General features: G+C 37.2%; 2 protein-coding genes across 2 annotated transcripts; both read right to left on the bottom strand.

Moving 5' to 3' along the window:
• Positions 1-8113: 8113 nt before the first annotated feature.
• On the bottom strand, positions 8114-18617 carry LOC136759791 (V-set and immunoglobulin domain-containing protein 1-like). Its single transcript, XM_066714827.1, has 7 exons — positions 18479-18617; positions 17688-17848; positions 12710-12908; positions 12158-12313; positions 11676-11792; positions 10585-10723; positions 8114-8830 (listed from the first exon to the last, which is right to left on the bottom strand). Exons 1-7 carry the CDS (start codon positions 18522-18524, stop codon positions 8692-8694), a joined length of 957 nt encoding a protein of 318 aa, XP_066570924.1. The 5' UTR covers positions 18525-18617; the 3' UTR covers positions 8114-8691.
• Positions 18618-37591: 18974 nt separating this feature from the next.
• Positions 37592-101744, bottom strand: gabrb4 (gamma-aminobutyric acid type A receptor subunit beta4). Its single transcript, XM_066714826.1, has 9 exons — positions 101690-101744; positions 67984-68051; positions 55073-55293; positions 47567-47649; positions 43207-43344; positions 40103-40255; positions 39432-39688; positions 38479-38568; positions 37592-38088 (listed from the first exon to the last, which is right to left on the bottom strand). The coding sequence occupies exons 2-9, from the start codon at positions 68029-68031 to the stop codon at positions 37735-37737; spliced, it is 1344 nt and encodes a 447-aa protein (XP_066570923.1). The 5' UTR covers positions 68032-68051; positions 101690-101744; the 3' UTR covers positions 37592-37734.
• Between the last annotated feature and the right edge of the window lie 5295 nt (positions 101745-107039).

The following is a 107039-nucleotide window of genomic DNA, read 5'->3' as shown; positions in this document are numbered from 1 at the left end:
AGAAACTTCATTTTATAATAACATAAACTTTATTTTATATAGTGCTCAAATACAAATCATTGCAAATGTAGTTAAATTGAAAACAACAATAGCACAATATATAAAACAGGCAGTCATGCTTGAAACATACTGATGACAGTTGTGAAAGTAACCTATGAAAACATAATGTACACAGTGGTATTGAGATAAAAGGAAATGTAATGCAGAAAATCCCTTATTTTGAGTTACCTGCCGGCAAATTCCCAACGAGTTTCTGTAAATCCACAATTTGTCTGGTTAAGATCCCCTGAAGAATGAAGACTATCTGTGGAACTGCTGGTTCCACTGTAGTCATCTTTTAAAAGAAAAATATCCATTAATAAAAGATGTTTTAATTTAGTTTTGCAGTATATTGTACACTGGTAGCATTACATTTTATTTACTTTAAAATAATTGTATTCAGCATGGGGAGTGCATTCTGTAAACTAAATCTTAAAATAGGAGATGAGTCCAGAGAACAGCTGGCACCAAGGGTTTATGCAACGTCAGATTTCGAGCTCAGTGGTGATATATTAAGTAATTATTTAACATTTAGCATGCCTGAAAAACAAGATGATGAAAAGGGACTTTTTCACTTACAATTAAAGTTATCTTTGTGCAATACAGAGCATATATTATAAAATGATAAGTATAGCAAAGTAATCAATTAATTACATAAATATATGCATATACATAAAAATATGCATACATACACACACAAACAAGTGTATATCTTTAAGCAAACTTGTAAAATGTACCACCATAAAAAAGGTCCAGTACACCATGTCCTTTTCTATGGGTTTTTTGAAACTATTTGTTGACAAATTGACAAAGTTGATTTCTTCCTCTCCTTCACTCCTTTAACTTCTCTCTCTCCCCATCCCCCCCCACTCACAGGGCTGGCCGCCAGCTAGACCTCATCTTCTCTAGAGGCTGCTCCCCTTCGACACTCTCCGTGACACCCATGGACATCTCGGACCACCACTTAATTTCCTTCTCCCTTTCCCTTCCCTCCCTCCCCTCTCCACCCACTCCCTCTGTCACCTTCCGCTGAAATCTCCGCTCTGTCTCCCCCTCCACCCTTGCCTCCACTGCCCTCACTCTCTTGCCTTCCATTGATTGTTTTTCAAATCTATCTGTCAACTGTGCTACTTCCACTTTGTTCTCCTCCCTCACCTCCTCCCTTGACTCTCTCTGTCCTCTCACGTCTCATCCTGCCCGTCCCTCCCCTCCTCAGCTTTGGCTTTCTGCTGTTCTCCGTGCAACCCGAACTAGTCTGCGTGCCGCCGAACTAAAGTGGAAAAGGACCAAACTCCCAGCCGCCCTTGATCTCTACCGCTCCCTACTGTCCACATTCTCGTCCTCTCTCACCTCAGCCAAGAAGTCTTACTTCCAATCGCTCTTCGAATCCACTATCAACAACCCTCGCAAACTTTTCTCCACCTTCTCCTCCCTCCTTGCCCCCCTCCCCCTCCCCCTCCCCCTCCTCCTCCCTCTCACTCCTTGATCCTCTGCAATCCGGCTTCCGCACAGCTCACTCCACTGAGACGGCTCTCCTGGCTGTCACTGACTCCCTCAGCCGCGCTTGGGCAGCCTCCCTCTCCTCAGTCCTCATCCTCCTTGACCTCTCTGCAGCATTTGACACCGTTGATCACTCCATCCTCCTCTCCTGCCTCGCTGACCTTGGGATCTCTGGGACTGCTCTCACCTGGTTCTCCTCCTACCTCAGCGACCGGTCCTACCAAGTGACATGGCGAGGCTTCGCATCCACCCCCCAACCACTCCTCACAGGCGTTCCCCAAGGCTCCGTCCTGGGCCTGCTCCTGTTCTCTCTCTACACTCGCTCCCTGGGCCCCCTCATCGCTTCCCACGGCTTCTCCTACCACTTCTACGCTGATGATGCTCAGATCTTCCTGTCTTTTCCCTCTTCTGACCCTCTCATCCCCTCATGCATCTCTTCCTGCTTGTCTGCCATTTCTGCCTGGATGCACTCGCACCACCTCAAGCTCAACCTCTCCAAATCAGATCTCTTTTTCCCCCACTCTTCCTCACCTTCTGCTGACCTCCCCATCTCAATCCCCCTGGAATCCACCACACTCTCTCCTTCTTCCTCCACTAAAAATCTAGGAGTCACCCTCGATCCTGCGCTCTCCTTCTCCCAGCACATCACCACGCTGACGCGCACCTGCAGATTCTTCCTGAGCAACATACGCCGGATCCGTCCCTTCCTCACCGACTACTCAACTCAGCTACTCGTCCAGTCACTGGTCCTCTCCCGCCTGGACTACTGCAACTCCCTCCTGGCCGGCCTGCCTGCATCCACTACCCGCCGCTCCAGCTCATCCAGAACTCTGCGGCTCGTCTGGTGTCTCTCTGCCCCGATTCACACGCTACCCCACTGCTCCGCTCCCTCCACTGGCTCCCGAGAGCGGCACGCATCCAGTTCAAGACTTTGACCCTCACCTACCGCTGTCTCGACCACACTGCACCAAGCTACCTTCAGACACTCGTCTCTCCATACATCTCCACCAGACCACTGCGCTCCTCCAGTGCCAGAAGGTTAACTCTGCCTCCTCTCCACTCTCCTTCCTCCAGAGCCGCTCCTTCTCATCCCTGAACCCTAAGTGGTGGAATGACCTGCCCACCGAAGTCAAAGCAGCAGAGTCCTTGACCTCATTCCGGCGCTTACTCAAGACGCATCTCTTCCGACAGCACTTACAGTAATATTAGTCCTCTATCCCTGCTAGATAGCACTTCAGCTTATTATGCTCCTCGCGTTCTTGATTGTTTTCCTCCTTGCTCCCTTTCCCGTAGCCCTCGTCTGTAACCCGACATCTTGACAGCACTTAGCTTTCACCGTCCAGGATGTAGGACCTCACTTACTGTACTTGTGTAAATTGTAAATTGGAATTTGTAAAATGTATTATTTTGAATTGCTATATTTTAGCTAAGTTGAATTTGTAATGATTGATGCCTTGTACTTCTCTGTATTTTTGCACTTATGTTGTAAGTCGCCCTGGATAAGGGCGTCTGCCAAGAAATAAAAATAATAATAATAATAATAATAAAAAAAAATGTTATACATACTTGTGGCTACTGGTGAACTAAACAGCTGTAAAACTAAGACTTTATTTGGTTAATGTTAAAATGTGCATAAACACAGATTACCTAAAGACAATGTGGGTTAGCTGACAGGCAGGGGTGCTATTGACTCTCTAGTTAAAATCAATGGTGGATAATACATTTTTCAGGTAACATGGAGCTGTTGCACCCTCTTGTGGTGTGGATGTCTTGATAAGAACAAGAAAATAAATAAATCAAACCATTATTTTCCTCTCTGAAACCTTCGTATATCATCCAGTTTAAGGTATATGTACATGTGTTGTACTGTATTATTAACTGAGATTAAGAGCACAACTTAATCATTATTTATTTTTAAAGTACATCTGCTGATCTCCCTGTCTACCATACCAGTATTAAATAATTGTGTTACTGTTCTTTTATTTCTATTTCCAGTTCTGTTATCTGCAGTTTTCATGTAGGATCGACCATATATATATATATATATTAGTTTTATTGTCTTTTTGTGTGACATATAGGTAGGACATTGCCATAATAATGTGCAAGGAAAACAGCATTGTGCTAGAATTTAACAATACCATTGGGCAGCAGTCACAAGATCTATGATAGTAGATCAGGAGCCCAATATACAGGATTGAAAGTGAAAGCTTGTTTTCCACTCCCTTGGACATGTTTTAGAGCTAACCTTCTCAAAGGACACGTGAAAACAATTTGTCCAATATTAATGACTGAATGTGCAATGAGCAAATCGTGAGGTGGCTTATCTTTCCTTGAGGTGAAACACAGGCCACTATATTCAGGCCTACAGAAAACAAAGAGCCGTCAGTCTTATAAGACAATAACAGATGCTTGCTTGTTTTTGTAATAGGCACGGTAACACTGTTTCTGTAGGGCCAATGACTTGTTAAATGAAAAAAATAAAACACTTTAACAAACACCAAACATCAGAAGGCATAAGAGAGATACCCGCATTATTTACCCAGCATGCTATTTTTCCCCAGTGATGACACCACAAGGTCAGTCCCATTTATGCCATCCTTATAGCGTTTGTCTTTCAGTTCCTCAAACCATTTTCCGGTTATAAGCTTAAGTTGCTGTTTGTCTTTAAGTCTGTCTTCCAGCTGTCTGTAAAGGTGGAAACAAAGAAATGAATTGACTGAAAACAATATTTTGGATTCAACAGAAAGTGTTACAAAGAAATTCCAGATTTCAAAACGAACCTTCTTCCAGAGAATGAAGGGGTATAACATGTTTACATAAAGATTGTGTCTGAGATTAACCTGTTATCACATTAGTTCCATAATTTACATTTCCATTTTATCTAAGGTTGACTATGTTCTTCCAAAACCCATTAAATTATGTACAGAAACCTTAAATTAGGGTTTACATAATGTTTGTTGGATTCACTATGTAAGATTTCTTATTAATGTATTATAGCATTGTAAAAAGGCCTTTACTGCCCGGATAGTTGGTCCTCAGTTTTATTAAATCACACACAGCTGTACAGGAGGCCTCACTTTTGAGCAGTACATTCAAAAATGCTTTGCCGTGACTCAGGGCTTAAATAATATCGAAAAATATATCTATATAACTTTAAATATCTGAATTGAGTCGTTTAGTTATTTTACATGTTAAACAGTAACAGTATGGCATACTAAATAATAAATAAGATTGAACACTAGGGGGAATCACACAAAATAAGTGTTTATTACAGTTAAATAACAATTCTTACATCTCTATCCATTACCATTTAATTTAGTGTTCGTTAGTGTAATTTAGAAAATAAATTAGTTGACTTTCAATCAATTGTACATATTTAAATTCCAGCACTGGAAACACTTGTTGTTTTTCGTTCCAATAAAGCACTTCAAAATTTGAATGTGTGATTGCCTGGGAGAGTGAGCATAGTTTTTTTTTTTTTTTTCTATGGGAAATCATCGGCTGACAATATGTATTTTAGCTGGCGTTTTGTTTATGTTTTTTCACCCATATTATAGATCTATGTAGGATGCAGATTCAAATGATGTCCTTATTTCGATGTCTTCAGTTTGCAGTAGTAGACGCAATCCCTGCATCGCAACAAGGAAGCGCCATGACTCCCGGTCGTGGTTCAGTTTTAGTTTGAGCAGTTACATCCGTTAGAAGGATATTTTGTTTTATTTCTCCGTTATTGTGTGTTTGCTGAAAAGCCAAAATAAAAGCCAGAACTAAGGCACCTTTTGTTCTGTACTTTTGTTTTCCTTTCAAAAACTAGCCTGTTGTGTCACAATGAGTATGAGCTCGCTGCACTGAATACAGTATCTACTGGAGTAAATCATCCCAGGACACTCACTGACAAATAGTTTACTAAATAAGACTGACTGCAAATTACAAATCATACCATTGTGTGTGCCTTATCAGTACGAAGCTTGTAATGAAAAGCGGGTTTTGATCTGACTCAACTTTTACTGTTGTTTAGTCTAAAACAGTGAAAGTGTCCAAAATAACGAGGCACAGACCAAATGAATAAAATTAATTACAGTAACGTATGGTTGGACAATTATATATATAGTTGTAGCTAGTTTTATATAGTATTGTATTTGCTGTATTACCTTTCTATTGTAAAACATATTTCAATACTCCCTGAGGCCCACCTCACTGAGGTACGGTACCGGTACCTCTTACTGCTCAACGGGTTAAACCACTGGAGATGAATAGCACTCTGGGACAGGGAATGAACCCCTAAGCCACACAAGCATGAATCTGTTATGCTCTCCTCCTAAGTTGAATAATAAGGAGTGTTAAACTGATTCTGTCTTTTTCCTTTTCCTTAAGGGAAGCATCTTTAAGAATGACGGCCTTCAGGATGCCCTGTTCCTCATCGGTCAAGAAACTGAACCTTAAACCAATTCACAAAGAAATAGAAATCAGGCCTTGCTTTCCAGTAGCTTAAAAACTGAGTTGATTTGCTGAAAGCATATGATAGCTACCAATTTATATATAGCGTCTCAGTCTCAGAAATGTGTCAGGTGTCGATGTTCATTCTGGAGAACCGCGTGGACCACTTCACAGTTAATGCGCTCACTACATAAAAAAATGGAAATTAATTTATTTTGGTGAAATGTAAATATGATGCTTCCTTGTAGCCTTCCTTGTCTTGAACGTTTAAGTGACTGATAAACATCTGAAAGTAGATTTGCTAGGAAATGTTCATTCTTTTTGCTGGCATTGCTTTATTTTCTTCTGACCTTGAGTTGGCATGTATTTTTTAGTGCTTGGTTTACTGATACATTGACTTCTGCTGTTTACCTCTACAGATAGTCACATCCAAAGACTAGACACCTGACAACATCTGAACAGGCTTGGCAGCAATGAGATCACACTGAACTGCTTCCTGCTTTGTCTACCAAACGACTGCCTGAGGTCAGAAATAGTTTAACACATCACCTTTCAGACTGGTACAGTATTAGGCAGGTGTTTCTAACAAAGATGATTCTCATGACATAATTTTGAATACAAATAACAACAAGGCTGATTCACAAGACCACTGAGTAATACATATTAGTCATTTTTATGGCATTTGATAGAAAGGATTGTAAATAGTTTGTAGATAGTTTGCCTTGCATATTAAATGGTGGTTATGGAAAAAGAATGTAAGGTATTACAGTTTGTTCATCACAGCTAAAGGTGGGTTGAAAAATTGAAATCATAATAAGAAAACAATAAAGCTACTGCTAAATGATTATGATGTTCTAACTGTAAAATAATAACAGAACATCCAGAATATTCTACATTCCATTTACTCCTTGTTGGCGAACGTTTTAGACAAGACCATCTACTTGTTATGTATCCTTTTCAGATGTTCAATGTGCACCAATTGCGTTCAATATAATCTTACTATACGGTTTAAAAACTCAATACAAGTGGATTGTACATGTGCTAAAACATAATACATCCTCCTTAGCCTGGTGGTGAAAGGTATTCTAGTGTTTCTCCTCTGGCAGTGAAAATACTGTGTGAAAACTAAAAAAGTGAAACATGTTTAAATTAATTCAACCGTTATCCACCCATGACACTGTGCAGTTAGCCTCCGAACATAGCAAGTGTGCCCGAAGAAAGAAACCCATTTAAAAATACTCACGTCTAGTCTGATTTTAGGAAAAGGAATCCCATTAGTAAATTCACCATCTGCCTTTTGTTTAAGGCTGAGTTCAGTTTCATAGATGCAGTGTCCAACACAGGGAACTCACTGAGCACATTTGCTTGCACTGCCAGAGGGGTAGCTAAAGTGGGGCTGAGTCAAATATACAATGACAGGAACTGTTTATACACTTAATATTTTTGCATTTTGACAAGATCCCTCTACTCTAGACCCTTTCTACTCACAACACTATTTGGAGTGAGCTGTGCAGAAACTCTTTAAATGGATCACGGTTTATAAAACATTTTAAAAAATCACCATGAAAAGGGAGGTCCTTTATTTGACTAATATACAATCAGGCGTGTATTAATTATGCCTTTTTTACTACTTACAGTTTTATGGTTCGGTTTATAGCTTTGAGAAAAGTGGCTATTAAGGCTAGTATTGAAGACATTGAAGATCCTTGTCACGGCTGCGTGTGGAAATTAGTTTAAGAGTTACTTTGAGCTTAATGCAGCCCAATGCTGAATTTTAATCTCCGTCATTTGATGAATATTTGAAAATGAATTTAGATTTTTACATTTAAATTTCTCATTTTCATTAACTGGCCAATTATGATTGATGCAAAGCTAATAGGGTGACTCCTTAAAGCAATTATGGCATCATGAGTTACTGCCAATCAAACTTTCCATTTCATTGTGAGATGGTGAGGAATGGAAATTTATAAAAGGCTTAAAAACAGGAGCAGAATATTCCAGGCTGGTACCTAAATCTAGGACTTGAGGCTAGAATAAAATGTGTCATATAATTTAGAACAATTTTCTTATGCTCTGAAATTCAGGAATACAAAAGCAGTTTAAATGATATTAGATTAAGAAAGACAATACAATGCAATGTTGTTGTTTTTTTACTTTTATTATTTTAAATGAGGTTGAGCAACTTTAAAACAAAATTAAACCAACATATCTTTAGAAAACCTTGGCAGCCATTACGACAATAGTGACAAAATAATCATACGCAATCATGTAATTCTAAATTACTAGTTGGACATCATTGAATTTGAAATAGTAATAAAAAGTATATTAAAAAACAAATTATCAAAATTGTACTTAAACATTTTAAAAACATAACTGTAAAACATCTCCTGGAGCTACTGTAGGGAAAGCTGTGTTCAAAATAATCAGTCAGTGTGTAAAATAGACCCTCCCTATGAAGATACAAACTGCTAGTAAACCAGTAACTCTTTGTTGAATGAATAATGATGCCTCAGAATTAATTACTTTTTCTCTGCAAAGCTTCTGAATGAATTTATTTTCATATATTTGTTTTCGGGGGTAGGGGACAGTTACATTACTTGCTTTGCAAGTATTGCTGTTAGTATTGGCACATACATGAAGCTGGGGGCAGCTTTGATAACAGCCAGCTGCCCGTTGCTTCTCTAATCCCCAGCTGCCTCCGTGTTGGTTAGTGACCTAGGCTTCTTCCGTCTCAGGTTTGGCCTCAGCGGCCATCGGCTCTGCTTCGACTTCCACAGAGTTGGAGTTGGCTGGGGCAATCTCCTTGGTGGGGACGTTTTTGTACTTCACCGAGTCGTCAGCTTGGGGGACAGCCCTTTTTTACAGGACAAAGACAAATTAGTCATGGTTATCACCGAAAAAAAGACTTAATCGAGCATGGCTTTTCAGGGAAGGAACAGTAAATAAAAGCTTAGCTAGGTGCTGATAAAAGTCCACTGTGCCTACAAAGCATGGGGGTAAACTCTTGTTCTCCTAAGGTTTTATTGGTATCGTTATATTACCAGCTGCTTAATAACCTGAAACTACAGTGAGGGAAAAAAGTTTTTGATCCCCTGCTGATTTTGTACGTTTGCCCACTGACAAAGAAATGATCAGTCTATAATTTTAATGGTAGGTGTATTTTAACAGTGAGAGACAGAATAACAACAAAAAAATCCAGAAAAACGCATTTCAAAAAAAGTTATAAATTGATTTGCATGTTAATGAGGGAAATAAGTATTTGACCCCTTCGACTTAGTACTTGGTGGCAAAACCCTTGTTGGCAATCACAGAGGTCAGACGTTTCTTGTAGTTGGCCACCAGGTTTGCACACATCTCGGGAGGGATTTTGTCCCACTCCTCTTTGCAGATCCTCTCCAAGTCATTAAGGTTTCGAGGCTGACGTTTGGCAACTCGAACCTTCAGCTCCCTCCACAGATTTTCTATGGGATTAAGGTCTGGAGACTGGCTAGGCCACTCCAGGACCTTAATGTGCTTCTTCTTGAGCCACTCCTTTGTTGCCTTGGCTGTGTGTTTTGGGTTATTGTCATGCTGGAATACCCATCCACAACCCATTTTCAATGCCCTGGCTGAGGGAAGGAGGTTCTCACCCAAGATTTGACGGTACATGGCCCTGTCCATCGTCCCTTTGATGTGGTGCAGTTGTCCTGTCCCTTTAGCAGAAAAACACCCCCAAAGCATAATGTTTCCACCTCCATGTTTGACGGTGGGGATGGTGTTCTTGGGGTCATTCCTCCTCCTCCAAACACGGCGAGTTGAGTTGATGCCAAAGAGCTTGATTTTGGTCTCATCTGACCACAACACTTTCACCCAGTTCTCCTCTGAATCATTCAGATGTTCATTGGCTCCAGACCGAGGGAGACTGACAGTTATTTTGTGTTTCTTCCATTTGGTCTTGTAGCCCATTCCAGGCTTGTGTAGGTCTACAATCTTGTCCCTGACATCCATGGACAGCTCTTTGGTCTTGGCCGTGGTGGAGAGTTTGGAATCTGATTGATTGATTGCTTCTGTGGACAGGTGTCTTTCATACAGGTAACGAGCTGAGATTAGGAGCACTCCCTTTAAGAGAGTGCTCCTAATCTCAGCTCGTTACCTGTATTAAAGACACCTGGGAGCCAGAAATCTTGCTGATTGATAGGGGATCAAATACTTATTTCCCTCATTAACATGCAAATCAATTTATAACTTTTTTGAAATGCGTTTTTCTGGATTTTTTTGTTGTTATTCTGTCTCTCACTGTTAAAATACACCTACCATTAAAATTATAGACTGATCATTTCTTTGTCAGTGGGCAAACGTACAAAATTTCCCTCACTGTAAATATAAGTCATCACCCATAATGTATAGTTAAGCCTATTAAGCCCAAAATAAACCCTTGTATCAGATCATATTTTTTGGGGTTATTCATGTTCTTAGTTACAGATAAACCTTTTGTGTCTTAGCAAAACATCTTTGAATGGATAGACTTTGAAAGTAGTATTATTACATATTTTGTGGAAATCAGTATCTCCCAGTGCTGTTCTGTTGTTGAGCTTTTTCATCTCTGGCTTTGAAAAATCCTGTACTTACTTCATTTCTGTGGTGGCTCCCTGTTTGGCATTGTATTTCCTCCTCCTTACATTATGGGCCACAATCCAAACGATGAGAGCAATTAGAGCAGCTCCCAAAATTGCCCCGATGACGGCTCCAGCTATGGCTCCATCGTGAACTGTTGAAGGAAGGATTGACAGCAAAGTAGTTATGCAGGTACTATATTGGGATTATCTGAATCAATATCCTCCCAAAAGATGTAGTTGTTAATGATGCTTAATGAACTAGTGTGCAGAATAACTGAAATTAATTTTTTTCTTTGTTGGATGCATAATAAGAAAGCCACAAGTAAAAATAATTTCAGAATTTCATTTCAGAAATAAAGCATTGGACAATATAGAGAGGTGTGCAAGTTTTTTTTTGCATGTCATTGTAGGAACAAGGGGATTAAAAATACAGTAGAGTTAGGTATTATTATTATTATTATTATTATTATTATTATTATTATTATTATTATTATTATTATTATTATATTATTATTATTTATTTATTTGCAGATGCCCATATCCAGATATAAGAGAAATACAAGAGGAATAAAATTGAGTTGAGTTGTTGAAAGGAACCCAATGCAAAATTGAGGGCTGGGGGAACATAATTGTGGTTTCTATCAATAATAGAAACAAAGGCAGATCTATTCCTACCATTCTGCTTTATTTTACACACACACACGTTCTCACAGATGTGCCTCGAAGGCAGTGATGGAATCAAATAAGGAACATAACCTAGCCCTCCTCCCATTTTAGGATTCCCAAATCCAAGCAAACACTGACTTTATCTCTGGGCCACCCAGCAGTTTTACATAACAAGCTTTGGAGTTGTAAGACTTTTTGAATATGTGTCACAAAGCAAAAAGAAACAGCTCCTCCCCCCATACACACAAAACACAAAAGCAAACAAAAAAAATAATAAAAAAAAGGCATATACTTATGTTACACATTAAAACTATTTAATAATCATATGAACCAATTAATGGCATCAACCACATCATGAGATTTCTGAATTGTACTATTTTCAGCAAACTCATGCTACAAATACATAGGATGAATAATTGCCCTAGAGTCCAAACTGACCTTCAGAGAGTTCAACGGTGCAAGTTGCAACCCCGAGGCTGTTAGAGGAGTTGCACTGGTACTGCCCAAATTCAAACTGTGACAGATTGCCAATAGACAAAATTCCAGATTGTGTATCTGGAAAGAACAAAAGGAGAAGCAGGTCTAAAAAATGACACACAATATTAACTTAAATTAATATTTTGTAATTTGTTATTAGCATTCTGCACCTGTGCATGGTGTTTTTATTTCTACATACAATTATAATTTTGGAAAAGGAAAGAAAGATACAAACAGACTTTTTTAAATAAAAAAATAAAATTCAAGATACACATAAGGTTAATAACAGGTTACTGAGTTTAAGAAAATGCATATGTTCCTCTCCTATTTTTTTTTAAATTTTATGTTTGTATTGTCAGCTCTACTTCTGAGTTATTTCTACAATGTTTTGTAATGATTGAAAGTTGCAATAAAGAAAAGTTATGTGATCTATAGTGACTCACTCATCTGACCAAGTGCACTTCTGGTAGTGCCTTGGTCTAGTTTGTGCCAGGTGTAAGTCGGTGCAGGTATGCCTTCCTCCGATTTACATATCAGAGACACCAGGTGACCTAATTCCACCGACCCGTGTACAGCACAGTAGGGCTTTGAGGGTTTGACTGCAATTGGCAAAAGAAGAGAATTAAAATCATATTGGTGAATGACTGGAAACAACAACGGCACAACAGTCAGTTTCTAAAGTGTACCATGACAGCATAACATAAGTAAATAAACAAATTAATCAAATAAATATGATTGACAAAGTATGATCTTACTAAACTATTCACAGATAAACCAAAGTACTCAACTAACAATCTTACAATTCGTCTGTCTTGGATGAATCTATTCCTAATGCTAATGCAATGGCATTAGTGAAAGAGCAGTATCATCTTTGATTTTGAATTGAGAATACAAATGTATTATTCAGAACTTGAGCTGGCAAGAGGGAACAGGCCAGTTGTGACACAGACGTAGTTTGGGTGAACTATACTGTAGATGAAACAAAAGTAAAGTACCAAAGACAGACACGAAAATGCTCCCTTGATTTTGTCCATTCATATCATCCATATTGTTGACTGTACATGTGTAGCTTCCAGTGTCTGAAGGCTGCATGTTACTGATGGTTATTGATGCATTTGTTGCTCCTGGCACAGCGGTTACCCTGCCTGTAAACTGCCCAGTGACAGCACTCTGTCCACCTTGGTAGTAATAAAACTGCAAAACAAACATTTAACTCCTTAAAAAAAGTGTGAAAGTCAACATACTATCAAAAACATGCTGCATGGTAAAATACAGCTACAAGAGTGTAAATGAGATAATACTACTCATGATAGTGTTCATGGAATCCCCCCTCCCCCAAAAAACCTAAAAATATTAGGCATTAATTTAAAGACTCAAGTTAAACTGCTAATTGAATGGGTTTGATAGTTGTTTTGATCTTTAAGATACACTAAAGTAGCTTAATTCATTGAAAGTTCATGTTGCTGCCAAAACATAAAAACAATGTTGTTACACAGATACATTAACACAAATATATCTTAGTTAGCATTGAAGTTTTTAATCAAACACAAAGTCAATGTGTCCTAGGAATTGTGTATGTCATATAAGGGGCAGCGAGGTGGATGGATTTGAGGGAGACTAAGCACCCCCCTAACCCCTGACAAAACAGAGACAGCAATTTGTGAAAGTTGGGCTATGTAAATTAAATTCATATCTTAAAGACAGCTCTGTTTTACGCTCCTGACAAGCCCATGCTGAATTTCCTTTAACAGGATGTTGATTGAGGCCATGAATAGTTGAACGGAAAGCCAAAGAAGCACCTGAAACAAGACATATTTAAACAGGTGGAGCTATTTTTTGTGACACATTTTGTTCCACATGAGTCTAAATATGAAGTATTTTTACCACTCTAAATGTCCTTCCTGCCCTTGATGAATGACCTGTCACACATTGTAGTACAGTGCCTTGTAAAAATATTGGCGCAGCTTCTAAAGTACCCACTCCTGGGGTTTCCTCCTTCCTCCTTACATTTTCTCTACTTTTTACATGATGTGACATGGAGTCTTTCAAGACAATACAATTCAATGTCAGATTAAAACACTGAAAGATCAAACTGCAACAATAATTCATATGCCCTATTTCTAAATTCAAGGAGGAAGTAATGTGTATCACGTGGTCACATTGGCCATATAGTTCCAGTAAATAAAAGCTTTCCTGTTATTCACCATTGTATTTGCATTAGGGATAGAAAAAAATAAATTTGGCGGAATCTTTTCTGATATGATAAAATGAGTACAGTTTAGAGCAGGTAAAGACAAAATGTAACAACATGTATGAATGATTGTCGGTTACTTTTTATCTAAGCCATGACAAATGTACACTACATTAGGCACATTTACCATTTCTGATCCGGATCAAATGCATCAGTAACATTTGGTCCTGCTCAGAAATGGCACTGTAAACGCTCAGCGATCAGATCAAATGTTCTTCTCAGGGAGATGGTACAGATCTGGATCAAATGCATCGTAGCATTTGATCCTGGCAGTGTAAACACTCGACCGGCTCAAGTTCCGGCATGCATTGCGGCAGACAAACATCCTTCACATCAGTGGAGCAGATAAGAGAACACTTCCCTACTTACGTTATTATAAATAAAATATTGTTAAAAATAACACTAAATGGCTTGTTATTTTATGTTAGCAAATGTATTTTTATTTCAAATGCTTTGATTGCGAAAAAAACATGCAAATGTGTTAGTTTTACATGTTAGAATAATTTGTAAAGAGATAAAACGACAGTTTTTGATATAGCTCTGTGTTCTAAAGGACTAATTTATTATATACATATAATTATTTGGATTTACGTGCTAGTGTGCATGCAAAGACCCCTTCAGCGGCTGAAACTTGATCCTGATTAAATGGCAGTGTAGCTGCGACACCACTGATCCTGATCAAATGTTCTTAAGCATTTGATCTGGATCAGGAATGACAGTGTAAACACATCTATTGCCTCATGTTTTAAGGTATAAAGGCATCTTTACACAAATCTTCATAACTTAGCTTGACCAGCCATTTTCTTTCAGTCAGTCCATACTGTAGCGTTACCTGATCTGATGCAAACAAAGGCCACATCTCTTTGTTTCATGGCCATTACTGATTACTGACTCCTTTACTCCTTTGCACATGTGCAGGACAGCCGTAAGTGGTATAAACTGGCGCGTCCTTGTTGAGTGAGTGCTGCTTACCTGGTGCTCCCAGCTACATCTTCCACGTTTGTCTGTCCCGTACACCGTGTCAAGACAAATGTTCTTGGAAGACACTTCAGATTTCACAACATTATGGCACAGTGCAGGCTGTATTGGGTGAAAAGGCGCTCATCTGAGAGTCTCCTCCACTTTACACACTAACTACCTATGCCAGTATAACATCCATTCAACAGAAGTTCTTGAAGTCATGAATGCATGTTTGAAAATATGAAATAGTGTGAAATAAAAATGATTTACTCTTCAGCTTGACAAAGTACGGAAGAGCATTAGGGTCACTTAAGAGAGAGAAAAAATATATATATATTTTGAGAAAAAAATGCAAAACTTTTGAGAAAAAAAGGCAAAAGTTTTGAGATTTAAAGTCAAAATAAACTTTTGAGAAAAAAAGTCAAACGTTTTGAGATATAAAGTCGAAATAAACTTTTGAGAAAAAAAGTCAAACGTTTTGAGATTTAAAGGCGAAATACATTTTTGAGAAAAAAAGTCAAAAGTTTTGAAATTTAAAGGCGAAATAAACTTTTGAGAAAAAAAGTTGAAAGTTCAGGTTCAAACACCAACAGCGTCGATTTTAAATCTCAAAACTTTTGACTTTTTTTCTCAAAAGTTTATTTCGACTTTAAATCTCAAAACTTTTGACTTTTTTTCTCAAAATATATATATTTTTTCTCTTTCTTAAGTGGGCCTAATGCTCTTCCGTAACAAAGGCCCCTGCAAAATCTGAGTTATTATGGCCCACTTGACAAAACAATGTCAGGTTTAAATTTAATTTTAATAGGACATATGAAACTAAAATCATGTGGGATTATATTAATTTTTTTCACTCCCATACTTATTAGTCCTATGGAAATTCAATGAAATCCCAAGATATTTGAAACAGCCTCTTTAAAGAAGCACCCAGAGAGATGCATATCACTTCCCATTTGAATATGTTATCAGAAGGCAGATGGTTAGAGATTGACATTTTAATTTGTATAGAATTAATCTGTTTTCCTCTCCATTGTATGGGTGTGTTTTCATAATTCCACATTGTTTATTTTTGGATGGAAAAGACGTAGAAAGGACTTTTACGACAGATGGTGTCATGCAGTCTTGTTCTCAGCAGTCTGAATGAACCAGTTTAGTACTGTCCCTCAACACATCAACCCTGAGTAAGGGAGTCTGCTAAGAAATAAACAAACAGCCCTCCTTATTGAAGACTAGAGGCAGTTGACTGCTTTCTGTCTCTGCAGAAAACTGAGCACATTTCTCACTGGGTGAATCTTAGCAGTAGGTTTTTCCAAGCTAAAAAGTCCTGGGGGATTGTGGTCAACACGGGTGACTTTTTTCCTGACCTTATTGAGTGTCTCTTAGGTCAGATTTACAGTGAGGGTGAATTAAACACAATTGGATCATTTTCACACCTGACAAACCCTCCAATGAGCTGGTTTAGAAAGCATCCAGACGTCCCTATTATTTCCAGTTGCTCTTCCTCCGGTCCTTGTGTTGACTTTCACATAACTTAACAGATCTAAAAGGATCCGATGGTAGACTTTCATACAGCACAACATTCAAGCCTCAACAGCTCCTGTATTGACTTATATGCATTGATGCAGCCCCAAACAATGAGTACATTGTCATTACAGCAAAACTTGTGAGTTTCATATTCATTGTCACTGGTTGACAAGATTTAGGGTGGGATTAAATCAAAACTACAAGTCTCTACATAATAGCGGTTACATTTATGAGAAGAAGAAAATAGCATCTTACAACAAATGAAGCTGCGACGGAGTAAAGTTTTGTAGTTTTCTATTAGCGGGTGGGTCAAATTTTTGATTTAATTCCTGCATTAATCTGCTTAATATATTGCTTTGTAAAATAATTAATTAATAATTAATGCTTTGAAGTCTACAGAAAATAGTTTATATATATATATATATATGCTTTAATGTTTTTGAGGAAAACTACATATTTCTGGTTGGTCTGGTACAAATTTATCAAATGTGGTTTTAAATATTTATAGTTATTTAAACCTTGTGCATGTGTATGAATGAATTCTGTACATCATTAGAAATTAATCTTAGAAATTCTGTGAGAAATGACACACACATAAATGGTCCATTCTTGTGATCAGCAGCTCAAGTGTTCTAAATGAAACAATGTGTCTGAAAATCACTGACAATTGAAACACAACAATTGGTTGTAGGAATTTGATTCTCTATGAATTCATAAAAATGGCGTTAGATTCATGCATGATTCGTGATTCATGCATTCAGCTATTGTGTCAGTCATCTAATGTATTGGTAGCTATTGGCGCACCTTCTCTTACCCTTACGATTTAATGAAAATTCAAATGGACTTCAATTCAATTAATTGACTTATTTCTGATAAGTAGGAATCAAAAGTTTTCCACAAGATTCATATATAAAAGAATTCCATTTAAAGGCAATTGTAAAGAACTATATGAAGCAGAACTACAGCTTGACTGCTTATGACAAATTAAAAAAAACAACTGTGGTGGGTTTCTATTAGTGGAATGAAGTGACAGATATATAAACAGATAAATGAAAAATACTGTAGGAGCTCACTGAATAATTTTTTTTAATAATATCTTGGCATTCCTAGGAATGTTAGTCCCTTCAGTTTAAACAAGGGCATTTTGCCAAAGATACATTGAGACAAACTTTTACTCATTCAATTAGGCTAAAAAGAAAAAGGATCTTAAAATATGGCTGGCTTTAATGGAATCTTACCTGTTCCATTTTATATGTTTTCACTGAAAGGAAAGTCCATGCAATGTTAGAGTTGTTCGGGTTAGCTGTAGTGGTGTAGCCACAGATAAGAGTGACAGACTGACCCATGGTGATGTTCATTTGTTTATAGGGAACTTGAACAACGACTGAATGAGCAAAGCCTGAAAAAACAAAAGGGTTTAAGAACCACATACTAGAGACACATACGAATACACACAAATATGTACACCCCCACACATATATTTTGTATTATAAAAAAATCCCAGAAAGAAGCAAAGCCTTATTATATATATATATATATATATATATATATATATATATATATATATATATATATATATATAAAACTTCCATCTCCCACAAAAATGTTGAAAATCTTATTCTTGTCAAAAACATTTTCAAACTATAACCAAATATTTCAGCTACAGTAAAATCTAAAACATGTTCAAGGGTTTTACATTTTCCCTCCATTTCTTTAATATATATGTACCTTAATACAGGGTGAATTTTCTTTCCACCTTTATTTAGATAGAAATAAATATATATATATATATATATATATATATATATATATATATATATATATATATATATATATATATATATATATATATATATATATTATCTGTTATTTTATAATTAGCTGTTTGTGTTTTTCATACTACCTACAAAAACCACACCCTCTTAGCGATAGGGTCACAAAATGGAAGAGACATTGCCCTCCATTACCAGAAAATTTGCTACAGTATTTGAAAAGTACACATTTATATTATTTAATATTAACAACTTACCTATAATACCAAGCAGAGCAGCAAAAACAAGAGTTGAAGGTGTCATTTTCCAACCCACTTGGTTCAGAGTGGCCCAGTTGCCTTTCTGCTTGTGTCTCGCTGAGAGCCAATTGAGTCTAACTGCACTAAAACGGCCTTTTTTTCACAGTCCTTATCATTTCAAGCCCCAAATGGTAAACACCCATAGAAAAGCTATGATTAATTTAAATATATTATCATGCCGCCACTGACACGGCCTGGTTTCTCGATTGAGATATGGACGTGAGATGTTTGTTCAGGTTTGTTTGTTGAAGCAACTGGGCTGGGTGTGAATACCTGGCTACTTTGATATTTGTAAAATAATAATTTACCTTGTTCAGTCATGAGCAGAAAGTGCACTTTTTCTTGGGTTCTTTTGAGAACCAGTGGCTGTGACATGATAACTATGGGACATGGTTGAAAATCTATGTTTGACATTTAATTGTGAGATATGAAAAAAAACACAAATCCATGCTAACAGGTTATATCAGTGTTTCAATTCTAAAACAAAGATGGTATGTACGGATCATACAATACATAACACATATAAAGTATTGCTAAGAGTAGAGAAAAACTGCATACCTTGCCCCAGTCTTAGATTCGTCCACGTTTCCCACAAAGCATCTGTGCTTATGTACCTGCAGTTTACCATCCTATATTCTAAAAGTGTTATTATGTATTTATTTAATGTTTAATTCCACATTTCAAAACCCAATCAAGTCAGAGACAGTGATCATTGTTGGTCTAGTTTTGGGAGGAATCCTAGCAGTTAAGGACTGCAAAGGGTCAATTAATTTGAGTTGGTAATTCAGGTTAGCATCAGAAATAATATTGACCATTTGCAGTAAATGTGGTTCAAGATATATATGATAAAAGCTGAACTGTTTCCTGTAATTTCATTGGCTAGCTGTGTGTCCATATGCACGATATTCCAATTTAAAATACATTAGACATTTTTTCAAATAAGTTTTACATTCGGAATACGTGACTATGGGCAATGTGAGCTTTGGTAGACTTTGTAGAAAAAGGCAGTAGTAGTTCGTAAATAAGACAAATGTTAGTTTTATCTCAGCAAGAATGATGAATGTAAAGAAAGGTGTGTGGCAGTAGAGTGCTGGAGTAGGTTCTCCCTTTGAATTATGGGAAGTTTCGTTCAACGAGAACTTATTCTTATCAAACTGCATTACTAATACCATACAAACCACATCAGCCTGCGCCAAGGTGATAACAAAAAATGGATTAATTATTAACAATTGGAGCTGCTGCACCGAAAGCCACTCCTTGCAATGACATTGGTCAGAATCTTGAGGCTGGGGAGGAAAGTAATTTTTCAAGGAATAACTAATAATAACCAATAACTAAACCTTCAGGAATCTTCAACATTAAAAAAATATATATAACTTCAATATCGGCATGTCAAAACTGCATACAATACAAAAAAAGGAAAACCGTAGAAATGATAGCAATGTGTTGGGTCATATTTGTTATGATTTAAAAAGAGTGGGCATCCAATCAAATCAAACTGGGTGAAACAGACAGTTGGCATTTGAATACAGTGACTTGAAAAATTAGGTAACAAGGGACAAAAAACTGAAGCAATACTCATAGTAGTCCTAGTAGTTCTAGTTTGGGGGAAGGTAGACATTGAGTATCACTGTTCCTATTGCTTTACCCACTCATGCTTTACTCATGTTTCCTGTCTAACAATGATGAACTATGTGATTTCTACCCTTCAAATCAAATGTTGTTTTCCTTGCAGAAACATGTACACTGTATTAGTATCATTGTTCTACTTTTATCAGTTTCATCCTGTATCTTTTAGTGGAGCTTTCTTTCACACGTAAGTAACCCATAGCTATGGACTGCGGGAAATATTGCATGAAGGGGTTCTTGGCCATTCAAAACCATGAATGTGAACCTTTCTCTGTTAAATGACCCAGAACCATGAGATGACAGATTTCTTGCTCTCTCTTTTTGCTGTGATAGTTTTCTGAAATACTACTGAATTGTCAAGAGAAAGGAATAAGACAAGTTATGTCTTCTTGTTCAAAGAGCACACATTTACTTTTTTAAACAACACACAGATACGACAATTAACTAATTCACTTTATTTGTGACAAAAATCCATTCCATCCAGATCCTAGCTATACAGTGTGAACATCTGGCAATACTGCTACAGAAACCCCAGAGCTCAGTGCTTCATTGCCATTGTCTCTAGCTCCTTGGTTTTTGTTCATTTTCCTTTATAGCAGTCAAATGGGTACCAATAATGAGCAAAATTATAGCTTTTGAAAAAGAATGAAAAAGGAAAGAGATGAATTCTTGAATTGTATAGCTTTTGAAACTGTTAAAAAGTAATGGACAACATGTGGAAGTAAAGGTTAAATGCTGTAATTAATCCTCTCAGTGGAGCCCCTTAGTCTAAATGTAATCCCCTCAATTGTAAGGAAATGCATTAAATCCTTGACACTGTGAGTAATTTAGGGTGGGGCTGACCGGCGTCCTTATGAGCACAATCTGGTGTTTTCAGACAATAGAGTTGCAATGTTCTACTTGTTTTACAAATGGCCTGTATTTATGGAAGCTTTCTAGTGCTTGCAACATTCCTAAGAGTGCCAAGATACTTGATTGGCGTATTGCTTTACAGGATGATGCGAATTTGTCGTGCCATAATTAAATACAATGTACACGTTGTTAATCAATACAAGCTTATTTTTGTGTTTTATACCTGATGAATTGCTTCATAGCATCATAGTATTTTAATACCACCATTAAATGTAATACTACTGTTTTACATTGCTTAAAGCAGCACAATGGTAGTGACTGAATTAAATGCAACACACATGTGGCATTGCAGTTTGTCAGTGTTTTGTTTTACACAATGGCTCCGCATGAAGTGTGCCACAGCTAAATACAATGTAGGGGTGGAGATTTCATCCGATTAAAATATGGGGGATTATAGGCATGGTTAAGTGGACCCAATTTAATTGGGAAATAATTATATTTCAACATATGTATTGTTTTGTATTTTGGCACTAGAAAGCTTCCATATGAATTAGACATAACATCATAACATCCATTCCTGTTTTGTTGGATAATTGTTCATGAAGTTAATTAAATATATTTCTCTTTTGTTTGTACAAATGCTTATTTGCCACAGTGCACTTTAGATTTTAAAAGTATATGTAAATCTGTGGCAAGTAAGATTTTGTACAAAACGATATATATATATATATATGAGTTGAGGAACATAACGAATGCAGATGCCTACAAAGAGCAATTAAGCAATTAACATCCTATCATGCTCTGTGGCATGTATACAAATGCTGAGCAGGCCAAGTTGACCTCAATTTTGGATCAAGATGGCAAGAGGAAAGGATCTAAGTGACTTTGAAAGAGGGGTCATTACTGGGACACTAATGACAGGAGCTTCAGTCACACAGACGCTCAACTGGCTTGTGTTCTGGACAAGTGGGCGAGTGCATGTGTGGGACACCAAGAGAACGGGACAGGCCTGACTGCTTGACCCCTATAGTGAGGGGGTCCAGAGGCTCTTTTATGCTGTGGGGGGCATTTTCCTGGCATGGCTTGGGTCCACTTAAAGGGAAGGGTCACTGCAAATCATGACACAGTTATTCTGAGTGATCACCTTTATCCTATGGTGAAACATTTCTCTCCTGATGGGAGTGGTCTCTTCCAGGATGACAATGCCCCCATCCATAGGGCACAAGGGCTCACTGAATTGTCTGATGAGTATGAAAATGATGTGAATCATATGCTATGGCCTTCACAGTCACCAGATCTCAACCCAATTGAACACCTAAGGGAGATTTTGGACCGATGTGTTAGACAGTGCTCAGCCCCACTATCATCAAAACACCAAATGAGGGAATATCTTTTGGAAGAATGGTGTTCATCCCTCCAGTAGAGTCCAGAGACTCGTAGAATCTGTGCCAAGAGCATTGAAGCTGTTCTGGCGGCTCGTGGTGGCCCAACACCTAACTCAGACACTTTCTGTTGGCTTTTCCTATAATTTGTCACCTATCTGTATATACAGTGCCTTGCAGAAGTATTCATCCCCCTTGGTGTTTTTTCCTATTTTGTTGCATTACAACCTGTAATTTAAATGGAATTTTATTTGGATTTAATGTAATGGACATACACAAAATAGTCCAAATTGGTGAAGTGAAATGAAAAAAAATAACTTAAAATGGAAAAGTGGTGCATGCATATATATTCACCCCCCTTGCTATGAAGCCCCATCTAAGACCTTCAGAAGTCATGTAATTAGTTAAATAAAGTCCACCTGTGTGCAGTCTAAGTGTCTGTCACATGATCTCAGTATATATACACCTGTTCTGAAAGGCCCCAGAGTCTGCAACACCACTGAACAAGCGGCACAACCAAGCAAGCTGCACCATGAAGACCAAGGAGCTCTCCAAAAATCCCAGAAATCCAATGCTTCACTGGTGAAATTCAGATTTTTTAAACCTTGACATACAGTTAATTCTGTAATAGGCACTGGAGGAGTCGGTGTACATGGCAGACATGTTCAAAAAAATATCAAGGAATAAATTCAAATGTCATTGATGTAAGTGATAATAAAGCAATTGAGGAAAGGGCTCAGTACCTCATTGAGAAAGTTTGGAAAACTGAAGCAGTATTCACAAGTCCGAAGGGCATGACAAGGTACTCATAGTGGCTGCTATTGGTAAGAAAGGCTGATTTTGATTTTGATTTTCTAAGAACTCTGAGCTGTTGTGGGTTCACAGAAAAGATGACTTTTTGAACAACAAAGATAGGAAGGCTCACCAGAAAGCTCGGTGGCAGGTAGTCAGTCAGCCATGGGAGTCAAGCAAATCATCTGATTTGAAGCTGGTACTGAAGATGGTGAAGCCTGCAGATTCTCGTTTGCAGTGTCTTTAGAGCCAAGTGTCCAGGAGTCGGGACAGAAGAGGCTCCACCCTGCTACTGAGGAAGCAAAGAGCCTTGACCTATAACTAACAGGGAAACAAATTAAATACACATTTGTCTGATGATTTGTGTTCCTATTTGTATCCATAATCCATTATTGTACAGAATTAAAAAAAAATGAATTTTGAATTTAATTTCTGTGTTTTGCACCTCTAACTTCAAAATAGACGGTAGATTCAGCACACAGGCCAGCACTGAAACAAGCCTTCACTTTCTTGTTATCTGCTAAGTGTTGGTTTCCCAACTTTCCCAATTTGCACATACTTTCATAGAAAGTCATCCGAGGTAGAAATGTGGTGTTTAAGGAGCAAGTGAGAGGAAAATGAAAATCACAGATCTGCAAACATGTGAAACATGCTGTGGAATGGTCTCTGTAGGATTGACAAACATTTGATTATTATTTGTCAAGGAATTACACATATGCAAATTCCTTGATTTTTTCACAACAGTTAAAGCTCTTCATGCAGGGCAGGGTAAAATAATATATACATCTTTATTTCACTACTAGAATAATATATATATATATATATATATATTTTAATCCTGACAGTTCTGAGGCATTCAAAGCCTAAATCAGCAGAGGGCACTCTAAGCTCACAAAAGAGAGGGGTGGGGAGACGAATGAGAAGCTGGATTATGACAAATAAAAATGCTAAGAGAAAAAGAGAATGAGTGGTTTTTTTTTTTTTTTTTTTTCACTGGTGTCCACCGTCAGCAGGGACACGCTGACCTCCAGTTTGGAAGGACAGTCTCTTGCTAACATCGCCTGCTTACACTCCTGCTCTCGGCAGCTCCAATACATGCCTTCAGGGCCTGCTTTCTCCATGACCAAGTCTCTGCTGGCACTGCTCTCTGCTGCCATTCTGCTTGGGAAGACACGGAGCAGAGCCTGCTTGTGTTGTGGGTTCGCCTAGAGGTTTGAGTTAAATCAAAACGATGGCAGAGCAAAGCCTCAACAGAACAAAGCCACGTCATGCCATTTGTACATATTGTATTCAAACACGGTAATTTTTTTAGAATGCCTTGTAGTAATACAGTAAACAAAGAAGAAAACATGTGAGAGCAACATCTTGTTCGGTTTCAAAATCAAATAATCAAGTCTTTGATAGCCAATATGCAGAAAACAGTTCTCCCTTGCATGTATGTAACCTTGGGACAACCAGGCAATCAGTATCACTACACTGTAAATTGTATTGCTGTTGTTTTGCTACTTTACCACAAAAGTATACAAATATGCAGGGACCAAACCATTGATAACCTTAAATACAAAACAATACCAATGGTATAGTCTCCTACAATCAGGTAAAGAAACCACCCCAGCTTGATATACAGTTGGCAATGATGCGTCAAAGAAGGGCACTGTAAAATAGACCCACCACATGAATTGTATAGCACATCTAATTTATTAAAAGTTGTTTTACCAGCATTTTGATAAGTGTAGTCAACGTAATCCAAAATTGGTAAGATAGAAGTCATCACTAACTTTAGTCTACTGGAAACAGTAAAAGCATTCTTATTTCCGTTAAGAAAGCCGAGATTTGGTTTTGGTCAATATGTTGAAGAACGTCGTTCTGTATGAACACAAAAATTAGCTGTCATTTGGGGTGTGCTTTGATCCGTAACTTTTCACTCAACCCTTTGAGGTTTAGATATCAATTGAGGCTCCCATCTTGACACATTTAGTATCCATAGCAAATTAAAATCAACAAATTGAATTGATTGAATTGGAGAGAGCAATCCAAAGGTTATGGTCGTAGTGTCCTTCCAAATATCAGACATTCTGTACACTGTGTACTCTGCATCAACTTGGATCCATTTCTTTTCCTCACTGAATGTATAACAAGAATCAATTGTTTCTTTGCCAAATCTCCTGCAGTCTAACCTTACTTGGCCACGGCCACGATGGTAATTCCAATAAAGAAAATGGATTATGTTTTGATAAATACCACTGGTAACACTATTGCTTAGGGGCTGTTAATGACAATTTAATGCTGAGCAATACATTTTGATGATAATCTTACATTGAGCATCTGGTTTTAAATTAACACTTTCAGTACTAAATTGATTTCAAATGATGATTTCATAGAAAATACTCTCCATACCCTGTAAACAAGGGAACTCAAAAACTTGTCCTGGGCTACAGGGTCTTCTAGTATTTATTTCAACTAAGCTTTCAATAAAATTAGGCATTATTTTCAAAATTAGGTAAGTTTAATATGATCTTTAGCTACTCTTTGATGATATCCATAAAACATATTTTCTGGAGCAGGATTGTAGACAATATCTGGAAATTAAAGTGCTGTGGCTTTTATGGTTTCTGAGTGATTTTCAGGGCTTGACATTGGTGTGAGATATATTTGATGTCACCACCACTCTGTGTTACTCAAGTTTAGGTTCTGCAGAACGATTTTGCATGTCGTGTATTTTTTTAATACTACAACAGTATTTTTGAAACTATGGTAAGGAAGATGTTCTATTTATAGAACAAACAAATATGGTTGCTAACAAGGCCACGTCTGCAATGCAATAAATAGGAAAGGAATGGTTTTAGAAAAACAACAAACAACCATATTTATCCTGTTGATGAAACAACTCTGTCTTAATATTCTATCAAATTTTCATAGTTCTCTGGCTAGTCCCACATAACAAACTGGCAGTTGGCAGACAGAAGCCACAAGGGACTGTGAACACTTTGCAGCCAAATATTTGAAAGCAGATGGATGTCACACAGATGAACTATTGCTGTTTTAGAGAAATAATTTAATTTAACTCATGAAAAAGACAGCATTCAGGATGCTCCTTATTTTTTGGAAGTGTAATTAAAAATGTGGAAGGAGGTAAACAACACAAACAACTAGTCTGTGTTTAAATTGAGTGTTCACTGTTCATTGTGAGCACAACAGTACTTTTGGTTACCCCCGTATACAATGGTATAAAAGCTTTGTTTCAGAACCAATCATTCCTAAATACAACTAATGCTGGATTTAGTTTTAAACATGTACATGATGAAACTGGACATTGGTCTATATGACAAAGAATCAGTTAGATGATACTTGCTACTACTATAAGAATTCAGCTGGTACCATTTCAAAGTTTGCAAACGGATGACCATGTTAATTTGTAACTGTTATAAGTACCCTCTCTTGGTGAGGACCCACATATACACATTTTCAAACGGTGTCTGAGCAGTTTACCAACTAACAGTGAGGAGAAATGAATTCATACAAATTATCCAAGAAAAACAGCTTGAATATCAGTGTTAATAAAATATTTTGGGTGCCTATTATGGCATCACACATATCTATAATACTGTGCAATGTCAGAATATTCAATCATTAAAAAAATATCTAAAAAATTGTACTGGAGCAAACTAAACTAATCCAGCAAGCAGAATATTCTCTGACTATTTTTCAGCTTAGAAATCAATGCTTCTTGGTGCATTTAAATGCACCCTTCAATGTTTTATGGTGTTATGAAATATTGAAAACGGACCAAGCAATGCTGGGTACATTGTAGTGATCCAGCTCAATAACTTTCCATCAATCCCTTGAACAGTGCTCTTCAGATATATACTGTGTAAGTGGTTCTTGCCTGCTGGAGAAATATTCAAGTACTGTGGGTCTTTATAAAACATCACAGCTATTACTATAGGTGTTTATGTGAGATCACAGAAAAAATTAAAAGCTGCTTTACATACTCGAAGCAAAAGACCACATTGATGTGCATCCCCCATACATATTCTGGCAATAAGGCTTTGATATAATAAGAAAGACAAGAACATTTATTAGTCCTTTATCTATTCACAGAGAGGGTATGTTAGACAATATGTGATCATACTGTCAGGACCGAATAAATAATGTACTCATACTCAGCCCTAAAGGGACCTCCCTGATTTGTGGAGAGACATTTTGTTAATCTCTAAATGTACCAGACCTTGGCCTCTCATGGGGGAACAAAACATACATAAATAAATAAATGCCCAAAAGGTGTGCCTATTTATTCCCAACAGACATGTTGATCTTGTAAGCAAATCTTTGTTATTCATGAGAAACTCAGCTCTGATCCTAATAAGAGCAAATCATTTAAACCCCATCTATCTCTTTGGTAATGCTTTTTTTTCAGAAAGATTGATCTTTTATCTGACTGATAAAATCATTTGAAAACCAAAGACAATTGAGAAATAGGCATCAAATCATGCAAGACACCAGAAATACCAACTCTGGATCAGCAGTAAGCCATTGTTCAATACTTGTGTCTCTTAACTTGTGTTAAAGTTGACTTTCTTTGGACAAATTACATTTAATTGCTTACTGCATTGTTTTAAAAACTAAATTGATTTTCACGTTTACTTTTTTAATTATCTGCATGAGATTCTTTTGTTTGAGCTCTCACACCAATGAGAGCCACCTGCACTTAATTGGGTGACACCCGGCTCCCACTCTGACACCTCTCCATGCACCTGTTCTTTTCCACTCCTTGATGAGGACTTGCTATTATAAAGGCTGGGCCGCAAAACTCAGAGCGACGCACGCTGCGCTCACAGGGGATTCAGAGCCATACGCAGGGGACGACTGGAGCAGCACGGTGAAGGACGGGGGGGCAGTTACTGGGACTCGATACAGTAGCAAGGACATACAGGGCAGCCTAAAAAGCTAAAGCTAAGTATAGCTCTGCGGTGTAGCTATAAATTAGAGTAACACAGTTTGGAGAACTGTGTAAGAAGAGACGGTGGGGACAAAGTTCTTTTGAAAAATACTTTATTGCATCTCTAGGCTTCTGTGGAGAGAAAAGCTGTCTCTGCCTTTGTTGCTCCTGTGTGCTGGTACCTGTGGGAATAACAAGGAGACAAGTTTGAGTGCAGATTAAAAATGATGAAACATTAATTGTTAAACAATTTACCTACAGCCCTAGTGTGCAGACTCCTCTTGGGATGGCGACGCTCTCTGTGCTCCGGTCCGGGTCTGACTCCAGCGAATGTACCTGTGGAGAGAGAAGAGCAGAGCATTGTGGTAAGATAGGGATGTATCCAGTGGTGGCTAATACATAGTGAACATGGAAACAATTGTGACTTTATTAAGAATCATATTGTTTCACAGTATGGGGCTCCATGGCTGTGATAATATTACAATTTGATATAGCCTGTATATGTATATATATATAGCCTGTTTCAGTGGTTGGCATTAGAGGACTGCCCTTCGTGAGACATGTGTTCGCAGTTTGAGTTGAGCATCCTCTGTGGTCGCCTGGCTAGAGCTAGGGGCCAACGCGTGTCCTCCCAGGGGTCGTGTGCATCAGCAACTCGGCTGAGGCTGTCCTTGAGCCCTTCTCTGGGGTCTACTTGCACTGTTCCCTCTGCCCAGCTGCCCCTCCCCGGGGGAGAACTCAACGAAGGCGCAGGCATTCATCATCCTCCTTCACTTCGAGATCGTTGGCGTTGGTGTTGGCACCGGAGCCCGCACTGTGGTGGGTGGGAGTCAGGTTTCCAAATTCTGGGGGCACAGATGGGGCAGCTTATGGAGCATATGTGCCAGACAGTGTCAACTGTGCTGCACCCCCCTGCCCCACCATCAGCTGGACTCGCTGTCTCCTATTCCTCCCACACCTACAGGAGGGAGCGAAGTTGCCTGTGGTTAGAGGATGACTTGTCTGTTCAGGCATCTGTGTGCTGGGGTAGTTTAAAAAGGCAACAGGAGAGGTTGCCTAGCTACAGCAGACAGCGCCTTATTGGCAGCTTTGGTGGAGCTGTCGTGGGTCCTTGAGAAGATGGAGAGGATCGGGTGGGGGGCTTTGCCCAGAGGAGTGTAGAAGCCCACCTGAGCTAAAAGTACTGACCTGCCATCCTTGGAGGATCTAGGATTTTGCTGTGGATTGACTTGAGGAGAAAAGAGACCGATAAACACTACTGTACTTTTTCTTCATTCGCAATTTCTGTCTATTTGAACGCTGTTGTGTATTTGTTTTGGGGAAATATAATAGACTTTGAATAGGTTTTAGTTTTGTTGTTTGTTTTCTAGTTATTTTGGATTTGGTCAGGGTTTTATATAGCTTTATAATTCACCTATATTTTATTGAAGGTTATTTCCGCAGAAGCCTTTTATTATAGATAATGTTCTCCTCGGCCCTGTGTGTCATAGAGCAACAGACTTCTTGCACTGTGCTCTTACTGTATTTAACCAGTTGTAGGGAAACCCAGAAATATGAATCAATGCTTTTCACTTCCCTGCGCATGCGGTGTGTGTCCTGGGATCCTGTCCGAACCTGCCCGGGGAGCATTGGTCGTGAGGTCCCCCATCCTCACAGGTTAAGTAGTGGGGGGTGGCATCATCACATTTGGCATTTAAGTTGTGTTACAGTTCACCCGTGAAATGACTTGTAAAGCTGGGTCGGTGCGTCTGTGTATTCCAGTAATGAAGGGAAGGGGTGTGAGCAATACATTCTTCAAATACTCAAAACACTTCGCACCCTGAGAGTTGGAGGCTTCAATGCACAGTAGATTTTGTAAAAAAAATAAATAAAAATACGCCATGAGCTTCAGCAGGATTTATTTTGATTATTTATTAAAAAAAAAAGAAAAGTATGAAAAGGGGTATTTCTGTCTGATATGACAATTTCATAATTGAACCAGGATGCAAAAACCAACAAACTAAAGAAAAAAAGGATTAAGATATACACCTCCCCACCCCCACCCCCCTTTTTAATATATGCTTATGACTGAAGTAAGGCCGATTGATTGCTTTACCCTTTTTTCATCACACACCTCCTGTGACAAGAACTGATTAACAAACAAAGGGTTAAAACCAGCAGAATGGCTTGAAATGGAATGATACAGTATTTTAGTTTTTACTGTTTCCTGAAAGCATACATATTTACCATTTGGGGACTAACTGATTCAAATCCAGTGTTTGCCATCAATCTGACAAAGGCCGACACCAAACAGAAATCAACAAAACAAAAAGGCAGCAATTATTAGTCCTCAAAGGGCAAATGAAAAGACTTTGCATTCTCATTCAGTATAAGCCTTTATTTGTAAAAAGTCAGTTGGTTTCATTGTAACTTCTTTTTATACCACATACATCTTGTTTTAGTAAAAAAACACATTTTTGCTCAAACACCTAGAAAAGCTGATTTACACATTACATTAATTTGCACTGACAAAAAATAAATAAATATATATATATATATATATATAAAAACTAAAGGAATACAGTATTATAGCTAACTTCATACAAAAGTTGAATTCCTGTCTTTGTTTATGGAGAAGAGTAAGACAACCTAGACCTTAAACAAAACAAATCTTCAAATAAATAACAGAATTATTAAAATAAATATATCAATAAAGTGATACCTTTTTTTCCTTTTTTGCAGGGCAGGATGAAACTAGAATGTATTTTATTCCAATCCAAAAACATAAAACAAACCAAAGAAAATCAACACCAACATCAACAACCAATATATACCGAACAAAATAAAAGTAATACATTAATGTTTAGATGGGCTTTAGCAAATTTATTCCGTAGTGCAGATCATCCCAAGAAGTTTTACACCACTATAAACATCTTCCTGGAGAGATTTATCTTAGGCCTGCTAAATAAATTCTACAAATCTTCACAAAGCACTTCCAAATTTGAGAAGTCACATAATCTGAGCATGTGTGCTAGTGCCTTCACCAAAGTTAGTCATTAACCTTTTTTGTTCTTGTACAGATATATGACTGTGTTCTGCATGTCTTATAATCAATTACAATAATGTTCACATTTTATTTCCTAAAGTGCTAATCTGAAGGGAGAAGAAAGGGCCTATCCAAAAAAACAGACCCTCTAATAATGAATTTAAATTGGTCTAAGCCAAGACTTCTTCCCGATACCACAGATGGGGTTTTACTTTTCTTTTTTTATACTAACATTTCCATTAAAGTTTAACCTGAAGAAAGTTGATACTAGTATACTTTATGCAACTTTTACTTAATAAATATGACCTACCTAAATGAAGAGACATGGTTTAATGTAGTAGTAGGCTTAGAATAGTTTAAATATATATATATATATATATATATATATATATATATATATATATATATATATATATATATATATATATATATATATATTGGATTCCTTGGTATTTTTGTTGTACCTGTTATAATAAGATTTTGGCTGTTGATGATATACTGGTACCATTATTTCTGTATTAATATGTGCAGTTCTAACAAGTTTTTTCTCGTAATTGTATATGCTGCATAAATGACACAGACAAAGAAGAAAAAAAAATTGAAACTAAAGTCATGCGAAACAAATTGAGATATTTTAGCAGGTTTTCGGTTGCAGAAGTATGCCAGTGCTTTAAAAGTTGTACATGCCTTAGCAGAAAAGCTAGCTGCCATTACGTACTGCCCTGTATTGTTCATGCATTAAGAAATATTAAGTGAAGTTATCATATTTACATTACAGTTCACATGTAATTACACACATACACAAGAGGCAAGAAAATTCACATTGAAACAGTTCCACAGATTTGTACCTCCACAACTCCTTGTGACATGTGGATGTGTCAATTAAACAGATACGGTGTGAAAAAGATCCCTAATCTTTCTTCACAGCCTCGCAAGAAAATGCTAAGGGTCAGCTCTGGTGCCCAGAGCACAAAGAGGCCAGACTCTGAAATGAATGGAAGTGCACACGGTGTAATGGGTTGTTATAAAGACCAGTTAAGTTTCTTGTTGTGGTTGTTGTTGCATTTGTCACTGAACATTATGAAACAATGGCCACATTTATGACTACAATAACCCCAAATTAAAATCAAAATGCTTACTGCTGAATACATTTAATTTGTAATTTCTTTATTGGTGTACTTTAAATTTAATAAAATAATCTGTAGGAGGGCCATTTAATCTATGAGAGTCTATGGGATATTACTGTGCTATGAACTGAACAAGATACCGTTTTACCTTGATGCTTCCCCTGTCACTGAAATATTGTGCAACAAGGGAGTTTAAAATGATCTTCCTTCGGTATTGTGGCCAATAAGGGGAACTGCATGCACAGTGGCTTACCAGTTCAAACAATTAACACATGTTATACAAGGGGGAATGCAAGATGCTTTTCAATAAGGCTAGAAAAGTATCCAATAGAATGTCCATCCCTTCACAGGAAATGCAGGCAGACTTCCTAATGGCCTTCACATCCACAAGATTGAATGGTTTACTTTATAACAACCCTAGATACTGGTTTTGGATAAAACCCAAATATGAAACATGGGGACTTGAATGCTATGAACTGGCATATTCAGATATTACATTTTTTTATGAACACCCTTTATGAGTTGGAGTTGAAAAACTCTGACAACCCAAGTAACGATGGGAAAAAGGTCAAACTTTATTAGTTACACAGGTGGCACACAGGCAAAGCCCCTATGAGGTACAAGGCAAATTATTTCATTGCCAAACAAGAGGTTCACTTACTGACAGCCCATGTTCCAATTGATTGGACTTTAAATCCTTAGACATTAGCTTGGAATGACTGCACTCCTTTCAGTCATAATTTATGTCTGGAGACTTATCTTTGCACAAATACATGTCTCCGAATAATTAAGCCACATTTAAATATTTTGGAGTGGAGTAGGGGGAAGCAAAACATCCTTGTAATCTGATCAATAAACCTATGGGTTTTAGGTTTAAGTATATTAATATTACTTCCTAGTACAGCAATACATCTTTCTGTTTTTTTATTATTAAAGGATGACACAATGAAAATGTGCAAGATTGTAACCAAGACTGATAGAAATTATCCCATTATCTGAAGTCTCTTAATCTTTCACATTGCTGTGAGTCTCTCTATTCTACAAAATAAATTAACAGAACAATACACAACCACCGTGCACAAACAATGTGGTGCCATCATTTCCAGTCCCTTTCTTAAGATGTGACGATCACACATTGTTCAGGAAATGTGAACAGGGTCCAAATCTACAAAGGTTAAGCACATTGGCACTAATGCTCTACTACTGCATGTATTAACTGCAGCGCAGACCGATCAGTCATGCTTTATTTGATCTCTGATTGTGGTCAAATACATTTATTTAAAGTATTCTAATTAAGAAATAAATACTAGAGAATTATTCTTGACCCGCATAAGGCTCGTTGTGTTAAATTTTGCATCTTACTGAGGTATCTTTAAACTCTCAAACGAATTTTCATCACAAGATGCACAGTAGCTTATCCATGTTTATATATCCATGTAGAATGGTTGTAATGCCCAATTGCTCTTCTTTATTGAAAATGCACAGATCAGCCTTAAACTAGATGAAAAGTTTAAAAACACCTTTGACTAACACATCATATGGCACTATAGACAAATATAAAATGTAGAGCACAATCCATTTTCAGGGGGTTGTTTCTTAATTACAATTTCTAAAAATAAGCAGTTGAATTGCATGGACAGGCAGTGCAAACAATGCATTGTGACCAATGTTAGTGCAGAATTCCCTGTAATACATGCATTTGTATTAAACATGAAGCAAAAATGCATAGTTACAGTACATACACGTTAAAGTTTTTTTTTTCCTTTTTTTTCGGTTAGAAGTTAAAATTTCAACAGGAAATCAAAGAGTCATTATAAATGCAGATAAACACTATTGGTTACTGTCCTGAAATATGATCCTAAGAGTTTACCTATTTACTGTATAGAGCAAATTAATAAACTACAGAAGGAACTTTCACCCACCCACCCCACCCCCCAGTCCCCTAGAGTCCATATAAACGTCCATGTATAAATTTACGGGAACTGCTCAACCACAGCTCAGGTTTTTTTTAATTGTACTTATTGATTGCACTTGAAAATAAAAAATTACAGGAGCTCAATTTTTCATCTACTGTACATGATTAACAAGCTCACTACTCTTGAGAGTTATTATTATTCTGAAGCTCATTATTTGATGTCAATTAAAGGGTTATATTATTTCATTAGTTTACAGCTGTTCTAATTGATGATCGTTTCTGGCATATGCATTCATATGTGCAATAAATAATTTTCTCATACATATAAAATATTGGCCCATATTTTATTAAACATATTTGAATTTAATATTTTATGAATCAATTTATTTTGTATTTATTTTTGTTCTTTATTCATTTTTACACCCTGTAAATGTCATTAAACTTTTATTTAGTCTCTAGCAACATCTTGGATGTTCCACTCGCTTAATTTTTTAAATGTCTGCTACAATCTTTATGTTCCTTATTTAAGAAGTAAGGCCTGTGCCCTACGCAGAATCCGACTGTTATATTAAAAATTATATGTTTTTTGCAATGTGCTGATGGAACGATATTGAATTAATTTTAGCTCCAGTCCTGGCCCACAATCGCTTACTGGGACCACATGCTTAATGATGTTTATATACCAGTATGTGTTGTGTTATTTTAGGTGAATTATCACTGGATCCACTAATTATTTTAACTCTTAAGTGGTAGCATACTCAAGTCTCTGCATATGATTAGTAAAGATAAAAATGATCAGTAACATATTTAAAAAAGGGTAAGGCTTAATTTACACCTTCCAAAAAAGTGCTTGCCACAGCGAGCACACTGGTCATAATAAGCTATGGATAGGAACATCAAATGTAAGCCTGCTGTGATCACGCCATTACCAACACATCAAGTGATAGTGTAATTTTTCACTGGTTTATTTTTGCCCATTTCCAATCAGCTGAACCGTGGGAGGAATTTTCTTTTGCTTCCTGCAAGGACCAATTTATATCTTCATGTATTTCCCTGTTGTCATTCCACTTGCCATTTTTTTTTATTTGCGCTTGCGTCCTGTCGTTTTATGTTGTTCGGGTTTTTTTTGCCTCCGAAAATCGTTATTTTGTATGATAATTAAATGTTTCAGAGAACAACAATAGCTTGTGATATGGATTCTCAACTCTCAGCTGAAGTGCACAAGTCTTTTTACTTCTGCCAGTAGGCCTCTCATATGTGTTAGTGTCACTCGTTGAGTTTTGAGAAGAGTTTCTGGTGGATGTTTTTGCTGAAGCACTAAGTTAATGTGTCCAACAGCTGTCTATTCAGAGACAGGTGATTCCTGCAGAATATGAACAAAAGGACGCGCAAAGAAAAAGGGAGAGGAAATGACAGGAAAACCAACAATCCAAACAACAGTCCAACACCAACAATCACAAGCTATCACTTGTCACACTATCACTCCCTGTGATTGTATTCCCACCCAGGTAAAGTGGGATTTTATTGATTTATTAAAAACAAAGAACGACCAAAAATCTGATGCTCTAAAAGGTATTTCAATAGGCCTCTTTGGCATTGCTGTGAAAGAAAAGTTCCCTCAGGAATGAGTTAAAAGCTTCAAGATGTAGTTATTTTAAACTTGCAGTGATATGCAGTCATCACCTTTTCGCAGGGAACATGGCTCACATTACGTCTCATGCCTGTCTGTGGGACACGACAGCGGAGTTGTCTTGCTCTGCAAATAAGAACGGGCACCTGAAACACACAGGTGGCAAAGGAGGAACTCTTTTTCCTATGAAGAGTGTTGGTAAAGAACATTGCTGTCTCCGTAGTTAAGGTGTACAACGGATTCCTGCTTGAGGACAACTTGAATTGAGGATGAAGACACAGAAAGGCTAACTCTTAGAAAAAAGTTTTTTTTTCTTTTTTTTTTAATGACTGTAGGCCATCTGAGGTCACTTTAGGTCATGGTTTTATCAAATGTCTTTTTAACCCCTTGAAACCCCAACCATTACCAGACTATAATCCTGCTGTTTGCAAAGGCAATGTATCCTATAAAAAGATATTGCAGTCTGTGATAGAATTTCAATGTGCATTCTGGAGGCTGGTAGTTGGGATTTAACTACTTATTCCACTGGTTAAAAGATCAGTTAACAAAAACTCCATGAATACTTGGACAGGCACAGCTAGCGAGAACCAAAATATTAATAACATTTCCAGGGTGTAAAACAAAATATGACAAAGGAGCAAAGCATACAATATAACTCACACTATGTAGATATGTATAATCGCATGTTAAACAGAAAAAGAGATAGTGATATTCCCTTTTGTTTAATTTACAGTTGCTGATTTTCCCCTTATTTTATTAATCAAAATTTGGTAAATGGAATAACTTCTTATTCAAGCTGTGAAAAAACAACGGCCCACCTGGTATTTTCTCTCTAACTACACAAACATATTAAAAAACAAAAATGGATATAAAGATTCACAGAACAGGTGCAGCACTAAGAAACAGTTAATTAAAATAAAACAATAAAGAGCTGACAATGTAAATTAAATTACCGATTAAAACAATGCACAGCAGTTGCTATTTTTTGAAAATATAAATGAATTATACATAATTTTCCCTCACTATCTATTAAAGCACAAATCCTAGAGCTTGTGAAAGTGACACTCTTTGGAAACACATTTTCAAGACCAAATAATAGTAACAATAATTATAATACTAATCATAATTGAAAAAACAAATACCCCAAGACATTGCTCCAAAACATTATGATATGAAAATCCACATTTTTGCGCTGACTCTGACGTAACATATCAGATTACATCACTCAAGATGGCTACCAAATGTAGGCCATTGCAGGAGCATATGTCCAAAGAAAATGATAGCTTATTTGAAAACCAAGGAACAACACATATTCAAAAAAATTACTATACAGTAAAAACAGAGAATTCTGTATATTTATCCATGGCGACAGAAAAAAACAGATTCGGATGCTGCTTATGAACTCCTACAGCTGAGTCCTGAAAACCAAGGTTCCCAAGCTTTCCACTGACGTCATGTGCTGCTGGCGGTACGCTGAGTAGAATATGTATTAATAAAAATCCAATGATTCAGTCTGTATTGTCTTTGCTCAAGAAATCTTTCTTTTAGCAAAAATATCATGCAGTCTTGAGTCCAAACCCACTTTAGGATTTTATTTAGATTATTTATCTGACGGAGGAAAAGAAATACAAAGGCTTGAAATGTTTATCTCTCTGTTTTTCTTAAACATTCAAGTCATTCTTTTAATACTTTTTACATAAGTAAAGTCTTTTAGATTTACATACATACAAATATATATATATATATATATATATATATATATATATATATATGTGTGTGTGTGTATGTGTGTGTAAGTGTATATATATATGTGTGTGTGTGTGTGTTTGTGTGAGAGAGTGTGTGTGAGAGTGTTCTTTCAATTGTATCAAAGCCAATTATGTGCTCTCAAAATATGGCCCAAGTTTCCAGGGAGGATGCACATCAATTCACATAGTATAACCAATAGATTAAATTGAAAAATCCAAAGGTTATAGGAAATACAATCCTGGACCATTTGTCAATGGTGCTCACATCTGTAAGGTTTGGGATTTTAAGCTTCAGCTTCGATGACCGCCTTCGTAGACGGCAATTGGCACGATTACGCGCAGCACTGCGGTCGAGCGTGGCGTGGCCAAACCCATCCCGCGATGCCATCTGCTTTCTAAACTGTACCCCAGAGCTGTCAAAAGACATAACTGAATTCCTGGAGTCACTGACGCTGCTGGCGACTTCAGAAGGCATCACCTCATTGTTCATTTCCAAGGTAGTGAGAAGGATGTTTCCGTAAGGGTCAACCTACAACAGAGAGAAATGGAAACTGTCACACAAAGCTCTGGTACGTACATTTACGCAAATTACTGTACTTTAATTATGGTTATTAGTGCAAAAATGGTTACTTAAACACATATATAAATATACATACATATATATATATATATACATTTATATATTAACCCAATGGTAAAAAGTGAAATGACGGTATATGATTTTTTTTGTTATTTTAATGATTTATAAAATATATAAAATACTAAACAAAACAGGAAAAATAGCAGGGATTCAAAATATCATCAGATACAGATAACTCTTTTAATTAACTTCTTGGACAAAACTGGTTAATGTTTTATGTGTTTCTTTTAATGCTTTACTGGTTTTCCTTACAATAATATGATTTCTAAATGTATGTACCCCAACTTTTCTTTGTTCCTCGAGATACAGATTCCTTCGTTGTGAATATGACCTTATGGTGTTGGATTGATACGGCACTGAAATGGAATCCTTGCGATGTTGAAAAAAAATAATGAAAATAACATTAAAACGTCCATAAAACAGCTACAAGAATACACAGTACATATGCATACAAATAATTACAATAATAGAATGAAGTAAAGCAGTAGGAACCTCACTCATGTACACATTGCATAAGTTTGAGAGAAAGGACAAATAATTATCATAGCACATAACCCTAGCCAAATTTTAGACCATACATACAATGCAGAAACAGAAAAATAAATAGTGCTCTGGAACTCATTGAAATATAACTGTGTTATAGAACTATAATGATGCTGGCCATGTACTGAACATTGATAATTGATCTGAGGTTGTAAGCATTGTAAAATTAAAATCAATGCATGATAGCTGCCTTAGTATTTTCAATTCAACTCTTACTGCAACTGTCTTTATACACTGTTTGAGGTATTCATCTAACAGACGACACAATTGCAATATTTAAAAAATATATGATTTATGACTATTCAAATAGAATAAACACATATTTCCAAAAAAGCTTCACTTGGATTTAAGCAAAATATGATTGGATCAAGCTGCAGGCGACAGTTGCTGGTTAAAGCAATGGAAGATGGGGTCATTATATGAGCTGTACAATGTGCTTTGGTGAAAATAAGCTTTGACAGATGAATCTGCTGTGTTTCATATCCTTAAAGAAAGAGATTATATTGTGCATCTGGTAGGTAAACAATAAAACAGAACCCCCCGACACACACCCTACTATAATCATCCCATTTATGCTTTGTCGACCATCTTCTGAATCTCAGACTGAAATAAAAACAAAACAGTCAAAAGACCTATGAAGATATAAAGTTAAAATAATAAAAAGAAAGTAATCCAGCCAAAATGCAAACCTGTTCCCTTGGCCGTTTCTCTTCATATCGCGGGCGCTCGTTGTTGGCTTTATTGAGCCTCTCGTTAATTTTTTTCTGTTGCTGGGGGCCCTGGCCGAAGAACACATAGTTTACAAAGGCATATTCAAGCAGGGCCAAGAACACAAATACAAAGCAGCCCATGAGGTAGACATCGATGGCTTTCACGTAAGGGATCTTTGGGAGGGTCTCCCGCAGGTGGGTGTTGATGGTTGTCATGGTGAGCACCGTTGTAACACCTATGGGTAACGAAAGGAAAAGTTTGAGCGGCCATGGATATTCATGAGTATCCCAATGTGAGCAAAAGAAAACAACATGGTATCTAAATGCTATATTGCACAAATAGCTGTTCTACAAAAGTGGACATTTGAAACAGATATCAGTACATCTGTTTCCCAAAGTGTTACCCCAGTAGCTTCCTGCAGATATGGAGCAAACCTTTTTATTACATTTGCTTCCTATGGCAACAAATGGGGTTGTTTGTAAACAGTCATGTCTGCAGCAAGTCTCTTAGCAACCAAGTGCACAGTAGTGTTGTGCAGCACAATAGCCATAAATTCACAGTGGCTGCTCTGGAAACAAATCAACAGCTTAAACTGCAGCGCAGGCCAAGAAATGGTATTCGGCCAAACACAAACCTAATAGACACTTACCCAGGGCCACCCGAGCAGCGGAGGCGTCATAGTTTATCCAAAAAGAAACCCAGGAGAGGATTGTGATTAGGATAGAAGGCATATATGTCTGCAAAATGAAATATCCAATATTTCTTTTTATCATAAAGCTTAGAGATAACCTGGGATAGGAACCTGAAATGAAAAGAATCAGAAAAAAGGGACAAAAGCACTTATTAGAGGAGACAACTTAGAAACAAAAACAAAGTTTTTAATGACTTCCTCTTGATAATTGTGTCCAGTGTACCACATAATAGTGATCCTATTCATTCAGACACCACTCTAGAGTGTTATTTCCCAAATCAAATAAACAAAAACATGCTCTGTGAAAGGTTAAATTATGTTTGTAAAAGTTGTAAACTTTGCTGATTCATTGTGGGTTCTTTTGTATTTGTGTACAGGGTTGTGCCCAGGAATTCTTATGCGGAGTTATGAAAATAAGTATTGCCTGTCTGTTTGTTTATTTGTTTGTTTGTTTACAAATATCATTTGCAATTTCAAAAACTCAATGTATTGGTCAGCGTATTTTGATTTATATTTAACGGGCTGTCGGACTGAATCAGAGGAATAAAATATTTTGATCAGTGTTTGGTACCATACAGCAAGTGTTTGAAAAAATAAATAAAAGAATATGACCAAATACCTCAAAATAAAAGACATTTGATGCTATAAATGAAATAATACCATATCAGTTCACACTACTCCAATACTGTATCAGAATGTTCATATACATTATTTTAATACATTTGTTTAACTTATTGTCTCTGGACAGCATGGTTGGCCAAACAGCATTGTTTACACTGACATGATTTGTATCAAGAATACTTGAATGACAATCTACAAGGCTTTGTAAAACCTAGTGCAAGCTCATCTAGAATATTGTTTCAAGTTCTGGTCACAAAACTTTTAAATGGACATTGATGTGTTGGAAAGAGTTCAAGAAAAGCAATTCCAATAACATTAAAATAACTGATTCTCTTTAGCTGGAAACAAAGAAGACTGCATAGGAGCAGTTCAATATCCTGAAAGGGACTGACAAAGTTAATTTAAACCACTACTTCAGATTTAACATTGCAACCAGGACCAGATAACATAAATGTAAATTAAATACACATAGACAAGGCTACTTTTCAAAGATTGGTAGTGATAATATGGTGCCAACTCCTACCCCATATGAACATTTTCCACATAGTATTTGTACAGAAATATCTGGCAAAGTGTGGGCCAATCAGGTAAAAACAATACAATTGGCTTTTATTCATAATTGCCTACTAACTGCAGCCATATAATCAAAATCTTAAATTTGAATTTGAATTTTTGCAGTGGTAAAATCAAACAAGTAATTGTATACTAGCAGAGAATTCAACATATGCCTTGGGATATTGAAGATCACATTGTTTTGATTAATGTATAAACAAGTAATTAAGAACTGGCATAATTTTGATTCATGTATAACTAATTAATGAACATAAGAACATATAAAAAGTTTCAGATGAGAGGAGCACACATATGACATTAGTCATTAGTATTATTAGTAGCTTATTGGAGGCCATTAAGAAGTCCAGTAAGAGCAGGTAGTGTAAACGTAAGTCAAAGCATGCATTAAACTTAAAATATTATTTTTTAATATCCAGATATAAAACTTTACAATCTGAGTTCCAGTATGATATGTTCTTGTTTGTTTCACCCGTCTTTATTTTTTTATCAGTTCTGCTTGAATTCCCTTGTTTAGGGACTTTCCACAAACCGATTGAGAGGATGTGAATGGGGGAAAAAAACGTTTCTCAACGGGTATAAAGTTGGTAGAACCTCAGCTCTGATTCTGACATTGTAGGAATCAATCAGTACGAGAATTTAAACAATAGTTCTTGCTGTGCTTCTCGTTGCTCTTTTCCCCAAGCTTTTCAAATTTTAACAAAAGAGAAAAAAACTAAACAATTTGCACTTTATTTTGACCTTCACAACTGCACAATTTTCAAATCTCTGAAAAACAGTGAGACGGAAATCACTTTCAGCTATGTCAACGTGTTCAAAATGAATTCCAGTGGATGATCATGAGGATGACCTTAAATCTCTTGGCGTCCTCTTCTGAATTCCTAAGCATCTCATTTTGAATTCCATCTGCTCGTGTGGATTTAATGGCCATGTTACCCTGTGTTTTTGTTTAACAAATAGTGTTGATCGAATGTTCATGGTGCTTATTCATTCCCTTCTGCACTTCTCTCTTTTTCCCCAGTGCATGAGTCACAGTGTGAATTCACCACTTTTTTTTTGTGTCCATGTGATCAGTGCCATTTGTTAAGCAGAGACACCAGATGATTGAGGGTAATTAATCTTGCAGGAACCAACAGGTCTGAATGGAAAATGTCTTGTTAGGAATTCAGAGAAAGTGACAAAGATATTCACTTGCCATCCTGATGAATTTGTAATAAATCTGCTCAAAGCATAACCAAAATACAGAATTTATATTATGAATGGTTCAACATATAACAATCTCATAACATATAACAATATATATATATATATATATATATATATATATATATATATATATATATATATATGTATACATACATAAAGATAGGTATGTTGAGAGAGATAGAGAGAATATGTACAGTATACAGAATAATAATAAACATTTTCCATTATAAATCACATAGAGTAACCTTCCAATCAGAGATCAACATTTCCAAACATTCCTATACCTCAAATTTTGTGTATAAATGTCACCCCATATAGATAATTATCAGGTTTTAAAAATTCTTCAGTTACCAACATTCTTTGAGGACACTTAAATGCTTCAAGTTTCACATGATGTACATTTGCTTTTAATAAACAGTTTTGCTACATTTAACTAGAATGAAAACATAACACAGACTGGTTACTGTAGGTCATTTACAGTGGATGCTGGACTAGATCATTTTAGATGGGGAGAAGGGGGTTGATTGTTGTATTTATGTAAAAATGCGAAAGGTATCTCTGCCCAAACTGCAAGATGACAAGAGATGACAACTTTTATACAATAAGAGACACCCTTCACACAACGTCTACTTAGAGTATAAGATGAGAAATGTATACATCTTTACCTGTTATAAAACTCACTTCCCTGGACACCAGCTGCAGTTCCACAATTGAGAACTGAGGCAATTCCAGTTTATCCACTCCTGTCACTGCACTGTCGCCCCCTTGCCAGAAGAACACAATGTCATCTGTTGTGTATCCATCTGTGAGAAAGACAAAAATGTGAAGCAAGTTTTGTGTTGCATGTCTTTATATGTGCAGAGCTCAGTAACAGATCCTCTGAAATCAATTTTTTTTTAGTATAGTTTCACAATTTCACATATATTCTCATACAGCATCCTGTTTGGTCCAGCATGAATGGCTAAGGTCACAAAACAGGCAATATACTGTCGTGGCAGTGACAGTTATTCATTTGCTGACCTCTTACAGCTAGACTCACACACCATGACATGACAGGGTAGCCCTTCACTCCACCTTCCTCTCAGACCATGTTCCCATCACTGAGACAGAACAAGTCTTAGGTCTTCTGTATTAGCCATGCAGTGAAAACCAACCAAATTTTTTTTTTTATCATCATTGGAGTTGCAATTTGTTTATTTTGGTATTTGCTACCCTTATACCTGTTTTGTCCCCTGAGATATGAGCTCCAGTATCATATTGTCTTTACATCTTTACATCTATTTACATTTTTGCACATCATTTGAATGCAAACCAGTTAGCCAGAATTCTGCCAGGGACATATATTTTTCAAAAGGATAAGAATTAATCAGTTTTTAATAATTTTCTGGATGTAAAGGGAGGTGGCTGGGGGTTGAAAGTCTATAACCATTCTTGTGCATTATTGGCCAGGTCTCAAAGTCTGGATCTTTATCTACAGAATATTGATTGACTGGCAATGAACTCCCTCATCGTATATCAGCATAACAGCGTAGAGGAGATGACCCAATAAAATCCTGTGTGCCAAATGATTTGCTATCTTCTGAATTTCACGAGTTCCTTTTTATAAAAGAGAAAGCCTCTGGTTAATAATTGTGCCTCTCTAACTGCAATGGAAAGTGCAGCATAGACAATAATATCTAATGATACTGCAACCGGTGAGGATGAATATAGCAGTGAATTATACATCGGAAGGAGAAGAGAGCAGAGATTGAAACCGAAGTCAGAGAAAGCAGAGCAAGTTTAAAGTACATTCAATATTTGGATAATTTCAAAAGTATCTCAAAGATGGTGGACCCACTCATCATCTGTGTCTTCTCAAAGAGGGATCCAGTTATGACGGTAGTCCAATACATTGAGGCGGCGCAGACGAAAACCTATTTTCGAGGTACAGCAAGACCGCATGTTTGATCTGTGCACTCAACGTTCATTAAGCTATCAGCGAAAACACGGGGCTATAATAAACTAGCATCACAGTGAATCAACAGCCGATTCTCTGTTCATTTGTCTCTTGCTAGACATCATTATCAAAAATCCATTTAGTCCACAGCATCTGTACTCCTCTTGCACAGAGCCAAATTATATTTTCATAACAGCCTCTGTTCACCTGAGGAGAGGGGCCGTCGCTTCCGTACAGAAGTGCTCCTCATTAAGGTTAAATTGCACCTTTTATATCTTACATGAATTTGTTAATGTGATTATTATTATTTTTATTTTACCGGAGTTCTTCTTTCCTGCCCTTGAATCAACTCATTTCATACAAAAAGTTCACTTATACAAGCAGCCATAGTCCTAATAATTGTCCCTCAGATATATGCAGGCGACATCTATCATCCTTCTACATTTCAGCCACATGGAGGGGAATAGTTTTAAATTAACATAGCGTTCAAAGCAAAGGTGGAAAACATCACCGGTCATGACTGGCTGTGCATTTACAATTAACAGACTTTAAGGAAAAAAATGTAAATAACGAGTAAAGAAAATACTTGTATTTATACATATTCATAAATTAGTGACAATATAATGTGGAAGTCAGATTTTAGAGATGTGTAGACATAACGATGTTTAATGGTGCCAGGACTATATTTCTCGTTTGCAAGTGGTACTTAATAAAGCTATTAATTACTATGAATAATTAATGTCTCCTAAGAATCTCAGCTTAATGGGGGCCTCAGTTGTTGTTTTTTTCTCCACACAGTTTTCTTTTTGAGTTTATATCTGAATATTACTACTGTACGTGTTGCTTCTCCCATTTTGTCTAACTATAATAGGCAAAGTAGCCTGTGAGAGGACTTATTCAGTATGTGGCTTATAAATGATGATGGAAATAATTTAGTTTGAAAAAAAATCTTACTTACTAATCTACTGAATTCTACTGAATAATGCACATTACTGAACATTACTTAATCACAAATACATTATTACTGTTCATAGCTCCCAAGTGCCACATCTTAATAGCCTGGGAATTGCCAGTTTGAACCCAGATTATGCCACTCTGTATTGATTGGTAGCCCCTGATACAAAACTGGAGAATTGCAAGTCAGCTAGGGAAAACGTGGATCACTTCGCAGCAGTGCCCCTTGGGACAGGTCAAGCGTCTGGAGGCCTGGGAAGGCAGAGCTATGAGAGTTCTCCATGCAGTGATTTGGCTCTGCTGTTTGCAGCCTGGATCCACATCATGTTAATAATTAGAACATTATCACCGTGACAGTATTTGAATAGATGGAATATGATGCATGACTAATAGCAAACCACACACTTACAGTTTAGTGTACTGTATATCTCAGACATAGTGGTGCAGCTTCTGCCCAATGCAGAGAGACTTTAATGGCAGCCCACACAAAACAACAGAAGTCTTACAGCATCTCCCGCCTGGGACCCTCTGTCTGCGGCACACTCCATCATGGGACTTTGTAGATGTAAGCATTATTGTAGCCATTATTATTATTATTTTGGGATGTTTTCACTTCACCTTTTTTGCTTAATCCCTTTAGCTAATATTTCTTCTTGTCAGCCTCTATGGTTGGCTTGTTGTGTGGCATCTAGCGAATGTCATAGAAATATGTTTTGTTACTTGTTATTTTTCCAAAGCCAGCTGGCTGCCTGCTTCTACCAAAGGCATTCAGATTCACCTGCAGTTATTGATGTCATATCCCCCTGCTGTATCCCACCCACCCACATCAAATCCCTATCAGGACCCTATCACACTTACTGTATCATTCCCATAAGGGAATTAAACTGAAAATAATTATATATATATATAGATCACTCCCAAGTTCAGAAATCAATGTTAAGTGGTCTCTTCATGTTTTCCAGAGCTGTATATATATATATATATATAATTATTTTAAATCAATTTAACTGATTTATTTACTAATACACATAGCTGTGTATTTTGGAAAAAATCTAGATTGTGTGTATTCAAACTGGTTGTACAGAAAATACTTTGTGAGCTACAGCTGTTGGCAGACAATTTGTTTTGTTTTGGTCTTTATAAAACAAACGAGCAAACAACTAGTTTCTGACCCATGTTAAATTGATCAGACTGGAAAACTACATTTAAACAAGCACCCACAGTCCCATTATTTAATTGATCAATGGATGTGGATTAACAATGCTAATCACAGCTTTAAAAGTATCAGGAATTGTACAGGGCAGTACATTCTGTCTAAACAGTGTCTTTTTAAAGAAAGCCATAAAACTAACTAACTAAATCAATACAAACCATGCCCATTCTCTTTCAAAACATATCCAGCATAGTTTTCTTAAGTATTTTTTTTTTCATCTGTGATTGATTCACCATTTTAACACATTACCTGTCGGCAATATCAGTGTTGTGTGAGAATGCCAGGCAGGCAACTTTGCATGTTATTGCCAATGTGCATTACTATAGTCTTTTATTCATTTCTGTCTTCTAATAGCCCTATTCCACTTAACCAATTGTCTTTGTTCCATTGTTTTTTCAAAGTAACATCGAGACTGAAGAAATTTCGGTGTCAATAATGAGATTGTTCTACCTGGGATGGTTGTTAAGTGTGTGTTATACAGGCTAAATGTCTATTGGAGAAAAGGTTTCCCACTGTTAAGATTGTTAAAAACTGAATATTGTTATAAACAGGGATAGTTCTGATTAAGTTAGACTAAAAACAAAAACAAAAACATACCAATGTTCAAAGAAAGAAGGAAAGATTAAAGGAATTAAATGAGCAAAGAAAATGTCTTACTGTGAGCCAGTAAATGCGAAAAAAAATCTGTAATCAATGCTGACCTAACCCATCTCTCCATAGTATAGTGCTTGGGAGTAAATTGACCTCGCACAAAATAAGAGGTAGTTCGTTAAGAACCCAGCTCCCAATTGCAGAGGTATTTTTGTTGGGGGAGAGGGTTAAATGTTTGCTACAATACAATGAAACAGTGGTATCAAGTAAAATGGAGCCTGGCTTAAGAGCTCAAATAAACGGCACAGAACAAGGCTGGGAATCCACCTACAGCTTTCAATTTCGAGGGTGCAGTTCTGCTGGTCCAGGGGGTACCTTCGCAGATCCATCATGCAGGCAGCCGTTGTGGTTATTCTGAAAAGGAAAGGAACAGAAAGAATTACTGTTACCTTGGTAACCTTTGGAAATTGCAGCTTAGCCTTGACTGCACCACGTGAATCTTTAATTGAGTAATTTCAGCAGCCGTCGTCTTGCGCTGAAAGAAATCATTTTAATCACTCGTTTGCTGGTGTTGAACACAGCCTGCCAATGGTTCCTATTCAGCAAAGGGGACATGCTGTAACTAGCATCTTCTTGTGGATGCTGGGTCTTTGTTCTCCAAAGGTCCACCCGAGATAAACAGGAGCTTTCTTTATTTGCATTTGCATGAACTGCCCTGCTCCTGCCTTGAACACGCTAGTCCTCTGCTTCACACAATGAGACTGACCTTTTTTTATTTGTATTTTTTTACATTTTTTATTTTGAACTCTCTAAAATTCCATTCAGTGAAGTCAGCCCCTCGGGGAATGCGCCGGCAGGGATAAGTTGGACTTAAAGTGCAGTGATATTTACATCAGCTGAAGTTTAGATCATTAGAGGAGAAACAAAGTCCCCTCTGGCTGTGTTACTGCACATCTGACTGGTGAGCATGGCCAGAGGGCTTCGAAATTGTTTGAAAGAAGCGCCTTTCGCTGTGCCAGTTTATTATATAGATTTCCCCCCCCCTTTTCCTCGGCAGTGCTCTCTACAACGCTGTAGCACAGAATGCTTCATCATCATAATAATAATCAGTTACATGTTGTTGTTTTTGCATTCCTTTCTTTTATACAAAGCGACTCATACAGGCTAGGAGGTGGACTTTACAAATACAACTGCTATTGGTTCTTTTTGGTTATTCATCGTACTGTGCTATAGCTGCAACTCTCCTTTTTGGACACCGTCTTACGCTCGTGCCACTTTGACTGTAGCCCGACAATCAAGAAATGCTGGATGTCGAAATTCAAAACAGGATGTGGAATATAAGTTCTGTTGAAAATGGCCATATGAGGTTCTTACCTTTTTAGACAAAATAAATTGTTAGTAGCTTCAACATTCACAGCCATGACAACCAACGGTACTCTTTCTGACAACAAGCAGAAGTTATAGTTTTATCGTAATGGTCTTACTAGTGTTTCTTTTTGAATTTTTTTATTTAGGCCTTTGTGATGCAGCTGGAGAATTCCCTGTGTTATAACCAGAGAAACATAAAAATATCAATAATGATGAAACACTTGAATAATTTTGGGATATCGCAAAACAGATCATGGAAAACATGAACTTCGATGTTGTCACGGTGCTCGTTTTAGAAATTACAAAATGTTGTCTATTTATTTATTTCAAATAGTGCTCCAGCTGAAAATGCTTTATAAAACATTTTCAATTGTGTGGGAAAAGATGCCTCTTGCAATTAAATAGTTGTAAGAAATCTGGTACAGCCCAACCGCAACCACTTGAGTGATTTATTTCTTTCCAAGCTTTTTTTTTCAACCATCAGTAGCCTCCTACACATGCCTAATTACTGTAGTCCTTCTGTCCACTAGCAGACCACATTTTAATAATTACATTTGTGCTTTTCAATCATACAAGCAGTACAAACAATATAATGTGTTTGTTTATTCTCTATAAACTCTCTGCGAAATACATTTTAACTGTTCAATTTTTATTTTATTTTCTCTTTTTCTGGCTAGGTCAAAAGCAGCATTTGATACAAATTGTTAGCCTGTGGGTGTGTGTGTATGTTTGTGTGTAGGTGGGGGAGGGTGCTGTTGCATGGTAATACTTACTAGTGCAGCACATTTTAGTTATTATATTTGTGACATTAAATCATACAAGCTCTGTCAGCTCTCAGCTCCTTTTGCAAATGAAATAGTACTCTCCATGTTCGCAAACAGAATGAATGTCATTTCATCACTTTTCCAGTACCGAAAATGCAGCAAAACTAAAACAGAGAGAATTTGATACGTATTAGTTGCGTGGGATGCTGGTGGCTGTACCAGTTGCCTACTAGTGCAGCACATTTTAATAATTACATTTGGGATACTGAATCATATGAGCGCAGTCAGCTTTTTTTTTTACTCCCATTGCCAATGAAACAGTTCGCACTTGTAAGAGAGAGAGAGAGAGAGAGAGAGAGAGAGAGAGAGAGAGAGAGAGAGAGAAAAGAATGTAATTTCATCTGTTATTTTGGCAACAGTACTGCGACAGAGTATTCCATATACAGTGTGTATGTGTGTGTGTGTGTGGGGGGGGTATTGCATTTAGCGTACAGCTAGACGTTAAAATGATGAAGCTTTTCTTTTTATTATGTAAAGTAAATGGAAAAACATTTCTGTTGAGACAATGACATTTATGTCAATCCCCCTGCATGTGGTACCAGCATAAAAATTGCAAGATGTGTTTTTATTTGTGGGGGTAATAAACAGGTATTGCTTTTAAGTGGTCAAAGCAGTTTTTGAACAATAGATGTTCAACAATAGAGAGCAGGTGTCGTAGGTTAAGTCCCATATGCAGACACTGCTATCTTTCAACTAGGTGTTTTCCCCTAATAGCTCCAGACAACCTAGCTATATAAATGAATACTTCCCCGTGCTAGGAGATAACCTGCGCCAGACCAACATCTCTCAGTCTGCTTAACATTACAGTAAAAAGGTATAAGCTTTGGCCCAATAACCCATTTAGGCTTTTGAAGGACATAGCCACAGCTTAGCAGGTGACAGAGTAATGCATAACCAGTTGCTTTAGAGAATAAAATCTTGTATAAGTATGTCTATTAATCTATTAATATGAGGAAACTATATACAGCGTCCTCAGAACTTTGATGTACACAGAATTGGAAAAATATATGAACTGAAACCACAATGCAAAGGTAATGAACACAACTCTATATCCATCCATCCATTCAATCTTCCATCCATTCATCTATTCTTCCATTTTCCATAACTGCTTCACCCAGTACAGAGTGAACTCCATATACTCAAGCCAATTAAAATAAACTCAGACCTGAGCTGTGATAATAAAAGAGGGATCGTTTTAGGAAATGGTATACAATTTCTACTATTTCAATCCCATCTATCTCAGAGATGACACATGCATGGATCATTTCTCTTCAGGTGGAACCACACATCACTAATAAGTCATCATTTATCATTTAAATTCAACATTAAATGTAAAATGTACGCCTAATTTAGATCCTTCTGAGATACTGACAGGCTGACATGGTACCTTAAGTAGAATGATCTAGCCACACACACACACCCTTTAAATGCATGTGTGCTTATTTTAAACATTCTTCTTATTTCCAGAACACCTACATCCATGAATGTTAAGTATGGTTTGTAAAGGCATTAATGCAAATACTAGTAATTAATAATGGGAGCTCCCTTCTTCTTGGCTTTGGTAATTCCCTCTCCAGTCCTTGGCACTATCTAAACAAAAGCTGTCTGTCTTTGCCTGCAACCCCCCGCCCCCTTCTCTCTATAGGTAATTTCCTAACAACATACTGTTTCTCTCATTTCCGCCTACTGCAGTACTATGTGAACCAGACATGTATTTCAGCGTAGTGGCATGGAAAGCTTTCAGGAGTGACAGGATGACGTTCACAGTCCACAGTTCACCAACTGTTAATTTTGTGTCTGACAGATCAACACTGTTTCTTGCTAGATTTCAACCTTTGAATTACTTAAATTACTGAAACATCTGAAGTAGATCATTTTCTGGAAGTAAAGATTGTGAAAAACACTTTGTTTTCAGAACCGAAGCCTACTCAACTTAGCAGTGACGATCTGAACTTTTGAACTCTATCCCAGAGAACTAAAAAAGGAATCCCAGACATATTTGGTAGTACAGTCTATATGGATAGTAAGGAAACACATATATTTGACAGTTGACAGCTAAACATTTATACATATTGCTTTTATATTTCTTGCAAAGGAAGACACTGTCAGTTTGGTCTGCAGGGCAAGTGGTGAAACCCACCAATTCCTCTCATGCTTCCCTGTGCACATGTTAGAGAAGACAGCAGTGTATTGTGCCCTGCAGGCTTCCAGTTAAGATAAGAAACTAAGCGAAGTAGGGATTCAAGCCATCGACCACACCGTTACATGACTCGGTCTTTACATCAGTTTAAACAGGTAAATCCCAGACGAACCCTCCCATAGAGAAGACATTGTCACATTACTACAGCTATTTTAATCTAGTTATTTCAACCCACTGAAGGATGTGTTATTATTATTATTTTTAATGAGGAATCAGTCTAACCATCCCATATTTACAGAAAATGAATTTCATTTAAATTACACAAATTGTAGTATATTTACTCATCGGCTTCTAAAAGGGCTTTGTTTTCTGCATTTACAGACAATGAGAATGAGGTACTACTTTTATTAAATGTGAATAATATATATAATGAAGTAGTTACAATACTCTATCTGCAAAAGTTGCTGTAGGATTCCTATAATTAACATTTTAGTTATTATTTATCTCTGAAACATTTTACAATATGTTTTTGCCCTCTGGAACAAATAGTAGCTGTTGTTTATGTAACCTATTTTAAGGCCTAAGAGAACAGTGCGTCTTTCTTTGTAGTGAAGTCATCATTTTCATTAATTGCAACTTTTCAGTGGCACAGAATGTATATACAATTAAAGGCTTTACAGGCAAGTGTTACCCATGCCCAAAGACATACAGACATTAAAAAGTACATAAAATGTTGCTAATATCATATATATTAACATATAGATGTTAATGATTATTTGTTTACAGGAACAATTAAAATGGAATTAAAATGGTCAGAGGGGAATAGCTCAGTATACTGATAGGATGCTGTTTACCCCTTTATAATCGCTTTATTTGCTTATTGTGTGCATATACCTCCTCTCCCACCAGACCAATTTCCCCTTAATGAATTTACAATGTCCACTTCTTATTGTCTGCCTATGTACTCGTATGTGACTGAGGTTGACTTCATTTTGACAAGTGACTTTTCATAACACAGTCCAATATCCTTATTTCAGCTGATGTTTCTAACACAGGGTGGCTCTACCAATTGGACCCGTTGACTCCTGTCCTGGTAATCAGGAATTTAGGGCCCTCTGTGCAGGTTTAGCCAAGATCAGTAAATCACACCGCTTTGAAGAGAGAGATGTCCCAGATTCAAGGTTCACCTTACACATCATTCAAGATGCAGGGCTTTGGACTACTCATCCTTTTCCTTTCTCAATGTGACCTCCACCCAATCCAACTACTGTTAGCTTACATAAAGTGACATGATATACAGATGACATTTTTTTTTTTTTTTAATTTGAGGCATGGTAAATCCCTGAAGCAGTTTTGCTGTATGCCAAAGCATTCACAAAGTGAGGAATATGTATGCTATCCATGTGTTTAGAACTATAAAGCTATCAGACTGACCTGACAAACTGCCACAATGCAATATTACTGTCCACAACATGCCTCCCATTACAATCTCAGCAAACAGCATTGAATTCACTCTCTCTTCTTTATTACCAAAGGAATCCTCAAGGTAGAGATTTGTCTTTTGGTATTAATCTATTAATTCACTGCGTTTGTGGATGCATGGTTAGTTTGGTCAATGGTGCCATATATTATAAAGAGTTAACTTTAAATCAGTCTGGCCTGGAAAAATGCAATTAAGGCCAAACAAAAAAGTAAAAATGATGCATTGCGTAGTCCTGTACACACAGATCGATACAATGTGTTTTAATGTACCTGTGAAAGTGAAAGGTATTCAACGTATGTGTCTGTATCTTTTAGATCTTACAGATCAGTTTGTCATTGTTTGAAAGATGTGTTTTTTTGTTGTTGTTGTAAAAATGCATGAGTTATGCCAATATGGGTTACTGAAGAAAAGGCTATTGGATTTGTTTGTAACATCAAAGACAGTAAAAAGCAGTAAAAAGAGAATATGGATACGATGTTTTGTCCGAGACTGCCACAAGGTTTGTCTGACCTTCGATTTTCCAACATACACTTCCTGTTTGCTTTGAACTTTAGAGACATCTGTAAACTGCACTTACATGGCACATAATAATGACAACTTAATAAGAACTTGAGTCTCCGTATATTGTGGCTACTGCTATGGTTAATTAAATGCTGGAGGTTTTGACTGGGCAAGCAAATGCTGACGCTATACAATGTCTGGCTGCTGCGTGTGATTCTGTTTTTACATTTGAAAACCCACACAAACGCCATCGGAAAGGACATGGGCCGTTTCCTTTGCGCACTCAGGGAAGCAAGGACGCTGCATATGTTAAAATGATCACCGCCAAATTATTAACACCTGCTTGCTACCCTCCGCCGCCTATGTAGCTATAATTCACAGGCATGCTTCAATAAACTCGTAAAGAAATTAAAGGTTTCTTACAATAGACTCACAGGATTTATTCATAACTGTAATTATGATAAACACGACTTGCAGTATGTAATTAAAAATCAATGGGAGTAAGTAAAGTAAAACAAAAGGAGAGGAATGCATTGGCTAGCTGATATCTGGGAAATATGTGCAACCTTATTAGCTGTCCTCCCGACATCCCATTTACAGCACAATACACAATCTGCCTCACTATGGCCTTTTTTTTATTGCCAAAGGTTTTAAATAAAACATGGAGCCATGGCTGTGCTTTATAATAGCATTGGTCCTTCCAACTTGTCTGGTATTATAATTTATGAGCCAGAACTTATTAAGGCAATATTGAAAACAGCATTGTGGGATCTGCACACAAATGTAGTCAGTAATCATTTTGTTAAACACTTTAGGCTACAATCACGTCCACATCCAATCTAGACAAGGTTTGACCTCTCATGTTGTCTTAAAAGGTGCTTCCTGTAACACCACAGCAATTCTGCAAGGAAAAATCAACTGCATTAAAATGTTAATTCCAATGTGAGTTTTATTGTATCTACTCTAGTTTTAAGACATTAAAACATTATCAGAGGCCTGGAACACTTTTCCCCCAAATTGTTATGTACTTGATTGTCATACAGGGACAGTAGGGGCATTCTGCTGGTGTTACTCATAGGTAAATAAGTTACCAACTTTGGAAAACCGTTGAGCCATACATTCCTTGTTCAGTTACTAAACATCTGTACCATTTATTGAAACACCACTGTTTTTGACAGACCATATGATACAAAATAATATCTTCTATATGAACATTAATGAGATTTTATTATATATTGGATTGTGTGATTCTACACTCAATTTGAAACTGCCATCACAGACCCACCTCTGTGCACCTGAGATGCACAACATGCTGAGCCAACAGACCAGGCTATATGAACAGGGACTATATATGCTCCTGGGAACCTAGCGAAATGACAATAACATGCTCAAATACTAAATAAGGCCTGTTGCAATATAAGCAATATGACCATATGAAAGTTTTCAATCTAACCACATTCAGTTCCCACCCATCCTTCTAAACATCCTCTGAACACGAGAAGAACAAGGAAAGTAAATTACCTCAGCCCATACAAAACGGTTCCATCCGGGTGCAGCCGGATCATACGGTTCTTCACTGTTACACCATGCAGGAAGGACTTCTTATCATTAAGAAAGTAGGTGTCTGGGAGCCACAGATGGTCAGCCACACGGTTGTCCAGGGTGAGGTTGAGAGAAAGCTCTGTGTAGGCCAGACGTTTATCTCTCCAGCTTTGTTGGAAATACATTGTGATTGTGTAATCCTGTCAGAGGAAGAAGAAAACAAGACGTTTGAAAATGCTTTGGAATGTGTCATGTACACATACAAATAATGGCCTGCTATGAGTGAACAAGGGCAGATTTTAAAGAAGTAAAAAGAGATGTGGAAGAAATATTGGAATTCATTTATGTGAATGAGCAGGCCTACATTAGGGGACTGCCCTCCATTGTCCGTCAGGTTGGGCTCTGACTCACCCAGACCCTTTACTGGATGAAGCATGTATTGAAAAAGGATGAATGGAGGTCTGGATAAGGTTGTCATGAACATAACATGATGTACAGTTGAAAAATATATGATTCTGGTCTATGGACTTTTAAATTATATGTTTAATGATGTAGCAAGGATGAGGTTACATCCAAAGTGAGTCAACACTATAAACAGGCACATATTTCCACACACCAGAAGAAGCCAAACATGATGAATTGTTCCGCTTGATAAGAAAGAGCACTTTTCATTTGAACTCTTTGAACTTTCTAGCAAATGCGCTTCCTTTCTCTAGCCCAACATCTTTCAGTATATAGGTTTGGGTACACTGACTACATTTGCATAACTATGCAAGGATGTGGTCACAGCTCCTGCTAGAACTCAAACTAAACTACTTTTGCTGTATGATTCTACATTCTCAGTGACTAACATAAAAATCTACTTCTCTACCTGAACAATACCCAAATGTACTGGTGCTGGGGAATAGCATCGCTTGGCCTCCCTTGCGTTGACAGGAAATTCCTGGATAACCCTCAAAAGATGGGTATGGCCTTATGAAGGAGCCCATTAACGGGATTTATTAATAACTGTAAATTGTGATATACATGACAGCAGCATGTAATTAAAAATCAGTTGGAGTAAGGGAAACCAAAGGCGAGGAACTCATTGACACATCGAGCTGAAATGTGCAAAACCCCTTATGATGCACCTTCTTAACCTCGTAATTGCATAGTGCAAAAAGGGCAATTTTTTTTATTTCAAACAGGTTTAAATACAAGACGGCCAAGGCTATCTAAAAAATGAATCAATGAACCTATTATTTACATGAACTTAGACAAAACCCTAATGTTACACAAGTTCTTTTTTTTCATTTGGGCATAGATAATATTCTTTCCCTTGATTTTTTCATAAGTCCTACTTGTAAAATAGATATGCTTTGCTAAATAAATAATAATAATAAAAAAAACAACTAACATTTTCATATTACAAAGCACAGTTAGAGCAGTTTGTATTAAGCATGCATGGCTGTGCACCCTATTATAAACAAACTAAATCTGTATGTTAACATTGCAACAAGCAATCAGAGGGTTCTGGGCATTCACACGACTCATAAAACCTGAAATGTTACAAGATGAATGCAAAGTATCTGCAGATTAACTGAATCTTAGACTGCATCCTAATAGTAAAGAATGGGAAAACTGAATGTCCTGCCAAATACTACACCAGCAAGACTGACCTAAGGAAAATTAACCTCTTCCCCGAACACTTAAGTAGAGTACTTGAATTAAATTAAATTTAATTCAATTCAGTTATTTCAGAGAACAGCAATGTGTGTTTGATACAATGTGTGTATTTGTATTACTTGCATGGAAAATTTATTTATCCAGTACTGTGAAAACACTCTGAAAAAGTGCCTGGACATTTGGAAAAATAATAATTTGCTAAACTGTACATTTTAACAAGACTACTTGGAACAATGTAATTAAATACAAATGAAGGAATGTATAATCCCCCCAGAGACTTTTCAATTATTAATTTAGATGCATTATTTATATATTTAAGTGGGAAAGTAAAATCTGAAATACAAATGTTATATTCTTTCTAATTGTGAAATGGCTCTAAATGAGGGAGGTGATATGTCTTTTTTTAAGTAGTTTGCAATCATTTGTTCAGTTTTCTCTTCCCTGTTCTTCATTTTCAGATGCTTTCCCCTTCATATCCCTTACAATTAGCAATATAAATGCTCACCAAATAGTAAAGGAAATATCAGAGTTGAGCAGTGAGTGAGAATCTGATCCTTACTTATATCTGAGATCAAGAATCAAACACTACCTTTGACCAATACAAACCTTAATGCATCAAAGCATCAAAAGTGTACAATATCCACATTTTGTGCTAAATCCTCTTAGTAAAAATTATTTTTTAATGTGCTTATCCTTTGGATTAATTTCTACAATGTTTTCATGTGGCCCTCCTTTTTATATTAAGTTTTTGTAACTAAAGGTTCCAGTGAAATTAACAGTACTGCATCTCTAGAAGAATTGATAGCTTTAAAAACCTTATCCTACAATTAGTCTGGGTATAAATCCTCACAATGGCTCTTGGTCATGTGGTGTAGTGTGGGGGGGGGTAAGGGGTGCAATATTGTTCCTGACCAAACTTATACTTAAAACTTCTGACAGATGTTTAATTACATTTTAACCTTTTCATTATCACTATGGAAAGCACTTGCCAAAAACCCTTTGTTTAGTACTAATTTCATAGCTTGGTTGATGTGTTCCATTTTATACCGAAATAAAGGCTGGAGCAATCTGTATTTAATACCATTTCATTTTCTACTACATTGAATATGTCAGCACCCCCCCACCCCCCATTTACTGCTAAATACCTCTTTAGAAATTAATTATATTCAAGCAACATTTCACACCAGTTATGTTCTTGTGAAAAAAGGAATATTATTTTTCCCCCCAATCATTTATGGTTATATTTGTCATTTAATCTTGACTATCAAATTCAAAGAATGTGCTTTGTGCATCTACAGTAATACATCTAGCAACCACAAGCCAATCAACCAAAGGGTTTTGTGTGGATTTCTTTCTCTATGGCAACCATTCACCACATGCTTTTACCAAGAGCATACATAAAGCAAAAGAGTCAAACAAGAGCAAGAGAAAACACATTATTTTCCTATTGATACAAAGCTAAATGTAATATATGGTCTTGAAAAGGGAGATCAAGCAGCAAAACTGGTGGAAAAATACAATTCATGTCTTACATGAAGTCTTATATAAAAGCATTTATATTTGTATAATCTCGGATGATCAAAACACTTCCCCCCCATGACTTCCTGTCTGTGAATATGTATTGATAAACATATTGGTTAGACAAATTCTATAAACGGTTTCTTAATCTCTGCTATATTTGCCTCTCCATTTTCCTGCTTTTTAAATAAGTCACTGTCCTGATTTAAAATTTGGTCCATAATCAACTGGTAGCTAAGGGTACAGTTCCTGCAAAATCTGCCAGCAAAGGATTAGATGTTACAATATCTGTTTTCCCCCATTTTTACAACAAGGGAAAAAAGTCTATAAATTCCTCAATGTTAGCAGACAAGCAGGGCCATCACTTTGGCCATAATAACTATCCAGGAGGGTACCGGCTTTAGTGATTTTTTTACTACGAACCTTCCATTATGTTATTTATTAAGCTTTAGTAGTAATGATTGCACCTTTTTTCATTCATGGTACTCAGGGTAATCAATGGTTTAGCTTCAGAGATCTTATCAGCACTACCTTAAAATTCCAGATCTAATCGTGAATTTTTCAGCAGCAAATTTTAAGCACATTAAAATGGTCAACAGACAACAAAGGAAATAAAATAAAAAACTAAATTCAAATTATGTGAGTAAAAAATGTTGCACAAAAGCAAAGTGAAACGCCAGGAGTTTGAAAATGACACCCCTAAAGCATTGCAGGTCTTCCACTATGCATTGTGTTTCATTACTCCTTTAGAGAATTACATTTTAATCCAACCCCTGTAGTTACCTTTATGCTGAATTGAAGAAAATAATTTCTCCATCCGCTGTTCTGTTGTATGAGCACTCCAGGTGAGTTAACAGCCAAACCCTTTCTTTAAGTCATGAACTATGTCTGTGTCTGCATGGCAATTATAATATACAGCTTACAGAGTCTATTTCATAAAATGCAATTGATGCAAAACATAGGCTACCCATTTGCTAAGTTTTCTGTTAGTGAATGCTGTACCTTTTGAAAAGTAAGGTTGCTTTGTTAAGTTATGTTAATTAAGGTCTTTATGTCGTGCTCACAATAACCTTTATCCAAGGATATTGCCATTCTGTTACCTCATGAGCACTAGATAAAGTATCTCAGGATCTCAATATTACAAGCCATTATCTTGTGATCACAACAAAATAGAATGGTAATAGCAAGATCCTGCGATAAACTGACTCTGTGATCATGAGATAACGGCTGAAAATATCAAGATCCCAAGATAAATTATCTTGCAATCACAAGATAACAAAGACCTTTTATATTTGTATTTGGTCTAAGCCTCAATGAGCCACTGCAGAGAAGACTAGAGTGCCTTTCCATTCATGAAAACCTTGATGTAAAGCATGTTCATTAAGATACTTCTACTTTAATTTACTCATGTGTTTTCCCTGGTCCTGGGCTGAGTTTCCTTAGGCCAAGATCAAAACTGGCTTATTACTGTATCACAAACTATGCCTGCACAACAACCATGGCATTTACCATTTCAATCTGCATTACTGCTATAATTGTATCTTCTAGGTTTCAGGTTTACGGGAACCTAAATAAAAAAATTGTGTTATGGGAACCCACCAATCAACTGCCTATTTTCACAACCACACAGCTCCTGGATTGGACTAGTGCTTGTGTTCAGATTTGTGCTGGTATATATCTGTAAATGTCTATATATCTTGATTATCTTAGATGCCCAGCTCTGACTGTTTCACAATGTTATGTTTTGCTTCTTTTTCCTGTAATATTACAAATATTTGATTTTCAATAACTCAATATATTGTTTCTTTGTGAAAAGACAAACTATCCCACGTAGAGCTGTAGAAATTTCTGGATCTTATATTGCTCAAGGATGTTTATGCCATTTCTCTTGTATACAAATAAAATGCAGTAAAACAATAAAAGGTTTTCCATGTTTCAATAACAGGTAATTTAAAACATGAATGTCCATGTGTTACACTTGGGGAACTGCTGTTCATGTTGAGAAGGTGCGTTGTCTATTTAATTAAGATTGAAATGTTTGATGAATATGAATATTAATGAAAGAAATGTTTGAGGTCAACTTTTTCCACATATTTGAGTATTCTGTAAATACAAGTATCATTCTCAGTAGAAATATCTTAACAAAATCACGCGGCATGAGTTTATTTATTGTCATTCTGGAGTGTGAAGTCGTACTTTGTGTACATAACCATGACCTTGGGCTCAGTGCCTGTACATTGCTTTTAAAATGAACATGGCAATCCGAGTTTGTTTAATGTAGAAATCTTAATATGGTTCTATGCCAGAAATAGGGGATGTTTAACACAAAATGACCCACTTAGCATTCTGTGCAGGTGTACTTCAGGCCTGTAACCGTATGTCTGTAATTTGCCGGCAATCTGCCTGAGATTGTGCATATTAATGAACCTGTAACAGGGGCAGCTGCAAGCCTAGTCAGTCCTTATACACCATTACTTACTGTACTTCAGTGCTCCACAGGTGATATACTGACCTTTACTTAATATGTCACACTCTGCATAGACTGTGGTCACACACATTACTCTTATAAGACTTCACATGACACACACGACTAGCATGTCCCTCTATATCTGACTTATTTTTTTATGATAATGATGTGTGAGGGCTGGTCCTTGCATTAGAAGATTTGTAATTCTTTTTTTTATTATTCATCTTGTGCTAGATGCCTATCTGCCCTTTTCTATATGTTGTTATTTAGCTTATCCCAACACAAAACATTATCGATAGACTATCAAAACACTATCAATATAGATAGATACATACAAATGGAAATTGGGCTTAAAGGCATACAAGACAGAAAACAGGAGACACTTCTTCACACAGATAGTTGTTTGTCTGGAACAAACTCCCCAGCGATGTGGTTGAAGCCGACAATTTGGAAACATTAAAAAATAATGAGTTATTAATGGACACCAAACGAGCACAATGGGTCGAACGGCCTCCTTTTGTTTGTAAACTTTCTTACGTTCTAACCCTGGTTATCTGAGAGAGGATTCTACCCAAAGGGGGAGTGGCCTATGCCATTACCATGGGAACTTGGTGAATACATTTTGGATAACAAAGCTGCCTATTGGCTACTGTACACTGTCACTCAAACAGCACTCCTCTGCTTTCATAAACACCATTGCCGTGCCTCGAGACGCATACTTGTATACTCCACTATGTGGTTTTTGAGTGTACTATGTGGTTTTGAGTGTACAGAGAAGTGCATTCACACTGAGAAAGATGACCAAATGAAGTTCACTAACGATACCCGGATGATATCCTAAATACGGCCAAAAGTTGAATTGTGTACTTTTTACACCCAATATGTCCCATCATGAACCAGGTAGAGGAAGAGGAGGAGCTATCATGACTGAATTTCTTTTTCTAACATGATGGAGAATGAAAAATTAATGTAACACATCAAAGACAAACATTTTCAACCAGCACAAATCTGAATTTTGCGGGGTCTCCTGTGTGACAAGCAGTGCTATGCATCATTTCCTATAAATGCAAAATGGTTAAGTATGTAAATTTCATGGTGTTTTTTTAAATAGTATACTACATAAACAGTATACTATAACGATTAGTATACTATCCACATTAAAGTTCATAGTCCGTAGTATGCGATTTGAGACACGGCTCATGACGTCATGGTCTGAATACGAGCAGAGGAGGGCTGTGTAAAGTATATAGAGAGTAATAGCATAGAGTAGCCAATAGGCACCTTTGTTATACAAATGAACAAAAAAGGAACACAAAATTATTATAATTGTTCCGAGGAAGAATCAAAAATTAAGCGAAAGACCACCAGGAACTTCAGCAGATTAAAGTTAAAATTCAAATTTATTATTATTATTATTATTATTATTATTATTATTATTATTATTATTATTATTTGTATTAAGTTATTGTTAAATTACCAAACCAATTTTCTGAATACAGCACATTTATATTAGTATGTAACAAATGTTCATTTTTGTTTCCGCATTCCCCATTAATTCAATCTATTTATTAACTTCTTTGGCACAAATTTTATTTAGCACCATTTTTTCTGGAACCGATCTCATATGCAAAGTGAGGTATACCTGTGCCTGTACTTGTGTGTGTGTGTGTGTATGTATGTATATGTCTTGGTTGAAATATTTTTGAATCATTTTAGCATTTTATTCCTTACGGGATTTCTTCTAGACGCTGTGATTCCACTCTGCTGTTGGACCCAGAGAGGAGACTCAGGGGTAATTTAGAGTGCATCTCACCTTATTACAAGGAGATGAATATACACCTGTTAATCTACCCACCCAAAACAGCAAGGACACACACATTAACAGAAGCTACATTCTTGGTCCTTGGATACAAGAAATCCAAGTGTAAGAGCTGCTGGAATCATGGCCTGTCACCCACATGATCAGGGTTGGTTTATGGAGTTAGTATAAACGGTAACAGATGGAGAGTCATAGCCCAAATGGAAAGCTTCGCTCATTTAAATACATTTCCCTCGTCTGTTTCCTTCAGGCAAGCTACATTCATCAAAGGTATCAGACGTGGTTACTGCAAGCCCCACCTGCAGCTAATGCACACTGTTTAGGGAGAGCATTTCTCTTGTGAGATGTCTCAGAAGCTGAACACATTTGAACTGCCAAAAATGTACTTTCCGGAGTTACCAAATGTGTAAAGTCTCCTAAGAAATCCAAGAAGGATGTGTTTGATGATTTTCAGGACCAAACACAAGCTTTTGTGCTCAGAATAGCCTATAAGAGGTGCATAATGATCAACAGAACTGGTCCCAAAAACTCGTTGCCACAACTTCCACAAGTATTTCATTCGTTTGTAACAGTTTTGAAAAAAGAAAAAGAAAAAAGAACAATGGAATGCTCTCAGCAGGATGCAAAATGACCTACATTTCCAGAATTAGTGTAAAAAAAGACTCAAATTAAATATTAAACATAATTCCATGTATCTTTTCCTGTGTTTGCATAACTGTAACCCTGATGGCATAAATAATGACGCACCAAACCAAAGTTTATTTGCAAAGGAATTCCGCTGGCATTTTGGAAGGATATTTACTGCCAATTATGTTGATGAGACATTTGTGTGGTGCACTTTTAAGGAAATGGGGTCATCTTTGATCTCAGGTAAGTGTACAGCAAAGGAACTGCCCTGAATTCATAGGTTTAATTATTTTATTAGTTGTGTTTGTTCTTCTTTATCCAAATTATTGTCCTCTCAATAGAGAACAGAGAGAAGAGAAATATCAACATTTGTGTCAATGCGTATTTCTCATTGATCTTCCTGCTTTTTGATATATTGATCAGGTACATGGTTTATTTATGTGTTAGTTTATTTGTTTACATATAGAGGAAAAATGGTTTAGACATATAGCTATGTGCACCACCATTGTTTTTTCTTGCTTGGGGCAATGCACAGAAAGGACACAGCAACCAACAAAGAAGTGTTTAGTAGTTTAAATTATACCATATTCCCCTAAGTCTGACAGAAGGTTGCAGAGCAAATAATATGGCAGAAGTTACTGCAGTAGACTGCCTTGCTGTATCTGGGAACTTTCTATAACCTTCAGCCTGATTTCGCACTGTGTTTTAAAAGGTTCTTCAAACATCCCAGGCAACAATCAAAAATAAACCCCAAAAAGAACTTGCTGTGTCTTCAGAAATGGCTGAGCACAAAGGACGCTTCACGATAACTCAATGATGAATAAATCAAAGGTCCATATCACTTGGCAAACAACACCACCCAAAACAACAACAACATCAAAAAATTTGCTTATTGTACACAAGTTCGACAAAAAAAAAAAAAGATTTGCTGCTGAATGGCAACAGAGCAAAAAGGTACACTGATACAGCATGAGATTGTTCAGGTAAAAGCAACTCCTGCTGGCTTCTAGGATAATCTAGTTTTCAAAGTAAGTGTGTCAAATTAAATAAGCGATGAAAGCAGAGGGACAGAATGATGTCATGGCCCAGACGCCTGGCATATTGCTCTGTCTACAAACACATGCAAGGTGCCTTCAGTTATATTTTTATCACCAGGGAATGCTGTGTAATATGGGGTTGTGAATTCAAGTAACACAGTAAGCCAACACCTGTGGCATTAAATTGGCATATCAAAAGTATTATCTTATTTTTAATCTTATTTGAAACTGCTTCATTATTTTAATTATTACTCTGAATTGCAGGCACTTCTGTTCACTTCTGCTCCAGGGTTTTAGCACTGTGGGCTTTCTGAAGACGTTCTAATTTCCTAATCAAAATGCAAAATAAGATATCGTCGAATGATAAGAGGAAGTGGTGAGTTTTGCCCCTACTTTAATATCGGATTAGGGCAATAGTCATAAGGGACATTTTTGTGATTAGGTCCAAATAATTCGGCATATTCAGCATTTGCTACCTGCATTTGATTCAGGACATGCATGGAGTGACGTGTGAAAGAGCCTGCTATACACACAATGTGTTTTCAGCCTTTTTTTTTCCCATAGTGCACCCTGAGTCCCTTTGCTTAACAGACCATGCTACCGTGAACAGCTACATGTGAAGGAGTTAAACACATCCAGAGCAGATTCATCTTTATTTTTAGAGAAATCGTAGCTCATGAATGCATAACAAAATTAGACTGTTCAAGGGAAAGAGTTTTTTTTTTTTGCTTGTTTGTTTTTTATTTTTTTATATATGGATTTCCACATTAGTGAATGAGATATTTGAAAAACCTCTGCAATGTCAGCTGGACTGAATTAAATACTCTATTCTAAGAGTTTTAGTGAAGGTGCACCATTCTAAGCAGTTACTTTGCCAGCAACATAAGTAGAATGGTAAACCACAAAATACAAATGCAACTGGACTATTAACCTTGGCCCGCCAACAATTGATATGCTTTGAATCTGCTTTGTTCACAAGCCAGGGGTTTGTTTGGGGAAGGCTATAATTGTTTAATATGAAATATTCCTGTACATTTGTGTCAATCCACATCGCAGCACACTTCTGAATTTTCGAGCAATTGATTATTTTTGAAATCCAATTAACATTTATACGCATACAACAAAAGAAAATTATTACACATTTCCGTAGTTGAAATGTAATTCATTTAGGAGGATATTAAGCCTTTTTCCAATGCATCGTTATAAAATAATAGCTCAGAGACATAATGACTAGGGGGAAAACAATACTCAAATTTGCCTTTGAGTGGATTTGTGCCAAGTTGGGTCAAGTTAAAGTCATGCAGAACTATAAACTATCTTCAGAAACAAGTTCTTGATACTGAAGTTCTTTCTTTTGATAGTCTTATTTTTGTGCAGTTAATTTCTGTTGTTTAATTATTTGGCATGTAAATGTATTGTTCCAGAACAAACCCATTTGCTGTAAAGACACTCAAAATGGAAAAGAACACACACAAAAACACAGGGAACCTTTTTCGATGTTTCACACACCTTCTTAGGATAATTTGCTTCCCCGAACTCCCAGGGAGATCTTATCTTCCCAGAACAGTTGTTAAGAATGTCAGATAGCAATCTTACCAGGCATGACAACAGAGGACCACAACATAAGCACCTACTAGATTATCCACTAGATTATCTAATAGATTATTCCACTAGATTAAGTGGAATAGCAGAGAAAAAGGAACCCATATCAACTACATTTTTAAAAGGTTAGAGAATACCAGGTTGTGCTGATAACAAACATAATACTAGCCACAGAACTGCATGCACTGTGATCTTGAAATATCTTGTCCAATAATTACTATTAAAAAAAAAATGTAATCCATTAACCTTGACTTCTAAGTTAATGGGAAGTTATTACTGAATTGTATCACTGATCATTTCTGCCAGGAACCATGATAACTACCCCAAAGGTCAGGTTTTACTTTTTAAATGCCAGGAGTAAAAATGTACATTTGCTACCACGAGCTGCACACGGGCCCGTCTCGATATGCTAGACAATGCAGGACTGGCAAACTGGCAAAATTTTATCACCCCTCCCCAGCTGATTTCTCACCCAATTGTGTTGTATATGATATATATAGGGGAATATGTACAAGACTGCAGTAGTCACAGTGTATTTATTGTGACAACCTAAGTACGCAGTGAAAAACGTTTACTGCATGAGTTGTTTTAGTAGGGTCGTATATGGAAACAATGTAACCTTTTTTTTTTCCTTTTTTGGCTTCAATGAACACAAACATCTGCAGTCTGCCTTGATTAAATGTATGTAGCACTGCGTCTGGGTACCAATATCATTCACACAGCTCACACGCTCCAGTGGCTCTCCACTGTATTTCCTACCATGTCCACTGTTTTATAGTTTTTTTCCTGTGAATGCACCAGTCAAATTCCATGTGAGAATTTGTGCTTTGTTTGTTTGTTTTTAAAAAGGAGTGGGAAAGAAGAAACTTCTTGTACAACCCCAAGGGTTTCTTTATTTTAGAACAAGATGTAGAATATCATTGGGATCCCAGATAAGTCTATATATAACGTCTTATATCATCACCCCATCCAGAATCTCACAGAACACACACGCACACACACAGGACAACCAACAGGACTGTTCGACTGAAACACAATGTCAGAACGTGTCTGTGTAAACAATTGTCCATAACAACGTGACAAAGGAAAGCGAAAGCACACCGCAGAAACAAATAAATAAATTATTCTGATGGCTTTACTTAGTCTGTGTTAAAAACAAAGCTATTCTGTTCACGTTTTCCCGTGTTATTGAACTAAACTAAAGCCGCACAATTCACAGTGGCTTTCAAAGGCAGTTAAGGTTTCCCAATCCTTCCTAACAATGCCCCCGAGGATGAAAGGAGAGCACCACCAAAGGCTCAAGCTAAATAAAGTATCATACACACTTACAGTAAGTAATAGCCTCTGAGGGGAGCAGGAGAGATTTTCTGAAACTCAATCAGTACTGCTTAGCATCCCCGTTTCCTATCAATTAACTTTTCCCTCCAATTTAACACACACACACACACACACACACACACACACATATATATATAATATGTGTGTGTGTTCTGTGCCCAGTAAAATGTGAAAGAAATGTAATATGTATTTCCATTAAAGTTTGTTTTGACATCTTAACCCACTTGACTTCAGGGTTCATATCTTGGCCAGCCGGGTGAACACAGACCCTACAGTAGCAAGAGCCAAATATTTTGTAGAAAACATTTAGTAGCAAATGAAAAAAAAAAAAAAAAAGTGGATATTGGTGAAGTGGGAGGATTTGAAATGCACAATGCTGGAATAAGTAGGATGTGTGTCTTTTTATTGCAGTGGTGGATTTTATTGATTCTGCTGCAGTAAAAAAAGCACTGTCCCCCATTCGCAACGTCAATAACTTTCAATTAAAGGACGTTTTTTTATTTTTTTTCCCAAATGAAATGAAGGTATTTTAATGTCATTTGTATTCTCATTTTTATGCCTCACTGCTTTCTTACTTTAAACTACTATTCTTTTAGACAAATATTGGCTGTCACAACATGTAAAACAGAATTTCTGTGCTCCCAGAACAGGCCAATGTTAGACTCCTGAACATAAACATTCACAACTTCATTTAAAGAGAGGTGATTACTGCAGACTTTTATCATTTCTATGTTACCTTGAACCCTGATTACACAAAAAATACTAAAAATCCTTCTAATTTTTAAGTAACAAATAGAAAAGTTAATGTTGCACTCACCATGTTAACTTCTGATATTGAGTCGATGCTAGCGATGTTTATACTCATGCCCACGGTAACGGGAGGACCTGAGGGAAAACAAGAGACAGAGGGTTTAATTTCAAATATTTACTTTATTCACAAGGTATTTTAAAGTGTTTCAAGTTGTGATATGTTTTAACAGCAATAAAATCACAATCAAATAATAAAATGTGCCAATATTGAAAAGTATTTACTAATTATTTGTATTTATTTAGTTGCTAAACAAATACCCACAGTAATCTGCCATGCATCTTTACACCTATCTCTGCAATTAAATTTGCTGACAAACATTGTTTGCAATACAACTGGGAATGAAATCAACATGCAATTGCAAGATTCATTATGGGATTTCTCCTGGATAAAAGGAAAGTAAATTTTAGTGCATTTGAAAAAGGTAACAGCCCCTTACAATTTAAATGTAATTTTCTGAAAGAAAATGGGCTATACAATCTGAGGATGTAGTGATTTCATTTAAAATTTGCCTCAAACCTCATCAGCACCCAGGTCCTGGTAAATTCCATTAGGACTGCACAGCCCCATACGGGTTATACATTTTATACTTCCTTTTATATACAATTCCTAATATACGCTATACATATATTTCTCGCAGCTTTATGGGAATGAATTTGACACAAAGGGTCACTGTAAAAAACCCAGGCAGTGGAAGATAATTTAAAGTGGCTTGTAATGAAGTGGAATGGAGTAAAAAATGCCAGATGGAGTCTGATTTGGACGCTGTATACTCAAGAGGCAAATGTACTAAGGGCTTAGTTTAGATAAAAAGCTGATTCTAACCTTTTTGAATGTTTTTTGTACAGGGTGTCCGCTAATAAATAAATAACTAATAATTCAAATAAGTCCCAATATCAAAGGACGTTCCACACATTGTTCATCCCTTTACACTGTACCTCATTTGAAAGTGTTCAAGGTTTCTACACATAAACTTTAATATAAAATTGAATCAGTAGTATGTCAATTTAGATTGAAGTACAGTGAAAAAACACCAACAAAATAAGACACAGATCTAACAAATCATGAGCCTAAGGTTTCTGTAGGAACACATATACAGTGTTTAGTAACACACACATAAACAACAGGTCAATGTTTCAAAATTGCTTAGAAAGCAAATTTTCTTCAATTACACAAGTGACTTTTTTTTTCTGGATATGACCTTGCTATAGTCTGGACTAATTCAGAATTTCACTATTCCTTGCCTCTGGGAATGCAGTTATACAGTATTAATGAAAAGTTGGCATATTAGAATAATCTGGTGCCAACCTTTCTTCCCACAAACAATAACAACTTTCACTGCATGCTGTAAAAACTCACAAGGAATGGTCACACAGAAGATAGTTGTATTCTTAACTGAGGGATGTTTATTTATAGGAAAGCACAATTCAATGTACTTAGCAGACTACATGCTACACAGTTAAGTAGGTATTTTTAACTTAATCTTGGTCTTAAGCATTATGATTCTTTTCTCTGTGCCAAAATCTAAAAATAAAAGACAAAGTGACAGTGTACATCTATGTCTACTAGTAAAGCACAATGTCATATCTTAAAAGAAATTTTTTGATTTTTCTGACATGTACTTTAAGGAGCTGTCATTGGTGAGTCCCTTGTCAAAAACAAGCTACGGCGACCTAAGCGTTCTCGTCTAAAATGTTTCTGTTGGTGGATGTGGCAGAGATAGGGACAAATGACAAAAAAAGCTGTGGCACATTCCCGATGTTCAAACGCTCATTGAGTCACGACAGAAAGTTGTAGACAAGACCTGTTTTGCAAAAAAGAAATAGAAAGCTTTTTTCCCCTTCCTAGTTTTTTCACAAATAACTACAAAAATGCCACTAGTCTTCAAACTGAGATGTATAAAGCAGCAGAGGCAAAGTATATTTTTTTGTAACCATGTAGCATATTAAGGGAGGGTTCAGAACACAACACCCCTGAATACAATCTGAGCACAAAATAATGTATGGTAATACCAGGGTACATGGTACTGCAGTGTCTCCAGAACTGGTAATGGTAATAGAGACCAGTCAGGCCCCCAGTGTTCAGATATGAAGTCCACGACCTTCGTTTCGAGTGCTATACCATTTATGCTTTAGCAGCAGTGGTTGTGCACACTAGCAAATATGCTGTAATTATTCAATTAAATTTGCCTCCAGGTACAGGTAAAATTCTGCATGGCTGACTGAATGTCCTGTCATCAAATTCATTCTCACCTGTGCCTCATTGATTAATTAAGAAAACATTTCCTTGGGCAGACCAATGATGCCTTTAAGACAAACATGTCAAACTTACTTTGCGCTTTTGTAACAATTCCAAGGTTATCATTGTAACACAACAGCCAGATAACAGACATCTTAGAGATCCATCCGACACAATTAATACAGGCAAATTCACACTCAGACTTGGTAGTATAGGAAAGATGCAATCCCTCACTCCATCCATTCAGATACACAGGATAAAGCACCACCATTGTTCATTTAAACTTGCTAACTCTAACACATCCGGCCATTTAACATGTTACAGTATCGGTTTTCCCCAGACGAAAGCTAATAGCATTGCTGAAGTGCTCATGAAACACACTGAAGAAAAACATGAGCATCAGATTTAATAATCATCTCTCTTTATGTTTCGTTTTTGCATCCCCCTAAATGTAACAGGCTAGACGTAACAGTGTAGCATAATCCAACCTGATTTTAAAAAGTTTTAGTTTCTATAATAAATTTAACTTTTTTTATTGATTTATTAAATACATATTTTTAAAGCATTGCTGATTAAAGTTGAAATCTCTCTGAAATCGCTGATAATTGAAATCCTACTTTAAGTTTTTGCACAAGCACTTCCCAAATATGAAAAGTGAATTATAGTATTTGCCGGAAATACATTTAAGTGGAGAGCAAGCATAAAAGCACCAAAAAACAAAGATAAATTTGTCTAAAGACTAAATTAATAGAGATTAACATAACAATTAAGTATACACATCCTTTCTTTTGATTAGGTAACTAATCTCTAACAACAAACACTGATGAAAAAGTGGATGTCAAGATTTAATTAACCTGAACACAAACCAAACAAATACGCTATATTGTTAAAAGCGATCACAATAACGACATTAGATAGTTAGTATCAGCTCCACAAAAAATCTAACACATACTTTCCTGGTTATCTGCTATAGGAATAACAGGAAAAAGGCCATTATTCATCTATAGTACATTCATGAAAGATGATTAGTATTTTATTAAATAAAATCACTGTTCAGATTTACAAAGCCACACATTTCTTGATAATGTCTTGTCTAAATATGTACCTAAATATACAATTAACAAGATAATGAATATCGTACAAAATAAATAACTACATTAATAATAGTAAAGGTAAGCTTGTCTTGCTGTGCATTAATAATCATGCACTACAGACAAAATAAAAAAAATAATTGTTCACAAAAGAAGAATGATTAATCTCAGCACTAGGTGCTAACTTCGAGCTATGTACATTTAACATCTGCTTGTTTTTTTATTTTTATTTACTCCGCTTCCCCCCCTCTGTGACTAAAAGGCCTGAGTCATTAAAAAAGTTTGCTTTTATAGGGACTGATCTTTTGAACTCTCCATCAGTATGAGCTACAGTGTAAGTATAATAATAATAATATGCTTTATTTTACTATGCACATTAAAAGCCTCAAAACACACAATAATGCCATTTGGAGGTGACTCTCTTCATCCATCACTGAAGTGCAGGAACCTCTGGGATTTAGTATAATATACATATTAAGTAATAAGTCATACTGCAACAGTAAACTGCTTATGCAGTGAGTTACTACACAGTATTCTTATATTTCCATGTATATTTGCTTATATCTGCTGAGGGCCCAACATTGTCCCAAGCAAGGACATTTCCTCCTCACCTTACATTAAATGACCAACAGTTATGTATTTTTTTGTTTTACTTACTTACTTCGCTTCACACTACCAAATGCAGTTTCTGACTCTGGGTAATAGGTTCACCTCAGCAGGAAGTCAATGAGTTACTATCCACTACACCTAATAGATAACTGAAATGTATCACTAAAATTATATTGCTGTATCACTGGAGCATGTATTTTTTACAGAAGAAATAAGACAATCTGTTAAATGTATCAGTGTGTGCCTTGCATTAGGAACTAAAGCAAACAGTGACAGAAGATAGAAGGAGGCCACATTATTTAAGAGATCGTTAAAACCTTACTAACGTGTGCAGAGTAAATAATTTATTTAAATTTTAATTAAATTACCAAGCTTTTAAATTTGCTGCTAGTGTATATAACGTACTATTTCATTGTCAAAGACCTTTGTAATAAGACTCAGCTGAAATTGCACTACAACACACTTCGAGTTAATTGTTGTCTCAGACCTTTCCATGTAGTTACAGTGAGCCACACTAAAGGAATAAACTATGAACAAATTCCAAATCGGACATGTGCTAGTTTTGTTTTAAATACAGTACCATATTATATATAACATGATTTCATAAGGCACCCCAACAAAGACCTTACTGTTTTCAGAAGCATTAAAAATGTAACACTGTCTCTCTGCTTTGGATCTAGTTTATAATATTTAGGCAGTAACCTTCCACTATGGTCATGTATGCAGCCAATCGTAGAAGGACCTTGAGTGTGAAAAACGAACGAAAAACGAGTGAGGCTGAAGGGGGGCAGCTGAAGGTCACTTGTACACAGAACATAAAAAACACTGAATCAACATGTCTCGTGTTTGCTTTGCTTTTGATTCCACGGCATACTATTCCCATTGATGTACACTTTGGTCTAAACTTAAATCTGTGTATTCTTGTGTCCAAAAATAACAAAACACAAAACTCTCAGGCTTCACCTTCTCATTCAAATTCAACATTATCACCCTTCATTCGTTCAAGATTTTGTAAGCAAAACTAGTCTTCTGAAAATATAAACGCACCAACATTTTAAAATCTTTTGATCATGATGGTCTATTTGGCTGCTATCCTACAATATTGTAAGAACAATATTTTAAAAATATTTATTGAGAAAAAAATTATAATACTTGAATGATTAAATTAATGAATGAACAAATAGACAAACAAATATTTTTTTTAAATACACTATTTGACTGGATCAATCAATGTTGAAGAGTTCATCTAATGATCATCTAGTTGATAATGTTTTATTCAGACCAAAAAAGACCAGTTCAGAAAGTTGTTTAGGATCACAAATGCTTTTTAGCCGTCTATGACTGGCATAGGTAGATTAAATGCGTACCATCTTAAAGTGACTTTTGAGATGCACCCACCCCTTGATTGAAAAAAAAGGTTAATCAATCTCTAATCATTTGATTATATTGGTTACTGATGTTAACATTGTGTTGACCTTTTTGTAACTCTTTAAACTGCATGGACGCTTTCTTGTTATATATTTGTGTATTAGGGAATCAGTCCAAAAGCTTATTTGTATTATTTTGTATTATTCTTATTATGGAATTCTTACAATTATGTAGTATATTACTCTCAAAATACATTTACACTTGGAAAATAATGTGTGTGCATCCATTGGAAAACCAAAGCAGTGCATGATTTTGGAGCACTTATCGTAATGAGATTTTATGAGCCAAAACCCACCAGGTTACCATGTGGGACACGAGGTCAAAGTCAAATGAACACCTTCTCCAGTGATTTTTACTTAAACCAACAATGCTTAAAAATCAATACTAAGCATGAGGTATAAGCAATTTTATGGTGGCAATCCATTTACGTTTTGTCCTCAAGGGAATACCCTTATCTGGATACTGAATTGCTATAAATGCCCTAACATAAAATGCCCAAGTTTCATCTACCGCCAAATACTTGCTTCACAATTTCTTAATCAGTTTCAGTGAGCTTCTCTCCTCTTTGGCCTGTTTTGCTCGTCGGTTTCTGTGTGCTTCCTTAGGGTACAGATACATTTGTGCAATCCGTTGCCAACTATACAGGAGAGATACCTTGTTCTTCTCCTGAGTGGTGTCCCATTATTGTCTGAACATGGTGCACTCTAATATGTGCATGGTTAATAATATATAGAAAAGCCCTTCTTGGTGAACATAGTGCTTGCCTGTGTGAAAACAAAAGCAATCTGAAGTAAAAGAACACAGTTTATCAGGCTGTGTGTTGTAAACATTCACCCGATTGTTGGGAAAAAGAATAACATTGTAGGCTGAATATTATGTAATGGAAATGCATTTTGAATCCTGAGCCAGCATTCCCATTTATACTCCAAGTGATGTTCCTGCGTGTGTTATAATAGAGGTTGCATGTTATTGAGAACTCAGAATTGTTACATAGACAAACTTTGCTTTGTGAGGCATGTTTTATACACTATGGCACTCAGTTTTGTCTACTACAAACAATCTCCTTTTAGAGATATGAATTATACACTTGCCAGCTACATATATATATATATATATATATATATATATATATATATTTTTTTTTTTTTTTTTTGTGGCATACATATTTCAGGTGTATATTTTACCTGTAAAGCATTTATGGAAGAAAAAGGACTGCCCCCCCCAACACACACACACACACAAACAGTTGTGAAAAGTATTTGTTGAGGTTGTATGTTTGAGGTTGGAATGTTTTATTCCACATGAGTTCAAAATGAGAAAACTATGTGTTAAATTGAATTGCACACTCAATGGCATTCTTATTTTGCTGAAAAAATACATTTTCATTATTAATAGAATTTACTGTACATTTGAGTTCTTAATTTGACATTGATTTAAAATTAAAAACTAAAACTATGGTATTCAGATAGTATATGAGCTTAATCCCCTGCCTTCTGCCCACTAAACTTATTAAAAAAACTAAAGCGTTGGATGACTATAAGCCATGTAACAAACAAATGTTGGTGTTCAAATGTGTTTTCAACTTCTGACATGCATTAACAAACAAGCAATGAACAACTGAATGATCAAACTAGATTTTCCACACATTCTGTCATGGATTCATGTTTTTGTTGTTTTTTGCAGCTGAACCCAACAATTATCACAAATCTCCCCTTTCTGCTTACCACAACATTGACAACAGTAACATTAGTTCAATGTGCAGATTTTTCCTTACTGTGTTTTTTAATTTTTTTTTTTCTTTTTTCTTTGTAGCTGCCATGTTGACATAGTTCCCACCTATTTTCTAAATGCCCTGCAGCGTTATTCTCTGACCCATCTTTCTAAAAAGCAAATTTAAAGCCATTTTCTAGGCAAGAACAACAATTTCCCCCAGAGATGTCAGAGTGTGTTTGTGTGGAGTTGTAAACTGAGAGTGCAAAGTCTCTGCCTATGTTTTTAACCTGCCTCTTTGAAACAGACGGCTCGTTTTTCCAAAGGAATACCTCACACTTAACAGCTTTCAAGTGTATTATGCTTTTAAATGTTTTAAAAATAACTATTTAACTATTTGTTGCAACGTAAATCAAGAATATAAGCAGTTTATAGTTTATTTGTTGTGCAAGTTAAATCACCTTACTACAGCAAACCTTCTACGTAACATTATATCAGCTAGTTCAGTTCAACACCCTTGTGTGGGGAAGGCAGAGTGGTGAGGGTCGATGTTCCCTTTCTCGTAAATCAAAGGGGTGGCATAGTCAGTTCATTCGAAAGGTTAAGGGTGCTAGTGCCTGTGACAATAAAAATAACTTTTAATTTATATTCATAGGAAAATTGAAAATATTTCACTATCAGGAGATTCAAAACAATCAAACAAAAAGGCAATACAAGGATAGATTACCCTCATTGTTTTGCTACACGAAATGTACACTGGATAAAGAGATACACACACGGCCAGGGATGGACAGAGAAAACTCCTCCTTCCATGTGCAATTAACATATCAGTGTGTCAGCAGTTTGAAATAATTTAACACAAAGCCGACTCTAAGCCACTGAGTTCAGCACCTCTCAATGTTCTGAGGAATCTCTGACATCAAAACCACAGAGATCTCTTGGTGTAAGAGGTATTCAGAGATCAGGCTGATATCTTGTAGGGTATTGATAAGATGCATTAAAGAAGTGTAAAGTGTCTTTAATAAAGTCAGGTAGCAGTCCAACTCTGGCCTTGCGCAGAGGCAAATAATGTATGTAAGGATATCCTTGTCTTTGATTGTTTGCCAGTCTGCACTATGATCTCTGCTGATTCCCCCACTGAAGATGACAAGCCCTTCTAAGCAAGATTCAAATAGTCGTGTTTTGTTGGGCTTGTAGTAGGTTTAATCTGCTTCTTAATTAAAAAAGCACAATCTCCTTCCTTTTTAGACTAAATCTATTTTTCAGGGCTCTGAGTGGCTCTTTGAGTATAATATTATATTGTACCAAGGCTGAGCTCCATGATTTTGTTAGCCATTAGTAGTGTCTAGTCAAAGGAGGCTGTTGTTATGGTCTGGGGATCAATATGGGTTTCTCCACTGAGGAGTCCAAATTTAGGGGCGAGGGAATCGGTCTGCTCACAATTGCTCCATTTCTACATTCGGACAAGAACCAGCAAAGAATAGTCTCACCTTCCCACTAAAAGGCCTCCCAAAACTGGCTATTTGGACCTTTGGGGGGGTCTTCAAAGTAAGTTGAATTACTTTGAAAAGAAAAACCTGGCAACACATCAACCCAAGACAATGGAAGGCAAAGGAAAGCCACATTTGTACATTTTTAATATATATATATATATATATATATATATATATATATATATGTGTGTGTACACCCAGGGAAAAGAGTATCAGCCTCCTAACACTTCCATGAACCATATGTTAATTGTATGTACTAAGTTAGATTTCACCCAAGGAGATGAATATTGTAGGAGAGATTCTGACACATTTTAAAGCCTAAATGGCCTCAATGTGAATGTGCACAGCACGTCTGTAATCTGACAATTCAGGTTTAGTCATGCTATTATAATTTATTATGAACAGCTTTCTTGTGAACAAATCTGAGGAGTTGAAAAGCTGGTGAAAGCTGCTGCCTTGCATAAAAAGTATCTGTTGTTAGTGTCAGATTGAGTCCTCTTTTCTTGCAGCTATAGTTAGCAATTCAGAAATGATTAAAAAAAAGTCCAGACTACAATATTGACACAAGACTTTGATATGATAACTGCCCCCGCACCCCCCCCCAACACACACACAAACACACACATTTCTTATTTATGTTATAACCTTTGTAACCATTACATTATCGACATAAACACATATCATATTCTGTACATAGAAAATGACATGTGTTTTCCTATATTACAGACACACATTGTAATAACAGTGCAATAACAATTGCTATCAGCATTTTGGATAAATCAACACTTTAAAAAGAAAGAGGAAAGACCAAAATTACCTCTGTCTCTATTACACTTAAGGGTAAACAAGAATTGTATTTCATATTGATTTGGCAAGGGAAAATGATATAGTAAAATAAGAAAAACAAAATAACCCTGCTAAGAACATCAAGGTGACTATATACATGGTGGTTTACCTGTGAGTTGAAATATATTTTAGAAAACAATAAAGTGCTTTACTGCAATGTGCAATGACACTCATCTCTTTGGTTTAGCTCTCAATCTTTTAGCACTGTACCTCCAGTGCATATACAAAAAATCCCTTTTTCCCTTAATTTTACACTCACTAGACAGATGGCAGTATCATCTGTGTACATATTTAGATGTCTGTGTTAAAAGCAGGTGGCAGAACATGGGGAGGCTGACTCAATTTCCTCTAGATGCTGATGGTGTCACAATCCCTGTTTAAATGCACCTCCACATGTTCCCACTAGATGTCGCTGTGGCCCTTCCTTGCCAGTAACTTCTCCCAGTTCCCTTAATTCAATCAGTCAATCAATCAGTCAACATTGAGGGCCACGCTCTGGGAGCATGAGCAGACACTCTGGCAAATTGAGAGTGCCCTGGACACACTTCTCAAGAACCTGCCTGAGAAACTGCCTGCTTCCCTGGTGATGGCTGCTCCAGCTCCTGCTGCCTGCCCTGCAGTTCCTGTCCAGGCGGTTCAGCTGGCTGTTCCGGGGAAATACGATGGCTCCCCAGGCCACTGCAAGGGCCTTCAATGGCAATGTACGCTATACTTTGCTCACCTGCCTGTGTCCTTCCCCTGAGCCAGGGCACCTCTTCTGCTATGGATTACGCCCTGAAGTTCTGGACGCTGGCAACGAGCAGCGGATAGGGAGATCGGGTTCTGCTCGCTGTGTTCAATCGGGCACTGGACCAAGACTTACAGGCTGAGCTCACATGGACAGAGTCCTTTCCACTGGGCAGAACACGCCTGTCCACCGTCGAAAGACAGAGGAGCATACAGCAGCACCTCTGCCTGTATTGTGGACAGCTGGGGCATTTCCGGGATGCGTGTCGGAGTCGCCCTGGCTCCTGCTTCACTTCCCCTGACAACCCTGTGAGGGCGACACTGTGCACGCTCGTCACTCCAGCTCAGTGCCATGTTCGGGCTTGGATCCAGCTCAGAGATAAACATATCTTTGTTTATGCGCTGCTTGACTCCGGTTCTGCTGGGAATTTCATCAGCAGGGCAACAGTGCTGAAACATCATATCTCTCTCCCCATGTGCAGGGGCGTCGCAAGGGGGTAGGCATCCTAGGCGACTCCGCCGCACTTCCCCCCCCGCCCCCCTCGCTCTCATGGGAGAAAACTCCGCTGCACCCCCCCCCCTTTGCGTCCATGCTGTAAACAACCAGCCCATTGGTTCTGGTTCGGTGTCCCAAAAGACAAGCCCCATCACCATGTCCATCAGTCTACTGCATTCCGAATTACTTCCGTTCCGTTGACTTTCCTGGAACAGACATAATTCTCGGTCTGCCATGGCTCGCTCACCACAACCCAGTCATCTCCTGGACTGATGGGGACATTATCTCCTGGGGAGCTTCACACATAGAGAGTCTCCTTCTCTCTGCTCTGACCCAGTTTCCCCAGAATACACAGACCTGGTGGCGGTGTTCAGCAAGACCCAGGCTTCCCGTTTCCTCCACACCGATCCGGGGACTGTCATTGACCTCCTTTCGGGCACCTCTCCTCCCAGAGGGCGTATTTACCCTCTCTCTCTCTACCAGAGTCACAGGCCATGGAGGAGTACATCAAGGAGGCTCTGGACCTGGGGATCATCTGTCCTTCCACGTCACCAGCTGCTGCCAGCTTCTTTTTCATTTCTAAGAAGGACCCTGTATCGACTACAGGGGGCTCAACGCAGTGACTGTGAAGTACCAATACCCGCTGCCCTTGGTGCAAGCCACCCTGGAGCAAATAAGTGGGGCCCGTTACTTCATGAAATTGGACCTGCGCAGCGCCTACAACCTCATCTGGATTCGAGAGGGGGATGAATGGAAGATGGCATTCATCACAAACACGGGCCATTACAAATACCTCGTCATACCGTTCGATCTCGCTAATGCCCCTTCTGGCTTCCAGGCATTCGTGAACAAGGCACAGAGATCCTTCCTACATCGCTTTGTCATTGTTTACATTGACAACATCCTCATCTACTCTTCCTCCCTCTCTGAACACGTTTCCCAGGTGCGACAGGTGTTCTAGTGTCTGCTGTGAAATGGGCTCTACATCAAGGCATACATCATCGATGCCAGTGGCGTGCACATGGACCTGGAGAAGGTGAGCGCTGTCACCGACTGGTGAAGGAATTGCAGTGCTTCCTGTGATTTGTGAACTTCTAGAGGTGGTTTATCCACAATTTCAGCTCGGTTGCCTCTCCACTGACCTCTCTGTTGAAGGGATCTGCACGTACTTTCACCTGGACTGACTCCGCTTTTACAGCATTTGCCTGCCTCAAGACACTGTTTACGACTGCCCCCGTCCTGAGACACCCGGAAACCTCTCTTCCATTTATTGTGGAGGTGGATGCTTCTGAATCCGGAGTGGGGGCTGTTCTTTCCCAGCAACACGGACAGCCACACAAGCTTCACCCCTGTGCTTTCTTCTCCAGAAAGCTGTCACTGGCGAAGCACAATTACGACATCTGATCCTGCTCATTCTGCGTGTCCAGCAAACCGGACCTACATCCCGTCATCAGTGCGCCCCCAATTGCTTTGGTGGATTCACTCAACTCCTGCCTCCGGTCACCCAGGTGTCAGCCACACTGTTGCCTTTGTCTGGGGGATATTCTGGTGGCCCAGTTTAGTGTGTGACATCACCAGGTACGTCGGTGCCTGCTCCACCTGTGCGCAGTCCAAAGCCTCCAGATACCTTCCTACAGGTCTGCTTGAGCCACTTCCTGTCCCTCACCGTCCATGGTCCCACATAGCCGTGGATTTCATCACCAATCTCCATAAATTACAGGGCTACACCACCATCCTGGTAGCCATCGATCAGTTCTCCAAGGGCTGCCGGCTCATTCCTGTGACGGGACTCCCCACTGCTCTTGAGATTGGAGTTGGTTCTTGCCCTGGGTGGAGTACGTGCAAAACTCCCTCATCAGCTCTTCCTCCGGCCTCACCCTGTTCAAGTGCACCCTCGGCTACCAACCTGCCCTGTTTCACCGGGATGAGGAATCTACTGATGTTCTGGCACTGGATGACTGGTTTCAGCATAGTGCAGCTTTCTGGCAAGCAGCTCACACCCGTCTGTACTGAGTGATTCGCCGACAAAAAAACAAGAGGTCTGGCTGTCCACCTGAGACATAAAGATGAAACTGCCCTCCAAAAAGCACACTACCGGATCACACCCACTTTCCATGTCTCCCTGTTAAAGCCTGTGGTGTTGAATACCTCACCTTCTTCTGCTCTGCTTGTCGCTGCTGCTTCTCCTCCTCCCCTGGATTTAGACGATGGCTCTGCATATGCGGTGCACTGCCTGCTCAGCTCCCGTCGCCAATGGGGTCACCTGCAATACCTGGTTGACCGGGAGGGTTATGGCGCAGTGGAATGTTCCTGGGTTCCTGCTTCCGATGTCCTTGACCCTTCCCTCATTTCTGACTTTCATGCTGCCCATCCCAATGCACCTGCGCCTCGGCCCCATGGTCGTCCCCGCCATGTCCAGTCTGTTTAGGCTGCGGCCGATCATGGAGAGGGGGGTAATGTCACAATTCCTGTTTAAATGCACCTCTAAATGTCCCCACTAGATGTCGCCATCACCCTTCTTTGCCAGTCACTTCTCCCAGCTCCCTTCATTCAATCAGTCAATCAATCAATCAACATTCCTGAACACCATGTGCACTTCTTCACTGTGACCACGACGACCACTTTTGCCCAGCCTTTGATTGCCCTGTCTTGCCGGTATTTGACCCACGCCTGTCTGACAACCTCCACCACATGCCGCACTGGGTCTCCCTGTTCCCATGTCCCGCAGAGCATGACAGATGGTTTATTAAATAGAGCGCAATATCAATGGACATTGTAAAAAACTAAATAAAATTATGTCAACTCAACCAAACTATGCTTCTTCACATTTTATTTAATTTTATTGTCAGATAGGTATTTCTTTGTTATAAGTAGCTACTAATTTCCCTTTCTAATAAGTGCTTTTAGATATCGTTATCCAAGGAGACAATATTTTAACGAATAACATCATCACTCAAAAACGATACAAAACTAAAAAACAGCTGCACATTACAGGTAATACAATTGGGGTAGAAAATCAGAGATGTCGTCAGGTGTAACCAAAACACAAGGTTTAAGGGGGCTTTGTAAAGGGTTAAGACAGTGTGAAGGTCTAATGCTCATAAGCAACTCATTATCTCCTGTGGGCTAAGAGAAAGACTGAGATGGGTCACATACCTGATGTAGGGTATGACTAATTGCCCTCTAGAAAAATAACAAGGAGGGCAAGAGTGGGAATATGGAGAGACCAGTTTTCATTATTAGAAAACAATTGTGTGCCAACAGCCAATCAGATTCCAGATTTAGCAGGCATTATCAACGATAATGCCCACTGGAATGGTGAAATACCCAACTGTAAATAAAATAGAAGAAACTGAAATACATCAATATGCGCATATACCTGCTTTTTCCGAAATTGGTGCACAGTTTTAACTACAACAGCATCATGGTCACTCTGCTTCAAAACCAGCCAATGAAACTGCTACACTGTTTAATCTCCAGCCAATCCGCTCCCTGCCAGCTTCAATGATGCCCCGCCTCCAGCAGCAAGTTCTGACGGAATACTACAGGGACTGTTCTGACTGTATGTTACCAGATATCCAGATCAACTATAAGAAACTTTAACTGCACAATAGTAATTCAAAAAAATAAGGATATATTTTAGCCAAATAAAAATAAAAATGTTCTGTATGTGTCATTTTTTCATTCAAATTTACTTTGGGAACTATTTTTCTCAACAGAAGGTTACTAGACTAAATATCAGAATATCGAGGTAAATATAGGTTTTTAACTTTATTACTTATTTCGTTAGAGCTCTCGCCTTCAGCTCGGGATGCATAACTCCAGTCACAGCCATCTATCAAACGTTAGAGCCTGCATCAATGGGCTCTATTGCTTAAATATATATATATATATATATATATATATATATATACACTCACCTAAAGGATTATTAGGAACACCATACTAATACTGTGTTTGACCCCCTTTCGCCTTCAGAACTGCCTTAATTCTACGTGGCATTGATTCAACAAGGTGCTGAAAGCATTCTTTAGAAATGTTGGCCCATATTGATAGGATAGCATCCTGCAGTTGATAGAGATTTGTGAGATGCACATCCAGGGCACGAAGCTCCCGTTCCACCACATCCCAAAGATGCTCTATTGGGTTGAGATCTGGTGACTGTGGGGGCCAGTTTAGTACAGTGAACTCATTGTCATGTTCAAGAAACCAATTTGAAATGATTCGACCTTTGTGACATGGTGCATTATCCTGCTGGAAGTAGCCATCAGAGGATGGGTACATGGTGGTCATAAAGGGATGGACATGGTCAGAAACAATGCTCAGGTAGGCCGTGGCATTTAAACGATGCCCAATTGGCACTAAGGGGCCTAAAGTGTGCCAAGAAAACATCCCCCACACCATTACACCACCACCACCAGCCTGCACAGTGGTAACAAGGCATGATGGATCCATGTTCTCATTCTGTTTACGCCAAATTCTGACTCTACCATCTGAATGTCTCAACAGAAATCGAGACTCATCAGACCAGGCAACATTTTTCCAGTCTTCAACTGTCCAATTTTGGTGAGCTTGTGCAAATTGTAGCCTCTTTTTCCTATTTGTAGTGGAGATGAGTGGTACCCGGTGGGGTCTTCTGATGTTGTAGCCCATCCGCCTCAAGGTTATACGTGTTGTGGCTTCACAAATGCTTTGCTGCATACCTCGGTTGTAACGAGTGGTTATTTCAGTCAAAGTTGCTCTTCTATCAGCTTGAATCAGTCGGCCCATTCTCCTCTGACCTCTAGCATCAACAAGGCATTTTCGCCCACAGGACTGCCGCATACTGGATGTTTTTCCCTTTTCACACCATTCTTTGTAAACCCTAGAAATGGTTGTGCGTGAAAATCCCAGTAACTGAGCAGATTGTGAAATACTCAGACTGGCCCGTCTGGCACCAACAACCATGTCACGCTCAAAATTGCTTAAATCACCTTTCTTTCCCATTCAGACATTCAGTTTGGAGTTCAGGAGATTGTCTTGACCAGGACCACACCCCTAAATGCATTGAAGCAACTGCCATGTGATTGGTTGGTTAGATAATTGCATTAATGAGAAATTGAACAGGTGTTCCTAATAATCCTTTAGGTGAGTGTATATATGGATTATATTATACATATATACTGTACTGTACTTTTACCCCAACCAGTGTGAATAGTCTAGCAATAGAAGATGTTCTATAAAATAAGATTCAAATGATTGATGAATGAAAATACAATTTTCAATGTCCAAACAGACCTGGAAATTGTCATTAACACTTCACAGAAGGGAAGGATATAAACTACTTGGTCACTTTAAGGATGGACATACATTTATTGCATGGTTTACATGCTCCCATACATTAACAGATGTAAATGCATTTTATGTGGTTCTACACCTGACATTTTTTGTCATACTTAGAAACACATTGTTGACATTTAGCAATGTGTGGCTGAAAGCTATGAGTCAGTCTTAATTGCATGTTCACCATTCTGTAAAAACTGGTCACTGGGAATATGCACACTAACAAATTGACTATGTGTGCTAAGAAAATAGACATTAAACATGCCTGTGATATGATTTGATTCTAGCAGGATGTTAGTACCATATTACATGGAATACCCTTTAACAGTTAATAGTATAACACTGCAATCCTACCTGTTAATTCAAACTGATACAGTGTGTGCCTCTGTTCAAATATGGATTATGTTGTTGTGCATTGTTTATTTCACACCCATTCTGCAATGACTTAGGTTAATATAAGAACTCCGAAATCTGAACAGGAGCTTCTGTTGATCAAAGCTCACACAGATCCTTTAAGCTTTCGTTCTGTACACAAGTCCCCCCTCTCATCCAAAGGAACTAAGTTTGAAAGAGCTTTGTTTATTCCTTTCAAGGTTCTGAAGATGTCAGTCAAGTCACTCGTCAGCAGTGGCCTATCAAGGCAAAAAAGATTTAGCGCTTTCAATCTTTCACCATAATTCATGCCATTTAGTCTAGGCGTTAATATAAACACCCTTCAGTGAACCTTCTGTAAGGCATCTATGTCCTTTTTGACATGGTGCCCAGAAGTTAATACACTGTTCTTAATTTCATTTATCTGGGGAATTGGACAACATCCCCATAACCTCTCTTACTTGTACATTGTTAGATCTATCAATGCATCTAACTGGCCTTTTTATGTGCCTTTCCAATAGTGACTGTGATGAAACCACGACAGTAGTTCAATGGACCTATCAGCCCAATGCTATCTCTTTAATGGGAGATCAGCTCAGCGCTAGCCAATTCAGTGTCTGACATTTGACACTTGCAAGAAATCATTAATCCCAACGTGCAACATTTAGTAAAATAGTACACAGCATTTATTATGGATTAACCTTGTCAGTCGGATTAGTCAAATTAGTCAAAAACATCATAATAATCAGGACTGGGTTATCAAATATTCCTATCTGTAAGTAATACAGAGTTTCAGTTATCCTTGTAACTTGCCAGCAAACAAAGCACATATTTTGTTTAATTTCTCAAGCATGCTTTGGCTATAAACAGCCTGACCCTGCATGCTCAATTGTGAAAATGCATCTCTGTCCTAACACAATCGTGGTCAATCTGAGAGTCCTGCACATAACGTTCCATGTAGCAGCTCAGAGAAGAAACACCCATTAACATTTGAAGGCTTGGAAATGATGCAGTTTGGCCTCCTATGAGGTGAGCCTACAACAAAAAATTTAATTCAGTAAACAAACAAAAAAAGGTTGACAACTATGCCCAGTACTGCCCTCTTTATTATTATGGCTCGCTTGTTGTGATTCATCTGTTTGCATGCGTTGATGTGTTACACAGTCAAGTAATCATGTAAAATAGACCAACACATTTGGAATAATTGTATGACGCCTATTCTATATCACCCTACCTCATTACCCTACTGTTAAAATTCATAACAACATGTTTTCTTTAACTATGTTATTTCCTTTTTCTTTTGATGGCCAAAAGATGTAAAATTGAAATAACTAAGAATAACTGATTAGGCACCATTTGCAAAAAGAGTGCATCAGTATATAACAAAGGCCACAATAACTACATTAGCCCTTCCAAAGCATTAAGAGATTTAATTAATGTAACTAAGGCTACTGACATAGCCTTCTGACACTCATATTTGTGACGAATGAAGGCAGGCCATTATCCTGTGTCATTGACTAAATGGCAGTGGAGGTCAGCGAAGGGGAGAAAAATAATAATCAAAAAGAAAAAGCAAAAAGGATGGTTCAAGGACATGATCCACTCAACCCCTGAATCCTGTGACAAAAAGAAAATGTGCTCTTAAGTGTGTTCTCCGGCTAGGACCATAAATCTCGTAGGATGTAAATTAAATTTTGCCGCATTTATTTAAAACAACCCAGCATCCTGCCCTTGGAATGGCCCACTTTGTCTTCTCAAAGACTTCATATTAAACATCAGAAAATACACTCACCTAAAGGATTATTAGGAACACCATACTAATACTGTGTTTGACCCCCTTTCACCTTCAGAACTGCCTTAATTCTACGTGGCATTGATTCAACAAGGTGCTGAAAGCATTCTTTAGAAATGTTGGCCCATATTGATAGGATAGCATCTTGCAGTTGATGGAGATTTGTGGGATGCACATCCAGGGCACGAAGCTCCCGTTCCACCACATCCCAAAGATGCTCTATTGGGTTGAGATCTGGTGACTGTGGGGGCCAGTTTAGTACAGTGAACTCATTGTCATGTTCAAGAAACCAAGTTGAAATGATTCGACCTTTGTGACATGGTGCATTATCCTGCTGGAAGTAGCCATCAGAGGATGGGTACATGGTGGTCATAAAGGGATGGACATGGTCAGAAACAATGCTTAGGCACTAAGGGGCCTAAAGTGTGCCAAGAAAACATCCCCCACACCATTACACCACCACCACCAGCCTGCACAGTGGTAACAAGGCATGATGGATCCATGTTCTCATTCTGTTTACGCCAAATTCTGACTCTACCATCTGAATGTCTCAACAGAAATCGAGACTCATCAGACCAGGCAACATTTTTCCAGTCTTCAACTGTCCAATTTTGGTGAGCTTGTGTAAATTGTAGCCTCTTTTTCCTATTTGTAGTGGAGATGAGTGGTACCCGGTGGGGTCTTCTGCTGTTGTAGCCCATCCGCCTCAAGGTTGTACGTGTTGTGGCTTCACAAATGCTTTGCTGCATACCTCGGTTGTAATGAGTGGTTATTTCAGTCAAAGTTGCTCTTCTGTCAGCTTGAATCAGTCGGCCCATTCTCCTCTGACCTCTAGCATCAACAAGGCATTTTCGCCCACAGGACTGCCGCATACTGGATGTTTTTCCCTCTTCACACCATTCTTTGTAAACCCTAGAAATGGTTGTGCGTGAAAATCCCAGTAACTGAGCAGATTGTGAAATACTCAGACCGGCCCGTCTGGCACCAACAACCATGCCACACTCAAAATTGCTTAAATCACCTTTCTTTCCCATTCAGACATTCAGTTTGGAGTTCAGGAGATTGTCTTGACCAGGACCACACCCCTAAATGCATTGAAGCAACTGCCATGTGATTGGTTGGTTAGATAATTGCATTAATGAGAAATTGAACAGGTGTTCCTAATAATCCTTTAGGTGAGTGTATGTACTATTTAATATTTGCATGAAACACCCTTCCAAATTGGTCAACAAGGCTGAAGTTGAGAATAAAGTGTTTTTTTTTATTTATTTTGTTATATAATCAGAATCAAAAAGAAAAAAAAGCATAGGCTGCTTTCTTAAGCATTTTACTCTGCTTAACAATACTTCTGGTCCAGCCATAATAAATCAACTAGCACCCAGTCTTTATTGTGAAGTGTATTGTAATCATTCCAGTAGCCCTGTATATTAATTCTTATATTCTGACAACACATTATATTTTATGCTGAGTATGCTTTGCTTTGAATTGAACTATGCTGCATGAGTTTATACCATTACTAAACATGTACCGCAAGTGTGAACTGATTGCTTTCAATGTAGAGGGTAGTTTGAATAAAATTAAGCTGAACACGAGGTTGAGATATGGATAAAGGAAAAGGTGCAATGTCTGCTATATCTTTCTTTCACATTTTCCTGAATTAACTACTAGCAGCCTACTTTTAAACTGTTTTTCACAAACTCTATGTTGCATGATATTTCTACTTAAAAAGGTCTTTTACATCTTCAGTCTCCAAGTATATAAAGTGTTACATAATCTTTACAAAAAATATTTGTATTCCTTTCTTTCTTTTTCTCTTAACCGGAACACATACAAGATGTTCAGATTAATTCGAAATTATGTAAGTAAAATTTATAAGAAGAACCGGCTTAATTAAAGTAAGGGAAATTTCTACTCATGAAGAAAGTAAAACTAAATAACAGCCCAATGGTGGTCCTTGCAAAGTAAAGTAAATAAAAAGTGTTTGTTTTTGGTAATACTGTATTTCAGATCAAGTGTCCATTCACGATGGAATGACTCATGAATTTTTGAGTAATCAATACTGGCAAACATGATATATTAAAGCTTTAATATCCAAGATCTCAATGGTATTTTATATGTTGGGATTAGTGGCCAGTACGTTTAAAAATATAACCCTATCATACATTATACGTGCATTGCATACGTTTTACTGCCGTGTCTGGAATTCAGGCTGCACTCATGTCAGTTCAAAGCTGAAGTCCTACTTTCCAGTGAGTTTGAATTCTAGTTTGAGTAAATCTTCATAAAGACTCCATCTAAAGGATTTCCTTTACAAGAACACTTGATGCTGGAGGTGTGGATCACAGTGCTTATGGCGGCAGTTGAATAAATGAATGTTAAAGGAGTTACTGACAGTCTGGTGTAACTTCAGTGTTCTCTGACTCAGTCTTTAAAGTGATGGGTGAGCTCCTTAGTGCAACCTATGTGGCCTCCAGATGGAATATTTTATCCAATAAATCTGCCCTCCATTATTGAGTGAGGGATTCAGTATTGCCTTCATACAGTAACTGGAATCCTTGGCTTACAGTACAAAAAAAAGCATACGGCCACAGGGTGAACAGCTAAGCAAACCACACAGGGATATAACATCTTCACAATTCTTCTAACTTAGCAATTTTAACTAATGAGTTTTCAGGTGATTCATTAAAGGCATCATCATGTTAATGAGAGCAATAAAGTAAACCTGCATTTGAAAGACCGGACACCCTTTTATTTCTTTAGGAAAAGTCATAAGGTGGTCTGTATCCAGCAGAGAAATGCCCCATCCCCAACCACCCTAATTTCTTTAATTATTTAAGCCTGAAGATAGGATGGAGTGAGATTTTCTCCAGACAGAAGAAAAGCTTTAAAACAAAATGTATTTGTGTCCCACCTCCATTAGTCTTTTTCAAGATACAGTTAATACTCTACAACATTAAAGCTACCTTTGTGCATAGATTCAAAATGACTGAGCTGCCATTATTTTATTAATTCTTTCCTGACACTAACGGCAGCACAGGTACTGTGTTCAACTCCGTCACATCACAGTCTACAAAACACAACTTGAGGCGTCAAATGCTTTAACAGTGGCCTTTCGCTTTCACGGCCTGGTGGGGCTTTGCTCCGTGGGGAGACAGACACATTCGCAGTGCTAGTGATATGTCACCACTATTTCAAGCTTTGTTAACAGTGGAAGCCGAGACCATAAAACCCATTTCGCCTGTGATGACAACTAGATTTAAACTGCAGTCTCCGGAGGTAGCAGACTCACTCACTGTTTCAGACCTTAGTCTCTGTATCTTGCTTTTGTTTTCGGATTGCACAAGATCATTACTCTGTATCCCCTTGGCGGAGCCGTGACTCCACAGCGCACTGCTGCTTTATGGTTTCCTTTCCGCATTGTTCTGTTCCCTTTCCCAAATCAATGACCACTGCTGCAGACATCCCAATGATAACAGTAGCAATAATAATAATATTAATAATAATCTCACAATGGCCTATTTTTGCCATAACTTCTTCAACTTGTTTTACAAGTTAATCGAGGAATGGATCACTCAAGCAAAATCACAGTGAGGATCTGGTGAAGCAGTGAGGAGAAATAGAGATGAGGAGATAAAAACACATGAGTCTTTCCAAGCGATGTACTGCTCATAGATGGTGTGCATGTTCTTATCATCAACCCTGTCTCACCCCCACAACGTACATCAGATCTATAAATGGTGCACACACTCAAATGAAAACCATAATGTATTCCTTTCTTCCCAATGCATTGATTTAAAACTATGTCCATTATCTATGTTGTCCAAAGAAAGAAAAATAAATCATGTTATAAGCAAATGCACATATGTTTTCTTTGAAACGTGTTGGATATGCTATTATTTCTTATCCAGTGCTGTTTTTCATGCTTATCTCTATGTGTGTGTTTCTGAAATGTAGCTGACCAAACCACATGCTTCTTAAGAGAAAACAAATAAAATGATAGCCTCTGGTTCTCAGACTCACCTCTGTTGTAAAACCCTTCCCCTGTCTTTTGCTCTGGGTATTAAATCACAATCTTAATGAGTTCTGTAACCCTCAGGCTATAGAATACAGCGATTTATCGAAGATGCATGGACCATTTGTGTAATATATAAGCACCACAATGTAAATTGTAAAATAAATCAGGTGTGTATGGCTATACCTTGTTAAAGTTTTTAATTTAGTCCCATTTTCAGGCTCCGATGCAGGCAGGCCCTTTGTTATATATACCATACAATATGGATTTTCTGCAGAAGGTGCCCTCATTTTCCTTTGTATAGTAGAACACATTGAACAATATGCGTTCTAAATCTAGCAGTTGCACTGGGAAACTTTAAATATTGTATTTTGCAAGGGAGACTTTTAGAGAAGGTCAAGTATGTACAGTTTGATAGGTGAAATATGTACTTGGGGAATCACATGCAAAGAAAGGGATGTGATTGTAGAGCAACCATTTGAACAGCATCTCTCTGGTGAATGTGGCATTTATCTGTACTATATCTTCTATGAAAGAATCAACAAAGTAATGTATGTTATGTTATGATATTATGATCTCCAATATTAGTGCTGTTTTTTGGGTGTTTTTTTTTTTACATGCAACTTCAAATTACCAGAATTACATTTCAAAGTTAATATTAGATCCAGTGGTAAAATTCTGGTGTTATTTTTACATTAACTTTAAAAAGCACAAACCACCATATTGTTGGGATAAACAAGAGAAAGAAAAAGCAAAATCAAAAGTTACATTTTGGGAAATAAAATGAATAAACATTAATAAAATGGAGTTGTAAATGATCTAGAAGACAATGTTCATCCATAAAGAAAGAATCTTCCTCAAAGAAAGGGATATCAGTGACAATATTTTCAGATTTTTACTGAAGCAACACTAAAACATACACACAGATACATCTGTCAGCATTACAAGGCTCTCTGTTGTAAAAGATATTGGTTGAGTACATTATCCCAGACGCATTTCAAAATGATATTAATAGAAGCAGAAGAACTGCAATAAACACAAAAAATGCACTTACAGTGTGAAACAAAAAACGTATCAGTCTAAGTAATTTAGCTTACAATTCTCTTACCCAGGCATTTAAAATGCTGCTGATAGCATTAGCAATTCCAGGGCATGCACGTGGCATAGCGGAGAGCAAAGAGAATGAACTGATACGTTTCATTGGGCATGGGTTTTGATTAGATTTCCCTTTGTCCACAGAGGCTATTTACATCCCAAGCAACTGCCTTCCTTTACAAAACTAATGTAATTAGCCACTGTCAGTTCATGATTTCATTTCAACTCAATTTCCAGCGGTTTCCTTTACTGACCATTCCTTTAATTATTTATCTGCCATTGACTGATATGGCAGCCACCTCACTTTGACATGATGGGTGACTTTCCTGGAGAAAATGTGCCATTGCAATGTAATGGCAGATGTCAACTGCTTTCTAGGCACTGATATATGGTTAAAAACAGCTTTATTGATTTACTGTCTTCAAAACCAACAAAATTAGTTATATAATCCAATACATAGTTGCCGTTGTATGTGAGTGCTTATAGGTATATGTGCAAACTAGCACTGTGATGTATAATATAATCTACTGCTTCCAATTGAATCCATAGTTAAGTCTCCTGTGCCCAGAAATCTCTAAGGACAGCAAAATAAATGACTGAATCTTATGCTAAACTAAAGCTACCAACTGGTCTCATAATCCCTGGGATGCTCCGAGACTGGAAAGGGCTTTACAGTTGTGTCTAAATTGAAAGAAATTAGACTAAGTCATTGTCTCGCAGCATCACGGTAATTAGACCACAGTATCAACTGAGTAAAAGTTTATCGCTCCGTTTTGTGCATCAGTTTCTTTTACTTGATGGTCGGTTGGCAGCTTTAACTTCAAGCATTGTTTAGAATTATTTCATACGTGGAAAAAAAAAACCACTTTGTGTGTAAAAGTTTAACCCCAATCCCAACCTTGACTCTCCAAACAAGCTTTACATATTTACTTCAGCTTTCATAAAACAAAGCTTTACAGCTGGCAGTAATTGGGCAATTTCACTTTGGGTGTATTTGATTGTTCTAAATTAAATGGATAACACCGAGTAGAAATATAAATATAGTTTCAGATTATTTCTTAAACTCTACCCTTCCGCCCCCTGAAAAGTCTGAAAAGTATTGTCAAATATTGTTCAAACATACACATGTAAAAACCTGGCATCATACACAAATGTAGACAATACGTGAGTTTTAGAGTTAAAGCAGGAAAATCCCCAATCCAAGAGGGAATAATTTATTTTATCCGTGTCAGCTTAATTGTTACCATTATGTAGGTTGAAGACAACTGAGAATTAGGCCATGAGTCTGGGAACAAAAGCACACTGGTACATTTTCCAAAGCACTTGAGGCTACTGTGCATTTAAATACACCCCCCCCCCCCATTTGCCCCAAGTTCTTCAATCTCACCTAATACAGTTATGGTCCCCACAACTATCCTATCAAGTAAGAGACCACTTTGGCAGATTGGACTTGTAAATAGTAGTTATACTTTCAAACTCTGCAAATGGATTGGATGGCACTGAATGTGCTAGATGTTCTATTTTTGAAGGAAGGTATGAATTTCTACACGGATCAAACAGGGCGGAGCTTATGTTTAGAATGTAGTATTAAAAATGTATGATGATGATTTATAATCATGATAAGAACAACTCTGCTTCACATTCAACTTATCTCTGCCTTCCATATACATTCCCCCTTGTATTAATTTCCAGGTCCTAGTTGCTCAGTCTGCTCCCTTCTGACTTCCTCAATTTTGCTGATGATTTGTGCCTCCTGCTTTCTCATTATTCGCCCAGCTGTGGTGGAACCTGCTATCTAGAAGCACGACAACTGCTCCCTCTGTAACCAACCCCCTATTGACTCCTCAAAACTCATCTGTTCACATTGTACTTTACATCCCACAAATTGCTCCAGCCCTGTGTGCATTATCGCTGTACAGCTTCTATCCCCTTTCACTGCACATTTATTGTACTGTACGTGTTACACTACCTTTGTTATTCTTCTACACTGTTTGCTGCATTATGTTAAATCTGGTGTAACTTATAACGCTTGTACGATTCCAAAAATCCTCTTCATTTTCTATGTACCGTGTTTTCTTACTATATGCCTCAAAACAATAACTTGGAATGTGTAATCTGCCTCAGAAAATAGCCCATTAAATAAAGTAATCAATCATAAAGCCATATGGATATTCAATTCTTGTCTGAAATATATAATTTTAATATGTTAATAACCTCCTCATTCTCAGATTGATTTGAATGGATATACACATGAAAGAAATATAAAAAGGAAAAAAAGAACAAGAACACAGATAATAATAAAGAGAAAGAGATTATGATTGTTAAAGTTAAAGCCAATACGTTTTAAAGATAGGGACTGTATGCTGCAGCATTACTACATGCACGATTAAACAATAACATTCATGTTGGGTACTAAAGGTAATCCCCAGAGACAACAGAGAAGATCCTACTTAAGGTTTTCTCTACATATAAACTCCCTTCTCACTGCGATCCGTGTTGTTAATCTGAATAGAGAGAAAGCATTCCTCTCAAAGACACAGGCTTACCCATAAAAAGGAATACTATACATATGTTGCCTTTGTAAAATTAGGTGGAAAGTATAACATTATGCAAGAACTACATTATGTTTTCAGACATTCACACTACACCAATGCAAATAATGACACAAATTATAAACGCAATTATTCTGTAGTGTATAGTGATGAAAATAACTCTTGCTTGTTAATAAATAAATAAAAAACTCAATCATAATTAAAAAGCTAAACTGCTTTTTGCATAATCCTTAGCAATAACTATGATTTGAACTACTGAATGCCCATGTAGACCATTTGAGTAGAGAAATATCACAGGATCTTGATGTAAGTTGAATGGCTCTCAAATTGGCAAGTTCATCATGTAAAAACTTATAGATCTTGATCAATCTCTCTATAATTTTTTTTGAGGAACCTGGCATTTCTTCTTCATGCTTTTTATTGTCAGTTGAAAGAACAATATGGAAAGTTAGGCCTGTGAATCCACAAATAACAGAGTGGGTCTCCTTTAAGAAAACAACTAACAAACTACTTGCATTCCATAAGAAATATCCTTTTCTTTTTCTATGAGAAGTGCACATAAGAAAAATCAAATGGTAAATTTAAAGAAGTGTAATACCCACAACAACCTGCTGGAAAAATATAAAAAGAGTAATGTCACAAGCAGTACTTGTACCAAAAATGTCCTCACTATTACACATCATAGAAATAAAACAACTTAAAAAATTACGAAAGAAACATCACGAGCATTAGAACAAAAGCGGAATATTTTTCGGATTGATCTTCAGTGCCATTCAAACGCCAGTGACATCTGAAATTCTTGTTCTGTGACTCATGTTTCTATTCAAGAAAAGCAATTTATTTTCTGTTTGCCATATTGTTTGCTTATTGAAACCACGGTGCAAAGCTTTTATATGTTCATCAAGACTGCACTGACTTCCTGCTTTAAGATGCACTTGGAAAGTGAAAAAAATAATAATCCTGACTTTTGTCTGACTTAATTCAGATTTTGTTTTGATGATTTATTTTTTCTATTGTCTTTTTTTTGTTGTGTTGCAAGGCATCCAGACGGTGGGCCTTGAATGGCAGACAGCCCTCAATAGAAAATGACAACCTAAGCAAAATACCGTTCAACACAGTTCAACTTGATTACACAGACCTTGAGTCACACTTGGCATCCCTATCATAATTATTTTGGATATTAATGCACTACAGCACAAACCCCAATCCAAACAGATTTTTAAACAATCTAAAAAACACAAAAATAGCATAAATGGAACGGACTTTACAATTGAAAACAACTGTCTGTCCTGGATCATGGTGGCTTACAAAACAAATATAGAATAATCTACAGCCCATTTTTAAATGTCATGTTTGTTTTGTTTGTTTATGTACTTCAAAGTCACCGGATATGACAATACCTTGCATTTACCTGGGAGAGCTCAAATCAATGCCACAATTAACCAAACAATGCACTTTTTCTAACAGTGGAACACTTACAAGCAGAGCTACCAGGACAACCACAGTATTCGATACTGTTTTCTGGTGCTTAGCAACAGGGGACTGGTGTACAGTCAGCCAAATGGCATGTGAATAATACTAATTGTATTCCAACCAGTAGTCTCCAGGATATAGAACTCAAAGTGCATTTAAAATGGAGGCCCTCACTGGATCTGACACTCATGAGTTATTGACTTATCTTTAAGAAATGTTCAGATTAACCTTATTTCTCCAATTATGTACTATTATTGTTGTTGTTGTTGTTATTATTATTATTATTATTATTTACAAGGCTACTGTGAGGGGGGGTTGAATTGCTACACCCTCATCCAAACTTTGCAATATATGACCAGTAAGATCCTTTAATTCATTGTTAAGCACTGCATCCTGCCTATTTGGCACAGCAAAATGGAAGGCCTTCTTTCAGATCCTTCTTCTTTTCTGACCATCTGGTATTTTAGAAAATTGTAGGGGGCGGGGGGGTGGATGGGATGCAGGGAAGTAGAAATTCACTGAAGACCAAATCCTTTGTCTGAGGAAATACATTCACCAAAAAGCAGATGATGTCACTTACAGTAGGCAAACAAATGTCGGAGATGTATATACTCTATGATTTGTATCACAATAATAATAATCATTATCATCATCATTAATATTATTATTATTATAATTAAAGAGATAAAACTACACCAACACAAATTTACTAACTGCACTTGAAGAGCAAAGGGTACATTTTTCAATGCGATAATGACCCTTAACACACAGCCAAACTAAACCTAATTAGAAAGGAACAACAGGTTTTAAAAGTTATTTGTCTCATTGGTTTAGTTTTTGAATGAGCTGGACATTGAATTGTAAGTGTAAAACTAGATAAATATCAGATATTGGCAGAAGACTGACTGAATGAATGGACACAATTCAATTGTAAAACATCACTAAAGTTGTAGAGTATGTGGGGATGAGATTGCTATCAGTGGGGAGTATTTTTATTTGACATTAGTTTTGGAGGTCTATACATTTTCATTTGAATCAATAGTTTCTGGATTGTATTTCAGTAAGTTAATCGAGATGTCCCCATCATTTTCTCCAGCGCTAAGATGTATTGTCAATATATCACACATGCATGTATATCCTTACGTAAAGAACACAACACCATAAGTTGAACATAACATTTAATAGACTTTACTTAAGAGACGAGAGAAGTCAACGCAGAACAGAGCTTCCCACAAGTTGGCTTCCACAAAGCAATTTATGTTGCTTCAGTTTCTCCTTTTCATATACAATTTCTGTGATTTCAGGCCTAATCAGATATTGTTATGTGGTATTTTCATCATTTAAGTGTAGTTATTTGCACATCCTGAATGTTGCATTTCATTGTTTGTAATCGCTTTTCCATTGTTTTTAAACTTCTACATTTAATCTGATTTCCTTCAAGATGTCCGCTTGCATATGTGCCGGGGATGGGTTCTGGAGATAGCTGTCATAAGCAGCTGCCAGAGAAATCACTTTCTCCCAGCCTGGCTTGAATTCATGGCCTCCTCAATCAGGCTATAGGATGCATCCTATATTCTGGGTGAAGGCTTTAAATGGATATAGCGCTTTGGAACCTGCGAGATGACGTTTTAAAAATAGTCCATTACACACAATTATTTTTTTAACTCACTGAAGGGTGAATAATGAAAGGGAAAATCAAAGTGACTGTCCATTTGTGACAACAGGTGGTCATGTTCTGGGCTAAATTTTACACAACCCCAGGCACTAACTTACTCACAATGCAGAACCACAGTGATCTTATGTTTGGTGGCCCATAGGGTTCTGTCCCCAGGCCAAATGTGTTTTTTTTTCTTGATTTTTTTTTCTATACTTGCCCTAGTTACTGTGCTTCAGCAGGATTGTCTGTTTCTCCACTCTAAGGAATGGGTTCTTCAAGTCTAGGAATAAGCATTGATTGGGGTTGTCATACTGGTGGTTTTGAGTCTAACTGAAAGTGTTGCAAAGAAGCTGTACATAATAATAAATCAAGTTTCTGAAACACAACCAGAGTTCATTCCAGGTTTAAGAATGGTAGTACTGGCATTTTGTTTCTGTTTGAGACAGATATGCAAGATGTCATTGGCCAGGTCATTAAATCTTGCTGATTTGTATTTGGGCACAGGTTATGTTATTTATTTAGTTATTACTTTGTGTATCGCACACTACTGACCAATTAATTTCCCTAAGCAGTCTGGACGTGCGATGATGGTGACACTGCTTGCGAATATAATATTTAGTTAAATTCTTTAGAAATGTGCAGGACAGAAAAAGCAACAGAATGATAGCCAGCTGTAACCAAAGAAAATTAGAAAATGATAGATTTGGAAATTAAAGTGTAGGCCTCATAAAGTTTGAAAGAGGCTGCACTACAAAATACTCCCTCCATCATATTTTGCTAGTGATATTAAAAATCAAGGTTATTTCAAACTTGAAATATGTTAACAAAGGCCAGGTCTCTATTCATTTTTCAGATTAGCCAAGATAATGTTATGTTTAGCTGCCATATATATTGAATCTACATATACAGAGATTAATCTAATAGGAAACCAAATGTGATCAGTTTTCGGTGTGGAAATGGAAATTAATCTGGCCATCATTTTATTAAATCAAATTTGAAAGTTCATCCCTCAATGATCAGCCTCTTTCTTGGCACTGTTCTTAGTCAGTCAGACAATACACCCATAGGCTATTTGTTGATAAATCAAGGCCAAAGTCAATAAACTATGGAACAAACCAAAAAAAAAAAATGAAGCCTGAAAACTTTTGGCACCATGTAGCTCAGGGCCAAAGGAAATTCCAATAAAAGTCAAACATTACTGGAGCAAATTGTTATAGCCTATGGTTGGATTGCATTGTAAGTAGTTTCAAAACACCTGTTAAACTGCTGCCTTACTGCTAAAAACACTGTTTCCTTGAATAACTTCCTTGTAAGATGAAACAGAAATATATTAATTAACTACATAAATATGATGCATCTAATCTAAAACCTAAGCAGACAGAGGTCTACACTAAATCAAAATTTTGACTCCTAAAGTACAAACCTGTATCCTATTGTGATTTCAGAAGCCACTTTCTACAAATTATAAATCAAAACACAATGGGGTACAAGTTTGAGATTTAAGTTTCGCAGGTATTTCAAAGTTAAAGAAATACTCAATCTATGAGCTAAAGGATGTCAGAGAGATGAACTTCAAGTAGACATTTTCTCACAGTTTATGAATGGTTTATATAATCTTAAAAACAATGGTGTACAATTTACAGAACATTCTGTGCTGAACGAAAAGAAGAAAAAGCCTTCTATTCACTTCTGACAGGGCTGCCATTTTCCTGCGGGGCGATCCTTAAGTCTAATGGGAAAACATGAAACTCAGCTCACACCTGGTTAAGCCCTGATTTTGCATAAAAGCGACGAGGCACTAACAGACACGGGGAGAAGCTGTACAACCTCGACTTCAACTTGGGATATAAAACAGTTCTCACCACAAACCACAGATCCCTCGCTTAGAAATGTGTACGAGGGTGAAACCACAGCACAGTGAAGTCATATTAAAGCCATGTTTCCCCATCCTTTTCCTCTGAACCCGTTGTGTCTTCTTTTTTTCATTTGATTTATTTATTTTTGTTAATGCTATTTTCTATTCCCAAATTACCTTATTAGGTTGTGGAATTCGTTTTTAGAAAAGGTCTTAACAAGCACCTAGTTCAATTACCATTGTTAGATTAGACTAAGTGATAAAGACCTCGGGTGGAAGAAAGGAGAGGAGAGACACAGGGAACGGGACTAGGACACAGTATTTATAGAATAGGTGTAGTGTTAAAGAATAGGGATAAGTGTTAAACACTCTATGCCCATGTAAAATCTTAGTACAAATGGGGGACAGACGAACAGACACAATGTTGACTGTACAAATCGAGTTAACTTGCATAAGGCTTGGCTAAATAAATCCCAGATGGTTTTCTAACACTTCTGTCATGGTTATACAGTACACAATCGTAGCAGGCACAATTGCATCTCGCTACTACTGATGGGTACATGCAAATGGAAAGCAATTTAATACACACACCTAGCCAAGTAGATATCACACAGAGCTATGTCTAGAAAGCTGTAACTGATGATGTCAAGAATGGTGTTGGATCTATCAAGCAATTAGAAGTTTCACAGCCTTTGGAGAGAAAAGAAATCTGCTGCAGTGTTAGAATCTAAATCCCAGCCACTTGAACATTAAGGATAGCCTTCCTTGAAATTAGATTTGCCCAATTTAGAAAACTACGAGTGATGTGAGCTACTTTCTCCCGTTTTTTCAGATTGTTCCACTTAAATCAACTGAATTGTCATTTTAGAAGAAGAGTCCACTATGGGTTACCCGTTATCCTAATTTTTGTATGGGAAAGGTGAGATCATGGATTTACATTTCTAGGGAAATATGAAATTGTACTAACGATCATTAATTTCTTCAAGGCTGTCAGGAAATATTCTTGCTAATTCTAGCACAAGTGGGCCAGCAGTGATTCAGGAACAGATTAAGCAGAACTGAATATTACACAACCTTGATATGGAGACAAGAATCATTTTGAAATCAGAGATTCACAGCAAGCTATGGCTTGTGAGCTGCAGCAAGAACCTTGCTTAACATATGCATTCCACCTCATAAGTCATAGAAAGATGATAAATGGCTAAAATTAAAGTGGACAGTATTGGAATTATGTTCTCTTTTAGCTGAAATGGATGGACTATAGAATGTTACACATCATTTTGAAGAAATTACTCAAACCGAATACAAAATCTCTTTATCTTTTTCTTAAGAAACACAACAAACAAAAACCTCCCCAGTTTGGTGGGGGGTTTTTTGGTTAGATTTTGTTCTTTTCTTTTTCTTTTTTTTTTGTTTGCATTCTTGGTAGCAACAAACTGTGCTAAGAAATAAATGAACCAATCATTAAAACTCATTAACAGCAAGAACAAAACAAAAAAGTAAGTGTTTCTGAAAGCAAGACTGTCAATCAGATGTCAGAAAGGCCTGTGCATTTGTTCTCCACGATCAGTTATTTCTTTTTCTTTTAACAGAACATGGATTTTCTGCCTCAAATGGCAAAATCAGCAATTGTAGAAATGAAAGAAAGACAGAAAAAAGCAAGCAATGGAGAATGACGTGTTGTGTTTAGTAAGCATTTACACCTGTATTAAAAATAAATAGATCCATGGATCCTTTTAAACTGAATATAAATGTTGCATTACCATTTTCTAGATATTTAAAAATAAATAAAATGTGTTCTCAATTTTAAGACACAGAACTTAACAAAGCTGGAATTTAAGCTGTCTGTGTGTTAGTTGATTATGTGCAACTACCAAACTTCATGAGTTCAGAAGAGGATAAGGGCTTGTCATGATATATTGCTGTTTCTGGAGTACCGATTTATTCTTCTTAGGAGAATTATTCATAATTAAAAAAAAAAAAAACTGACACTTTTCAGGGAGCTTGTCAATCTTTTTGATTTTGTTTTGCTGCAATATGTTTTAACAGTCTTTTGGAAGTGTGTGAGAGCAGTGCATTTTATAAGAACATCAAGAGTGCCTATGAAATTCAAATAAATATGCTTTTAAATTATTTTTAGTTTAAACTAATATTACTTGCCAGATGTTGTGAAAGGTATAAGCTGTTCGGCCATATGGAACCACACGCATGCATGACTGGGACACACTTGGAAAGCAAAAACAATAATTTCTGCCTTCTATAAAGAGAAATGTAAAACCTACCATGCATATTTGTGAGCTTAAAATACAAATGGACACATTTTTTCCACTTGGTATAATGAGGAAAGACTCCAGGAATTATCGTCCATATATGGACACTCTTTGGCCTTAGCCTTAGAACGATTACTGTCATATCTGGTGATTCCCTCTAAATACTAATCCTGGCATTGTGTATCTTTATTACCTTAAATAATAATAATAATAATAATAATAATAATAATAATAATAATAATAATAATAATAATAAAGTTACCAGTACTATATATATATATATATATATACAGCTCTGGGAAAAAATTAAGAGACCACTCCAAGTTCAGAAATCAATGTTAAGTGGTCTCTTCATTTTTTCCAGAGCTGTATATATATATGACCAGACTAATATTATAAATGTATTATGTTTAGCCCCAAGACCATAGTCAGTGTTCACTGCAAGATTGTGTTATTTTTGATGATCTCTGTGTTACACAGCTGGAATATAGAAACCGCTGACTTTATTAAAGTTACTCTAGTCAGGTCAGAGTGAGTACAATAGGTTAGCCTAGTTACATACATGCATGGGAATGAGGAGTTTGGTGGGTAACCTTATGGATAAAATACGGGTCCCCACTGCAATGAGAAAAAGACAGCAACGTGTACATCTTCGTAAAAGACTTAAGAGGGACATACCTCCAAAATCAGGTCTCAGGCGGATGTCATACCCCTTCAGCAATTTGTCCACTGTTTTTTTCGCCACAGATATATTTCCAGTGGAGATGCTAGTGAAAATAATAGCGTTAGCAGATTTGATTAATCAAACACACACCAAATAATTACAAACCTAAATTAATCAAATGTAAAATTAAAAATCTGGGAATTCGACTCAGTTGTACCACGTGATTTTCCCTGAACACTTTCGAAAATGCCCCCCCGCCCCCCCCCCCCCGTACATTTAAAGAGTCAGTGGGGGGTCGTTTTACTAGTCTGAACTCGCATTTAATCGGAGGGACATTGAATGAACATTTTCTTATCATTTCTAATATCTTATAGCTTTAGCTGCTTGCTCGTAATATTGAATATTATCTCAGCAATGCAGTTTATTGTCCACGGCTGGGTGAGCCTCTGCACGGCACCTTTTCATGCCTTTTCTTGTACAATTCAAATCCCTATAGCGTTTCTTTCAACAGAAATGGAAACTTTGCAACAATATGGTAATAAGATACAAACGTTTATGATATATACCTTTTTTGTTTTGCATGGCAACTGTTTACATTTCTTTTGTCTCTTATGTTAACTTTACCTGTAAGGGGGCGAATGCTCAACAAAGCCATAATGCGATTAAATAATAAGGCCTTTGTATGGCTTTGAGTTCACTCAGGTAAAACTAATGAAATAAACACATACACATAAATGTGTGCGAGTGTCTAACATGTGAACCCATTAAACACAGAGCAATGGATATTAAATATCAAAATGGAAGACATGCTGTTCAGGTTATGAATACATGTCTAATTGTTAGGAGGATGTTGGATATTGCCTTTTTTGGTAATAATCCATGGTTTAGAGCAATGCAATAATATCCCAGTAGCCCCTGGCCTATTGTTTTTGAAATATTCATGTATTTGTGTCTGTGTGTGTGAGGGGGGTCCACTAGTCTGTCGAGGTTCACTATACATTCACATTTTAATGTATTTATCGTTGTCTGCATTGTGTCAGTGCTCACACGTTTACAGGTGCCTCATCCTCACACTCGACATAGCAGAGCATTTGAAGGCATCTTATCAGACACGTCTCAAGAAAAAGCGTCATTTCAATTGAAAACACTTAAAGTCGAAAACGAAGCTGTTATTTGGACTCACTGGTAACTATGAGTATTGATTTGAATCTGCACCACTGGTACAGATGTTTAGTGCGTGTGGTTATTGTTGAATAGATCACATTAATAACGAGAATGACAGATGCCATTTATTTCGGATTTACACAGGCATTGTCCAACAACTGTGGATTTCAAAAAGGATGCTACGTGTAATAGTAGTTTCAACATCAACATCAACAGTTAGCTATGAGTAATTTGCTTTCCTTCTAATAACATTTGCACTTAAAATAGATGACCCCCCCCCCCCTTAAAGTGTGTGTGTGCGCGCTTTGAAAATTAATTTTAGATGCATATATATATATATAGCCCTGGATCGAACTGTCACGTAGATCCGTATACTTGTCCATGTCTGTTGAATCAGTAAAACTGACAATTTGTGTTGCGTTTCAGGTGTCAGTTTCTGCATTTAATGAGAAATAAATAAAATAAATATTAAACTGTACCACATTTTCCAGAAAAGAAAGCCAAACACATACACAGACAGTGATTGTATAGATAGACAGATGTGTGTGTGTCGGGGGGGTGTTTGTGTGTATATTTGTTTGTGGAGTGTAGGCTACATGTGTTATGTGTGTGTGTTTGTGCGTTCCTGTTTACAATCCCACAACATGTGTCTTGGTTTCAATGCGATTTTTAATATTGTCTTACCTTTGAGCACAGCAGACAAAAGACAGAGCCGCCAAAGCAGAGAAAAATCCACATAATTTATCTTCCTGAAAACCCAACATTTCCACAAAACCTTCTATACAGTTTCAATAATCCAACCGCCTTTGGTCCAATAAACAAACAAACAAACAAACAAACAAATAATAATAATAATAAACCCCACTGGATAAACGAGATGAAAGAAAATAAAGGGGAACAAACAAGGAAATGTATGTATATATTTAAAGGTATAAATGGATCAGATTTTTTTTAACTAAGGAAATCCGTGCAAGTCACAGATCCCCTCTACCAACACCATAAGATCAGGCATCTTGTACAAAATAAATAAACAAACAAATAAACAAATTTTAAAAAAGAATAAAAAAGTTTAAAAAACACGCAAAATAACATACAAAAGACTCCAAAAATAAAATAAAAATGCAGCAGCGTCTTCTTGGCTAGATTGGCTGCTGCAATTTCCCAGTCCAGATCTGCAGGAGATACATGGTTCCAGTCCTCCTCCTTCCAGGGGGGAAAGCTCCTCAATGGGGTTTGTATTTAAGGATTTTTTTCAGATGGAAACGTTGGGGGAGAAAAATCTGCATTCCCTTGTTATTGCTGATGATGATGTAGATTTGCTCCTCTCATTGCAAAGTCACTAAGGAAAAAAAAATTGCACATTGCAAAAAAAAAATAAAAAAAAATGCACTGGACAAATTGAGAGTCAGACGTCAGAGCAGGCTATATTAACCCTTTCGTGAAAAAGGTATACCCGATCATTTAAGAAAACAGAAATTCCCTCAGTGCAGCCGCTATTACACTGGCATTCAGTCATTTCAGTTTATCTCGAATGCCTACAAAAAGTATATTGTATAGTATGCAAGAAAGAAAGCAGCATCTCTCTTTTGCAAAAGTTGTATCTTCCGATTTATTCCTTTGCAATTCGGTATCTTCTCAATTGCACAAGTGAAAATAGCATACATGTCACTTTACATACGATGCAAAAACATTTTTTTAAATCTTGAAATGCACTTAAAGGGAGAAAAATCCACAAAACGCTGTTGCTTTGAATACATTAGGATAGTGCTGAGAATGGACCATAAAGCTAATACTGAACCACAGGAATAAAGGAGCAACCTGCACGTACGCCGACTCGCGAATAAAAGATGTGGGGAAACGGTGCCTTTAAGAGGTGATTCTTCCTGCAACCCATTGAAATGCAGTAAGTGTATCCCGGTGCATTTTTATGCAATTCTGGCCACTTTGGGACCATCATTGATGTCACAGGGAACAACGACTACCTGCTTTGTCTGACATATTGTTTAGATTAAAAAATAATTAAAAACAAGAACAATGGTCTAAAATTGTACAATTAAAATCAGTTGATACGTACAAATGGGGAGATGAATTCTCTTTTGATACAAGAGGCGCATTTGTGCGGGATGTATGTGCTGCTTAGTTGCTTAGCAACAGCCGGGAGCAGTGATGCACAGTTGCAGGACCAGAGTTTCCCAGGCGAAGTGCGAAGACACGTTTAAAACAGCGAGGTATCTCAAGCGACAGCAACATACATCATGCAGAGATCGAGCAGATTGACAGACATTTAGGATAAAGGTACTGATGCAGTTAAAATCCGGCACTACCCTGTATGCAATTCAATTAAACATAAAAGATGCAACTAGCAACTGGCAGATATGGGTGGTTCGTTGTACTTGTTGCCATCTGGAGTTTGTAGAAATCAATAAAGATTGACAAAGTAAGTTTTAAAAAAAAAAAGTTATCAAATCAATGCACGTAGGCCTGTGTATTACGAATTTGGCTATGATCACAAACACGTATACAGAGATGTACATTTAATAGCCTAGTGGTTAGGACTATGTGTTTACGAATTACCAATGTTATCGCATAGAAACCAGTACAGAGAATGAAGGCAGTTACACGATAAAGGTTAAGGTATAATTTACACAATCAAAAAAAAAAAAAACGATAAATGATCAAATACATTTGAAAAGAACAACACACCTGCAAATATACACAACCAAACCATGGCTTACTCACAAGGAAACTCAACACATACTTACATAAAACAAACACAAATATAAAGTTGAGAGACTGAAGATTGAATTATATTTTGCTTCTGGCTCCTAGTTCCTGAAGAGCTAAGTGGTCTCATGGTTTTTATTCCGCCTTATCTCTTAATGACTTAATTAATTCAATTATTGAGTTAATTGGTCTAAATTACCATTGAGTCGAAGTATTCTGCCTACAAAACTTTCCGGGCTGTGGCTCTTCAGAACCAGGAGCGAGAATCATTGATCAGCCTAATTACCGCAGTTCCCATGTAGTGGTGTTTTGACTGGACAAATGCATAGGAGACGCACTGCAACTACAACCGCCAGTAAATACCCAATTTCACGTTTTAAAAGAAGATCATCTAGATTAGCAAGTATTACATACTAATTAGAAATCTGATCTCCTATACGCTTGTAAAAATACATGTTCGAATATATAGACAAATATTAAATACCCATCCCATAAATGTCATAGAATACCCATATTTGTGAAATATAACTAAGGGATGTATGATCATTATATTGTACCTGTTTTCTTGGAACCATTGCTTCACCATTTATTTATTTATTTTCAAACGAGTATTAAGGTTGTGCATATGCCAATGTTTACAGTTCAATGGCAAGACTCCAATAACATTCTCTCTCTCTCTCTCTCTCTCTCTCTCTCTCTCTCTCTCTCTCTCTCTCTCTCTCTCTCTCTGTGTGTGTGTATGTGTGTGTGTGTGTGTGTGTGTGTGTGTGTTTATAAAAATGTGTATATATTTATATATTAAGCCTGCTTGCTTCAACATCATGTAGCACAAGAAAGGTTGTAAAACTGGGACACAACATTATTCTTGATTAATCAATGCATTTAAGCCTGGAAGTAAAAGTGAGATTTAACGTTGTCTTTGCATCACCCAGCTACGTGATGATAATGAAAACATTTGCAGAAAAAAGTGTTAAAACAGCTAATCCATAACATGGAAGCTAGAATTGTCAGATGTGTCAATACCAGACTGGCATCTTAATCATCGGAGGCAAGGTACAGCTTCTTAATTTACTGCAATGTATCCAGGTCTACGTTAATTAACTAAAATGCTTACCTTGTTTATTTATTGTTTTAGAATACAGTACATCCAAGTTCATTTGAATGAAGTGTGTGTCCTGACTTATGGAGGTCCTAATTGAATGTCACATCATTATTTTAGTATCTAATTATATTCTGTTTGCTTGTGTGCTGTGAGTATAAATATACTAAATCAACATTTACAATACATGCAAACATGTTTTATATCCAGTCAGGTTATTTGATATACCTTTTAAAATAAACTTCTTGCTATTATGCAGATTTATCCTCAACCAGCAGACTTAATAGGACACAAAACTTTTAGAAAACTTTCACAACAAGCAATGTTTGTGAGAACAAAACTAAACTTAGCCAAATTCTTAAACTTTTTCTTTTTAG

Source organism: Amia ocellicauda, chromosome 10 (assembly GCF_036373705.1).
Source record: "Amia ocellicauda isolate fAmiCal2 chromosome 10, fAmiCal2.hap1, whole genome shotgun sequence".
In the NCBI taxonomy this organism is placed as follows: Eukaryota; Metazoa; Chordata; class Actinopteri; order Amiiformes; family Amiidae; genus Amia; species Amia ocellicauda.
Note: the sequence above shows the minus strand (reverse complement) of the source record. Positions and strands in the feature narration are given on the sequence as shown.

Excerpts from the sequence above, each read along its gene's own strand:
- LOC136759791 (XM_066714827.1), bottom strand. The coding sequence starts at position 18,524 with ATGACACCTTCAACTCTTGTTTTTGCTGCTCTGCTTGGTATTATAG. Across the intron at positions 12,314-12,709 it reads CATTTTCGTGTCTGTCTTTG|TCAAACCCTCAAAGCCCTAC; the intron begins GTACTTTACTTT and ends TGCCAATTGCAG. Across the intron at positions 10,724-11,675 it reads CACCGTTGAACTCTCTGAAG|TTCACGATGGAGCCATAGCT; the intron begins GTCAGTTTGGAC and ends TTCCTTCAACAG.
- gabrb4 (XM_066714826.1), bottom strand. The coding sequence starts at position 68,031 with ATGAGTATAAACATCGCTAGCATCGACTCAATATCAGAAGTTAACATG. Across the intron at positions 47,650-55,072 it reads ACCGTTTTGTATGGGCTGAG|AATAACCACAACGGCTGCCT; the intron begins GTAATTTACTTT and ends TTTCCTTTTCAG. Across the intron at positions 38,089-38,478 it reads AGGAACAAAGAAAAGTTGGG|GTTGACCCTTACGGAAACAT; the intron begins GTACATACATTT and ends TCTCTGTTGTAG.